The sequence below is a fragment of the Abramis brama genome (assembly GCF_963993115.1).
Source record: "Abramis brama genome assembly, chromosome: 20".
NCBI lineage: Eukaryota > Metazoa > Chordata > Actinopteri > Cypriniformes > Leuciscidae > Abramis > Abramis brama.
In genome coordinates, this window is record NC_139982.1 from 84,234 (window position 1) to 222,500 (window position 138,267).

Sequence of the window (138,267 nt, forward strand, 5' to 3'; positions counted from 1 at the left end):
ATAAGAGCAGGTTGAGTGATCAAGGGTCTCGTAAGGGCAGGTGGAGTGATGGAGGGTCTCGTAAGGGCAGGTGGAGTGATGGAGGGTCTCGTAAGGGCAGGTGGAGTGATGGAGGGTCTCGTAAGGGCAGGTGGAGTGATGGAGGGTCTCGTCCATGGCACCATCTCCAGGATTCAGCTCTGGGCTCTTCATCCTCAGTGCTCACACCAGCCTGCTGGCATTTCAGATCCTACAAAATGCACAAACATAACACAAAAGCAGTCATTTTAACCGCACAATGTCATTTGATTTCAGTATTATTTAGAAGACAAAAACGCTTTTTTTCCACAAATGCCGCCATCATCTTCCCTTGCAGGTCCTGCTCCACCACAAAAGCTGTGCAGCAAATGCACAGAAATCAAGAATCAGAAAAGTGCTGTAATAGCTCTGTTTGAAATTACAATAATTAAAATAAACTATAACTTAAGATTTATATAGTTGTTGTTATTCATTTCTGTAGTATACTCACTCAAAGCCTTCATGAGCCACTCTCCACCGGATAAACACACATCTGTTCATCTGACCCTGTAACATCCAGACGAGATTCACGTTACCTCTGTGATTTATGAGCTCAACACTACATTTACATGTTGAGGTTGTTTTAACTTTTTATTCAACATAAATGTTCCTCAATTTATCAACTACTAATAGACAAATAAAATAGATAACTTATGTTTAGTTACTTTATTTGTTCTACATAATAGCACACATTCATCACTCAGATGTCTATTTCATGTTGTGATGTGCTCTTCTGCAATACTTATTGAAGATTTTCCTGTCTGATGTAAATAGATATTTAAAAAAACGTATTTATGATGTATATGGTTTATGTAAATCCACGTTAGAGACGTAACTTACGTGTCCTTACTGGAGCTCCCCTGTTAGCTAACATTTACATAATAAAACGTGTTTTTACATCAAAATCACTACTATACTATACTGTCTAACATCTTTACACCTTCAACAATTCATCAGTTTACTCTACAGTAGTTCAAAACATGCCATTTTAACACAAGGAACCGTGTTTACTCACATTTGAAAGCACCCGCGTCGCTTATCTCTGCGATGTTTGATAATGACGTATCCTCTCGCGTGGCCTCCTGGGATAGAAGAGTATCCATCGGTTGAGCACTCAAAAATCTGTCCGGAAGCAGTAAGCCATCCGGGAACTTCTCGCCTACTCTTTTGTAAATACTGAGGTTTCGAACGTACTGCTTCCTTCACGTACTGTTTTCGCCTACTATATAGTAGGAAAGTAGGCATATTCGAACGCACTTAAGTCCGAATCTCGCGATAATTAGTACGTCACCCAGGTCATTCTCGCCTACTCTTTTGGATTCGTACATACTTTTTTGCTCGCCTACTCTTTTTTCCATACTAAATAGTAGGGAAGTATGCGGTTTCGAACGCAGCCTAGGACTGCAGTTCACTTCATTATGATTTCATCAGTCTCACCTGTGCACCCTCAGCTACCCTTTATCTGGACTGTTCTGTTGTGTTCTCATTTGTGAAGTCTTGTTTTACCAAACCTCTAGCTGTGTCCCAATGTGAAGACTGCATCCTTCGAAGGCTGCGGACTTCAAACGATGCAGCCTATGCGTCCTCCGAACGACACACCATGTAGCCTTCGTAGGATTTCCTAATTGCGCAGCCAGGTGTTCCCGATTACCGCTCCAGGCGCCAAGCAACGGTGCGAGAGTATGCTGCCATCCTGATAAATCATTTGATATAATTGAGTAAACAGCTAGGAGCCAGAATTGGCTATTGTCATTTTTATGTTTTATAATTTTATTGGAGGACATGTAAGGATGTTTCAGGTCATGTACTTTCGGCTTAGCCGAAGATTCAAATGGTCATTTATATCTTACCTTGATGCGATTTTGTAGGCTAGTGTAGGCTATCATTTTTATTATGCACATAAATGGACCATGGTAAATATATTTACACAGGTTTTCAACCCTATTTGAATATAAAACCCAGTTGAATATAAAAAGTCCAGTGCGAATGTTACTCCCGCTCGTCATCGGCAGCTGTCAGTCACTGTTGCTAGGCGACAACAAGAACAATCGTCCGTAGGCTAGACCGGTCCGAGCGCTTCAGATGCGCCCTTTGAAATGGGACAGAGCTGTAGTTAGCAACAATTTGCTAATATTGTGACAATAGGCCTACATTTTGTTACTTTAATTTTCAAAATAACCAGTGGTGGTATGTAAGGAACTACATCGTTAATACTCGAAGTGATTTTCCCACACAGGACAGCAACACTACAAAATTATGTTATTTTACAATATGATGCATTGTTTTAAATTAAACTACACAAAAGTATATAGTTTAAATGTATCAACCTTGAAAATATTCAGAAGTAAAATGCAACATATGCAGTAATATAAAAGCAGAACCATCATAAAAACCCTGACAAAGTTTTTTTCCTCCAGAATTCCTTTACTTTTACTCTTGATGCCTTAAGTACATTACAGTATGCAAGATAATTTTGCTTAATAAGGTTTGAAATATATGACTAGTAGTTTTTCCCCAATGCGTTATTAGTGGTTAAAAAAAATATATAAAGTATCTCAATATTTATTCCATGAGTCAGCCCTGCAAACCTGTTGGTATACGTGGATAGTGAAAATATGATGTTAAACACTCTGGAAACCGTCCCAGACCAGCAGGAGGCCTTACCAGGGTCTCTTACCAGGGTCTCTAATTGTGGAGCCCATCCCAGTCCAGCAGCAACACCAGGGTCTCCCACTCAGCTGAATAAAAGTCTACATAATTTTTTCTTATTTTATGTAGGCTACTGTAAATTTAAATGTTTATGTTGATTTTGAGATGTTTAACGTATGTTGTAAATAGTTGGGGGGAAAAAGTTATAGAAGAATTTGTTTCATGTAGAAATTATGACTGTCATTACAAAAATAAACAATGTCCAGAGCAATGAATTCTCTTTTATTTACACATTTAAAGTTGCATAATTTTTTTTTCCTTTTAAAAAATCTAAGTGAAAAAAAATTAAACAAGGATATATATATATATATACATATTTCTCAATCATTCTTTCAAGAAGAGAAAACAGCCTGTCCATTCTCTCTTGTGCTCTCCTCGCCTCTGCAGTCCCATGTCTTCTCTAATCAAGTCCAAAACCTCGTCCTCTCTGTCTTGCCTTCATCGTGGTGCTGATGCTGGTGCTGGTGCTGCTGCCCCTGGTTCCTCCTCTTCTTGGTCACACACTGCTGAACTCGGCCCCTCACCTGTCCCAGGACACGTGCAATCCTAAGGCAGAGCAAATTAACCATGGCTTGTTAACAACAACAGCACAATACATTTCAACAAAGATGTGATCTCAACTTTCTTACTTTGTATTTTTAAAATCATATTCATATTCAGAAATCATATTTCTGAATACTCAAATTTGGTTAAACCTTTGTAGATAGCCTATAGCTTGCATGAAAGCACTACAAAAACACATAAAAGTGAAACCCCATTGCTTTATCTACTGCTTTTCTTATTGTTGTGGGCTTTTGATATTTCTTATTTACACAAGTTAGACAGACTAGTGCAAATATTACAATAAAATTTAATTTTAGTTTTTTTTTTAATTGCAGTTTAATAAATTGAGCTATATGCTCCTTGCTCCCTGAAACAATTATTAAACTAATATTAGCACAAGTTTTGCCTCAGGCCACCTGACAATGAAGCCACGCAATGGTGATGAAGGAGTTAAGTTTATAAGAAAGAAAAACTTGAGACTTTTAACTGTGGTTTCACTAGCTATTTGATTAAATGAAAACATAATACTTACATTTAAATGTGAATTTGCCGTCCACCAGCGAACTCTCGGCCGTCATTTTTTTTAAATAAAAATGCTGTCGTCACCGGCGCGCGATGAATTATGGGGTAGGATAGTCCGCTAAGTGTCCATTTATGTATCCTTCCTTTCACGGGGAAACGAAGGGTGCATTTGGCGTCGCTTTAGCCTTCGTCGCGCCGCGATGACGCAACCGGCCTTCGAATACGGCCTTCGGAGGATGCAGAACTGAATTGGGACAGCCTTCATCATGCCGCGGTGACGCAATCGGCCTTCATATGCGACCTCCGAAGTGTGCAGCCTTTGAATTGGGACATCCTTCGTCGCGTCGCAGTGACGTTTCGTCGCGCCGCTGTGACGCAATCGGTCTTCAAATACGGACTTCGGAGGATGCAGCCTTCACATTGGGACACAGCTATAGTCTCAGTTTGTTTCTCTTGCTACTCTGTATTTGACTTGATCTCGTGTATTTGAACTTGGACTCTGAACTCATTTGTGAACCTTTGCTGCCTGCCTCTGACTACTGCTTGTCTGACTACGATTCTGGATTGCCCCTTATCAACTTTAATAAATATCTGCAAATGGATCCAACCATCTCTGCCTCTCCGTCACAACATTCCTATTAAAGCTCCTTCAGTAAATGAGGGAGACTATGTTAATAGGAAATCTATTCTTAGTATCAATGTGCAGGTAACAATTTCATTTTGTGTTCCTAATTTTTTGTCTTGTTAAAATCATTAAACTCATCACTTTTTCCCACTAACTATAGGTAATTTGTGAGGCAACCCACATCATTACTAATGTGGAGGAAAAATGGCCAGGATCTGTGCATGATGCCAGAATTTTCCACGAGTCATCATTATGTCAGTCATTTCAGGTGGGTATGTTTTGCTGTATAAATTATTTTTTTTTTTACTATATTTGTATTGTACACTTGAATCATTGCAGGACAGTACAATGGTTACTTGCTGGGGGACAGAGGATACCCTTGTCTGCCCTATTTAATGACACCCTACCCTGAACCTGATCCCGGACCACAGACCCGCTTTAACCTGGCTCACAGCCGAACACGGGCCAAGGTGGAGATGACCATAGGGATCCTGAAGTCTAGGTTTCAGTGTCTGCGTGGGCTCCGGGTCAGTCCAGAGAGGGCATGCGACATCATAGTGGCTTGTGTTGCGCTTCACAACATTGCCACTATAAGAGGAGAGAGCCACCCTCCTTGGATTGAGGAAGATGGCCCAGAGGAACCCCAACAGGGTTTTGCACACAACAGAGATGGAAGACTATTGAGAGACAGGATTTGTCAAAATTACTTTTATTAAAATGTTTGCACTGGTCTGCTCTGCAGTTAATTTCTTGATTTCCTGCAAAACAATGAAAGTAAAAATGAAATAAAAAAGTATATATATATATTTGAAGCTTGTTTTGCTTCATTTTATTACAATGCTTTATATACACAACACTTTTAACATGCAACAGATTAATCAGAAGTTCTCAGCTTAAGGCGATGCTCCAGTAATTAAATTTCAAGTTTTGCTTTTTTAATTTGAAGCTGTATAAGGTCCATCTCCATGTCACTTTTTCTTATTTGTTTTTGAAGATGGACCTTATACAGCTCCTTTGCTGGCAACTAGGAAGGCAAAAAAGTTTAATAAATGAGATTCTGTCAGACAATAAAAGTAAAATATGGACAACTGCACTCAAATTCTTACTCCGGTTAGATTGTGCGTTGAGGTTGAAGGACCTTCATCTGTGGGCAAATCCCCAGGTATGTACTGTGAAAGGACAATGACAGTTTGTTACTCTAATGTAAAAAGGGGGCATGCATTATAATGGTGTGCATCATACCTCAGTGGATCTACCAGCATTGTCCACTTCTGTCACAGCAGATGTGGTCTCTTCATCGTCATCTTCATCCTTAAGTGGAAATATGCAAGTATACATTATCTGGCAAAAATAAACATAAAAAAATATCTAAAAGCAACTAAAGGTACCTGACAACAAAACACTTACAGCTGTGACAGACTGTGTTCTTTCTGTAGGGTCCAATAATACAATCCCTCTGTCAGTATCTATAAGAAAATACAACCCATACAATTCTCAATATTATCAAAGAGAAACCAATAATGCAGGAAAAAAATATCAAAGCAATATAACTAAGACTACAGTAGCCTATACATCATATGTAGTTAAATAAAGTAAGCCTGCATAAAAACGTTAAGCATGTTCAAAAAAGCCTTTATAAGTGACAGAGTAATTTATTAAGTCATAATGAGAACAAATCACAGTGGCAAACTTACATTTCACCATGTTACTTGTGGTGCATGGTGTGTGTGATGAAGTGCCCCTGGAATGCCAGCAACCACTGGTCGCCCTTTATTAAGGGACAGAGCCAGCTCCTCAGATGGGGTGAGGGGAGGTGGTGGTGGTGGGCCCCCGCCAGTTAGACGGGCTTCAGCCTTCTTTCTATTAGCTACATGACAGAAAGAATATACTAAATCGTGTTTAATAAATAGTTCAGTAATTGTGTAATCAAATATTACCTTTTTGCAGAATGTTTTTGTGTTTCATTTTGACTTTGACTTTGGCTCAAAGTTCTTCTGGCTCCAGAAGGATTACACCTTATTAAATAAGAAACCATATATTCCTAGTCAATATACAATGGTATTTTAATCTGAAGAAATGAATGGCAGGAAAAGCAAATGCTTTCGTAGTGATTTAACAGTCAAAAGGATGCGGAAGGGGTGTGTAATTATTGTGCACTATAATAAAAGGGGAGGCAATATCAAGTTTGCAATTTAATACACTCACACATTTACTCTGTCTGTTATTTTTTGCCAAGCCAACTCTCTTTCTTTAGCCCATGCAGCCGTATTGCTTTTTTTCATTATTATTGGCTTGAATTCTTCATATGCGTGCATTAAAACCTCCAACTCCGCCTCAGTAAAGTATGCCGCTCTTTTTTTTCCGTTGTCATTTTCCATTTTCCATCCATCCATCCATCTTCTACCGCTTATTCGGGGCCGGGTCGCGGGGGCAGCAGTCTAAGCAGGGATGCCCAGACTTCCCTCTCCCCAGACACTTCCTCCAGCTCTTCCGGGGGGACACCGAGGCGTTCCCAGGCCAGCCGGGAGACATAGTCTCTCCAGCGTGTCCTAGGTCTTCCCCGGGGTCTCCTCCCGGTGGGACATGCCCGGAACACCTTCCCGGGAAGGCGTCCAGGAGGCATCCGGAAAAGATGCCCGAGCCACCTCAACTGACCCCTCTCGATGTGGAGGAGCAGCGGCTCTACTCTGAGCTCCTCCCGAGTGACCGAGCTTCTCACCCTATCTCTAAGGGATCGCCCAGCCACCCTGCGGAGAAAGCTCATTTCGGCCGCTTGTATCCGGGATCTTGTCCTTTCGGTCATGACCCACAGCTCATGACCATAGGTGAGAGTAGGAACGTAGATTGACTGGTAAATCGAGAGCTCCACCTTGCGACTCAGCTCCTTCTTCACCACGACAGACCGGTACAGGGACTGCATTACTGCAGAAGCTGCACCGATCCGCCTGTCAATCTCCCGTTCCATCCTTCCCTCACTCGTGAACAAGACCCCAAGATACTTGAACTCCTCCACTTGAGGCAGGAACTCTCCACCAACCTGAAGCGGGCAAACCACCCTTTTCCGACTGAGAACCATGGCCTCGGATTTGGAGGTGCTGATTTTCATCCCAGCCGCTTCACACTCGGCTGCAAACCGTCCCAGTGCATGCTGGAGGTCCTGGTTTGATGAGGCCAACACGACAACATCATCCGCAAAGAGCAGAGATGAAATCGTGTGGTCCCCAAACCTGACCCCCTCCGGCCCCTGGCTGCGCCTAGAAATTCCGTCCATAAAAATTATGAACAGAACCGGCGACAAAGGGCAGCCCTGCCGGAGTCCAACACGCACCGGGAACAAGTCTGACTTACTGCTGGCAATGCGAACCAAGCTCCTGCTCCGGTCGTACAGGGACCGGATAGCCCTTAGCAAAGGGCCCCGGACCCCATACTCCCGGAGCACTCTCCACAGGCCGCCGCGAGGGACACCCATGAGCCCTCCAGCACCCTGTAGAGGGTATAGAGCTGGTCCAGTGTTCCACGACCGGGACAAAAACCACACTGTTCCTCCTGTATCCGAGGTTCTACTATCGGCCGGATTCTCCTCTCCAGTACCCTGTCATAGACTTTCCCAGGGAGGCTGAGAAGTGTGATCCCCCTATAGTTGGAGCACACCCTCCGATCCCCCTTCTTGAAAAGAGGGACCACCACCCCGGTCTGCCAGTCCAAAGGTACTGTCCCCGACCGCCATGCGATGTTGCAGAGGCGTGTCAGCCAAGACAGCCCTACAACATCCAGAGACTTGAGGTACTCAGGGCGGATCTCATCCACCCCCGGTGCCTTGCCACCGAGGAGTTTCTTGACTACCTTGGTGACTTCAGCTTGGGTGACGGACGAGTCCGCCTCCGAGCCCTCAGCCTCTGCTTCCTCAATGGAAGACGTGACGGCGGGATTGAGGAGATCCTCGAAGTATTCCTTCCACCGTCCGGTGATATCCCCAGTCGAGGTCAACAGCTGCCCACCTCCACTGTAAACAGCGTTGGTAGGGCACTGCTTCCCCCTCCTGAGGTGCCGGACGGTTTGCCAGAATCTCTTCGAGGCCGACCGATAGTCCTTCTCCATGGCCTCACCGAACTCCTGACAGGCCCGAGTTTTTGCCTCCACAACCACCCGGGCTGCAGTCCGCTTGGCCCGTCGGTACCCATCAGCTGCCTCAGGAGTCCCTCGACAGGCACCGGAGACCTTACGGCCACAGCTCCGAGTGGCCGCGTTGACAATGGAGGTGGAGAACATGGTCCACTCGGACTCAATATCTCCAGACTCCCTCGGGATCTGGTCGAAGCTCTGCCGGAGGTGGGAGTTGAAGATCTCTCTGACAGGAGATTCGGCCAAACGTTCCCAACAGACCCTCACTGTACGTTTGGGTCTGCCGAGTCTGTCCAGCTTCCTCCCCCGCCATCGGATCCAACTCACCACCAGGTGGTGATCAGTTGACAGCTCCGCCCCTCTCTTCACCCGAGTGTCCAAGACATACGGCCGGAGGTCGGATGAAACGACCACAAAGTCGATCATCGACCTCCGGCCTAGGGTGTCCTGGTGCCATGTGCACTGATGGACACCCTTATGCTTGAACATGGTGTTCGTTATGGACAAGCTGTAACTAGCACAGAAGTCCAATAACAAAACACCACTCGGGTTCAGATCAGGGGGGCCATTCCTCCCAATCACGCCCCTCCAGGTGTCACTGTCGCTGCCCACGTGGGCGTTGAAGTCCCCCAGTAGAACGACGGAGTCCCCAGTCGGAGCACTTTCCAGCACCCCTCCCAGAGACTCCAAGAAGGCCGGGTACTCTACACTGCCGTTCGGCCCGTAAGCACAAACGACAGTGAGAGACCTATCCCCGACCCGAAGGCGTAGGGAAGCGACCCTCTCGTTCACCGGGGTGAACTCCAACACATGGCGGCTGAGCTGGGGGGCTATAAGCAAACCCACACCAGCCCGCCGCCTCTCACCATGGGCAACTCCAGAGTGGTGAAGAGTCCATCCTCTCTCGAGGAGTGTGGTTCCAGAGCCCAAGCCGTGCGTAGAGGTGATCCCAACTATCTCTAGTCGGAATCTCTGAACCTCACGCACAACCTCAGGCTCCTTCCCCGCCAGAGAGGTGACATTCCATGTCCCTAGAGCTAGATTCCGCATCCAGGGATCGGGTTGTCTAGGCCCCCGCCTTCGACTGCCGCCCGATCCACTTAGCACCGGCCCCTTACGGTCCCTCCTTCAGGTGGTGGGTCCACGGGAGGGTGTCCCCATGTCGCTCCTTCGGGCTGAGCCCGGCCGGACCCCATGGGGGGAGGCCCGACCACCAGGCGCTCGCATACGAGCCCCAACCCCGGGCCTGGCTCCAGGGTGGGGCCCCGGCTGCGCCATACCGGGCGACGTCACGGTCCTCGTTTTTTTTTGGCATCATAAGGGTTTTTGAACCGCTCTTAGTCTGACCCGTCGCCTAGGACCTGTTTGCCTTGGGAGACCCTACCAGGGGCATATAGCCCCAGACAACATAGCTCCTAGGTTCATTCGGGTACTCAAACCCCTCCACCACGGTAAGGTGGCAGTTCAAGGAGGGGATTTTTTCCATTTTGACTCGTGAAATCGGCGAGCCATTGAAAACGCCTTTATGCACGCACATTAACTCTGGGTAACCAGTAGGAGATTGATTAAACTAACTCTTCTCAGGTGTTTTGGAACCGACATACTCATGGTATGCGGGTTTGGGGTAAATCAACCCAGAGGTTATGATTTACCAAATGGTAAGTTAACCTTGCTTTCTGGAATACGCCCCAGGAAGAATATAGGAAGAAAAATAAATAGGAAGAAAGATAAATATTAAATAGGGTGGGGATTTATATGCATGTATCTCTGAAGGAAACTGACTGTCTTCAGAATAGTTGCGATTACCTTTTCTTTTCCTCTTACCTCCGTATAAAGTCATGTTTATAAGCGCAGCTACTTTTTTACAGTTGTGAGCACCCTTCTGAAACCTAAAATGACAAATGGGACACCCAGTCGTGAAAATGTGCAGGGTTTGGTCACTGTAAGTCAGCAAGACCACAAGTGTACATATAGGCCTGGTTTCACAGACAGGGCTTAGATTAAACAGGATTAGGCCTTAGTTAAACTAGGACATTTACGTAGTTATTATAAACCTGCCTTAGAAAAAGATATGCTTTCAGTTAAAACAGTTTAAACATGCATTTGAATCCTCAAGCCTCAAGGCGTGATGAATGAGTTCTAATGAGATATGTCTGACTTCACTGATTGGATCTAGATACAATTTTCAGAAATTAACATTTTAATAAATTCCATTCTGTACCTCACACAAAATGATTATATACTGCCAGAAAGCATTTCGAGGTCAAAGGGGCAATGACCACTGGGCCACCTCCCCTCCAACCTTTCTCAACATTTCTGAGAACACTTTTTTCTGACAACACACTTTTTCATGAGACATTTCCTCAGTAGCAGAACTTTAACTATAACTACAGCCTCAGACGTCCTACCATATCAGGAACAGAGACTCCAGGTAAGAAGTGATTTTAAAACAATATCAACAGGCAGTGTCAGTGTGAATGTGTTGAGTAAAGGTTGAGAGAAGATTAATACAATGCACAGCAAATCAATCTACATGTTCACTGAAAGGAAAAGTTAATGCAAGTTTTCAGAGGATAGACATTAGAAATTGTGAAACCATGAGGTTGAAACTGGCGAGACTAGAAAGTGCAAAGTTGTATTTAAATATTATATTACATATTATATTTAAACTTTTATATTACTGACATATAATTTTGGTAGAATTTGAGGTTCTCTGAGAAGTATATCTTCCTAAAGCTTTCCATTGTTTTAATAATCCATGCAAAATACTGTTTTAGCACAGCATTCCAACTCTGTGAATATTCATAGACAGCTCGATCCCGACATACACAAATACACAAAATTACAGTATTTCAAAATATCTGTCTTGGTGAGTATTCACACAAACATTATCTGTTAAGTCTTAAATAAACGTTTGGTTAACTGTTGGGGAAAAACATCAGATGTGTATAGTATACAGTAGGACATAATGTATAGGCTGTCTGTCTCATTAATGTTTATCAAACAATTGTGGTATTATGGAAAAAAAGTTGAATATATATTTTTCATCTAGATATGAGTTTTGACTTGGTTTGTTTCAAATGTGTTATTATCAGGGATTTTACAGTTGCTTAGTGATTTTGTTTTGGAACCTTCAGAAAACTTTAAGTCAAGTCAAGTCAAGTCATCTTCATTTATATAGCGCTTTTAACAATTTAGATTGTTTCAAAGCAGCTTCACAGAGATAAACGTATTATTTAAGGTAACAGATTGTTTTGGCTTTATAGCAGTTCTTTAATAAAGTTATTTTCCAGCTAAAGTTAGTTTTGATTGATTCGCTTCCGTCGCAACAATCATTTGTTAATAAATTAGGGGCCGCTAAGACGACACCATTCTCTCTACACAGACTTTAAACGCGATCCTGTGAGAAACGCTGATGGCGTTCACATGCGCATTAAGAATTGGTTCTATAGTTATGTGCGTTTGAATATATGTGCGCAGGTTTGGAATTCCCTACAAACCAAGCCTAAACAAAGTACTGGTGTTTCCTTATAATTTTTGATACAGAATTTAATTTAATTTGATCAATTCGGGGTAGATACGCGAATTGAGTTTCCCGACGACGCTTTATCTGTAGAGTAGTAAAGGGATCCTCCATAGGGAGAGACTAGTTGGCACTTCAGCACTGCGTTGTCATCGGTCCAGGCGAAGGTCCTTCATCAGATCTGGATACGGCCTGGATCCGGCAGGCTGCGGGAAAACCTCGGGATAAACAAAGACACTAAAATTAGCGTAGATGCCATTCTTCTTATGATGTAACGAGTACATCAGGATTTATGGGAAGTGTTCCTGGTTCCAGCTGACCGAATCTACAGGTGCATTATGCAGTATGCATATGCACAGTATGTATGGTGCTGTATGCAGCCTAACATTGAATTATAGAAGTTTATAATGTATTATGTGAATGCTAGGTCAAAGAGATGTGTCTTTAATCTTGCTTTGAACTGACAGAGTGTGTCTGCTTCCCGGACAATGGTAGGAAGACTGTTCCAAAGTTTTGGTGCTAAATAGGAGAAGGATCTGCTGCCAGCAGTCAATTTTGATATTCTAGGTATTATTAACTGGCCGGAATTTTGAGATCGCAATAGACGTGAAGGACTATAATGCGTTAAGAGCTTGCTCAAGTACTGCAGAGCTAAACCATTTAGTGCTTTGTAAGTAATCAGCAATATTTTAAAATTGATGCGATGTTTAATAGGGAGCCAGTGCAGTTTTGACAGAACCGGACTAATATGGTCATACTTCCTGGTTCTGGTAAGAACTCGAGCTGCTGCGTTTTGAACTAGCTGTAATTTGTTTATTAAGCGTGCAGGGCAACCACCCAGTAGAGCATTACAATAATGCTCTACTGGGCTCTACTGGGTTCATGACCTCAAGGCTAGAGCCTTGAGGTCATGAACGCATGAACTAACTGTTCCGCATTTGTCAATGAGAGCATATGGCGTAATTTAGATATATTTTTAAGATGGAAAAATGCAGTTTTACAGATACTAGACACATGACTTTCAAATGAAAGATTGGTATCAAAGAGCACACCCAGGTTCCTAACTGATGACGAAGACTTAACAGAGCAGCCATCAAGTGTTAGACAGTATTCTAGGTTATTACGTGTGGAAGTTCTTTGTCCAATAATTAGAATCTCTGTTTTTTCAGAATTTAGTTGTAGGAAATTACGAGTCATCCAATTTTTTATATCAGCTATGCATTCCGTTAATTTTGTGAATTAAGTTTCGTTAGGTTTTGAGCCTTGTGGTTCTCCATACTGAACTTGTGATCGATAAGACATCTCTTCATTTACTGCTACAAACTAATAACGGTCAGATAAGTGTGATTTAAACCATGCTAGTGCAATTCCACTAATGCCAACATAATTTTCGAGTCTATTTAAAAGAATGTTGTGGTCGATAGTATCAAATGCAGCACTAAGATCGAGTAACACTAGTAGAGAGACACAACCACGATCGGATGGATGATAAGAGCAAATCATTTGTGACTCTAACGAGAGCTGTCTCGGTACTATGGTACAGTCTAAATCCTGACTGGAAATCCTCACAGATATCATTTCTTTCAAGAAAAGAACACAATTGTGAAGACACTGCTTTTTCTAATATCTTTGACAGAAAAGGTAGATTCGAGATCGGCCTGTAATTGACTAATTCTGTAGGATCAAGTTGCGTTTTTTTAACAAGCGGTTTAATCATAGCCAGCTTAAAGGTTTTTGGTACGTATCCTAGAGACAAAGATGAATTAATGATATTAAGAAGAGGATCTGTGACCTCTGGAAGCATCTCTTTCAGTAGCTTAGTCGGTATAGGGTCTAACATACATGTTGTAGATTTAGATGATTTAACGAGTTTAGTAAATTCTTCCTCTCCTATAGAAACGAATGAATCAAATTTTTCTTCAGGGAGACTACAATGCACTGCCTGATGCGATACTGTAGTAGACGGTTGCATAGTTATAATTTTCTCCCTGATATTATCAATCTTATAAGTGAAGAAGTTCATAAAGTCATTGCTGCTGTGTTGCTTGGAAATTTCTGGGCTTGAATCTTTATTTTTTCGTTAGTTTAGCCACCGTTTCAAATAAATACCTAGGATTATGTTTATTTTCTTCTAATAGGTTTGAATAATAAGCAGATCTAGCAGCTTTTAAGGCCTCTCTGTAAGCAATTGAGGTCTCCTTCCATGAAATGCGAAATACCTCTAGTTTTGTTTTCTTCCAGTTGCGCTCCATCTCTCTGGCTGCTCTCTTAAGGCCCGAGTGTGCTCGTTGTACCACGGCGTTGGACTATTTTCTTTAATCTTTTTTAAGCGCAACGGAGCAACTGTGTCTAAAGTGCTGGAAAAGAGAGAGTTAAAAGTTTATGTTGCAATATCAAGTTCTTCTAAGCTATCTGGGATGCTGAGATGATGAAACTGATCAGGAAGATTATTAATAAAGCAATCTTTAGTAGCAGAAGTGATAGGTCTCACATATTTGAAACACGGAGTCGGCTTTGCAGCCTTGGCTAAATGAAGTTTACACGAGACTAGATAATGATCTGAGATGTCGTCGCTTTGCTGCAGAATTTCAACGGCATCAACATCTATTCCATGTGATAATATTAGATCTAGAGTATGATTACGACGATGAGTAGGTCCTGACACGTGTTGTCTAACTCCAATTGAGTTTACAATGTCTTTAAATGCCAATCCCAATGCATCTTTTTCATTATCGATGTGTATATTAAAATCACCAACAATTAGTACTTTATCTGCAGTCAATATTAATTCTGACAGAAAGTCTGCAAATTCTTTGATAAAGTCTGTATGGTGCCCTGGTGGCCTGTATACAGTAGCCAGCACAAATCTCAAATGTGATTTATAATTTATACTATATATTTTTACATTAAGTACTAACACTTCAAAAGAATTACATTTAAAACTTGATTTCTTAGTGGTTTTGAAAATATTACTATAAATTACAGCAACTCCTCCCCCTTTGCGTTTCAGACGAGGCTCATGTTTATAACAGTAATCTTGCGGGGTGGACTCATTTAAAGTAATGTAATCGTTTAATTTTAGCCAGGTTTCTGTCAAACACAGCACATCTAGGTTATTATCTGAAATCATATCATTAACAACGAGTGTTTTTGAAGTAAGCGATCGAATATTCAGCAACCCAAGCTTTAGCATTTGCTCATCTGTATTATACAGTGCTATGCATAAGTTTAGACACCCATGCTAAAGTTGACTAAAAAGAGGAATAAAAAATCATCTTTTGGAAATTAAACTTAATGCCTTAATTAAAAAAATTAGGAAAAATCCAACCTTTAAGGACACCAATTTTCTTTGTGAATGAATAATGTATCGTAAATAAATAAATGTTCTTCCTTAAAATACAGGGTGAATAAGTTTGGACACCCCTGTGTTAAATTCCCATAGAGGCAAACAGATTTTTATTTTTAAGTATTTAAAAAAAAAAAAAAATTTAGGATACTATGCATCCTGATAAATTTCCCTTGGCCTTTGGAATTAAAATAGCCCCACATCATCACATAGCCTTCACCATAACTAGAGATTGGCATGGGGTACTTTCCATAAGATCATCTCTCAACGCAAATCAAGCTATTAGGCTAACTGAAATAAAACCATGCCAATCTCTAGGTATGGTGAAGGCTATGTGATGATGTGGGGCTATTTTAATTCCAAAGTCCAAGGGAACTTTATCAGGATGCATAGTATCCTAAAAAAAATCTGCCTGCCTCTATGGGAATTTAACATAGGGGTGTCCAAACTTATGCACCCTGTATTTTAAGGAAGAACATTTATTTATTTACGATACATTATTCATTCACAAAGAAAATTGGTGTCCTTAAAGGTTGGATTTTTCCTAATTTTTTTAATTAAGGCATTAAGTTCAGTTTCCAAAAGATGATTTTTTTATTCCTCTTTTTAGTCAACTTTAGTATGGGTGTCTAAACTTATGCATAGTACTGTAGCTGTTTTTTATTTGTTGAACATCAATTAAATTTTTAACCTTAGATGGGTTTAAACGTTTTTTGGATTTCCAAATTCGGGGAACAGACACAGTCTCTTTATGATGATAGCTAGGTGAAAGAGGCTCTATGTGATGGGATTTATCTGACCTTGGTGACGCGAGGCCGCTAGCAGACGGTCGGTTTAGCCAGTCTGTCTGCTTCCTGACCTGAGCCCCTGATTGTCATGTTTGAGCTCTAAGACTATGTGCCATATTACTAGAGAGAAGAGCAGCACCATCACAGGAGGGATGAATACCATCTCTTTTCAACAGGTCAGGTGTGCCCCAAAAACTTTTCCAATTGTCTATAAATTCTATATTATTTTGCGGACACCACTTAGACAGCCAACCGTTAAGCGAACACAATCTACTGACTATCTCATCACTCCTGCAAACAGGAAGGGGGCCAGAGTAGATTACAGTGCTTGACATCGTACTTGCGAGTTCACACACCTCTTTAATATTAACACAGCACTTTTAAATTTGCTTTGATGTCAGGCGCTCTGTCTCCCGGCAAACATGTGACTATGGTGGTTGGTGTCTCTATTTTCACGTTCCGTGTAATAGAATCGCCAATAACTAGGGCACAATCATTCTCAGTGGGTGTTTCACTGAGCGGGGCAAATGGATTTGTTATGGTAATCGGAACGGAAGAGTGGTTTTTAGATCCGCGACTAGAGCGATCCCTCACTGTCACCCATTTGCCCGGCTGCACAGGCTCTACTTCAGCTGGAACCGACTCATGTAAAGTGTTCACTATGCTAGGCGCATCCAAAATAGTATCTAAAGCTCTAGCACTCTTACTATCCTCAATTAAAATTTGGATGCGTTTCTAGTTCTGAAATCTTCTCTGTCAGCCTGACTGTCTCCTTGCATTTATCACATATAAATCCTATATTGCCGACAGAGAAGGCTATGCTAAACATATGACATGAAGTGCAGGTGACAATAACAGGACAAGACATTACTCACCGTGTTTGTTGAGTGATTCTTACTCACCTGAGCTTTTTATGAACTCAAAGGCGCGGGCGCACGCGAGAAAATAAATAAATAAAAATAGCTGAGCGCACAGGTGGCGCGTTAACAGGCTATCGAATTACTAGCGTGTTGTGCTAGTAGTAACGGAAGCTAGCAATGTAAGGTTAATCTGAGATGTTGTAGTAGTAGTATAAACAACTAGAAATTTTAGTAAATGATGGTTCAAAACAAGGAAATATGAGGCTAAGACGGAGCTTACAGCACCGAAGCAAACAAACTCACAGCAGGCAGCGAGGCAGACAGGAGCAATCCATCAATTTAACATGATTTTTCTCAAAACTCTGTTGACTGAGCAACACATGTTTGAAGTCGATAGAGACAAAGAAACAGACAACAGAGAGTATAATGGGGATAAAAGAGAAGACTGTCTATGAAGTAAATGTATGTAATTAGTGGAATATTAAACAAAATATAGTAACGGCTATATAGCTGTGTGCGCGAGCTGATAAGAGAAAAACGGATTGAGCGCTCAGCGGCAGATGCATTTGAGCGCATCCCTTTTTCACAGACAACAGTGGAAAGTTTGTAGTTCAGTCGGATGTCAAAGGCAAATGAAGGAAAAACGAGGCATATATAACGTTAACTGACGAGAGAGAGAGAGAGAGAGAGAGAGAGAGAGAGTACTTCTGTTGAAGGCTCATGATTGCTGATCGTTCACTCAGCACGTGTCATTTTGATTAAAACTAAACCGTATATGTAAGTAGAACATAAACTGTTTCCTGATTTATGTATAACAAGTGGTTTCCTACATTATTACGGGATGTTTCCAGGTCAAGAAGTTTAATGAACGCAAACATCTGAAGTGCGCGCCCGAAAATCTGTGTCTCGGACAGCGCGTGAGTACTAAATTGAATTCTCTTTCACGTCTTGTGCTTGTACGGACAAACTTACACTAAATCATTTAATCTCTTAACCAGCACCCCTATTTTTGAGAATTTTCTGAAAATGACATATACAAATGTCTGTAGCTCTTAAACCCTATGGTCCACATTCATAACTTTTTAAAATAGATCTTTTTTTAAAAATAGGCACTTGAAACTTTGTTGCCCAAGAGTCATTATAACTCAAAGTAGCATAGGAACAGAGTACAACAAGGTAAAATTTATATGAAAGTGACTCACAATTTCTTTGAATGGACTTCACTTAGGGAAAACTTGATTAGACTTTTATGTTAAGGGCCTGAAAACACCATAAAGATAAAATTGAATGTCTGACCATGTTTTGATTCAAATTTGAGGATGATACTCCCAAAAATGTAGTTTCTGTAGGCTTTTATTCAAGAAAAGTATAGGCGTCCTTTCCAAAACGCAATTTGGCGACTCCAAATGGACACCTGGCACCCAACCACTTGACATAAGGAGTAAACACTACATAGGCCCACTACATACATGTATAGCAATTCAGAACTGTTCTGCCCTTCAAACCACACAAGAAAAAAAAAAAGAGATTTCAGCACAACATTTGAACTATATTCTCTTAATTCTATACTACATGTATAGACATTCCAGAAGTGATCATTTTCCAACTAATGTATAAAATATATAAAAAGAAGAAAAAAATGTTTTAGAACATTTGTAATTACAAAAGTGTTTTTACTCAAATAAATTACAATAAACTGATAATTATGACCGCCGCTAGCATAGCTAGCGAAAGCGGTCATATAGGGATTGTCAAAGTTTTTTTTTTTTTTTTTCCCGTCACCTTACTGAATTTTTCGTCAACGATACCAGGGACACCGAAGCACCGGGGAACATGAAATTTGGTGGGCATGTAGCCCCACTAGACTTCTAAGGAAAAATTTCGTTTGGTCCCCGGGGGCCCCCCAAACCCAAAAAAATGCAGTTTTTCCTAAATAACTACCTGAACCGTGGCACCGAGGATGAAGAAATTTTTATGGTATGTTGGTCTACTAGACTTTTACGGAAAAATTTCGTTTGGTCCCCGGGGGCCACTCCCCCCCCCCCCCCCCCGCGCTGGGGCCCCCGTAAATTTTTCGTCAACGATACCAGGGACACCGAAGCACCGGGGAACATGAAATTTGGTGGGCATGTAGCCCCACTAGACTTCTAAGGAAAAATTTCGTTTGGTCCCCGGGGGCCACTCCCCCCCCGCGCTGGGCCCCCCCAAACCCCAAAAAATGCAGTTTTTCCTAAATAACTACCTGAACCGTGGCACCGAGGATGAAGAAATTTTTATGGTATGTTGGTCTACTAGATTTTTACGGAAAAATTTCGTTTTGGTCCCCGGGGGCCACTCCCCCCCCCGCGCTGGGGCCCCCGTAAATTTTTCGGCAACGATACCAGGGACACCGAAGCACCGGGGAACATGAAATTTGGTGGGCATGTAGCCCCACTAGACTTCTAAGGAAAAATTTCGTTTGGTCCCCGGGGGCCACTCCCCCCCCGCGCTGGGCCCCCCAAACCCAAAAAAATGCAGTTTTTCCTAAATAACTACCTGAACCGTGGCACCGAGGATGAAGAAATTTTTATGGTATGTTGGTCTACTAGACTTTTACGGAAAAATTTCGTTTGGTCCCCGGGGGCCACTCCCCCCCCCCGCGCTGGGGCCCCCGTAAATTTTTCGTCAACGATACCAGGGACACCGAAGCACCGGGGAACATGAAATTTGGTGGGCATGTAGCCCCACTAGACTTCTAAGGAAAATTTTCGTTTGGTCCCCGGGGGCCACTCCCCCCCCGCGCTGGGCCCCCCCAAACCCCAAAAAATGCAGTTTTTCCTAAATAACTACCTGAACCGTGGCGCCGAGGATAAAGAAATTTTTATGGTATGTTGGTCTACTAGACTTTTACGGAAAAATTTCGTTTGGTCCCCGGGGGCCACTTCCCCCCCCGCGCTGGGGCCCCCGTAAATTTTTCGGCAACGATACCAGGGACACCGAAGCACCGGGGAACATGAAATTTGGTGGGCATGTAGCCCCACTAGACTTCTAAGGAAAAATTTCGTTTGGTCCCCGGGGGCCACTCCCCCCCCGCGCTGGGCCCCCCCAAACCCCAAACCCCAAAAAATGCAGTTTTTCCTAAATAACTACCTGAACCGTGGCACCGAGGATGAAGAAATTTTTATGGTATGTTGGTCTACTAGACTTTTACGGAAAAATTCCGTTTGGTCCCCGGGGGCCACTTCCCCCCCCCGCGCTGGGGCCCCCGTAAATTTTTCGTCAACGATACCAGGGACACCGAAGCCCCGGGGAACATGAAATTTGGTGGGCATGTAGCCCCACTAGACTTCTAAGGAAAAATTTCGTTTGGTCCCCGGGGGCCACTCCCCCCCCCCGCGCTGGGCCCCCCCAAACCCAAAAAAAATGCAGTTTTTCCTAAATAACTACCTGAACCGTGGCACCGAGGATGAAGAAATTTTTATGGTATGTTGGTCTACTAGACTTTTACGGAAAAATTCCGTTTGGTCCCCGGGGGCCACTTCCCCCCCCGCGCTGGGGCCCCCGTAAATTTTTCGTCAACGATACCAGGGACACCGAAGCACCGGGGAACATGAAATTTGGTGGGCATGTAGCCCCACTAGACTTCTAAGGAAAAATTTCGTTTGGTCCCCGGGGGCCACTCCCCCCCCCCGCGCTGGGCCCCCCCAAACCCAAAAAAAATGCAGTTTTTCCTAAATAACTACCTGAACCGTGGCACCGAGGATGAAGAAATTTTTATGGTATGTTGGTCTACTAGACTTTTACGGAAAAATTCCGTTTGGTCCCCGGGGGCCACTTCCCCCCCCCCCCGCGCTGGGGCCCCCGTAAATTTTTCGTCAACGATACCAGGGACACCGAAACACCGGGGAACATGAAATTTGGTGGGCATGTAGCCCCACTAGACTTCTACGGAAAAATTTCGTTTGGTCCCCGGGGGCCACTCCCCCCCCCCCCGCGCTAAACCCAAAAAAATGCAGTTCTTCTTAAATAACTACCTGAACCGTGGCACCGAGGATGAAGAAATTTTTATGGTATGTAGGGCCCACTCTTAAGGGCCCACATCAACCTAGCCCATAATCACTCATTTGTGATTTGCGCCCCTCCCATAAAAAATGAAAATGCAATATTATTCTGCTTTAATCGCCCCTATCTTCAGTGGAGATGTTCAGAACTGCACCATATTTCATGTGTATGATTAACTTGACATCCTCTGGGGGTATCCTCTGCTAAGTTTTGTAGAATTTCATCCATGGGGGGGTATAAAATAAATTCATTTATGTGCACATTTAGTGACTGTACACTCATTGGCCTGTAGATGGTGCTGTTGAGCGAAGGGTTGCTGGTTTAGGATGATACTGTCACACACACACATGCAGGAATACAAACAAATGCAAGCATGCACACACACTGACATCCACACGCACAGACACACACCCATAGACACACATACAAATCCACATGCACAGACACACAAACACACACGTGCACACATACATACACGCACAGACACACACACACACACACACACAGACACACACATACACAAACACACACACACACACACAGACAGACATGCACATACTATTACTTTTTTTAGGTATATACATAAACACGCAATACAGCCAAATTACTCCACGTCATTTATTTTTGTGAAAAGCCAGTGTAGGCCTGAGCGGCGGTCATATTTTGTACCGCGATGCGGTACATCTAGTTATAATGAATATCCTATTACTTTCTGCTGCTCTTCATCGCTGCTCATCATCACTTTCTGCAAAACACCACCAAATCTCTTCTGTAGTTGACGATCCATGATAGAGATGCTCAGATATATGCTTTGGAGTAAATCCGTGCGTTTATGCGAGCTCCATGTGGCAAAACAATATGCTATGTGTGTGTGTCAGACTGTTGGCGCCGCTATGTGTGTGCTCTGCGTGCGAGTGGCGAAAAACACATGTGAATGAAAACCTTGCGCACTTGAATTTGACGAATATGCTTGCATAAACTGTAGTGATGTCCAGGTCATGAACGAATCGTTCTTTTGAACCGGTTCTTTTTAGTGAACTGGTCGAACCAGTACACTAAATCGGACTGAATCGTTCAAAACAGTTTGCGTCTTGCGTCAGCACTGATCCACAAGTTACGTCTAGGTTACGGATGTAACCCTCGTTCCCTGAGTGGGAACGGAGACGTTACGTCGGATGACGACGATTGGGGTTTCGCTTAGAAGCCTCTCACCTTCGAGTATATAAAACGAGCCAATGGCAACGAAATGCCATTGGTCTGCGGAATTTGCATAGCATATCTCCGCCCACCGCAGGGGGTATAAAGGAAGTACGCTGGCAACATGCAGATATGTCTTCGCTGAGGAGCCGAGACTGAACTCAGACGCTTTTCAGCGATACAGCGGAAGTGGCAGGAAGACGTAACGTCTCCGTTCCCACTCAGGGAACGAGGGTTACATCCGTAACCGAGACGTTCCCTTTCGTGGTCACTCCGAGTTACGTCGGATGACGACGATTGGGGCTCCAGTCTAATCACGCCACCTCGGCTGTCATCCAGTGCCCTGCGTAAGTCTGAGCTCCCTGTTGTGAGACTAGCACGAACGAAGGAGTCCTACCTAACACAGGAATACCAAGGTACACTGGGAAGCATATCTCAGGAGAAATATGCAATTATGCCTCACCAATAAGGGGGGGACTTGAGAGACACATATGACCCAGAGGGATGCATATGGAGTATCACTGAGGTGTCCAGCCGCAGGAGGAATATTTAAACCCCAGGGGTGGCAAGGTGGCTTGCCAAGGGAAAGACACACGCTCAAAAAGAGACTTACAGTGGAATACACATGTGGGGGTCGCCCAGAAGGGGGACCGTGCACATGGAGGCACCTAGTCAAGCGCAAAAGCTGCGTTATGGCAGATTGGCATAACTCAGGCGTTGACGTAACCAGTGCTGGAGGAACTCAGAGCTTATCAGACTCACCTGAGAAGATAATCGCACGTATCCCGTCCGTGGAGAGGAATGGCGAGCAAGCGAAGACACCTGAGCAGAATCTAGCACCGGCTGGTTGAAGCGAGTACATGAGAAGAAACTGGCTCTACTTGGAGATTATAGAATCTCGCGAATGTGTTGGGTGTCGCCCAGCCTGCAGCTCTACAAATGTCTGTTAGCGAGGCGCCATGCGCTAGAGCCCAAGACGAAGCCACACTACGAGTGGAGTGGGCTTTCACACCAAGGGGGCATTGATGACCTTGCTGCTGGTATGCCAAAGCAATGGTATCCACTATCCAGTGAGATAACCTTTGCTTTGAGAAAGCCTTTCCCTTCAGCTTCCCACCATAACAGAAAAAGAGCTGGTCTGAGGTCCTGAAACACCGCGTTCTGTCTACGTAAGCACGAAGGGCGCGTACTGAGCAGAGCAGTGCCAAGGCTGGGTCTGCCTCCTCCAAAGGCAGCGCTTTCAGGTTCACTACTTGGTCTCGAAAGGGTGTGGTAGGAACCTTGGGCACGTATCCAGGCCGGGTTCTCAGGAACACGTGAGAGTTAGCCGGCCCGAATTCCAGGCACGCTTCGTCAACCGAAAATGCCTGCAGGTCCCCTACCCTCTTGATGGAGGCCAATGCAACCAGGAGCGCTGTCTTCAAAGACAGGAACTTAAGCTCCACTGATTGCAGAGGCTCAAAGGGAGCACTCTGCAGGGCAGTTAGAACCACTGAGAGGTCCCAAGAGGGTACGAGGGGAGGACGAGGAGGATTTAGTCTCCTCGCCCCCCCCCAGGAACCTGATGATCAGGTCGTGCTTTCCCAGAGACTTACCATCAACTGCATTGTGATGTGCGGCAATGGCGGCAACATACACTTTCAGGGTGGAGGGAGACAGCCTTCGCTCCAACCCTTCTTGCAGGAAGGAAAGCACAACACTGATGGGGCATTTCGTGGGTTCTTGATGTTTAGAAGAACACCAGTTGACGAAGAGGTTCCACTTCAACGCATAGGCATGTCTCGTGGACGATGCTCTAGCGGAAGTGATGGTAGCCACCACCGCTGGTGGTAGGGTACTCAAACCTGCCCCGTCCCGTCCAGGAGCCACACGTGGAGGTTCCAAAGATCGGGACGAGGGTGCCAAAGGGTGCCCCGTCCCTGAGAAAGGAGGTCCTTCCTCAGAGGAATTGGCCAGGGAGGTGCTGTCGCGAGGAGTACTAGTTCGGAGAACCAGGTCCGGTTGTGCCAATGCGGGGCAACCAAAATGACCTGCTCCTCGTCCTCCCTGATCTTGCGCAAGGTCTGTGCAAGAAGGCTCACTGGGGGAAACGCATACTTGCGTAGGCCCCGCGGCCAGCTGTGCACCAGTGCATCCGTGCCGAGCGTGCCCTCGGTCAGGGAATAATACAGGTCGCAATGGGACGAGTCGTGGGAGGCAAACAGGTCTACCTGTGCGTCCCCGAACTGATCCCAAATCAGCTGGACCGACTGGGGATGGAGTCGCCATTCTCCAGCGAGAGGTCGAACTCGAGACAGCTCGTCGGCCGCCTGGTTCAGGTGTCCCGGGATATAAATAGCTCGAAGTGACCTCAGATGCTTCTGACTCCATATGAGGAGGTGGCGAGCGAGTTGCGACATACGGCGGGAGCGTAGACCACCCTGATGGTTGATTTACGCTACTGTTGCGGTATTGTCTGATCGGACTAGTACGTGCTGACCCCTGAGCAGCGCATGGAAGCGGTGCAGGGCGAGACGTACCGCCAGCAACTCGAGGCAATTGACATGCCAAAGGCACTGGGGTCCTGTCCAGGAGCCCGCGGCAGCATGACCATTGCACATGGTGCCCCAGCCCGTGGTGGAGGCATCTGTGCCGGGAAACTCGTTCTAAGGGCACTCCGGCCCGTAGAAAATTGAGGTTCGTCCACGGGGTGAAGGTCTGACGGCAGGCTGGAGTCACTGGGACTCGGAGTGTGCCGTGTTGCCATGCACACCTCGGGACTCGATCGCGAAGCCAAAGCTGAAGCAGTCTCACATGAAGCAATCTCAGCGGCGTTACTGCGGCTGCGGATGCCATATGCCCCAGGAGCCTCTGAAAAAGTTTCAGTGGAACCGCACTCTTGCCCTCGAACTGACGAAGACAAGTCAGCAGTGACTGCGCGCGCTCGCTCGTAAGCTGCGCGCACATGGCGACCGAGTCGATCTCCATACCGAGAAAAGAGATCCTCTGCACGGGGCAGAGTTTACTCTTCTCCCAGTTGACCCGAAGGCCCAGACGAGCTAGGTGCCGGAGCACTAGGTCCCTGTGTTCGCAAACCTGGTCTCGAGAGTGAGCTTGGATCAGCCAGTCGTCGAGATAGTTCAGGATGCGAACCCCGTGTTCCCGGAGGGGAACAAGGGCTGCCTCGACGACCTTCGTAAAGACGCGAGGAGACAGGGCTACCGCATACTGGTATGCCCTCCCCTCGAAAGCAAACCGAAGAAACGGTCTGAGTCGAGGTAAAATGAAGACATGAAAGTAGGCGTCCTTCAGGTCGATCGCTGCAAACCAATCCTGCGGCCGCACACACTGGAGGATGTGTTTGGCCGTTAGCATCTTGAAGCACGGTCATTAACCGCGTCCTGCCAGAGGAAGCCAGGGGAGGGCGCGCGTCCCACGGGGGCGTGCTCTGGCAGGGGTCTGGCGGGGGATGAGAGGAGCGTGGCCCGTGGGCGGCGCGTGCTGTCATCCACAGCCTCTTGGGGCTTGGAGGAAGGGACATCTGTTCTTGAAACAAGAATTTCCCCCCGGCCCTCCACCGGGGAAAGGAGTGGCCCTGCTACTAGCTCCTGAGAAGAACTGAGCCCTAACCCCAAGCTGCCCGTCTCAGAAGTGCTGCTTAGCATGGCGTTTAGCCGGCTAAGGGGCGAAGACAGGCGGTGCCACCCTCCTGCGACCTCCTCTGCTGTGGGCCAGTGAAAGCTCGAGGGGAGGAACGCAGAGGGGCGGTGTCGGCGGGAAGCAGGCTAAGGAGACCACACGGACAGATGACCGTCGGTGCAGAAGGTCCTGCGCCTGCTTATAGAGTGATCGAAGACTGTTGGGCGCAATCCTCAACCACACCGCCGACTAGGCTGCCCGTCTCAAGAGTGATGCTTAGGCTGGCGTGGCAGTCTAAGGGGCGGAGACGGGCAGCGCCGCCCTCCTGCAACTTGCTCCTGCTCAGGGCCGGTGAAGACCCGAGGGGAGCAACCGCATGGAGGGGGCCTTGGCGGGAAGCAGACTAAGGAGACCACACGGATGGATGACAATCGGTGCAGGACCCGAGTCTACTTCAGGTGGTCGAAGCCACACCGCCAAAGAGCCCAGCCCGGGACATGGGGGAGCTTAGAAAATGAACTGTCAGACACCCCCACATCAACCTGGCTAAGCCCATGTCTGGACCACACTAGTGGACATCACCTGACCCAGGATCACGCAGGTGCTGATGTCGCCTGAGCGAGGTCGGCAGTGTGCGTGGCGGAACAAACCAGGCCGGGCATGGGAGGCATAGCGTCCCAGCATAGGGGCGTGGTTAGAATTTCCGCGTTCTGCCAGGGTTGGCCAGGGAAGGACTAGCGTTCCACTGCGGCCGGTTCGACAGAACTCCTGGCAGAGGGGACTCTCACACAGAGATCATTGAGTCTCGATCTATAAACATTGCGATGGTCATGTTCCCGTAATGAAAACAAGACTCATCAACGAGCGCTGCCGAGCGTGATTAAGCCCAACACGCACAACAGCGCTCGCGACCGTTAGGCAGATGACTCACGCACACACATCCAGAAAATACACGGGCGAACCGTCTTGAAAAAGACGTGCCGCGTGCAGCTCTTTTAGAGAGTGGAAAAGCTCAGCAGAGTGCTGAAGCGCCCAGGGAGAAACACACTCACTGTCGGCAGATTACTGCACAAATCAGCAGCAGGAAATGCAATCTCGCTGGAAAGCGCCGTCACACCAACACACTGAAGAGCCGCTCGTCTCGAAGAGATTTGAGAAGACACTCAAAAGGCTTGTGGAGTGAAGTACTGAACTTGGCTCCGAAGCGAAAACATATCTGCATGTTGCCAGCGTACTTCCTTTATACCCCCTGTGGTGGGCGGAGGTACGCTATGCAAATTCCGCAGACCCATGGCATTTCATTGCCATTGGCTCGTTTTATATACTCGAAGGTGAGAGGCTTCTAAGCGAAACCCCAATCGTCGTCATCCGACGTAACTCGGAGTGACCACGAAAGGGAACTAAAGTTACTCACTTTCGGACATGCCTGAGTCCTGACAGTCCCTTCGACTCGAAAGAAACCAATATCCCGGAGTAGGCCTATATGTTACTCCCAGTGCTTAATTTGTAAAGTGGGAGGTCCCGGAGCGCAGAGGGGTGGTGGATCCGGCGACTCAAAACGGGGGTTGGAGGTAACAGAACAAAAAAAAAAAAAAAATTACACTGCCTATAGCTTCTCTGCAGGGGCGGCGCCAGATGTGCTGAGGGGGTGCTAGATCATTGACAGGGGGAGCTGCAAAACTTGGCCACTAAATATTTAATGTTCAATTATTTTAATGATCACAATTAAAGTTTTAATTTTATTAAATTGAACAAGCGCAACATTCAGCATTCAATCAAATATTCTAAAAGATGTAGGCTATTATTAATAATAATGTTATTTCAACACAATATCTCGTTATTTTGACATAATATGTGTGCGTGCAACAAGCAAGATGTGCATTTGTAAATCCGGTGACGTTTGTATTGATTTTTATTAGTAAAAAAGTGTTTTCTCTGATAGTGTCGACTCGGCTGCAAAGATGAAGTTGACGATTGCCATCTCCATGTGAACGCGCCCATAGAGAGAAATGCACATAAATAGGCCCAATGGATTACATAATCAGAGAGTAGCCTTTTTTTTATTTTATTTTTTTATTATTTCGTTTAAAGACATTTTAAGCTTTGTGTATTTGATGTATTTCTCATGTCTGTGTGAGGCATACACTGAGTTTAGTTAAGTTAGGATGAGATATGCGCTCCAGTTCACGTGCAATGCAAAAGTGACCGCGTGGGCGCCTCCATGATTGTCTGTTATATTTGCTTTTTATTCATTAAATCCAGGCAATTGGTTAATGAAAAATTGATTAAAATTAAGATACAATTTATACAAAACGAAATTCACTTTAAAGAAAAGCTTTCTACAAAACAAAACTTGATGAAGTGGTCAAAATCATGTCTGACCCGCTCCATGTCTCATATTGCGCATCCCATACTCGGTTGTGCTGTTTCAACATAAATGGAAAAAAAAAAAAAAATAACATTTATAATATTTTAACAAATATGAAACTAAATGCGCTTTTTTAATCCATATAACAGTAGGCCTACATACTCTCTATTTGTACAAATTGCTGCACATTCATTTAATTCTGAATTTTGCACACACAAATTGAAAGGCATTATTTGTTCAAATCAAGTTCACGGATAATTGTGCGTGCATTTATTAATCATTATGATACTAAAATCATAACAAACTAGGCTATGCTATGTACAAAAAATCAGATGAGCCCAGAATATGAACGCAATTACACGTTAAGCATTTTCCTCCCATAGAAAATCATTATAAGAACGCTTAATGTGGCTTAATGCAGATTAGAATGTCCCCATATTATGTCAATACTACTGCTGTGTCCACCATTATGGAGATCGAATTGTGTCTTTATTACATGCGAGAAAATAAATGATCTGAGAGGAAAAAAAAAGTTTGAGAGAAAAAGTTATCATACTGATAGCAAGCATTTCATGAGAGAAAAAAAATATTTGAGAGAAAAAGTTTTCATACCAATAGCAAAAAATAATAATATTTTAGACTAAAAAAGGTTTTGAGAGAAAGTATTTTCTCATAGAATTAATTTGAACTTTTCAAAATTATTTCTGAAAAAAAAAAACTCAAAAAAATACTTTGAAAAAAAAAACTCTCAAATATATATTTTTAGCTATCAGTATGAAAACATTTCTCTAAAAAAAGTGTTTCTGTCAAAATGCTTTTCTTTGCTCTCGATGCAATTTCTTGCTCTCATGTCAGGATTCTGCTTTGACTGTGAGAATTGTGTCATGGGCGGGGCCACGTTCCTATTGGCCAGTCGGGTGAGCATCGTCTTGTCTTGGGAGTCGAACTGAATCATTATACCATTGTTCGGTTCACCGGTATAGATGCCGCCTCTGCTTTAGTTGAGCACGGACACTCCAATGTTTGGGTAAAGCCGAGTTCAGACTGCACGATTTTCAAAGTAGTCGGGTCACTGTTCTTTTCACACAGCGTGACTATCTGGGGTAACATTCAGTTGCTGGTGTGTTCACACTGCACGATGCATCGGCGACAGGAGGTTTCACACTGCATGACTTTCAGGAGGAAGAATCGCCGACAACTTCTGTCTGGTCCGCAAACTACGTTTCACAACCAAACACACGCGAGAAGTGATAAGGGAATACCGCAAAATCCCACGTGCGTGAGACTGAAATTGTTATTAAAAATGATAGCATGCAAGAAGCTTGCGATCCAAATTGTCGGTGCACTGATTTGCAGCGAAAAGGAGAAAAAGAAAAGCATATTATGCATGAGGAAATGGCTGGGAAGACAAGGGGAGCAAGGACTGTGTGTTCTGCAAAGAGAGTTTGGGGTAAATAAATAATGTTGCAATGTGCTGCTGTTGCTGCTGGTCAAGCAAATGTTTGTGCTTTGTTTCTGTTTGATATAATTGTAAATATATCTATTAAAATACTGATATTGTGGCCTATAACTCCTCCCCGAACTCCCCGCTGCTCTGTATCTTGCTCTCTCATTGGCTGTCGGTCATCGCCGATGTAGTTTTCAGTCAGAACACTTTTCACACAGCAGGATTTTGAATCGCCGACAGGTCCAGATATTTAGCATGCCAAATATCTCACGGGCGTCGGCGACTCGTCGGTGATTCTCTCAGATCGCGTCTTTGCTCATTCACACTGCGTGATTGTCACTCGCGTGAACGAGCACCGATTTGCCTGTGATTTCGGGCATTTGTCGGCGATTTCTCAAAACCTGTCGGTGAGCCAAAATCGGGGCTAAAATCGTGCAGTCTGAACTCGGCATAAGGTGATTCACGGTGATCATAGATGATCACGGATGTATTGCCTGCGATAATTAAAGCAATATTGCTCAGCTTGTCAGTGAACTACGGCTCTGTGTAGTAAATGCCGCTTCATATGAAAGCAGGCGATGGAAATGTACTATTAATCAAGAAACCGGCTTTACTGACGAGATGCGCATAACAATTTCATCCGATATATCGCCCAGGCCCAGCCCTAGTTCATCATATTCAACCTCCTGTACAGTTTTACTCAATGGACTCAGAATAAACTATTTTGTTTTAAGGTCAATATGATACATTTCCTGTTTGAACCTATAACTTAACTATAACCTAAAATGATTGTTATTAATGTGTTTAGCGTCTGTATCTCTCACTATAGGTAGGCTATATAGAGCACTATCGTGCCTGAACGCGTTCATTGAACGATAGTTCATATTTTGGGTGAACGTGAACTGAAAGTAGCCTACTGTATTACTGCCTGATAAACGTTACTGTGAACTCGTTCATTCTGGTGTCTGTGAACGTCACGCTCTCTCAGTTTAACTTCATTCAACAGAGTGCCAGATTTCTATAGAGCTTTCCAGGCGAAAACCCGGCTTAACGGTCCTCCACGACGGGTTCGAGCAACAGCGAGTGTATGTGTGTGTTCGAGTGAGCGACAGTGAGTGTGTGTGTGCCCGAGAGCAATTGTGTGTGTGCGAGTGAGCGATTGTGTGTGCGCGAGTGAGTGAGTGAGCGAGCACAGTGAGTGTGTATGTGAGTGAGTGCGTGTATGTGCGAGTGAATGTGTGTGTAAGACAGCTCGTGGTGACTGGTCGGAAAGCAACGTGTATTCTGACATATTTCTTGTCCACAACATGACAAGATTTTAAGGAGTCAAAATCGTGTAATCTGACACCGTGACTATCGTAACAGACACAAAAATCTTGTAATCTGAACCAGGCATATGAACACCGTGAATCATCTTACCCAAACATTGGAGTGTCCGTGCTCAACTAAGGCAGAGGCGGCATCTATGCCGGTGATTCTGTTCGGCTCCCAAGACAAGACGAATCGATGCTCACCCGACTGGCCAATAAGAACGTGGCCCAGCCCATGACACAATTTTCACAGTAAAAGCAAAATCCTGACACGAGAGCAAGAAATTGCATCGAGAGCAAAGAAAAGCGTTTTGAGGGAAACACTTTTTTTTTTTTTTTGAGAAAATGTTTTCACACTGATAGCAAAATATATATATTTGAGAGTTTTTTTCAAAGTATTTTGAGAGAAATTTTTTTTTCTCAGAAATAATTTAAAAAAATTAAAATGTATATTTTTGATGTTCTATGAGAAAATACTTTCTCTCAAAACTTTTTTTTAGTCTCAAATATTATTATTTTTTGCTATTGGTATGAAAACTTTCAAAAAAAAAATTCTCTCATGAAACAATTTTTTGCTATCAGTGTGATAACTTTTTCTCTCAAACTTTTTTTTTCTCTCAGATCATTTAACTTCTCGCATGTAATAAAGACACAATTCTATCTCCATACACCATGGTCTCCACATTCTTGATCAGCGGAAACGATTTTTGCTTGTTTGAGATGACTGGCCAGCGTATTTGAAAAAGTTAAGCAAACTTTTCTGTCTTTTTGACATTTTTCCCCTGAGTGAAACGATCGAGGCTAACAGCAATCTCAACTAGTACAACAAGCGCGCAAGTCATGTGTCACAAACATTGAACACTACACAAACAGTAATTTTATTTTTTTCATTTAGGCAATTCATTTTCCATAGTGACACAGGAGGTGCTGGATCCAATAAAAAATGTTCCGGATCCAATGTCGGAGGTGACGGAACATGTTCCGGCGTGTTCCGGCTCAAATTAAGCCCTGGTTTATGGCGAGTAAAACGTGACTTTTCTAAGACTAAACTGAAGAAGGCGAAGGAGCAGTCTACCCTTCCATCGCCGTCAGTCCGTGTCTATTTTTGAATGGGATTGATAGAGACGTCAGACGGGCGGCGACGTCACGGCAACGTCACAGTAGTAACGGATACCTTACGGCGACGTGGTGACTGCGTACGTGAGAAATGTATAAAAAATCATAATGTCTGAACCAGGCACGTCACCTAATAAGACGCCTGATGCGCACGTCGTCCCTCAGTACGTAGCCTAATAAGACGCCTGATACACGCGTCGTCCCTCAGTACCCCAGAAGACGCCTGATACACTGTAAGGTTTAGCGTTTATGGTAACAATTAGGTCATATATGAAATATTAGCTCGAGCAGTAAGGAAATTTGGGGAAATATTAAAATCATAACTCATGGTCATAATTCATAAATTTCACATATGCTATTACATTGCCTGCTAATTATCAAAAATATTTCGTTCTATAACTGGTCTCTCATCAGTCATTCGACCAGCGAATGCTTTGATTATACCAGTTAAGAAGGAATATTTATATTATCAAACCTCAGACAAATTCTCTCCTGGCCGTGGATGCAAATTGCTGGGTTTATGAATTAAAATAAAGAGCTAGTAGCCAGATCTTATCGCAATTTCATTGACAATTACATTGGTGGGATTGTAACACAGCGTCAGTCAAAGTATAAAAGATTTATTTAATCAAAAATGACACACAAAGGATTATATGCATATAGGAAGTAATATAGGCTAATCTACGTACGCAAAATTACACAAGACACACGAACGTTTAAACAAACAAACATAAAACATGACTTGATCAGAATGAAAATAGGAAGAAAGTGAGGGGAAAAGTATGGTAATTTACAAACAGGACCTTTTAAGAGACAACTGTGAAAGCCGCTTCGAGAGAGATCATTTTTGTACTTGCGATTCTGTTCCTTTGTCTGTGTGTGAAGCTGGCAGAGCCGGATCACGCGCGTTCTTCTTCTGGATCGTGTCTCACCGATTTGTGCTGGCGTTTCGCGAAAGTTCTTAAAAGCTTACTGAATGTAACATTACCGAGAGGTACGGAAGTCGCTTCCCGGTGCGGAAAGGGCAAGAAAACTTGGTTACAGGACGAGACTGGATTTTTACATCCGCGGTTCGTTTGGATGACGGCCCTGTGCCTTCTCCCGCTCCGCTGCTCGTGGTGCAGGGAGGGGTGAGAGTGCAGAGTTCAGAGTTCGGAGTCACGAGGGTGAGAGAGTATGAGAGCAGAGAGAGTGAGGCGTCTGCTTGTGTTGTGGTTTTTAAAGCAGCGCGGGGTAACGCCCTGTTTGATGACGGGACCCAATGAAATCTTTCGGTTCTGAGGCGGGAGCGTTTCATTGTTTGTGAAGGAACGCCTCTTCTGATCGTACACAGAAAAATGCATTAAAACTTTAATACCACATTATGTCTAGGAATAAACATTTGTGCGGAATATAGTTTATATTTCTGTATAAAGAATCTCATTACGATCCGTAGGATATCACACCCGACATTAATATCAGTTAATGAAACAGATACATCTCAAATGTAACAACACACGTGTCCATTACATCTGCAGAAGGGCATAAATATCTCAATTTATCCCATCACATCCCATAGACAAGAAAACTACATAAAAACATTTTGATAATGATTCATGCGTGTGTGTAACTTGTGTTTTAGGAGTTTCAGAGTGGTTTGGTGTGTGTGTGATTCAGAGCGGGTTTTCTGTTGAGATCGGAATGTCAGTAATGTCTTTGAAGCTCACTGTGGAGAGGGGGAAGTGCGTCGTAAAAGGGGGTTCAGATACAGACTTTGCCAAGTCTGTGGGAATTAGAAAGTGTCTTCACTTTTAATTAGTATATAAATTAAAAGTCCATTTTTACTCATCGAGCCATAGTCGCTACAACATGCGTCGTCCCTCAGTACGTCGCCTAATAAGACGCCTGATACACACGTTGTCCCTCAGTACGTAGCCTAATAAGACGCCTGATACACGCGTCGTCCCTCAGTACGTCGCCTAATAAGACGCCTGATACACACGTCGTCCCTCAGTACGTTGCCTAATAAGACGCCTGATACACGCGTAGTCCCTCAGTACGTCACCTAATAAGACGCCTGATACACACGTCGTCCCAATATTATAATGTTATTTTTCCCATGTTGATAATGAAAAGTGAATAGCATGAGTAAGATTGGATTTGCAATAGGCTATATCGGGAGACATGATTTTGTAGGAAGCCTTTCTTTAAAGTGAATTTTGTTTAATTGTATCTTAATTTTAAGCAATTTGTCATCAACCAATTACATGGATTTAATAAATAAGAAGCGAATATTCCATAAACAGGCTCTAACTTGTTGGTCTCTTCTATACAAGCACAATTTCTCCCCTCACAAATGTTTTATCTGGAACAACATGAACATAGAAACAAGACTCTCTTTATAGAAAACTGGTTTAAACATGACATTCTACTGGTATCCCAATTATTAAATAACTCAAATCAAATTTTACCTTATGACGACTTCACCCATAAATTTAATTTCCATCCTCCAAGAAAAAAAAATTATATTGTAACCAGAGCTATACCCCATGGGATCATCACCCTACTTAGAAATGAGACAGATTTGGATCAATTTAATATATCTTTCTCCAACAGTGTTTCAATAAATGGTCTATCTTTTCTAGACAGAAAAGTTAACAACAAAGTAATACAAATTATTTTATGTGTAAAATCTATCCCTGCCTCCAGATACAAATGGCCCCCCTTGTATGAAAATATTAATTGGAGCATGGAGTAGGCTAACCCACATGCATTTTTAATTACAAACAAAGTAAAAGAAATATCACTTAAAATTCTTCACCATCGTTAAAACGACATATTTTTTCTCGTAATAACGATATCTTATGTCGTTAAAACGACATATCTTTTCTCGTAATAACGATATCTTATGTCGTTAAAACGACATATCTTTTCTCGTAATAACGATATCTTATGCCGTTAAAATGTCATATTTTCTTGGCCTTATAAGGAAATGTGTAGTCATGTACAAAATATGCCTTTATCCACATAAATTTGATAGCCAATCATCTTTATCATACATCTACGCTCAAAAAGCTGAAGAAATAGCAGCCCCCAATGGACATTCATGTTAAAAGATCAAATTCTGTACACACCTTATTAATAGCAGATGAGCCCAGAATACGAACATTGTGTTTAATTGCACATTAGGCTAAGCATTTTCCTCTATAGAAAACCCTTATAATAAAGAAAAAGCTTAATGTGAAAAGATTAATGTATTTTAATAGTGTTGTTAAATAAAATAAAATAATTAATTACTTTTAATACTTTATTTGAACCAATTATATTGCCTCATTTGTAATATGTATTTAAGTCATACTAAAGGCTATTGTTCACTTCAGATCTATCTTTATGACCAAAAAATATATAAATAAAATAGTCGACACTGACAGCCCTAGTTTTGAACATTTGAACATGAACCTACATTGTTTTGCATTTTGTGACTAAAAGACTATTTTCCTGTCTTATATTTTTTCGTTGTTGATTTCTTGAAAATAATAGGCTATTAAAATACTTTCTTGTCACCTTCTCCTGTAAACAATATCGTGAATAGTTTCATATTGTGTATTCGCCCATTATGGTCAACTGTAAATTATTACCACCTTCAAAAGTAAAAACTCAGAATGACACATTCCAGAATATTATGTTTATAGATTACAATTAATGAATTTATCTGTTCAACTTTAAAGTTGTTGTTAATAATTGTGCAAAAAGTTGTGACTTTGGCCTAGTCCACACGGACACGGGTATTTTTATAACCGGAGTTTTCCCTCATGCGTTTTTAAAAAAAATCCCGTCCACACATGCTCGGTTTAAAAGAAATCTCCGCCTACATGAAAACACAAAAAACACACTATCACGCGCTGTCAAGAACATGCCACACCAGCAGGCGGCGATCGTAAAGCCACGTTGGCCAATCAGAAGCCTGAATCAGAAGCAAAAACCCCGGTTTTACTGTCTACACGACAACACTGCAACCGGCGTTTCTGAAAATCCTCACCCTGGCAGGGGTTTTCAAAAATGTTCGGTTTCAGTGACCTGATACTGCGTTTCCGTGTGGACGAACGGCCGAACCGCGTAAAAAAAGTCACGGTTATAAAAATACCCGTGTCCGTGTGGACAAGGCCTTTGATTGTGTATCATTTGCATAGTCCTTATATCCAATAGAAAGTGAGTGAATTATTTAAAAAAAAAAATTATGTTTGTAAACCATTCAGAGATGACATTAATGACATACACAACTTTGTATACAATACAAAATTTGTATCAATGATATTTTCAATGTCATCAGAACACAAGAAAATATTGATTGATTAGAAAGATAACAAAGGAAAGATAAGAAAAGCTAAGGGGGAAAAATAGATATTAATTTATTGTGGTGCGACGTTGGTTGGTGTCACGCGTCTGTGGTGCGGCGTGCTGTTGTGTGATGTTGGAGTCACACGTTGGTGTCACGCATCTGTGGTGCGACGTTGGAGTCACATGTTGGTGTCACGCGTCTGTGGTGCGACGTTGGAGTCACACGTTGGTGTCACGCATTTGTGGTGCGACGTTGGAGTCACACGTTGGTGTCACGCATCTGTGGTGCGACGTTGGAGTCACACGTTGGTGTCACGCATCTGTGGTGCGGCGTGCTGTGGTGCGACGTTGGAGTCACATGTTGGTGTCACGCATCTGTGGTGCGGCGTGCTGTGGTGCGACGTTGGAGTCACACGTTGGTTTCACGCATCTGTGGTGCGACGTTGGAGTCATATGTTGGTGTCACGCATCTGTGGTGCGACGTTGGAGTCACACGTTGGTGTCACGCATCTGTGGTGCGGCGTGCTGTGGTGCGACGTTGGAGTCACAAGTTGGTGTCACGCATCTGTGGTGCGGCGTGCTGTGGTGCGACGTTGGAGTCACACGTTGGTGTCACGCATCTGTGGTGCGGCGTGCTGTTGTGCAACTTTGGAGTCACATGTTGGTGTCACGCGTCTGTGGTGCGGCGTGCTGTGGTGCGACGTTGGAGTCACACGTTGGTGTCACGCATCTGTGGTGCGACGTTGGAGTCACATGTTGGTGTCACGCGTCTGTGGTGCGGCGTGCTGTTGTGCGACGTTGGAGTCACACGTTGGTGTCACGCATCTGTGGTGCGGCGTGCTGTGGTGCGACGTTGGAGTCACAAGTTGGTGTCACGCATCTGTGGTGCGGCGTGCTGTGGTGCGACGTTGGAGTCACACGTTGGTGTCACGCATCTGTGGTGCGGCGTGCTGTTGTGCAACTTTGGAGTCACATGTTGGTGTCACGCGTCTGTGGTGCGGCGTGCTGTGGTGCGACGTTGGAGTCACACGTTGGTGTCACACATCTGTGGTGCGACGTTGGAGTCACATGTTGGTGTCACGCATCTGTGGTGCGGCGTGCTGTGGTGCGACGTTGGAGTCACACGTTGGTGTCACACATCTGTGGTGCGGCGTGCTGTGGTGCGACGTTGGAGTCACACGTTGGTGTCACACATCTGTGGTGCGACGTTGGAGTCACAAGTTGGTGTCACGCATCTGTGGTGCGGCGTGCTGTGGTGCGACGTTGGAGTCACACGTTGGTGTCACGCATCTGTGGTGCGGCGTGCTGTTGTGCGACGTTGCAGTCACATGTTGGTGTCACGCGTCTGTGGTGCGGCGTGCTGCGGTGCGACGTTGGAGTCACACGTTGGTGTCACGCATCTGTGGTGCGGCATGCTGTTGTGCGACGTTGGAGTCACAAGTTGGTGTCACGCATCTGTGGTGCGGCGTGCTGTTGTGCGACGTTGGAGTCACATGTTGGTGTCACGCGTCTGTGGTGCGGCGTGCTGTTGTGCGACGTTGGAGTCACACGTTGGTGTCACGCATCTGTGGTGCGGCGTGCTGTGGTGTGACGTTGGAGTCACAAGTTGGTGTCACGCATCTGTGGTGAGGCGTGCTGTTGTGCGACGTTGGAGTCACACGTTGGTGTCACGCATCTGTGGTGCGGCGTGCTGTGGTGCGACGTTGGAGTCACAAGTTGGTGTCACGCATCTGTGGTGCGGCGTGCTGTTGTGCGACGTTGGAGTCACATGTTGGTGTCGCGTCTGTGGTGCGGCGTGCTGTTGTGCGACGTTGGAGTCACACGTTGGTGTCACGCATCTGTGGTGCGGCGTGCTGTGGTGCGACGTTGGAGTCACACGTTGGTGTCACGCATCTGTGGTGCGGCGTGCTGTTGTGCGACGTTGGAGTCACACGTTGGTGTCACGCATCTGTGGTGCGGCGTGCTGTTGTGCGACGTTGGAGTCACACGTTGGTGTCACGCATCTGTGGTGCGGCGTGCTGTTGTGCGACGTTGGAGTCACAAGTTGGTGTCACGCATCTGTGGTGAGGCGTGCTGTTGTGCGACGTTGGAGTCACAAGTTGGTGTCACGCATCTGTGGTGCGACGTTGGAGTCACACGTTGGTGTCACGCATCTGTGGTGCGGCGTGCTGTGGTGCGACGTTGGAGTCACACGTTGGTGTCACGCATCTGTGGTGCGGCGTGCTGTTGTGCAACTTTGGAGTCACATGTTGGTGTCACGCGTCTGTGGTGCGGCGTGCTGTGGTGCGACGTTGGAGTCACACGTTGGTGTCACGCATCTGTGGTGCGACGTTGGAGTCACATGTTGGTGTCACGCGTCTGTGGTGCGGCGTGCTGTTGTGCGACGTTGGAGTCACACGTTGGTGTCACGCATCTGTGGTGCGGCGTGCTGTGGTGCGACGTTGGAGTCACAAGTTGGTGTCACGCATCTGTGGTGCGGCGTGCTGTGGTGCGACGTTGGAGTCACACGTTGGTGTCACGCATCTGTGGTGCGGCGTGCTGTTGTGCAACTTTGGAGTCACATGTTGGTGTCACGCGTCTGTGGTGCGGCGTGCTGTGGTGCGACGTTGGAGTCACACGTTGGTGTCACGCATCTGTGGTGCGACGTTGGAGTCACATGTTGGTGTCACGCGTCTGTGGTGCGGCGTGCTGTTGTGCGACGTTGGAGTCACACGTTGGTGTCACACATCTGTGGTGCGACGTTGGAGTCACAAGTTGGTGTCACGCATCTGTGGTGCGGCGTGCTGTTGTGCGACGTTGGAGTCACACGTTGGTGTCACACATCTGTGGTGCGACGTTGGAGTCACACGTTGGTGTCACGCATCTGTGGTGCGGCGTGCTGTTGTGCAACTTTGGAGTCACATGTTGGTGTCACGCGTCTGTGGTGCGGCGTGCTGTGGTGCGACGTTGGAGTCACACGTTGGTGTCACGCATCTGTGGTGCGACGTTGGAGTCACATGTTGGTGTCACACATCTGTGGTGCGGCGTGCTGTGGTGCGACGTTGGAGTCACACGTTGGTGTCACACATCTGTGGTGCGACGTTGGAGTCACAAGTTGGTGTCACACATCTGTGGTGCGGCGTGCTGTTGTGCAACGTTGGAGTCACAAGTTGGTGTCACGCATCTGTGGTGCGGCGTGCTGTTGTGCGACGTTGGAGTCACACGTTGGTGTCACACATCTGTGGTGCGACGTTGGAGTCACAAGTTGGTGTCACACATCTGTGGTGCGGCGTGCTGTGGTGCGACGTTGGAGTCACACGTTGGTGTCACACATCTGTGGTGCGACGTTGGAGTCACAAGTTGGTGTCACGCATCTGTGGTGCGGCGTGCTGTTGTGCAACTTTGGAGTCACACGTTGGTGTCACGCATCTGTGGTGCGACGTTGGAGTCACATGTTGGTGTCACGCATCTGTGGTGCGACGTTGGAGTCACACATTGGTGTCACGCATCAGTGGTGCGACGTTGGAGTCACACGTTGGTGTCACGCGTCAGTGGTGCGACGTTGGAGTCACATGTTGGTGTCACGCGTCTGTGGTGCGACGTTGGAGTCACATGTTGGTGTCACGCGTCTGTGGTGCGACGTTGGAGTCACATGTTGGTGTCACGCGTCTGTGGTGCGACGTTGGAGTCACATGTTGGTGTCACGCTTCTGTGGTGCGGCGTGCTGTTGTGCAACGTTGGAGTCACATGTTGGTGTCACGCGTCTGTGGTGCGGCGTGCTGTTGTGCGATGTTGGAGTCACACGTTGGTTTCACGCATCTGTGGTGCGACGTTGGAGTCACATGTTGGTGTCACGCGTCTGTGGTGCGACGTTGGAGTCACACATTGGTGTCACGCATCAGTGGTGCGACGTTGGAGTCACATGTTGGTGTCACGCGTCTGTGGTGCGACGTTGGAGTCACATGTTGGTGTCACGCGTCTGTGGTGCGACGTTGGAGTCACATGTTGGTGTCACGCGTCTGTGGTGCGGCGTTGGAGTCACATGTTGGTGTCACGCGTCTGTGGTGCGACGTTGGAGTCACATGTTGGTGTCACGCGTCTGTGGTGCGACGTTGGAGTCACATGTTGGTGTCACGCGTCTGTGGTGCGGCGTGCTGTGGTGCGACGTTGGAGTCACACGTTGGTGTCACTTATCTGTGGTGCGACGTTGGAGTCACACGTTGGTGTCACGCATCTGTGGTGCGACGTTGGAGTCACACGTTGGTGTCACGCATCTGTGGTGCGGCGTGCTGTTGTGCAACTTTGGAGTCACATGTTGGTGTCACGCGTCTGTGGTGCGGCGTGCTGTGGTGCGACGTTGGAGTCACATGTTGGTGTCACGCATCTGTGGTGCGACGTTGGAGTCACATGTTGGTGTCACGCGTCTGTGGTGCGGCGTGCTGTGGTGCGACGTTGGAGTCACACGTTGGTGTCACGCATCTGTGGTGCGGCGTGCTGTGGTGCGACGTTGGAGTCACACGTTGGTGTCACGCATCTGTGGTGCGGCGTGCTGTTGTGCGACGTTGGAGTCACACGTTGGTGTCACGCATCTGTGGTGCGGCGTGCTGTGGTGCGACGTTGGAGTCACGTTGGTGTCACGCATCTGTGGTGCGACGTTGGAGTCACATGTTGGTGTCACGCGTCTGTGGTGCGGCGTGCTGTGGTGCGACGTTGGAGTCACACGTTGGTGTCACGCATCTGTGGTGCGACGTTGGAGTCACATGTTGGTGTCACGCATCTGTGGTGCGACGTTGGAGTCACAAGTTGGTGTCACGCATCTGTGGTGCGACGTTGGAGTCACACGTTGGTGTCACGCATCTGTGGTGCGACGTTGGAGTCACATGTTGGTGTCACACATCTGTGGTGCGACGTTGGAGTCACACGTTGGTGTCACGCATCTGTGGTGCGACGTTGGAGTCACATGTTGGTGTCACACATCTGTGGTGCGACGTTGGAGTCACACGTTGGTGTCACGCATCTGTGGTGCGACGTTGGAGTCACACGTTGGTGTCACGCATCTGTGGTGCGACGTTGGAGTCACACGTTGGTGTCACGCATCTGTGGTGCGACGTTGGAGTCACACGTTGGTGTCACGCATCTGTGGTGCGACGTTGGAGTCACATGTTGGTGTCACACATCTGTGGTGCGACGTTGGAGTCACAAGTTGGTGTCACGCATCTGTGGTGCGGCGTGCTGTGGTGCGACGTTGGAGTCACACGTTGGTGTCACGCATCTGTGGTGCGGCGTGCTGTTGTGCGACGTTGGAGTCACATGTTGGTGTCACGCGTCTGTGGTGCGGCGTGCTGCGGTGCGACGTTGGAGTCACACGTTGGTGTCACGCATCTGTGGTGCGGCATGCTGTTGTGCGACGTTGGAGTCACAAGTTGGTGTCACGCATCTGTGGTGCGGCGTGCTGTTGTGCGACGTTGGAGTCACATGTTGGTGTCACGCGTCTGTGGTGCGGCGTGCTGTTGTGCGACGTTGGAGTCACACGTTGGTGTCACGCATCTGTGGTGAGGCGTGCTGTTGTGCGACGTTGGAGTCACACGTTGGTGTCACGCATCTGTGATGCGGCGTGCTGTTGTGCGACGTTGGAGTCACACGTTGGTGTCACGCATCTGTGGTGCGGCGTGCTGTGGTGCGACGTTGGAGTCACAAGTTGGTGTCACGCATCTGTGGTGAGGCGTGCTGTTGTGCGACGTTGGAGTCACACGTTGGTGTCACGCATCTGTGGTGCGGCGTGCTGTTGTGCAACTTTGGAGTCACATGTTGGTGTCACGCGTCTGTGGTGCGACGTTGGAGTCACACGTTGGTGTCACGCATCTGTGGTGCGACGTTGGAGTCACATGTTGGTGTCACGCGTCTGTGGTGCGGCGTGCTGTGGTGCGACGTTGGAGTCACACGTTGGTGTCACGCGTCTGTGGTGCGGCGTGCTGTGGTGCGACGTTGGAGTCACACGTTGGTGTCACGCATCTGTGGTGCGGCGTGCTGTTGTGCAACGTTGGAGTCACATGTTGGTGTCACGCGTCTGTGGTGCGGCGTGCTGTGGTGCGACGTTGGAGTCACACGTTGGTGTCACGCATCTGTGGTGCGACATTGGAGTCACAAGTTGGTGTCACGCATCTGTGGTGCGGCGTGCTGTTGTGCAACGTTGGAGTCACATGTTGGTGTCACGCGTCTGTGGTGCGGCGTGCTGTGGTGCGACGTTGGAGTCACACGTTGGTGTCACGCATCTGTGGTGCGATGTCGGAGTCACACGTTGGTGTCACGCATCTGTGGTGCGACGTTGGAGTCACACGTTGGTGTCACGCATCTGTGGTGCGACGTTGGAGTCACACGTTGGTGTCACGCATCTGTGGTGTGACGTTGGAGTCACATGTTGGTGTCACGCGCCTGTCGTGCGACGTTGGAGTCACACGTTGGTGTCACGCATCTGTGGTGCGACATTGGAGTCACAAGTTGGTGTCACGCATCTGTGGTGCGGCGTGCTGTTGTGCAACGTTGGAGTCACATGTTGGTGTCACGCGTCTGTGGTGCGGCGTGCTGTGGTGCGACGTTGGAGTCACACGTTGGTGTCACGCATCTGTGGTGCGACGTTGGAGTCACACGTTGGTGTCACGCATCTGTGGTGCGACGTTGGAGTCACATGTTGGTGTCACGCATCTGTGGTGCGACGTTGGAGTCACACGTTGGTGTCACGCATCCGTGGTGCGACGTTGGAGTCACATGTTGGTGTCACGTGTCTGTGGTGCGGCGTGCTGTTGTGCAACGTTTGAGTCACACGCTGGTGTCACGCGTCTGTGGTGCGGCGTACCCCTTCTGTCACGTAAAACTACACGACTGTCGACTTCGGTATGTTATCCGTGGCACTATCCACTCGTCATAAGCAGCGCTTCACTAAAACACGCCTGTAACACGCCTCTCTGGAACAACGTCACACTAACCCATCATTTCACCAACAAATGGAAGTTTTATCAGAAAACGAATCAGAAATCACTGGAGACAGCGTTGAAAACAAACATGATAAAAGCGACCGTTTGCTGGCATTTTTGTTGTTTACTTGAATATTTAAAACCCAAGCATCGATGTTTTACATTGATCATTATTAATTAATTTATGTCAAAATTGCACATTAGTCACAGAAATAAATTACTGTTAGGTCTATTTCACAAAAGAAAGAGGACACACTTACTTCTTCAGTCGTGTCTGTTTCTGTTTATTTAGTAGTTATAGGACATATTTAGATCACATTTAGAAAGAATGATAATTTCTACAAATATATGCCACCAAAAATACGACCTGAGGCGCTTTAGCACTCTCTCGACTCCCATAACGTTAGATATTTTCAGTCAGAGAAACAGAAGCTCCCGAAAAGCTCCGTTACTTTATTTTATGATAATCCGGTATAAAGAGACGAGACGTAGGCTACTGACAGATAAAATAAAAACATGATTGTGATAGCCTTTATGATTGGTCTGATTTCTTCAAGCGTTCACTATGTTTTTTTACTATGCGTATCTTTACAAGCGTTTACTATGTTTACTATGGTAATGGTTAGCGCGCATAGTCTTTTGCATCACAAAAGGCATTCAAACATGAAGGTGAGTTAAATTCTGTTTAAATTCTGTTAAAAAACAGAATCATCCGGCGCTGCCGTCTCCAGACTCAGGTAAACTCCACCTCTGTTCGTAACCACTCCTCTAGCCCGAGCTGGCCCACTTTGGCCCAAGGTATTCGACGTTGGCCCCGAGTAAGCCCCGATCAAGCCCCAGAAGTGACAATGGAAAGGCGACTGGCCCTGGCACGCACTAGCACAGCCCGGCCCTGGCCCGACAGTGGAAACGCAGCTATTGACTGAATTTTCCAGCTATCCATGTTTTCACTGGTATACGGTAGAGGGCGCTATGACACATCTTCTAGTACAGAATCTCCGGATCAAAACACAGGAGAAGAAGAAGCTGAAACAAGTGATAGAAGATTGCTCACTCAAATATGGTGACCGGGAGGGGACATGTTCGGTTCACTTATTTTTGTAGTGGCCACAACATATAAACTCGTGGGAATGTCATATTAAGTCGTGGGAACGTGATTATAAGTCGTGGCCACGAGATCATTTTGTTGAGGTAACGACATCATTATGTCGTGGCCACGCGATGCAAAGTCGTAGCCTCGAGATCATATGTTGAGGGAACGATATATTTTTCTCGTGGTCACGACTTCATATTTTGAGAGAACCACATCTATTTGTCGTGGCCACGAGTTATGTTGAGGGAACCACAGCGGCCAATACTGTAACCGTATAGCATTGACTGGGCTACAGCAGAGATGGAGATGACAGAAGAAATAACATTTTATTTTAAATTAGGAATGTCATATAAAGATATAGTGCGGTCTTTGGCATTAAGACATGGGTACGTTATAAGTGAAAGACACCTGGGGTCTCATTTATAAAACTGTGCGTAGGAACCTTACTAAAAGTGTACGTGCGCCCGAAAGCCAAAAATGACGTACGCAAATAAATATTCAGACTTATAAAACCGTTCGTACGCCAGAACCTGCTCAGAATTCACTTTATAAATCCCAGGCAGCGGAAGATTGTGCGCACATGCGTCTCCACCCGAAATAACCATATATGGAGCTTACAACACCTAGTTTTACTATGCAGATCCTCATCTGCATATCATTTGCATAGGATTATTCATTCACGTGATAACGCTTAACGGTACAAGACACATTACATTAATAAAAATCGAGTAGTTGTAAAATACATTCTTTTCTCAGACAATCTGGTTATCATGATAAGCAATTATATCTGTGGTTAAAACATTAAAACACAGCATGCCACAGGAAAAGTGTTCAAAAACATCCCACAACAAATATTTCTATTGTTTGAATATAAAAAATGTTGTAGGCCTAACTTCTCAGTAATGATTTCATGTTTAAGTGTTTAACTCCATTAATTTGAATGGCATAGGCTTATTTAATCAAAATGTTTATATCAGAAGTAAAACATAGTTTAAATCATTATTTTATTTATTTAAACTGTTATTTGCGTTAGTTTCACTAAACGACCCAACGCGCTCGCTGGCGCGGACATTTAAGAAGGGATGGATATTTGCTTCAAGTGACAGGCTTTGGCGAGTGAAATTATTTGTATTATCTTAATGTAAATGTTTAATTTTCTTTAAATTTTCCGTCTAAAAGTGACCAAAAAGACATTTAACTCCAGCTCACCATCGGTGTCGCCAAACTGCTCCATCTCCAAAACGTTCGTACGCATGGGTCAGAGTTTGCGTGCAGGTGCTCAAATTTTCCCGTCAAGTTTGTTTTTATAAATCACAACTTATGCGTTGGAAGCGCCGTACGCCTCTTTCAGGGCCTGTTTTGTGCGTACGCAACGGTTATAAATGAGACCCCTGAAGCGCATTCTTAAATTGAATGGACTTTTTTGGCGCACGCATATTTAGGTACCGTCTCAAAATTACATGCGGCATTGGCATAAACGTTTCTAACTTCAATAGCATTTGAAGACAATGACTTACAGTCATAAAACCAACTGTATATTGTTCATATAGGTCTCATGTATGATGCACACCTTTAATATCTTTGATATTTATGACAATAAACTGCTAAATCATATGCAAATATTGCTATGTATTTCACTACTGTATGGGATCATATATATATATGGCAATATTTAAAGCTCAATAGCATTTGAAGACAATGACTTACAGTCATAAAACAACTGTACATTGTTCATCTAGGTGTCAGGTATGTGACAGTGAAATACATAGCAATATTTGCATATGATTTAGCAGTTTATTGTCATAAATATAAAAAATCTAAAAGGTGTGCATCATACATGAGACCTGGGTGAACAATGTACAGTTGGTTTTATGACTGTAAATCATTGTCTTCAAATGCTATTGAAGTTAGAATCGTTTATGCCAATGTCGCATGTAATTTTGAGACGGTCCCTAAATATGCGAATATCGAACGTTCAACATCAAACCAACTTCATGCCAGTGCAAAAGTGCGACAAAAAAGCCCATTCAATTTAAGAATGCCAAAGGCCGCATTATATCTTTTTATGACATTCCTAATTTAAAGTAAAATGTTATTTCTTCTGTCATCTCCATCTCTGCTGTAGCCCAGTCAATGCTATACGGTTACAGTATTGGCTGCTGTGGCTCCCTCAACATAACTCGTGGCCACGACAAACAGATGTCGTTCTCTCAAAATATGAAGTCGTGGCCACGAGAAAAATATATCGTTCCCTCAACATATGATCTCGAGGCTACAACTTTGCATCGCGTGGCCACGACATCGTTACCTCAACAAAATGATCTCATGGCCACGACTTATAATCACGTTCCCACGACTTAATAGGCTTGTTTGAGATTAGCAAAATCTGCGCAGAACTGATCACCGGTGATCAGCGCAAGATGCATGCCAGTTAGAAATGTGTCCGAGTGCGGTCCGCCTTGCTCTGATGTCATGCTGACGTATGTCAAAAATCTCTCGCGAGTGCAAGGCGCACGTGTCGGATTCTGCAGTCGCGCGCAGTTGCTCTCCACCGACTGCGCTGATCAAAAGCACGATGGGAAACGACTTGCTGACGACACAGCTTAATGCTTATTGGTTTAAACAACCATGATGTATTTTTCTCTTTTAAAATGTTTGACTTTAAAACTCTAATATCATGTTTTATGTGTATATGTTATGTGTGAATATTCCCAAACTATCTGACAGTGCGATCTCTTTGGGCTTTGCAATTTAATTTTTATAAAAAAATAAAAAAATAAAACACATATGTCTAGAAAAAAATATTGATAAACATGTATTTGGAATGGAATTAAATAACAAGTACTTTGGGTGTCTTGTTCATTTTATTTATTCATAAAAAAGCAACAAAACTTGAATTACATCCAGTTTATTATCAACACTGTGCACGAGCGTGAATCCCGCGATATCCATCTTTGATCTCACAGGTGTCAGATCCACTGCGAGAAGTGAGAACTGTCCGTCTTGCCTGCGCTTTTTTCTCTCCTCCTCTCACTGCAGCTGCCTACTCTCGCATACATTTCAGGCGAGGCAAGGCGCATCTCAAACAAGCCTATTAAGTCAAGTCAAGTTTATTTATATAGCGCTTTTCACAACATAGGTTGTATCAAAGCAGCTTCACAGTAAAAAATTAAAACAATACATCAATGTTTGTTTCTAGTGGAACGTCTACGTTTGGTAATGCTGATCAATAGTATCGTTGATTGATTAATTAAATTAAATATCCCCAAATATCCCCAACTGAGCAAGCCAAAGGCAACAGTGGCAAGGAACCGAAAAACTCCATCAGGTGACCTAATGGAGAGAAAAAAAAAACCTTGGGAGAACCCGGGCTCAGTCGGGGGCCAGTTCTCTGGCGTTTATGAACTAGAGGTTGGATTTAACTGTAAGATTAAAAGTATTATATGAATGCCTGGCTGAAGAGATGCGTCTTTAATCTAGTTTTAAACTGGGAGAGCGAGTCTGAGCAACGAACAGTATCCGGAAGACTATTCCAGAGTTTTGGTGCTAAATGTGAAAATGCTCTCCCTCCTTTGGTGGATCTGGATATCCTAGGTATGACCAAAAGCCTCGAATTTAGTGACCTTAAAGAGCGCGATGGATTATAGGGCGATAGAAGATCCGTTAAATAGACTCGAGCTAAGCCGTTTAGGGCTTTATAAGTCAGTAGCAATACCTTGTAATTAATACGGAACTTTATAGGTAACCAATGCAGTGATGATAAAATCGGTGTTATATGATCATATTTTCTTGATCTAGTTAGAACTCTAGCGGTGGCATTTTGGACTAACTGTAGCTTGTTTATTGAGGATGCAGGACAACCGGCTAATAAAGCATAACAGTATTCTAGTCTCGAGGTCATGAATGCATGAACTAACTTTTCTGCATCAGAAACAGATAGCATATTACGTAGCTTAGCAATGTTTCTAAGGTGGAAAAAGGCTGTTCTTGTAACATATTAAATATGTTTTTCAAAAGACAGGTTGCAGTCTAATATAACACCCAGGTCTTTTACTGTAGAGGATGAAGTAACAGGACATCCTACTATGTTAAAGTTGTATTGTGAGAGGTTTTGTGGGTGGTTTTTTGAACCGATGATTAGTACCTCTGTCTTGTCTGGATTTAATAAAAGAAAATTGCGCGTCATCCAATCTTTTATATCTTTAACACACTCTGTCAATTTGGATAATTTAGCGTTTTCATCCGGCCGTGATGAAATATAGATTTGAGTGTCATCAGCATAACAATGGAAACTAATTCCATGTTTCCTTATAATATTTCCAAGTGGCAGCATATATATTGAGAATAATAGAGGGCCTAACACAGATCCTTGCGGCACTCCATAGTTTACTGGAGTTATGATCGATTTTTCTCCATTCAAATAAACATAATGGTAGCGGTCAGATAAATACGATCTAAACCAGCTTAATGCTTGTTCTTGAACACCAGTATAATTTTGTAATCGATCTAAGAGTATTGTGTGATCTATAGTATCAAACGCAGCACTGAGATCAAGTAAAACTAATATTGAGATACAGCCTTGGTCAGAAGCTAAAAGTAAATCATTTGTGATTTTAACGAGCGCAGTTTTTGGGCCTAAACCCAGACTGAAACTTTTCATAGGTGTCATTTTCTTGTAAGAAAGAGCCCAGTTGAATGGACACAACTTTTTCTAGTATTTTAGACATAAAAGGTAGATTTGAGATGGGTCTATAATTTGCTAGATTATGTGGATCTTATTGTGGTTTCTTAATGAGAGGTTTTATAACTGCCAGTTTAAATGTTTTTGGAACATAACCTAAAGATAAAGACGAGTAAATAATATTGAGGAGAGGCTCTTCCACTACAGGAAACACTTCTTTCAATAGTTTAGTTGGTATAGGATCTAGTAAACATGTTGTTGTTTTAGATGAAGTGATAAGTTTATTTAACTCTTTTTGTTCTATAGTTGTAAAGCACTGTAATTGTTCTTGCGGGGTGATAATTGAGGCTGAATTATAAGGCGCGATTGAGGATTGAACGTTGTAGCGACTGGGCTATTTGAATCATTCGTTCGTTTGATTCCGAATTAACAAATTCGGACACTCTGTGTCACGATTTTATGCATTTGTAACTTGGAAGTGTTTCGCATAAGTAATGTTTTCAAATAGAAACATGGTCTAGGTAACCTGACCCCTCCTGCTATAGGATAACACTTTACAACACCCCCTGGGAGACTGAGGAGTCATCCCACACACATACATGCATACACACACACACACACACACACACACACACACCTTTGCAGGGCCGGCGCTCCGCACACGCACATCACGCACTGCGCGTAGGGCACCAAGTCCTTGGGGGGGCACCAAAAAATCTGGGTCGTGAAAAATCAATCACAACAGGCTACTAGTATAAATAACAAATAAAATATGTGATCCGTCACGGAAACCAGGGACATAAGTCGGCAGCACAACTTTCGAGCAAAATGAGAAAGAAGCGTTTTTTTGTTGTTGTTTTTTTCAAAATTGGTGATTTTCGTTTTTTTTTTGCAGAATCTGTCAGTTAAGATCACGAAGAAGCCTCTGCATGTTTGAGATAGCAGTATTGGTATATTTAAAAGCATACGTTTTGAGTTTGAAATCGGCTTGTTTTTCGGAGATTCTAGCACGCAGTAGGGGCGTGTCATTGTCGGTGTGTATTTCCATACTGAAAAAACTGGCGTGGCTACTTATTATGCAGCGCTCTGGCCGGCTCTATCTGATTTCAAAATTCAATGAAGATGGACGCCAATAACATTACGATGTCCAGCAATTGATTTAAATAGTAGGTTACATGGGGTTTAATTTGTCATTTAATGAGATGTAGCCTTGATGGTCCAGTGGTAGAGTTTTCGCCAGCCGTGTCAGAGGGTGTGACTTCGAATCCACCCTTGTATAGGTTTTTTTTTCTCGTATAGTTTTTTTCTCTTAGCAAAACGATTATGTTCATCAGTGGTTGTATATCAAGCAGGGACACGCTTCTATTATGTTTTGTGATTTCAACAGAACGAATAGAGAGTATGCGCAACACAATGGATTGAAGCGCGCGTCGAGTGAAGACAGTGCAGTGTGTGCGCAAGCCACACAAGAAAACACTGTATCCGTGCCACTGATCGCAGCGGCAACGAGCACTTTGATCACTTGATTTAAAAAACAAAACAAATTTCAGCTAGTATCTTATTTAAAAAAACGAACGAAATGAATGCTCTGTCAGTTAACTGGAGTTCCCTTTCGTGGTCACTCCGAGTTACGTCGGATGACGACGATTGGGGTTTCGCTTAGAAAGCCTATCACCTTCGAGTATATAAAACGAGCCAATGGCAATGAAATGCCATGGGTCTGCGGAATTTGCATAGCGTATCTCCGCCCACCGCAGGGGGTATAAAGGAAGTACGCTGGCATAATTCGCCCGTGTATTACTGGATGTGGGCGCGTGACTCATCTGTTTAACGGTCGCGAGCGCTGTTTTGCGTGTTGGGCTTAATCGCGCTCGGCAGCGCTCGTGGATGAGTTATGTTTTCATTACGGAAACATGACCATCGCGATGTTTATAGATCGAGACTCAATGATCTTTGTGTGAGAGTCCCCTCTGCCACACCCCAATCTATCTCTTCCTAAAACGTGAAGGATACTTTGGCTGATGGCCAGGGTGATCTGAGGGTTATAGTGTGGCATAATTCCGACGAGCTTTCCTCGGGCCACGCCCCCCTCCACATCGCAAACTGTGGAGTTTCCGTGTGTGCCTGGTTCCTCTCAGGGACCCAGTGTTTTCATTCGGGACTCCAGCAGATGGTGTCATGTCACTCACAGCATCATAAGGCGGGCTTGATTCCTCTGGAAATGAGGATTCGACTGCGCTGCCTCCCTCGGGAGTGTCAGCGTTAGTCGAGTCAGATCCAGAGCTGATGGCCATGCTTTCCCGGGCAGCTGAAAGCATCGGTTGGAGTGGCATCCTCCCCCTGAGCGCTGTAGGCTTCCCGGATGTGCATCAGGACGCTTCCGGCCTGCGGGAGTCCACGTGACTTTTGCGGCCCGCGGGCGTCCTCCGCCTTCGCTGCCCTTGATCGTGAGGCGATCCTGGTCTGTATGTTCTCTGTCACTATTATGACACAGGCATGCAGTCCTGTGTGTCGCCTTCGCCTTCGAGGCAGTGCTGACTCTGGAGTTCTGTCAGAACCGGCCGCAGTGGAACGCTGGTCCTTCCCTGGCCAACACTGACAGAATGCGGAAACTCGACCACGCCCCCTTAGCTGGGACGCTATGCCTCCCATACCTGGCCTGGTCATTCCGCCACGCACACTACTGACCTCGCTCTCGGGCGACATCGGTACCTGCGTGTTCCTGGGTCAGGTGGTGTCCACAAGAGTGGTCCAGTTATGGGCTTAGCCAGGTTGATGTGAGGGGGTCTGGGAGTTCACTTTCTCAGCTCCCCCATGTCCCAGGCTGGGCTCTTCGGCGGGGTGGCTTCGGCCACCAGAAGCAGACTGAGGCGAGCACATTCTGCCCCGATGCTTCGCTGCTCAGCCGTCGGCACAGAATCCTCAGCCTGCCCACCGCCGAGGGCGCCCTCCCGCGGCTCCCGCTCCTCCCGCACGGCCCCAGTAGCAGCCTTCATCTGGGCCGCGTCGTGGAGGAAGCCGCAGGAAGGCGCCACAGCCCTCTCCAGCCCCGCTGCCCACTAAACGCCAGGCCAAGCGGCGCTCCTGAGACGGGCTGCTCAGGGTTGGCTTCAATTCTGTCCCAGGAGCTGGTAGCAGGGCCACTCCTTCCCCCGGTGGAGGGCCGGGGGAGAATCTTTTGTTCTCCACTCCCCGCTGCTCGTCCAACGACAAGCAGTACTCTGATGTGGTTGAAGACAGAACTGAATTCCCCAATCCTGAGCCGACAGAGTCCGAGGGCCGCAGTGCGCGCCACCCTCGGGTCCCGCCACTGCCGCCCTCCTCTGTCCCAGAGGTGCGGGATGACAGCACGCGCCGCCCACGGGCCACGCTCCTCTCATCCCCCTCTGTCGCCAGACCCCTGCCAGAGCACGCCCCCGTGGGACGCGCGCCCTCCCCTGGCCTCCTCTTGCAGGACGCGGTTAATGACCATGCCCCCGCACAGGGCCGCTATGCCACCCTCGCCGGTGCCGGTCATTCCGCCTCGCTGCCCCACCGACGGTACGTCTGTGGTTCGTATGACCCCGCTGGTGCACTTTCTGGAGGCCTGGCTAGAGCTTCCCAGACTGTCCCGCTGGGTCGCGAGAACCATCAGGCTCGGCTACGCGATTCAGTTCGCGAGATCTCCTCCCTGCTTCAGGGGAGTCCGCTTCACTATGGTCGGTGGCAATGCCCCTGTCATGAGAGCGGAGGTCGCCACCCTACTGGCGAAGGGTGCGATCGAGATTGTCCCTCCAGCCGAGATGAAGTCCGGCTTCTACAGCCCTTACTTCATTGTACCCAAGAAGTCGGTGGGTTACGGCCAATCCTCAACCTGCGCGTCTTGAACCGCTCCCTTCACAGGCTGCCGTTCAAGATGCTAACGGCCAAACACATCCTCCAGTGTGTGCGGCCGCAGGATTGGTTTGCAGCGATCGACCTGAAGGACGCCTACTTCCATGTCTCCATTTTACCTCGACACAGACCGTTTCTACGGTTTGCTTTCGAGGGGCAGGCATACCAGTACGCGGTTCTCCCTTTCGGGCTAGCCCTGTCTCCTCGCGTCTTTACGAAGGTCGTCGAGGCAGCCCTTGTTCCCCTCCGGGAACACGGGGTTCGCATCCTGAACTATCTCGACGACTGGCTGATCCTAGCTCACTCTCGAGACCAGGTTTGCGAACACAGGAACCTAGTGCTCCGGCACCTAGCTCGTCTGGGCCTTCGGGTCAACTGGGAGAAGAGCAAACTCTGCCCCGTGCAGAGGATCTCTTTTCTCGGTATGGAGGTCGACTCGGTCGCCATGTGCGCGCAGCTTACGAGCGAGCGCGCGCGCGCAGTCACTGCTGACTTGTCTTCGTCAGTTCGAGGGCAAGAGTGCGGTTCCACTGAAACTTTTTCAGAGGCTCCTGGGGCATATGGCATCCGCAGCCGCAGTAACGCCGCTGGGATTGCTTCATATGAGACCGCTTCAGCTTTGGCTTCGCGATCGAGTCCCGAGGTGGGCATGGCAACACGGCACGCTCCGAGTCCCAGTGACTCCAGCCTGCCGTCAGACCTTCACCCCGTGGACGAACCTCAATTTTCTACGGGCCGGAGTGCCCTTAGAACGAGTTTCCCGGCATGTTGTTGTATCAACAGATGCCTCCACCACGGGCTGGGGCGCCATGTGCAATGGTCATGCTGCCGCGGGCTCCTGGACAGGACCCCAGCGCCTTTGGCATGTCTATTGCCTCGAGTTGCTGGCTGTACGTCTCGCCCTGCACCGCTTCCATGCGCTGCTCAGGGGTCAGCACGTACTAGTCCGATCAGACAATACCGCAACAGTAGCGTACATCAACCATCAGGGTGGTCTACGCTCCCGCCGTATGTCGCAACTCGCTCGCCACCTCCTCATATGGAGTCAGAAGCATCTGAGGTCGCTTCGAGCCATTTATATCCCGGGACACCTGAACCAGGCGGCCGACGAGCTGTCTCGAGTTCGGCCTCTCGCTGGAGAATGGCGACTCCATCCCCAGACGGTCCAGCTGATTTGGGATCAGTTCGGCGACGCACAGGTAGACCTGTTTGCCTCCCACGACTCGTCCCATTGCGACCTGTTTTATTCCCTGACCGAGGGCACGCTCGGCACGGATGCACTGGCGCACAGCTGGCCGCGGGGCCTTCGCAAGTATGCGTTTCCCCCAGTGAGCCTTCTTGCGCAGACCTTGCGCAAGATCAGGGAGGACGAGGAGCAGGTCATTTTGGTTGCCCCGTATTGGCACAACCGGACCTGGTTCTCCGAACTAGTACTCCTCGCGACAGCACCTCCCTGGCCAATTCCTCTGAGGAAGGACCTCCTTTCTCAGGGACGGGGCACCCTTTGGCACCCTCGTCCCGATCTTTGGAACCTCCACGTGTGGCTCCTGGACGGGACGAGGCAGGTTTGAGTACCCTACCACCTGCGGTGGTGGCTACCATCACTTCCGCTAGAGCATCGTCCACGAGACATGCCTATGCGTTGAAGTGGAACCTCTTCGTCAACTGGTGTTCTTCTAAACATCAAGAACCCACGAAATGCCCGATCAGTGTCGTGCTTTCCTTCCTGCAAGAAGGGTTGGAGCGAAGGCTGTCTCCCTCCACCCTGAAAGTGTATGTTGCCGCCATTGCCGCACATCACGAAGCAGTCGATGGTAAGTCTTTGGGGAAGCACGACCTGATCGTCAGGTTCCTGAGGGGAGCGAGGAGACTAAATCCTCCTCGTCCTCCCCTCGTTCCCTCTTGGGACCTCTCAGTGGTTCTAACTGCCCTGCAGAGTGCTCCATTTGAGCCTTTGCAATCAGTGGAGCTTAAGTTCCTGTCAATGAAGACAGCGCTCCTGGTTGCACTGGCCTCCATCAAGAGGGTAGGGGACCTGCAGGCATTTTCGGTTGACGAAGCGTGCCTGGAATTCGGGCCGGCTGACTCTCACGTGATCCTGAGACCCCGGCTTGGATATGTGCCCAAGGTTCCTACCACACCCTTTCGAGACCAGGTAGTGAACCTGCAAGCGCTGCCCTTGGAGGAGGCAGACCCAGCCTTGGCACTGCTCTGTCCAGTACGCGCCCTCCGTGCTTACGTAGACAGAACGCGGTGTTTCAGGACCTCAGACCAGCTCTTTGTCTGTCATGGTGGGAAGCTGAAGGGAAAGGCTCTCTCAAAGCAAAGGTTATCTCACTGGATAGTGGATACCATTGCTTTGGCATACCAGCAGCAAGGTCGTCCGTGCCCCCTTGGTGTGAAAGCCCACTCCACACGTAGTGTGGCTTCCTCTTGGGCTCTAGCGCATGGCGCCTCGCTAACAGACATTTGTAGAGCTGCAGGCTGGGCGACACCCAACACATTCGTGAGATTCTATAATCTCCGCGTAGAGCCAGTTTTTTTCTCATGTACTCGCTTCAACCAGCCGGTGCTAGATTCTGCTCAGGTGTCTTCGCTTGCTCGCCATTCCTCTCCACGGACGGGATACGTGCGATTTTCTTCTCAGGTGAGTCTGATAAGCTCTGAGTTTCCTCCAGCACTGGTGACGTCAACGCCTGACTTATGCCATTCTGCCATAACGCAGCTTTTGCGCTTGACTAGGTGCCTCCATGTGCATGGTTCCCCCTCTGGGCGACCCCCACATGTGTATTCCACTGTAAGTCTCCTTGTGAGCGTGTGTCTTTCCCTTGGCAAGCCACCTTGCCACCCCTGGGGTTTAAAAATTCCACCTGCGGCTGGACACCCCAGTGATGTTCCATATGCATCCCTCTGGGTCATATGTGTATTCTTAGTCCCCCCCATCAATGGCTGGGCATAATTGCATATTTCTCTCTGGAGATATGCTTCCCAGTGTACCTTGGTATCCCTGTGTTAAGTAGGACTCCTTCGTTCGTGCTAGTCTCACAACAGGGAGCTCAGACTTACGCAGGGCACTGGAAGACAGCCGAGGTGGCGTGATTAGACTGGAACCCCAATCGTCGTCATCCGACGTAACTCGGAGTGACCACGAAAGGGAACGTCTCGGTTACGGATGTAACCCTCGTTCCCTGAGTGGGAACGGAGACGTTACGTCTTCCTGCCACTTCCGCTGTACCGCTGAAAAACGCCTGAGTTCAGTCTCGGCTCCTCAGCGAAGACATATCTGCATTATGCCAGCGTACTTCCTTTATACCCCCTGCGGTGGGCGGAGATACGCTATGCAAATTCCGCAGACCCATGGCATTTCATTGCCATTGGCTCGTTTTATATACTCGAAGGTGATAGGCTTTCTAAGCGAAACCCCAATCGTCGTCATCCGACGTAACGTCTCCGTTCCCACTCAGGGAACGAGGGTTACATCCGTAACCGAGACGATTTATTTATTTGTAGAATTGGTACATTCGTGTCGCGAGATGTTTTAAAAAGTGGTGGTAACATGTCCCCCATGGGGGGGGGGGGTTACCACCAAGCATTTGTGCTTGGGGCACCCAAATGGCTAGCGCCGGCCCTGCACCTTTGTATTAGAACTTAGAAATATAATTTTCATATAAGTACAATGCCATTATGCATGTGTGATTTGTTTTGCTTTATAATAGAGGTGTGGTTTTGAAATGTATTCTTTAATCAATAGTGTTTAAGTTAGAGAAGGTTCACTAACATTCTCTGACAATTGCCATTCCCCCCACTTTGTTTTTATTGCCCTAATGGAATGTCAAGCAAACTGAGAGTAGGAATAAAGTGTTAATCCTACATTTATGTATAACCACTTAAGAAATGTATAAACAAGGATTTGATTTTCCCATATCAAATTTGTGTATCTGCAATGTTATCATGTATTAATCAAAACTTTAAAATGTTTGTAATTATGCATATCTAATGTAACTTGGGGTTACTACAATCTTCATATGACAAGCTTCATATCTCTGTAATCCTCGCATTTCAATAGCAGAATGCAGAAATTTGTATCATTTGACATATTTCATGTTTTGAGCAAATCGGCTCAAATTTGATATCCTTCATTACTCATTCGAGTGGGCGTGGCTTACGAGACAAAAGAAAATCTTCCCGCCCAAGATGCTCTACTCTGATTGGTCGGTGTACGCAAAGTAGGCGTACATTAAGTCTTTCCATAAAAGACCAACTCAGAAAATCTTCAGAGAGCACTTTTTCCGTGAAAGGTTTGCAAGGTATGGCTCCCGTTTTGGGGAGCATTGGGGAGCAATCTTACGGCCGTTTTGCCGGACAAACACCGTTTGAGGATTACACTAATTTCCATTAAGGGTTATCTCATAATCGATCTGAAATAGGATTATTGATATATGAATGATGAATTATAATTCGTTGTGATTGATTATTCATATATACAAATCAATCTATGTTCAAATTCGAATAAATTAATGTAACGGCATTATGCAAAATATTAATTATATTCATGATTAATTATTAAAATTCCCTATAATCATTTGAGCTAAGTCATATGCGTTACAACGTTTACAATTGTAGTTCTGATGTTTTCTATTTTCTCAGTGAAGAACTTCATGAAATCATTACTACTAAACTGTAACGGAATATTTTGTTCAGGAGACATCTGTTTATTTGTTAGTCTAGCCACCAGGGATGGAAATTAGCACCCGCCACCAGCCAAATGCGGGTGATTTTGTGTTGTGGCGGGTAAACTCGCTTCACCTACCGGCCACCGTGGCGGGTAAATAAAAATAGCATACTGTTTCACCCGGACGGCGGACACTTTTAGAGGAGGCACACCCTTCAAAAAAAATGTGGCGTTACATCGCAGGCGTTAAGAGTTCTGCAGAGAAAACATGAACTCACTTCAGAAAAACAGACTTTCCTGTCCTCTCAGCCGCTATATTGCAGTAGCGCGCACTCTTCAATTGCAAGCGCAAATGCGGTGGAGCGCGCTGTATATCGCTTCACTATATAAAAAACCCGCGTTGTCCAGATTCAGTATCTGCGGTCAGACGAGATGGTGTCAGGCTATATGTCAGTGTCATTTTTCTATCGTTATTTTCATAACTTGTTACGAAAAAAAAAATCTCATCTCAGAAAAACGAAATTTCATGTCCTGTCATCGTTATACTGTGCTCGTAGCCTGCACTCTTTAATTGCACGCGCAAATGCGCCGGCGCGCGCTGTATCACTTCACTAAAGCGCAAAAGAAATACGAGCATGCAACGTCGTAAATTAGTAAGTAACGAAATAAAAGTAAAATACCAATACATCAGATTATTGGTACGTCATGTGTTTTGCATGCAGGTATTTCATTCTATTTATCAGAAGCAGCTTCCATGTTTCTTTAACAGTTCTTGTAAGTATTGTGTATCACCATGGTAGCCAAACTGTTGTTTCCATAACCCCAAAATGCCACTTATTGGTTATTTCTATATTTTTATATGACTGTGGTGGCTCATACCAAGATTGAATTAACAAAAACTAGTTTGGGACTGCTATTTAATAGCTTAACCTTGTAGGCCTATACTGTTTATTTATCAGTATTAGTCATATTCTTATATTCTATTATGTTAAGTAAAGGGGGACAGAACTTGTTTGTGTCAACAATTTTTGTGTAAACAAATGTATTATAATAGGCCTACATAATTCCTAAAAAGGTGGGTCGCAGCTTGATGACCATGGGGAAATGTGGGTTCCATGGCCAAACTATTCAAAACATCATTCAATGTGAATTATGATAATCGTAATTAATAATCATAATTACAATTTCAAGGGAATAATCGACAAATATGATTTTTGTGGAAAGCCATAAAAGACCATGAATCATCCAAATGTTTAATCTGCCCTACTCATTTAATGAAATGTATATCAGTTCATGGTGTGTGTGTATAAGAGAGAAAGAAAATGTCAGTATTTCATTGAGACTTGAGATTAAATAAACTGCTTGAGTATAGTAGATCTTGTAGTATTCATTTTCACATGCAGTTACACATTGTCGGTTAAAAACAAGAAAGTGGCTGGTAAAAACATTGAGTGGCTGGTAGATTTTGAAATCCACCAGCCACAGTGGCCGGTGGACAAAAAAGTTCATTTCCATCCCTGCTAGCCACGGTGTTAAATAAGAACTTAGGATTGTTATGGTTGTTTTCTATTAGTTTGCGGAGATGCTCAGCCCTGGCCTCTTTTAGGGCCTTTTTATAACGTGACATACTGTCTTTCCATGCGATTCTAAAGACCTCTAAGTTAGTTTATTTCCATTTACGCTCTAAATTACGGGTTTCTCTCTTTAGAACATGCGTAGTATTGTTGTACCATGGTGCTTTACTTTTCTCTCTGACCTTTTTTAATCTAATGGGTGCAACAATATCCAATGATCCAGAGAGAATGGTGCTCATAGTGCTAAGTAATTCCTCAAGTTCATCTGTTTGTTTGGGTTCACTGAGCAGCTGAGACAGATCCGATCAGGCCCGGATTGGGTAATCGGGAGAATCAGGAGAATTCCCAGTGGGCCGCTTCACTTTTGGGCCGGTCGAGGATTTTTTTTTTTTTTTTTTCACATTTCAATGTCACGGTATAAAGTCAGCATTGCGAGATGGTCAAAATTGTGAGATATAAAGTCGCAATTGCGTGTTATAAAGTCAGAATTGTGTGAATTAAAGTCGCAATTGCTTCTTATAGTCAGAAATTGCAAGATATAAAGTCAGAACTGCGTGAAATAAACTTGCAATTGCTTCCTTTTAAAGTCAGAAATTTAGAATTGCGAGATATAGTCAGAATTGTGTGATATAAAGTCGCAATTGCTTCTTATAATGTCTAAGTGAATTATTATTTAACCTTTACATTATTTCTTGAACTATGGTATTAATACAAACTACACAATAGTAAGAGCTGAAATGTTGCTTCATTTATCCAAATTGGAAAAAGTGCTAATTTGGAATTCCACCATGGAAAAAGTGGGCCGGTCTTGGGCCTGAACTCCAGGGCTAAAAAGTGGCCCCACTCCGGCCCTGGATCCGATAAGCTATTTGAAAAATTATCTATGGTGGATGGAAGGATTGTTCTGCCTAATCGATAACGCGGCGCAGCATGATATATTACAGGAGTACATAATATGCAAGTTACCATGCAATGGTCAGTGACATCGTCACTTTGTGGAATGATATCTATATTGGTTGGATCGGTTCCATGTGATATAATTAAATCGAGTGTATGATTAAATCGATGAGTTGGTCCGGTAACGTTTTGCTTGACCACAAAGGAGTTTAATAAATCTGTAAACGCAGCCCTTAACGCATCATTTTGATTATCTACGTGGATATTAAAGTCTCCAACAATTAATGCTTTATCGAAATTAACTAATAGGTCTGAGAGAAAATCTGCAAACTCTTTTAGGAAATCAGCGTAAGGCCCAGGCAGTCTATATACGGTAGCCAAGGCTAGAGATAATAGGGATGTTTTTCAAACATCTAAGAGCATAACATTTAGTACAAGTACTTCAAATGAAATAAACTTATAACCCGTTTTCTGAGTAACATTGAGAACATCTCTATAGATTGTTGCAACACCGCCGCCACGACCAATCAGACGGGGCTCGTGCTTATAGGAGTATCCTGATGGAGTAGACTCATTTAGACCGAAATAATCATTTGGTTTAAGCCAGGTTTACAGTAAGGCAAAGTACATCGAAGCTATTATCTGTGACTATTTCATTTACAATAACTGCCTTAGGTGTGAGTGATCTAATGTTTAGAAGACCTAGCTTTAGAAATTGTTTTTGATTACTAATAGCAACATTTTCTGGTTTAATAACAATTAGATTTTTTCTAGATCCTGCAGTAGATTTATTATTTGATCTCACTAAACGAGGAATAGACACAATTTCTATGCAATGTTCTACACTATTTATATCAGTTAACCCCCTGGGGTCGATGGTATCGCCGGCGATACCAGCTCGCTTTTTTTCAGTTCAGTTCAAAAGAAATAGATTTTGCTCTGTGGACTTTGATATTACAAGCAAGTTTCATACATCAATCGATTCTGTTAAATGTGTATTATTTTTGTGTATACTCACAATAAAAACAAAGTGTTGTGCTTTTTGCCAAATAAAGAAAAATAAACGTGATGCGAGTTCTGCCTTCTCTCTGTCAGTGAAGACCATTCTGAAACGCGTCCGAAAATGAACAATAACTCAGCGAATACTCAGGCAAACAGGCAAACAGACATACAGGCATGAAGCTCGAATTCTCTTCTCTTAAATGAAGTAATTTATATAAAAAACAAATATTCTCATCTTGTGAAATCTGTATTAAAAGAGAGCGATTCCAGTCGACCTCATTACAACTAATTCAAATGTAATGTGACTCCGCCTACGGAGAGCGCGCGCTATTCAAACGCAAATGAATGAGGCAATCCGCGCAATCCTGTGAACGCCCCCATATCAGCTCGAGAAACACAAGTTTATTCAGATCATTTCTTGTTTACACCGTCTCGCAGCGCTATGAGGAATAACAATAATGAAAAAAGTACCTCAGAAGTGCGGGTATATCGAGGAGCGAGCTGAGGAATACTGTAAGTTTTTTTTTCTTCTCACGTGAATCGGGTTTCTGTTTTTGATGAATGAATGGCAGAGATGCGCGCTGTTTACCACAGCTCGCAAAAAGACAGTTTAAATTTAAATTGCGTCTCTGTGTGAATGAATGATGATGTTTTACCAAACTGTATTGCCGTACTGAGTTGAGTAAAAATCGACAGAAATATGTTGAAATAAAATGTAGGCTATTTGTATAAGCAACGTTTTAAACTGAAAATTAACATTTATATGCTCTAATATTTCATATTAACAACGTTACAGTCAGGCGTTTCTGTTTGTGTATGAATGTTTCGGTTTTAGCAAACTGTATTGCTACACTCAGTAAATATCGACTAAAATATGTTGAAATAAAATGTATTTGTATAAGCAACGTATTAAACTGCAAATTAACATTTATATTTCTTATAATAAAAATGAAAGACCTATGTTACAGACATATGAAAGACAACATTTCGTTGATTAGTTTTGGATAGATTATACATTTTTAATGTAAAATATCTGCCACCTCAAATAAGCTTTTGTTTGCCAATATTTGCTTATGTTAAATATAATATGTTTTGTCAAAAATAAAGTTATCAAATAATCAATCAAATCCTTAAATTTGAAATATGTATGATAAAATGTATACTTTAGTTTTTACAAAGAAAGATTATACTTGAATTGTTGTTGTAATTGTAACCTTTTTAATCAAAAAATATATTTACAAGGTAGATGTAAATATACAATATGTGGAAAAATAAAAAAGAAATGAGATGCTTCCAACTGTTGCTCTTGCATTCTTGTGGCTCAGTGACTCACCCGAATGAATGGCTAATTACGTATGCAGGCCCCATTGTCTCCTCAGGTGTGAACCACTAAATATGCATGACCGTTGACGCCCACTCCGCATATGGCCTTTCCAAACAGAAAGTGCTTTGCAAAATTCAAATCAATGTATTGTGTTATGTGAATGATAAGGCAGGGTGATTTTCACTTCATTTTGAAGAAAAAACACTAGGCAATGACATCTTTTAGACAAAAGTCTTATTGGCACATATTTAGAATGTGTTTTATGGCCTTATTTCAGAAACTTTAGTTTTTAGTTTTTTCAATAACCATGCATAAACATTATTCTCTCAAAAATGCAGACATGTACATTCTTGTTGCTCACATTTCATGGTAGCCCTGTTTGTGCTAAATAGTGTGTAATTTTTTTTTGCCATTAATATGTTTATAAGCAACTGAAAAAAGCAAAAATGTCAGGGCATGTCAGAACATCTCAAGGACCCCAAAAACACCTTAGACCCCAGAGGGTTAAATTGGTGCAGCAGAGACTATGATTTGGACTTTTGGTTACTAGTCAAAAGGTATTTAACATTTTGGAGATGTTATCTGACAGAAGATCCGATCCGAATCTGCTTGGGTGTAAGCCATCAGCACGGTAAAGCCTAGGACGCTCCCAAAACAGATTCCAATTATTTACAAAGAGCAGTTTCTGCTCATTGCACCATGACATTAACCATTCATTTAGCGCGAATAATCTACTAAACTTTTCATGACCTAGTCGGTACGTGGGAAGCGGTCCTGACACAATGATCATTATATCAGGCGATGTGCTGCGTACCGTATCGATCAGATTCCTGAAGTCTTTCTTCAGAACCTCCGTCTGGCGCAGTCTGATGTCTGCCCCTCCCGCGTGCAGGACAACAGTTCCGACGCGCTCGTTCAGAATCTCGGGAACGTGAGTAGCGATTTCAGAAACACGAGCACCAGGAAAACAGTGACTATGCACCTTACTTTTATTTAACGTTGCGTGTACGTGTCGAACGATGGAATCGCCGATGATCACAGCATCGCGTTCTGTTTCGCGAAGAGGGGAGAAGCGGTTTTGTGTGGATATCTCGAAAACCGTGAGGGTCGGAGAGAGTTTTCTTGGTCTAGACCTGACTCGCGTCTTCCGCTGCGGAAATATCCAGGCTTCATGTTGGAGCCGGAGTGAACGAGACCATGGCTGATTGCGACCTCGACGCTCGGGACCGATGTTGAGAAACGCATGGAGTAGACGAGGTCGGAGTCAGCGGGTTAGTAACGTTAATCACTGATTTTTGTGCATCGGCGCGTGATGTTTCAAGAGCCAAACGCCGGTCTATCAGCTCAGCTTGTCTCACTAAAAGGTCGTGGATCTGTTTCTCAACAGCTTCAAGCTCAGACTGTACCGCGTGCAGCTCAAATGTGTCCTCACCTGCACCAAAAGGTAGACTACTTACATCTGATATATTCGCCATTTTAACAGATGGACAGTAAGTTAAATTAGCAACGACGCTACCAGTGATGCTATCAATATTAATACTAATTTATGGCTTAAGTCTTGGATGTAATCCGTCTTTTTAGTGGTACGGGTGTGGAGTAGACGCACGATAGGCGAAAAAATGTTTGTTTGTAAGTGAGTGTGGAGAAGACGCGTTCAGCCGTGATCCACGGACGTAACCTATAAGAGTATCCAGCGTTGGATCACTAGGCTTGAGACGCGTCTGCTCAACAGTCCGCGTTGTGACTATGAGGTGAGGAAAAGTAGAAAATGTTCGTTGTAAGTGAGTTTAAAGAGAAATCAAGAATTATAAATCAATCGATGGAGCTCCAAAGACAACAACACGTTCAGACGCGACGCATGACCTCTCCCTCTACACATCTTTTTAAAGAAGTTTTTATGACTTTCGGTACCAGTGTGACAGCTATAATTAACAGCTCATTAGCAAGTGGAATTGTTCCTAGCAGTTTTAAACACGCAATCTTACATCCCTTGTTACAAAGACCTTTTCTGGATCGGGCAATACATGACAACTACAGACCGATCTCCAAACTGCCTTTCATGTCAAAGATTTTGGAAGAGAGTTGTTTATTCCCAGCTCTACTCCTAAATAAATACATTTAACATTTTGGATAGCATTTCTGTCTGGTTTCAGATGTGTTGCACAGCACTGAATCTGCATTATTGAAGGTCACAAATGATATTCTAGTCTCCATGGACTGCATGGTTCGCCTGTTGTCCTAGTTTTGTTAGATCTCAGTGCTGCGTTCGATACAATCGACCATGATAGTCTTTTAAATCGTTTAGAATGTATGGGGGGCATCCAGGATTAAAGGGATCATATTTCCCCAGTTTTGGTATCTCTACACTGGCTCCCGGTGAAATTCAGGGTGGATTTTAAAATTGTGACTTTTGTTTGGTCTCGCACCCAAATATATTAGTGACCTTTTACACTCTTAAGGCAGGCATACACTGTGCGAATTCTGCGCGATTTGAACTGAATGAGTAGATGTAAAGCCAAAGCTCACGTTTTATGTGCTCACACTATATAGTCCGATCATCGAGCTGTGACTTGACTGCTCACACTATACGTGTGAAATATGTGCGATAAACCACCGTGCCGGTTTGCGCCAATAGACCATGATATCATGTATCCAGAGATATTGCCAAAACTAGCATGTAACGTAAACGCATTAGCTCAAATGATATATAGGGAATTTTACTAATTAATCAGGAATATGATTAATTTATATTTGCATATTACAGTTACATTAAATTATCGAAGTTGAAAATAGATCAATTGCATATATGAATAATCAAACACAACGAATTATAATTCCTCATTCATATATCAATGGTTTATTTCAGATCGATTATATGAGATAAACTTTAATGGAATTAATTTAGTTATCGAACAATCTGTTTGTCCCGCAAACAGCCGTAAGATTAACTTATCAACTTCTCAATAAAGTTATCACTTCTTATAATATCAGGAAGAACAGTTTCTGGCCGTGAAACTATTCTCCTGTCCTTATAAAATTTAGGTTACTGAAAAGTAACAAATCGGCTTTGTAGCTTAAGATCGAAACATCTCATTGACTTGGTTATATGAGCATTTAAAACAGAGACAATCAAGCATATAATGGTCATATAATACAAATTCTACAATTTACACGAGTATGCATTTAACAGTACAAACAGTAAAAACAATACAAGACAAAACGGGTAACAGATGAGTGAGAGAGGATGAAAGGGTGAGCGAGAGAAAGTCAAGTCAAGTCAAGTCAACTTTATTTATATAGCGCTTTTCACAATACAGATTGTATCAAAGCAGCTTCACAGTATTAAATAAAATAGTACATCAGTGTTTGTTTCTGGTGTAAAACATCCACGTTTGGTAATGCAGATCAATAGCACTGTTGAATCGATTAATCAAATTAAGTATCCCCAACTGAGCAAGCCAAAGGCAACAGTGGCAAGGAACCGAAAAACTCCATTAGGTGACCTAATGGAGAAAAAAAACCTTGGGAGAACCCAGGCTCAGTCGGGGGCCAGTTCTCCTCTGGCGTTTATGAAGTAGAGACCGGATTTAACTGTAAGATTAAAATATTATATGAATGCCTGGCTGAAGAGATGCGTCTTTAATCTAGTTTTAAACTGGGAGAGCGAATCTGAGCAACGAACAGTATCAGGAAGGCTATTCCAGAGTTTTGGTGCTAAATGTGAAAATGCTCTCCCTCCTTTGGTGGATCTGGATATCCTAGGTATGACCAGAAGCCTCGAATTTAGTGATCTTAAAGAGCGCGATGGATTATAGGGCGATAGAAGATCCGTTAAATAAACTGGAGCTAAGCCGTTTAGGGCTTTATAAGTCAGTAGCAATACCTTGTAATTAATACGGAACTTTATAGGTAACCAATGTAGTGATGATAAAATTGGTGTTATATGGTCAAACTTTCTTGATCTAGTAAGAACTCTAGCGGCGGCATTTTGGACTAACTGTAGCTTGTTTATTGAGGATGCAGGACAACCAGCTAATAAAGCATTACAGTAATCTAGTCTCGAGGTCATGAATGCATGAACTAGCTTTTCTGCATCAGAGACAGATAGCATGTTACGTAATTTAGCAATATTTCTAAGGTGAAAAAATGCTGTTTTTGTAACATATGAAATATGATTTTCAAAAGACAAGTTACAATCTAATATAACACCCAGGTCTTTTACTGTAGAGGATAAAGTAACAGGACACCCTACTATGTTAAAGTTGTATTGTGAGAGGTTTTGTGGGCGGTTTTTTGAACCGATAAGTATTACCTCTGTCTTATCTGGATTTAATAAAAGAAAATTGTGCGTCATCCAATCTTTTATATCTTTAACACACTCTGTCAATTTGGATAATTTAGCGTTTTCATCCGGCCGTGATGAAATATATAGTTGAGTGTCATCAGCATAACAATGGAAACTAATTCCATGTTTCCTTATAATATTTCCAAGTGGCAGCATATATATTGAGAATAATAGAGGGCCTAACACAGATCCTTGCGGCACTCCATAGTTTACTGGAGTTATGATCGATTTTTCTCCGTTTAAATAGACAAAATGGTAGCGGTCAGATAGGTATGATCTGAACCAGCTTAATGCTTGTCCTTGAACACCGGTATAGTTTTGTAGCCGATCTAAGAGTATTGTGTGATCTATAGTATCGAACGCAGCACTAAGATCAAGTAAAACTAGTATTGAGATACAGCCTTGGTCAGAAGCTAAGAGTAAATCATTTGTGATTTTAACGAGCGCAGTTTCAGTGCTATGATGCGGCCTGAACCCAGACTGAAACTTTTCATAGGTGTCATTTTCTTGCAAGAAAGAGCCCAGTTGGGCAGACACAACTTTTTCTAATATTTTGGACATAAAAGGAAGATTTGAAATGGGTCTATAATTTGCTAGGTTATTTGGGTCTAATTGTGGTTTCTTAATGAGTGGTTTTATAACTGCCAATTTAAATGTTCTTGGAACATGACCTAAAGATAAAGACGAGTTAATAATATTGAGGAGAGGCTCTTCCACTATAGGTAACACTTCTTTCAATAGTTTAGTTGGTATGGGATCTAATAAACATGTTGTTGTTTTAGAGGAAATGATAAATTTATTTAACTCTTTTTGTTCTATAGTTGTAAAGCACTGTAATTGTTCTTGCGGGGTGATAATCGAGGCTGAATTATAAGGCGCGATTGAAGATTGAACGTTTACAATTGTGGATCTGATGTTTTCTATTTTCTCAGTGAAAAAATTCATGAAATCATTACTACTAAACTGTAACGGAATATTTTGTTCAGGTGACGCTTGTTTATTTGTTAGTCTAGCCACGGTGTTAAATAAGAACCTAGGATTGTTTTGGTTATTTTCTATTAGTTTGCGGAGATGCTCAGCCCTGGCCGCTTTTAGGGCCTTTTTATAGCGTGACGTACTGTCTTTCCAAGCGATTCTAAAAACCTCTAAATTAGTTTGTTTCCATTTACGCTCTAAATTACGGGTTTCTCTCTTTAGAACACGAGTAGTATTGTTGTACCATGGTGCTTTAATTTTCTCTCTGACCTTTTTTAGTCTCATAGGTGCAACAATATCCCATTTTCCAGAGAGAACGGTGCTCATAGTGCTGGTTAGTTCGTCTAGTTCATCTGTTTGTTTAGGTTCAGGCAGCAGCTGAGACAGATCCGATAAGCAATTTGAAAAATTATCTATGGTGGATGGAAGGATTGTTCTGCCTAATCGATAACGCGGCGCAGCATGATATATTACCGGGGTACGTAATATGCAAGTTACCATGTAATGGTCAGTTACATCATCACTTTGCGGAATGATATCTATATCGGTTGGATCGGTTCCATGTGATATAATTAAATCGAGTGTATGATTAAAACGATGAGTTGGTCCGGTAACGTTTTGCTTAACCCCAAAGGAGTTTAATAAGTCTATAAACGCAGCCCCTAACGTATCATTTTGATTATCTACGTGTATGTTAAAATCTCCAACAATTAATATTTTATCGACATTGACCAATAGATCTGAGAGAAAATTTGCAAATTCTTTTAGGAAATCAGCGTAAGGCCCTGGTGGTCTATATACGGTAGCCAAGGCTAAAGATAATAGGGATGTTTTTCTATCATCTAAGAGCGTAACATTTAGTACAAGTACTTCAAATGAAATAAACTTATAACCCGTTTTCTGAGTAACATTGAGAATATCTCTATAGATAGTTGCAATACCGCCGCCACGACCAATCAGACGGGGCTCGTGCTTATAGGAGTATCCTGATGGAGTAGACTCATTTAGACCGAAATAATCATTTGGTTTAAGCCAGGTTTCAGTAAGGCAAAGTACATCTATGCTATTATCTGTGACTATTTCATTTACAATAACTGCCTTAGGTGTGAGTGATCTAATGTTTAAAAGACCTAGCTTTAGAAATTGTTTTTGTTTACTAATAGCAACATTTTCTGTTTTAATAACAATTAGATTTTTCCTAGATCCTGCAGTAGATTTATTATTTGATCGCACTAAACGAGGAATAGACACAGTTTCTATGCAATGTTCTACACTACTATTTATATCAGTTAATTTGGTGCAGCAGAGACTATGATTTGGACTTTTGGTTACTAGTCAAAAGGTATTTAACATTTTGGAGATGTTATCTGACAGAAGATCCGATCCGAATCTGTTTGGGTGTAAGCCATCAGCACGGTATAGCCTAGGACGCTCCCAAAACAGATTCCAATTATTTACAAAGAGCAGTTTCTGCTCATTGCACCATGACGTTAACCATTCATTTAGCGCGAATAATCTACTAAACTTGTCATGTCCTAGATGGTACGTGGGAAGCGGTCCTGACACAATGATCGTTATATCAGGCGATGTGCTGCTTACTGTATCGATCAGATTCCTGAAGTCTTTCTTCAGAACTTCCGTCTGGCGCAGCCTGATGTCGTTCACTCCCGCGTGCAATACCAAAGTTCCGACGCGCTCGTTATCGTTCAGAATCTCGGGAACGCGAGCAGCGATTTCAGAAACACGAGCACCAGGAAAGCAGTGACTGTGCACCTTATTTTTACCTGATGTAGCATGGACGTGCCGAACAATGGAATCACCGATGATCAAAGCATCGCGTTCTGTTTCGCGAAGAGCGGAGAAGCGGTTTTGTGTGGATAACTCGAAAACCGGGAGGGTCGGAGAGGGTCTTGGTCTAGACCTGACTCGCGTCTTCCGCTGCGGAAATATCCAGGCTTCGTGGTGGCGTGTTGGAGCCGGAGTGAACGAGACCATGGCTGATCGCGACCTTGGCGCTCGGGACCGATGCCGAGTAACGCACGGAGTAGACGAGGTCGGAGTCAGCCGGTTAGTAACATTAATCTCTGATTTGTGAGCATCAGCGCGTGATGTTTCAAGAGCCAAACGCCGGTCTCTCAGCTCGGCCTGTCTCACTAAAAGGTCGTGGATCTGTTTCTCAACAGCTTCCAGCTCAGACTGTACCGCGTGCAGCTCAAATGTGTCCTCACCTGCACCAAAAGGTAGACTACTTGCATCTGATATATTCGCCATTTTAACAGATGGACAGTAAGTTAGCAACGACACTACCAGTGATGCTATCAATTAATACTAATTTCTGACAAGCGTCTTAGATATAATCCGTCTTTTAAGTGGTACGGGTGTAGAGTAGACGCACGATAGGTGAAAAATGTTTGTAAGTGAGTGTTGAGAAGACGCGTTCAGCCGTGATCCCCGGGAGTAACCTATAAGAGTATCCAGCGTAGAATCACTAACAGGCTTGAGACACGTCTGCTCAACAGTCCGCGTTGTAACTATGAGGTTTGAGCAATAGTGCTTCTCAGTGAGGAAAAGTAGAAAATGTTTGTTGTAAGTAAGTTTAAAGAGTAAAATCAAGAATTATAAATCAAATCGATAGAGCTCCAAAGACAACAACGCGTTCAGACGCGACGCATGCGCATTCGACCAGAAAGTGAAAGCAAAATGTGCAATCCAAGAGAGATCACAGTATGGCAGAAATCACAGACCAGGTAACCTTTGAGAGAGACAACAAGAAATCAAATCACATTAAAAGTTCCATAAAACTATACTTGCAAAATGGTTCTCTTTGTTGCTGAAGAACGCAGAGTCGTGCTCGTGCGTGTGTCCTTAAGAGCAGCGTGCATGTTCCGTCGTGTCTTCTGGGGCAAGCAGACTCCCAGGAAGATTTAAAGGTACGTGAAGTTACCAACGAAACAATTCAGAGTTCTCGTGAGGGAGAGGCGAATATGAAAATAAAACTTAGTAAAGAAAATAAAAAGGAGATGAGAGCTCCCTAAAGAGCCATGGAACCGGAAGTTCTCGTGCAGACGGAGTGCTTGTGCGTGCGTCCTTAAGGAAGAGGAGCTGAGCCGCGGGAAATTCAACAGAGTTCTTTTCTTTGAGTTGAAGTTGCCGGCTACGTTCGCTTCACTGAACGTAGGGAGAGTCCAAAGACGAAAATAAAGAAAATACTTAAAGAAAAATAAAAGAGAAATGGAGAAAAGCTCCTAAAGGAGCCATGGATCTTGAAAACCTCTCACAGAAAAAGTGCTCACTGAGAAACTTCGGTGTCAGTCTCTTATGGAGACGATGGGTTCACGCCTACTTCGCGTACGTGAACCAATCACCTTCAGAGATTTCAGAGCGGGAAGAAGTTCCTTTGTCCTGTAGGCAACGTCCACTGGAATGAGTCATGAGGAGATGGGACTGAGCCGTTCGGCTCCAGAAATATGAAACTTGTAAAATAATATACATTACTGCATTCTGCTATCGGAATTCGACTCCGTTAGATTTAAATTCCGATAGGAATTAAATTCCGTTAGAATTTCAAAGATATCACACACGTCATATGAAGATAGGAATACAATACATAGGAATACAAAATTACATAAGACATGCATATTACAAGCATTTTAAGGTTTGTTCCTTCAAATAGATGAGCTGGATGAGCTGCAGCTTGGGAGTCATAAAGTTTATGACCTCGTCCGAGGTCGGGTTACAAGACACTATTGGGGAACATTCTTTCAATAAACACTTAGAATTCAAAACTATACACTAGCAAACCACACCTCTATTATAAAGCAAACTAACCACACATGCATAATGGAATTGTACATATATTAAAAGGATATTTCTATCCTAAGTTACACACAAAGGTTTGTGTGTGTGTGTGTGTATGTATGTGTGTGAGGTGACTTCTCAGTCTGGAATGTCATATATAGAGAGAGCAGGGGGGGTTAGGTTACAAGACCATGATTCTATTTGAGACAGTTACTTAGGAGAAACACTTCCAAGTTACAAATCAGAAAATCATGACTATGGCATGAAAGGGCTAACCAAACATGTAGGCCTTAATATATCATCTTAGGTTCTGAATCATTCTGAATTAAATGTAAGGTAAGTTTTGTGTGTTCGGAATGTCTATTGAAAGTTTCGTTATCTCTTTGGTGCAGAGAGGAAGGAGGTTGGGATTGCACGACTTTGCAAAGCTAAGGGAATGTGTTTTTCTAGTTATCCTCCAAGGTGCAATAAAGTAGTAGTAGTAGTTTATTTCTTCGGTCATTATGAACATTTAAATCTTAGGTCACATGTAATTCAAAGATCCTGTACATAAAACAATAAAAAAAAAAAAAAAAGAAAGAAAAAAAAATGTGTACATTAAAAAGAAAAATACAAAATGTGTACATTAGGAATTTAAATGCTAAATAATGCCTGACCGAAGGGGTTTAGGCTGAAGTCAGGCTTATTTTGCCTAACCCCTTTTACAACTGAGACACTATGTCCAAAGATGACACAATTATACAATTTCTTTTATACCAACGATGGTAACATGTAAGCACAGAACTTAAACTTCAACAATCAAAATTATATTATGCATCCTCTTTCAACATCTTTTCTAATGTTCTTCATTACAAACTTTATTTACAATACAATCTTTATTTATAGAGCACAATTTAAAAACAACCGAAGTTGACCAAAGTGCTTTACACTATATATACTACAAATAAATACACAGTAAGAAAGACACAAATTTATAAAACATAATAACATACAAGCTGTAAACACAGGCGAGGTTCCTAAGGCCAGAAACACAGAGCAATAGTTCAAGGGATGTTAAACGCCAAGGAAAACGGATAGGTTTTAAGAGTTGATTTAAAAACAGACAAGGTTGGGGCAGTTCTGATGTAAAGCGGGAGATCGTTCCATAACTTTGGACCAACAACAGAAAAGGCACGGTCACCTCTGGTTTTTAGTCTTGTCCTAGGCACTTGCAACACATTAGAATTAGTAGATCTGAGTGATCTTGATGGAATGTAAGGCTGTAACAAATCAGTTAAGTACTGTGGGGCCAGACTGTGTAAAGATTTAAAAACAAACATTAAGATTTTGTAATCAATTCTATACTTAACTGGCAACCAATGAAGTGAAATTAAAACCGGCGTAATATTCTCGTATTTGCGCTTTCCTGTGAGAAGCCGGGCTGCTGCATTTTGGACTAACTGCAAGCGAGAAGCACAAAACTGAGAAACACCGACATACAAAGAGTTTCAGTTGTCGAGCCGAGATGTTACAAATGCGTGCATAGCTATTTCAAGCTTCTTTAGAGATAGAAATGGCTTTACTTTTGAAAGAAGATGAATATGGTAAAAACAAGACTTAACCACTGTACTTATCTGATCTTATTGTCAAACAAAACACCCAAATTTCTGACACATGAGGTACTGTACGGTGACAGAGATGTACTATCGAAATCGTATATGCATTGTTCAGTCGGACCAAACACAATGCGTTAGGGTTAGGGTTAGAGGGTTAGGGTTAGGTTAGGTTAGGTTAGGGTCACTGCACATGAGGTACTGTACGGTGACAGAGATGTACTATCGAAATCGTATATGTATTGTTCAGTTGGACCAAACACAATGAATTCAGTTTTACTCTCATTGAGGCTCAAGAAGTTTGTTGCCAGCCAAAGTTTTAGCTCCTCCAGACAATCCAGAATGGGCTTAAAGGCATTCTTATTACCACGCTTTAAAGGAATATAAATCTGAGTATCATCTGCGTACAGATGGAAAGAGACCCCATTTTTACTAAAGATAGACCCCAATGGAAGCAGATAAAGAGAAAACAACGCTGGACCAAGAATCGATCCCTGAGCTACACCAGATCTTAACTGTATCTTGGAAGAGAAATGGGGCCCAATATTGACCACAAACCTCCTATCAATAAGATACGACCTAAACCATTCTAATACTTTGCCCCGTAAACCAACGCAAGTTTCAAGACGAGAAATTAGAACGTTATGGTTGACCAGATCAAAGGCAGAGCTGAGGTCTAACAAAACCAAATCCATAAACTGGCCAGAATCCGTAGTCAACATGACATCATTTAAAACTCGTAATAGGGCTGACTCTGTCAAGTCAAGTCAAGTCAACTTTATTTATATAGCGCTTTTCACAATACAGATTGTATCAAAGCAGCTTCACAGTATTAAATAAAATAGTACATCAGTGTTTGTTTCTAGTGTAAAACATCCATGTTTGATAATGCTGATCAATAGTATTGTTGATTGATTAATTAACTTAAGTATTAATGACTCTGTGCTATGGCAAGATTTAAAACCAGACTGAAACTTTTCGTGAATAGAATTATAAGACAAATATGACTGAAGTTGGTTTAAAGCAGCTTTCTCAAGGATTTTAGATAAAAAAGGCAAATTTGAAATGGGACAGAAGTTAGACAGCAGTGTGGAGTCAAGATTTGTTTTTTTTAAGATGAGGTCTCACTGTAGATAGTTTGAAATCATGGGGAACAGTCCCAGTTCGGAGACACTTATTAATAACTAGAAAAAAAAGTTTGTTGAGACAAACTTTAAGTTGGCTTGAGATAGCCTGACCAGAGAGTTTGAAGAAGTTAAAAGTAGTTAGAAGTTTGAAGTAGTTTGAAGTTTAAAGTAGTTTAGATTGATAAATTAGTTAGAAAGAAAGAATAGTTAGAAAGAAAGAAAAAAGATTAGTTAGAAAGAAAAAGAAAGAAAGATTAGTTAGAAAGAAAGATATATTAGAACGAAAGATTAGTTAGAAAGAAATCAAGAAAGAAAGAAAGATAGAAAAAAAGAAAGATTAGTTAGAAAGAAAGAAAGAAAGAAAGAAAGATAGAAAAAAAGAAAGATTAGTTAGAAAGAAAGAAAGAAAGAAAGAAAGATTAGTTGGAAAGAAAGAAAGAAAGAAAGAAAGAAAGAAAGAAAAAAAAGAAAGATTAGTTGGAAAGAAAGAAAGAAAGAAAGAAAGAAAGAAAGAAAGAAAGAAAGAAAGGTGGATTAGTTAGTTAGAAAGAAAGATGGATTAGTTAAAAAGAAAAAAAAGAAAAATAGATTAGTTAGAATGAAAGAAAGAAAGACTGATTAGTTAGAAAGAAAGATAGATTAGTAAGAGAGAAAGAAAAAAATATTAGAAAGAAACAAAGATTAGTTAGAAAAAAGATAGATAGAAAGAAAGAAAGAAAGAAAGAAAGAAAGAAAGAAAGAAAGAAATAGAATTAGTGGAATATATGGAGTTAGAATATATGGAAAGATAGATTAGTTAGAAATAAAGAGAGAAAGAAAAAAATTAGAAAGAAAGAAAGATTAGTTAGAAAAAAGAAAGAAAGAAAGAAAGAAAGAGAAAGAAAGATGGATTAGTTAGAAAGAAAGATAGATTAGTTAAAAAGAAAGAAAAATAGATAAGTTAGAAAGATAGACAGATTGGTTAGAAAGAAAGAAAGATAAGTTAGTTAGAAAAAATAGATAGATTAGTAAGAAATAAAGAAAGATAGATAAGTTAGTTAGAAAGGTAAATAGATTAGTAAGAAAGAAAGATAGATAAGTTAGTTAGTTAGAAAGATAGATAGATTTATTAAAAAGAAAGAAAGATAGATAAGTTAGTTAGAAAGAGATAGATTAGTAAGAAAGAAAGCTAGATAAGTTAGAAAGATAGATAGATTAGTTATAAAGAAAGAAAGATAGATAGCCTAAATTAGTTATAAAGATAGATAGATTATTAACCCTCTGGAGTCTGAGGTGTTTTCTGGGCCCTGGAGGTGTTCTGACATGCTCTGACATTTGTGCTTTTTTCAGTTATTTATAAACATGTTAATGGCAAAGGTGTAAATTCACTCTATATAGCACAAACAGGGCTACCAAAATATGTGATCACCATGCATGTATATTTTTTTATTTTTAAGAGAATAATGCTTATGCATGGTTATTGAAAAAAATAAAAATGAAAGTTGCTGAAATAAGACCTCAAAACTCATAATAAATATGCATGAATAAGACTTTTGACTAATGGATCTTCTTCCTTCATGTTCTGGCTTTAAAATTATGTGAAAATAGTCTTGCTTTATCGTTCACATAAAACAATACATTGATTTAAATTGATGTAAAACAGGTTTTGCTTGGAAAGCCAATATGCGAGTGGGCGTGAACGAGGAGTGGTTTACACCTTGGAATACAAAATGTCCCACCCATTATGCATAATGACTCTGCATAATTAGCCATTCATTCAGGTGTGACTCTGACTGACTGAGCCACAATGCAAGGACAAAAAATTAGAAGAAGACTTATATTGACCATTTAAGATTTTGCTTACATCTATCTTGTAAATATGTTATGCTATTTTATTAAAAAGGTTACAATTACAACAATAATTAAAATTTCAACAATATTTCAAGTGTACTCTTTCTTTGTAAAAAAAAAATGATTATAGGCCTACATTTTAGGCCTATCTATGTATTCATTAGTTTGAATATAGCCAAAATTGGAACAGCTAACATCTTAGTTGATGACTTTATTTTATATATATAGCCTATAAAAATTGCTAAACAAAAGCTTATTTGATGTGGCAGTATATTCTACAGTAAAAACTGTACTCAAATCTAGTCAACAAAATGTTGTCTTTCATATTTCGCCTGACTGTAACGTTGTTTTTATGAAATATTAGGGCATATAAATGTTAATTTGCAGTTTAAAGGGATAGTTCACCCAAAAATTAAAATTCTATCATTGTTTACTCACCCTCAAGTTGTTCCAAACCTGTATGCGTTTCTTTGTTCTGCTGAACACAAAGGAAGATATTTGGAAGAATGTTTGTAATCAAACAGATCTCGGTCCCCATTGACTACCATAGTATATTTTTTTCCTACTATGGAAGTCAATGGTGACCGAAATCTGTTGATTACAAACATTCTTCCAAATATCTTCCTTTGTGTTCAGCAGAACAAAGAAATTCATACAGGTTTGGAACAACTTGAGGGTGAGTAAATGATGACAGAATTTTCATTTTTGGGTGAACTATCCCTTTAATATGTATTGCTTATACAAATAGCCTACATTTTATTTCAACATATTTCAGTCGATTTTTACTCATCTCAGTATAGTAATACAGTTTGCTAAAACATCATCATTCATTCACACACGCGATTTAAATTTAAACTGTCTTTTTGCGAGCTGTGGTAAACAGCGCGCATCTCTGCCGTTCATTCATCAAAAACAGAAACCCGATTCACGTGAGAAGAAAAAAAACTTACAGTATTCCTCAGCTCGCTCCTCGATATACCCGCACTTCTGAGGTACTTTTTTCATTGTTGTTATTACTCACAGCGCTGCGAGATGGTGTAAACAAGTAATGATCTGAATAAACTGATATGTGGGCGTTCACAGGATTGCGCGGATTGCCTCATTCATTTGCGTTTGAATAGCGCGCGCTCTCCGTAGGCGGAGTCACATTACTTTTGAATTAGTTGTAATGAGGTCGACTGGAATCGCTCTCTTTTAATACAGATTTCACAAGATGAGAATATTTGTTTTTTATATAAGTTACTTCATTTAAAGGAAGAGAATTCAAGCTTCATGCCTGTCTGTCTGTATGCCTGTTTGACTGAGTATTCGCTGAGTTATTGTTAATTTTCGGACGCGTTTCAGAATGGTCTTCACTGGCAGAGAGAAGGCAGAACTCGCATCATGTTTATTTTTCTTTATTTGGCGAAAAGCACAACACTTTGTTTTTATTGTGAGTGTACACAAAAATAATACACACTTAACAGGATAGATTGATGTACAAAACAAGCATATAAGATAAAAATTAATATTTTTATTTTATTATTTTTTTGCACTCATACGGAAAAAAACTAGCCTATCGCGCCGGCGCGATAGCCGACCTCAGGGGGTTAATAACAGATTAGAGCCAACAGTGTCAATAATCTGCTTGAGAAAGCGTGATGGAATAACATCCTGGGAACACATTTTGGATTTCAGACTGGACATAATTCTGATCAAGGTGTTCAGGTTCACAGACTCAAATTCAGACCAAATAGAATCAGATTATGGAACATCAAACAATTTGTATGATGACAGTGACAAAGCAGCTGTTATTTCAGAAATCTTATCAGTAAAGTAAACAGCAAAATTCTCGCATAGAGTGACAGATACCTCAGGAAAAAGATTAACATTTGGATGAAGTGCAGTCTCAATGGCAGAAAATAAAATGTTTGGCTTATAGCTGTTTTGTGTTATTAACTCTGAGAAATATTTATACTTTGCTGCCTTCGCGGCTCGCTGAAAGGCAGAAAGAGAGTCCCGTAGGATTTCATACGAAACTTGTAATTTGTCTTTTTTCCACTTTCGTTCTGCCTTTCTGCAAGCCTTTCTAAGGGAACGAGTAGTATCATTATGCCAAAATACTGAGTTATGCTTACGTTTTTTCGCCTTTAGTGGTGCAATAGAATTTAAGATATTTAAACAGTTATTATTAAAAATACTAAGATGTTCATTGGCATCCAAGCAACAGGTGAAAGAGTTCATAACCTGAGTAGCACTTAAAGGTGCCTTGTGTAATGTCCGTCAAAAAAATCAGTTCATACTCCACATTCCATACCAGATGGGGGCAGTATACCTCCAGAAAGTGAGTTGGTCTACTCTAGAGTAACAACCGAGTAACGGCATAGTCTCTATGCTCCGCCCCTACCTTCACAACCACCCTAGAGCCATAGCCGAAGCCGAGCCCACTCCCAATAGAGGACGTTTTGACTGTAGAGTTGGTTAGTGTCAAGTGATTTTGAATTATGACATCTTCAAGCTACTCCCCTTCACCTTTACCAGTGAATATGTTCATATTCGTTTTGTTCATATTACATTTTTATTGTTAGTTTGAATTACATTAATTTGACAGACAGCATTCACTGATGTTGACCAAGCTAGCGCCAACGTAACCAGAGCTGCCAACTCTCGCGCAAGTCATGTTATAACTTCCCGAAAAAACTACACAAACATATAAAACAAACTTCTAGCGAAATACTAACAGCATCTTACTTACCAATCCAAAAGAAATGTTGCAAGTTCGGAGTAGAACCTCATTTCTTCCGTGTCCAGCAGTTGCCTCCAGCGATGGAAAGCAGTCCCAAGGTTAACTCTAGTTCTGTTCCGTTTTTTATCTGATTGTATTTGTGACTCCGAGCGCGGTTTTTTCCCTGCCGCGGGTGGTTGTGGTGGTGGTAATGGTCTCTTGCCTAGGGCTTCAGACATTTTTCCGCTCTCTTCCCTGAACTGAAACGAAGTAGTGGGCTGTACTTTCCACTTGATTGACATCAGGTTCAAGTACGCCCACAAGCCGTGCGAGTTATTCGTGTATTGCAGGTTGGCTGGTGTTTATGTTGCCCGCATACCGCCTCCCATGGCCGAAACTGGTATTACGACATCTGTCGGGCCGTGGCTAGTAATGCTAAAGCTAATTTAGGTTGATATCTCCGCAGCACTATAACTTGTCATTTTTTTAATGACATCATCGCCCTTATTTCTTCTCATTCTTTTGATGCGTGTAGCTCATTTTTTTGATATTTTTACCTCAATTTTTACACAAGGCACCTTTAATAGTTCATACTTCGAAGAGAATTCTTCACTTGAGCTGACATGCCAGAAATTCATCCGACCATCCGATTGCTGGTCGGGAGAGGTTTATCGCCTCTCATTTCAGCATGTACACTGCACGAACACTGGAAGCTGCACGAAAGCTGAAAATCGTCCCGACCCAAAAAAGAGTCGCACGAGTCAGATTTCGGCTCAAAATTGGACGAAAATCGCACAGTGTATGCCCAGCCTTACTCTCCAACTAGAGCACTCAGGTCTTCTGACCAATTGCTATTGACGGTTCCTCGTTGCTGTTATAAATCTAAGGGGGACCATGCCTTTTCGGTGAAGGGTCCGAAATTATGGAATAGTCTTCCTTTCCATGTGAGGTTATCTTCATCGCTAGCCATTTTAAAAAAACATATCTGTTTTCTTTGGCTTTGAATAGATCATGAAATGGGTTTTTGAAGCTGATAGAATGTATGATGTTGTATTTAAAAAAAAAAAAAAAAAATATATATATATATATATATATATATATATATATATATATATACTTGCTTGATCTGTAAAGCACTTTGGGTCAACTCTGTTGTTTTTAAATATGCTATAAAAATAAAGGTTGACTTTACTTGATCAGAGAAGGTTAGGAGGAGTCAGCAGGACTCGTCAGTGGCATCTGGTCCCTGTAAAAAAAAAACAACAACTGTGAACATACTGAAATCAGGAGCAACTAAGGCTGCATAGTTTAGGGGGGAAATCTGGTTAAATTCTGGTTAAAATTGCGATTTAACATTCACATTGTGCCTACTTGTAGGGTTGCACTATTTCATTATTTTCAAATTACAGTATTTAAGAATAAATATAATATAGTAATTAAAATAATAATAATAATTTTACCTTTATTTTATAAGAAAAATGCAGGCAGCCTATAACTATAAATAATTAGAAAGGAACACTTAAGAAACAACAAACAAAGAACGAGAACAAATGGTGACAGGGAAAACTAAGCAGAATATGACAATGAGACTAAACAAGACAAGGTCATGACAGGCATCTCCTTCACATTGAAACAGGTCTCCTTGTTGACGATTCCAAGATGGTGGGCCTTTTGACGTACCTGAAGCAGCCGAGCTACATCTACTGTACATATCTATGGTTGGCGACCCTAGCTGTGGTGAATGCACAGGTAAGTGCACTCCCTCAGACAAAATGTGCAGATGTATTTCATGAGATTAAGGATAAAAAAAGTTTTTTTTTTACTTTTTTTTTATGATGAACCATTCCTTCAAAAATAGGAAGTGTTACAACCCAAACCTGATGAACTTCAGATTTCAAATAAAGACACCAGAGGACTTTATTTCTTAGCAGACGAAGGAAACATAAAACATCCAGGTAAGATTGAAATGTTGTTACAAAATATGAATGTGCTATTAAAAATATCACTGGACAGATTCAATATCATTTGAAGGAAAAATTGTCTCAAGTTACGTATATAATTTGGTTCCCTAAGAGGGGTTGGTAATGACATTTCCATAGTGTGAAAACCATGACAGCATCTAGATCCCCTTTCAGGGAACCAAGTTACATGCGTAACCGGAAACGTTCCCTTTCGGAACTCAACTCTGTCATGGCATTGACACTATGGGAATGTCATTACCAACGCTGCCACACTGAGGAAGATTGTCTGCTCAACAAGGCTGTGTAATACTGGCACAGACAACTGTTGAATGCAGACATGACTTGGTAAACCCTGAAGGACCTGTGACCCTGGGTGGGGTTGAGCCCATGTCCAGACTGTAAATCCTGAGTTATGTGTGTGGAGAGGGCCAGCCGGCTGCAGCACAAACCTTATGTAAGGGCTCACCCCTAGATAGAGCTATAGAAGATGCTACACTCCTTGTGGATTTCCAGAGGCAAAGCCATTACGAGAGCCTCATAGGACAGAGCGATAGCATCTATAATCCGATGGGATCAGAAACTAACCCTGCCGCACACCTTGGTCGACAGCTTTCGTGACCAATAATAAAGACCCTTCTACGCGCGCCTACCATTTGGCATGCCCCAACCTTTTGTCATGCTCATTACTCCAACCTGCAAAATAGCTCTGATCATACCTGGGGCAAAGTCTACTGACAGGGCCTGCAGATCTCCTACTCTTTTGAGCAATGTCAATGCAAATAGTAGAGCCACCTTAAAAGTGAGAAGGCTGACTCTAAGGGCTCAAATAAATAAATATATATATATATATATATATATATATATATATATATATATATATATATATATATATATATATATAACACCTTTATTTAAACAGGAAAAGTCCCATTGAGACACAGTCTCTTTTACAAGGGAGTCCTGTATAGCACGTTCAATCATAGGTTGCAAGACAATAAATTACAATATAAAATACAAAGCAGATTTACACAAAATATACAAAATATTTGCATGTGCAGATGCAATGAGGTTATAATATATAAATAGAGCCTTTAATAAAAAAAAAAAACTTTCCAGGACCACAGAAAGATCCTACAATGGAACTCTGCAATTTTAAGTCATACAATTTTCTTGTGGTGGGAGCTCTGTAAGTCAAAAGTGTCTCAACATCCTCAGTTGAGAGATCAGAATCTATGAGCTGTTGTTACCTTTCAGGGACAAGACAAAGTTTCCAAATCTTCAGCCAGAAAGTAAACTGCCCTCTGGAAGAGCAGTTTGGTTTCTGCCAAAAGCAGGAACTGCTGTGCCTGTCTGAATAGGAGGTGCAAGCACAGCTCGCTCTGGTGATTGATGTAAGACACTCTATTGTAAGTTGCTTTGGATAAAAGCGTATTTTAAAAACATTTTAAATTATGTAATTATACTGACCTGAAGGTCAAAAGTTTAATTCTGTATTTCCTATGACCATTTTATTTGCCATGCCATGTGCTTGCTATGGATTCAGTGCTTGCTTGACCCCATATTGCTGCTTGCATCTTTATTATTAGGGTATGCAGCAATAATACCTTTATTATTATAATACCTTTATAATAATAATAACCCTTTATTATTAGGGTATGCAGCAAAAATTGTTAGTTTACTTATTATTACTTTTTCCCGAATGGGAGTCAATGGCAGCCCTATCAACAGAACATAGGAAAATGATGAAATTTGGTACACTTCTAGTGATGGTAATGAATAGTAATTGGACCAATTTTTGAGTCTCTAGGACCAACTCTATAATGCCACCACCAGTTCAAAAATTCAACATTGAAATGGTTATAACTTTTGATCCCTTTGATCTAGAAAAAGTAAGTTAGTACACCTGATTCCACTCATTATGGTGATCACAATCAATATCTTACATTAAGACTCCGCCCATTACAGTAGTGGCCATTTTGAAAAGTACAGTATGCAGTTTTTTTGCTACTCCTCCTTCAAAATTTGTCCAATTTTGTCCAAAATTTGCTCAAATGATCTTTGGACTGAGCCGCACAGAAATGACTGAACAGATGTTTTTAATTCATCTTTGTTCAAAAGTTATGGTGTCGCAAACTTGACGAGGTCAACCCAAAATTGGTTCAGAGGCTGATTTCATGTTTTCACTGTTTTACGGTAGGGGGCACTATTACTTATCTTCTGAAAGAGTACCGAATCTCCTGCACATTCATTCATCAACATTAAACATCACATTAATCAAACTGCCTAATGTTATCGAATGAAAAGTCGACCCAGGACAAGCTATAGGACTATGCAAACTTTGAGGGTGTTGACCAAGCGGCAACCTCCCTGTCTCTCTCTTGAAACAAACACGGAAGTGAGTTAAACTGCAATTCGTTGACTGGCCACTTGAGGCTGTTGTCAGAAGTGAGTCAAATCTGTATCTCCCCCATGTTAAAATGACCAACTTTACTGCAGAAAAAAACATGTTTACAGCCTGGTGTCTGTATGTGGCTTTGGTCTATACAGCTAATTTTGCCCTTCATGACAACTGTGACGGGGGGTGAATTTTTTTATAACTCTTCCGTTTAGTTGATTAATATTTAAAGTTCTGCAAGGGTGTGGCCACTTGAGTGACAGGTGGATTGTCAGCAAATTTTAGCTGCTGAACTTGCCACCTCTGCAGTGTTTTGTGCTTTTTTTCGGGATTATTTCATACAATTTAAAACACCCATTACTTCGCCCACGGCTTTGGGTTCCGTCGTTGTCGTCGAGTATCATTCGAGAGAACAACCAGCGCTGTATGTCAGTTGTTTTCCTCTGTGAACATGCACTAATGGATGTCTTACAATTTCGTTGCTTTTTGGAGTTTTCAGATTTAAAAACGTCAATAAAGGCTCATTCGTTCTGCTCTCACGGAACAGATAGATTATAATATGCTTATGTACTGTCAGATGAAATCCTGCAGGCGTCGGCGCTTTCTCTGTTCATGCTATAAATGCACATCCTTGAATGAGCGCGGATTTTCTAGCGCATTTACTTGAACTTCATAGGCAATATATCTATGGAGAGGTGGCCAAAATCAGAATTTAAAATGAACTGAATAAGCTCTCTACGAACTTGACGAGCGATGCCGCGCTGACGGACCATAGACTATAAAAAAGAGTGACTGACATGTATGCACATAAATCACTGTCTCACACACACACGTCTCAGAGTAATATTAAGTTCCCTTTCGAAAGCTACAATCGATGCTGCGCTGCTCAGCGCATTGGGAACGTCTTTAGTCGTGACCAGCTGTGAATATTGTGTGTAACACGTCGATAGAATTGACCCGGAGGTAATATAGCCTCGGTCGATGACGTCATCGGCGCGTACCCGCAACACGAGGCTATAAATAGATGAGCCACAGGTGCATCGTCAGGTCTTTTGTCTTCAGACCATTCTGTGCATGTGTGTACGCAAACACTCTCTACCTCTTATCTGACTACAGATCTGTGTTAGGAGTTAGTTTTGTCAGGCAGTGTGCAGAAATTTCTCATTCTCAAGTCTTTTTCTCTCACGTTACAACAAAGAGTTTAAAAAGTAAAAAAAGAAAGAGAAATGAGCCAACAAATCAGTAAGCGTTGTGTTCCTCCATGCTCCCGTCCCATGTCTGAGCTGGATACACACGATTACTGTTTTGTTTGTTTGGGGGAAGAGCACACGGTTCTGGCTATAGAGAAAGGCGGGTGCGAGCATTGTGACCAGCTCACAGTTAAGATGCTTCGCTGCCGTCTGAACTATATCCAGTCCGCACCCGCATTACCATCGTGGGGCTCTCGTATGGATCTGAATGACGAGCAAGAGACGGGTCCGTCCCTTTCGCTTGCTGCGTCACCAGATCCTAACATCCCTTCTCGTGATCTCGAAGCGCGCTCCAGTGCTTCTTCGGTTCACGAGGGGGATGAGATATCTCTTGGTTCCTCAGATCGCGAGCATCCAGCCTCTGAGCATTCCTCTCGCGAAAAGAAATCTGTCGAGGAATTGCTAGAGGTGGTTACTCGCGCGGTGGCCAGGTTACAGCTTGACCTGGCCACACGAACAAGAGACCCCCAAACGTAGTAAGCTAGAGAATAGGTTTCTGTCCGGTGGCAGGGGGGAGAGACCACAACATCAGTCTCTTCCCTTTTTCGAGGACCTCCATGATGAGCTGTCTAAGTCATGGAGTAAACCGTATACTTCTCGTGTCTTTGTGCCTTCGACGTCGACTTTTTCGACTATCGTGGGTGCGAAGTCGCGGGGGTATACGGAGATGCCTACACCTTCACTGGTGGGTAAAGCTTACCAAGCTGCAGGTCAGGCTGGTGCTGCGCTGCACACTATGGCAGTGTTACAGGCGTACCAGGCTTACCTATTGAAGGATTTGAGTGTGGGCAGTACGATCGACGAGGAAGCGTTCTCTGAGCTTCGTCGAGCCACAGACCTGTCTCTCCGTGCGACCAAGCAAACGGCCCGTGCCATCGGCCGTTCAATGAGTGCTTTAGTCAGCACGGAGAGGCACCTGTGGCTGAATCTGACAGGCATTAAAGAGAAGGATCGTCTGTTTCTATTAGACTCCCCTGTTTCTCCCTCTGGTTTATTTGGCGACTCAGTTAACACCGTAGTGACCAGATTTAAAGAGGTGAAGAAACACGAAGAAGCATTCGTTCAATTCCTTCCTCGCCGCACTCAAGCGGAGGGGCCGTCTGCTAAAAGCCAGAGGATTTCATCCAAGAGCCAATCCTCAAAGGCAAATAAAAGTGACGCCCCGCAGGCTTCGTACACTATCTCCGTGGCTCAGACCCCGGTTCCTCACCTTGGGTCCCACTCTAGGGGCGCCGTGTCGTCGCAGATTGCTAACGACAGACTCCTCCCTGATGGGCTGGGGAGCGGTCTTAGATGGCCGTCCAGCTCAAGGGGAATGGGAGGGCCATCAGCTCGATTGGCACATCAATTGCCTCGAGCTGATGGCTGTATTTCTGGCTCTGAAATATTTTCTCCATCAATTGAGAGGCTGTCATGTCCTAGTGCGGGTGGACAACACAGCGGCAGTCTCTTATATAAATCACCAGGGAGGTCTGCGCTCACGCAATCTGAACAGAATAGCGAGGCAGATTTTTCTCTGGGCCCAGGACAAGTTCCTGTCACTCAGGGCAATATACATTCCAGGGCATTTGAATGTGGGAGCAGATTTACTGTCCAGACAGACACTACCGACGGGGGAATGGAAACTCCACCCGGAAGTAGTGAAACAGATTTGGACCAAATTTTACAAAGCGGAGATGGACCTCTTCGCCTCACAACAGACAGCGCAATGTCCCCTTTACTTCTCTCTGAGTCACCCAGCTCCGCTGGGTCTGGATGCGATGGCGCACACATGGCCCAAGATCCGCCTGTATGCGTTTCCTCCAGTTTCTCTGCTCCCGGGAGTTCTAGCCAGGGTTCGCCAACAAGGGTCTTGCCTCTTGCTGATAGCGCCACGTTGGCCGAACAGAGTGTGGTTCTCGGAGATAATATCTCTCCTCGACGGCTCGCCGTGGGCGATTCCGGAGAGGAGGGACCTTCTGTCTCAGGCGGAGGGCACGATATTCCATCCCAGGCCCGACCTGTGGAATCTTCACGTTTGGCCCCTGATGGGAACCAACTGAGGGACACTGGGCTTTCGCCTGCCGTTATTGAGACCATTCTAAGTGCTAGGGCTTCCTCCACTAGACAAAGTTATGCCAATAAATGGGGTGTTTTTGAAAGATGGTGTGTTGTACACAATGTAGATCCAGTCAACTGCCAGGTTGCTTCAGTTCTGGACTTCATGCAAGAGAAATTATCAACGGGCACATGCCCTGCTACTCTTAAGGTTTATGTGGCCACTCTTTCGGCTTGCCACGCCTTGGTAGACGGGGCACCGCTCGGGAGACACCCTCTGCCCTCTCGCTTCCTTCGTGGGGCCAGGCGACTGAGGCCTCCAGTAAAAACCAAGATCCCTTCATGGGACTTAGCTACAGTTCTCGAGGGTCTGGTTGACACCCCCTTTGAACCTATAGAATCAGCGTCTGATAAACTTCTGACTCTAAAAATGGTTTTTCTAATGGCAATAACTTCCTTGAAGAGAATTGGGGATATGCAGGCTCTGTCTATCTCTCCATCCTGCTTAGACTTTGCCCCAGGAATGGTGAAAGTGATTTTGCATCCTCATCCTGATTACCTGCCTAAGGTTCCATTTTCGGCTGTACATCCGGTCATTCTAGAAGCCTTCTGTCCTCCACCGTTCGCAATGCCGGAGCAGGAGAAATCTCACAGACTGTGTCCAGTCCGTGCTCTTCAGGCTTACGTCCACCGCACTAGCCAGTGGCGTAAGTCAGAGCAATTGTTCGTCTGTTATGGTGGTAGTAACAGGGGAGCAGCTGCCACCAAGCAGACCATGTCTCATTGGGTCAGGGATGCTATTGCTCTTGCTTTTGAGGCGCGCGGTCAAGCTTCGCCTAGAGGTCTTAGGGCTCACTCCACCAGGGGGGTCACCTCTTCTAGTGCTTTGGCAAGAGGTGCCCCCTTACAACAGGTTTGTGATGCGGCAGTTTGGTCCTCTCCGCACACATTCATAAGATATAATACATAATATCCTGACGATGCACCTGTGGCTCATCTATTTATAGCCTCGTGTTGCGGGTGCGCGCCGATGACGTCATCGACCGAGGCTATATTACCTCCGGGTCAATTCTATCGACGTGTTACACACAATATTCACAGCTGGTCACGACTAAAGACGTTCCCAATGCGCTGAGCAGCGCAGCATCTTGTTCCGCTTTCTCAGGGAACAAGGTTACAGCTAAGTAACCGAGATCGTTACTGCATAATGCATTTTCAACTAGCAGAATAGTACAGAATCACGATACACAGTCTCACTTGTAGCCATGTCTTTTAACTATTATAATATTTCGAAGGGCAAAAATAGGAACTTTTAATTGAGCTCCTCAGCTCCACTCACGCCCCGCCTCTTTGCCCATTTTCTGTTATCCGGGAGTGACGCAAGGCCAAGATGGCTACGGCCGGCTCCGCCCACTTTAGGCTTCAAAAATGCTCTTCAGAAACCTACGGGTGACGTCACGGACACTACGTCCATATTTTTTTTACTCAATCTACTCTATCCATCTATGTTTTGATCATCATTCTGAATTAGATCTAGATGTAGTCTTTGACAAAAACGTGATTTTTTCAGCTTTTTGCTCAGATTGAACTTAAAAAGGAAATGCATAAAGCTAGAATAAAACCTTTTTGTTTTTTAAAGCTGAGGGTGTGCTCTTTATTTTGAAATTTTGCATGTTTGAGATATTCACCCAACAAAATATTCTGGGGGTCATGAAAATTTTGTGAAAATGATCAAAAATGCTGGCAGTGGCTAGCAACTTTGTTCAAAAATGCTGGCGGGTAAAGAGTTAAATAGTATTCATTACTGTTACGCCCTTATTAGGGAGCAACAATGAAGGAGGAGGAAGCGTTTTCGGCGGTTACAATCCTCTCTTTATTTTCCATTCTTCATAAAAAAGTCTGTCTCCAGACTCTATTAATACGCCGCAACGCCGATCAACATCTCGGTCCTGGCCAGAGATCGATGTGACAAGAAGAAATGCTCCCTGAGCACGCCAAACAGGAAGCTCTTATCGATAGGCACACCTGTGCACCGGTGCACCCAATCCACCTGATTACCACACAGCTCCGCAGCGCACCTGTAGGGGGGAGCACAAACACACACACACACACACGGCAGAAAAGATAATACAAAGTACACCCGTGACAATTACCATCAGATACAATTTTGTTAATATATGATAAATATTCTAAGTATAAATTATCCCTTTTATTTGTTATTTACTGCAGCCCTGGCATCACAGACCATTGAAGTGGCAGCTCTAGGAAGACCTCTGTTTCCTGGTATGCTGTATGACTGCCGCAAGGATACCTTCATTCCAGGTGCTTTACAAACCTAAAATATATAAATAGATAAAAGTTTATTTTCCCCTCTTCATCAAATATTGCATCACTAATTACTAATCCTTGTTTAACAACACTATAAAACCTGCACGTTTCTTCAACAGTACATCACGTCCTCATACATCTATATATAAATTACAGCAACGTCTGTCTGTCAGTCAGTCTGTGTGTGTGTGTGTGTGTGTGTGTGTGTGTGTGTGTGCGTGTGTGCATCTGTGTGTGTGTGTGTGTGTGTGTGTTATTCGCATATCTCTCGAACGATCTCTCTGAGTTAGTCCAATGGATTTCAAACTTGACAGGTGTCTTGCTATGGGCAAAGAGTAAGTGCAGTTCCAAATTTGACGTTGTTTGGATTAGAAATGCAAAGATATAGTAAAATATATCTGTGAGCACAGCTGGCCCCTCCCCCTCTCACACTGACACTAGGCTTGTTCGACTTCATGCAGCTCTGCGCAGACCGATCGGCGGCTGACTTGAAGCAGTGCATGCCGGTTAGAAATTTTGTCCGACTTGATCCAGCACCGACGCCACGTGACTGTGACGTATGCCATCAAAGCACCGCGAGAGCGACTCGAGAGTAGCCGGAGAACTCAGCCAGCGCAGCTTCTCAAGAGCGGCTGCACGATTGGCTGATGACGACACAGCTGTTCCACGATTGGCCGGATTCACCGCATGACAACGATCACGTGTGTTTCGTGTTTATTCAAACACCTTTAGTTCCTCTAAAGTTCACAAATCAGTTTTTTAGAACAGTAAACACTCTTTTGATGTCGTTGTCATGTTATATTGTGTCATGTTTATCAAATTAAAACTGATTAAAAAACGTAGACTCCACTTCATTGATAGAAGCTTATGTTGAACTTTATTCTTGTTCAAACAGACCTGTATGAAGCAGTACATAAAATATTGAATGAAAATGTCTCTGAAACATCTGTGTATTATTAGGCAAATATTGCATGTATTTCACTTCAGCTGTGGTAAAGTATGCAAACACCACGTGAGCGGTAACTACGGGAACCAGAAAGTGTCCAACTTCACGTCTCCGTCTGCAGCTCCTCCCCACCGGTACGCGGCTACTCTCGCCGATCGGTTACATCCAGCCGCAGCCGATGTCCAACACACCTTGAGTGAGCACAGCTGGCCACTCCCCCTCTCACACTGAGGGGGGAGTGTCAGCACTGGATCAAGTCGGACAAAATTTCTAACCGGCATGCACTACTTCAAGTCAGCCGCCGATCGGTCTGCGCAGAGCTGCATGAAGTCGAACAAGCCTTCAGTGTCAGTGTGAGAGGGGGAGGGGCCAGCTGTGCTCACTCAGTGTGTGTGTGAGAGGGGGAGGGGCCAGCTGTGCTCACTCAGTGTGTGTGTGAGAGGGGGAGGGGCCAGCTGTGCTCACTCAGTGTGTGTGTGAGAGGGGGAGTGGCCAGCTGTGCTCACTCAGTGTGTGTGTGAGAGGGGGAGGGGCCAGCTGTGCTTACTCAGTGTGTGTGAGAGAGGGGTAGGGGCCAGCTGTGCTCACTCAGAGTGTGTGTGAGAGGGGGATGGGCCAGCTGTGCTCACTCAGTGTGTGTGTGAGAGGGGGAGGGGCCAGCTGTGCTCACTCAGTGTGTGTGTGAGAGGGGTAGGGGCCAGCTGTGCTCACTCAGTGTGTGTGTGAGAGGGGTAGGGGCCAGCTGTGCTTACTCAAGTTTTGTTTGACTTCATGCAGCTCTGCGCAGACCGATCAGCGGCTGACTTGAAGCAGTGTAACGTATAAATTATACATTTATCTCTGTAAAGCTGCTTTGAAACAATCAAGTTATGCAGTACAGTTTATTGTTCAATAATCTCAAACAAGGAGACTGCCGTCAACAGGCGCAGATCTGTGAATAACAAAAATGAAGATCCTTGACAGACAGATGATAGGAACCAGGGTCCAGTGCCAGGAGATAAACGAGCGACAACAGTCCTCCGTCCTCGTGCCCGGTACAAATGACTTGCAGACGGCAGGTGAGTGAAGGTCCACAGACAGAAGGTGAACTGGGCAGAGAACAAAGGTGAATCTCCAACTCTTACTCACGTATCAACAGGACAGGACAAGACAAGACAAGACAGGGTATTTCTCAAGAGAGTAAATGCTGATGAGATCGTAACGAAGAGACAGAGCGAAAGCTCAACGTTCAACAATAATCCGACAAAGAGACAGAGCAAACAGTGACTAGAAGTAGCCGAGAGAATTAGAGAGAGAAAAGGATCAGGTGAGAGATAATCAGTGTAGGTGTTGATTCTAATGGGAAACATCTGCGAGAGAGGTGAGGAGGAGAAACATGAATGGGAATGATTAGAGTGTGTGCGCAGCACAAGCGCTGAGAAAATAGGAATCAGCTGTATGTGTGTGCACGTGTGTGAATGAAGGTAAACAAACAGAAGGAAGAGACCAGTTTATGACAGTACCCCCCCTTTAACGAGCGCTCCCAAAGGTGAAGTCTGGCGAGAGCGATGAAAGTCCTCGATGAACGAGCGGTCCAGGATGTCCCGAGATGGAATCCAGCTTCTCTCCTCAGGACCGTATCCCTCCCAATCGACCAGATACTGGAAACCGCGACCACGAGGGCGAACATCAAGAAGCCTGCGGACGGTATAAATAGGAGAACCCTCAACAAGGGTAGGGGGCGGAGGGACAGGGCGGGCGGGCATACGAATAATGGACTTTAAGCAAGATACATGAAACACGGGATGGATACGTCGAAGACTAGGAGGAAGTTTGAGTTTGACAGTAACAGGGTTGAGAACCTAAATAATGGAAAAAGGTCCTATATACCGAGGCGAGCGTTTTCGGGAGCTGGACTGCAGAGGAAGATTAATGGTGGATAACCAGACTCGCTGGCCGCAAATATATCTTGGGGCTTTAACGCGACGACGGTTGGCTGCATGGCGAGAGCGAGCCTTGGTCCGACAAAGAGCAGATCTTACCCTCCTCCAGGTACGATGGCATCTCTGAATGAATGCCTCAACCGACGGAACGGAAACCCCGAGCTCCTGAGAGGGGAAAAGCGGGGGTTAATAGCCTAGGCAACAATTAAAAGGAGAAAGCCCCGTGGCAGAAGACGGTAACAAATTATGCGCATACTCTGCCCACAGCAACTGTTCGCACCAGGATGAAGGAGCCTGCAATGCTAGACTGCGGAGCATACAACCTAAAATCTGATTAGCCCGTTCGGCCTGCCCGTTAGTTTGGGGGTGATAACCTGACGACAAACTGACGGTGGCACCAATCTGCCGGCAGAACCCCTCCAAAATTGAGAGATAAATTGCGGACCCCTATCAGAAACAACACCTGTAGGGAGGCCATGAAGTTTGAAGACATGATTTACTACCGCCTGAGCAGTCTCTTTAGCGGAGGGCAATTTGGGAAGCGGAACGAAGTGGGCGGCTTTAGAAAATCGGTCCACCACAGTGAGGATGACGGTGTTCCCCATTGAAGGAGGGAGGCCCGTAACGAAGTCTAAGGCGATATGCGACCAAGGACGTGACGGAGTCGGAAGGGGTCGAAGTAAACCGGCGGGAGGTAAATTGCCAGATTTAGTCTGAGCGCAGACAGGACATGCGGATACGTAACGGCGGATATCACGTTCTCTAGTAGGCCACCAAAATCTTTGACGAATGACGGCGAGCGTACCCCTGACACCAGGATGAACAGACAATTTAGACGAATGCCCCCAACGGAGAACTGCCGGACGGACGGGTTCGGGGATGAATAGTAATTGCTTCGGACATTGTCGTGGAGTGGTAGCGCGGTTAAGAGCCTATTTGACTATCCGTTCAACCCCCCAAACGGTAGCCCCAACCACACACTCCCGGGGGAGAATGTTCTCCTTGGCTGAGGCATCCTCTGAGGAGCCGAACAGGCGAGATAAAGCATCAGGCTTGATGTTCTTAGAACCAGGTCTATAGGAAATCGTGAAATTGAATCGACAGAAAAAAAGCGCCCAATGAGCCTGACGAGTGTTGAGCCTTTTAGTGGATCGAATATACTCCAGATTCCTGTGGTCTGTCCAGACAATGAATGGCTGTGATGAGCCCTCTAACCAATGGCGCCACTGACCTAACGCCAGTCGAATGGCCAATAACTCGCGGTTACCCACGTCATAATTGCGCTCCGCGGAAGAGAGACGATGCGAATAGAATGCACACGGGTGAACCTTATCATCCGAAGGAGAGCGCTGTGAAAGTACCGCCCCCACCCCCACATCCGACGCGTCGACCTCGACGATGAATTGTCTCTTGATATCAGGATTGTTAAGAATAGGAGCGGAGGTAAATAATGTCTTCAGACGGTAGAACGCAGACTGGGTCGCCTCGGTCCAAGTAAAACGGGACTTGACCGAGGTGAGCGCAGTAAGTGGAGCAGCCACTTGACTAAAATTTCGAATAAACTGTCTATAAAAATGTACAAAACCTAAGAAGCGCTGAAGAGCGACTCGGGAATCAGGTACTGGCCAATCAATGACGGCTTGAACTTTGGATGAGTCCATACTTATTCCATCAGCGGAAACGACAGATCCCAGAAACGTAACGGACTGAGAATGAAATATGCATTTCTCAGCCTTTACAAAAAGGCGGTTCTCTAAGAGACGTTGCAGGACACGACGAACATGCTGGACGTGCACTTGGAGGGAGGGTGAGAAAATAAGTATGCCGTCAAGGTAAACAAACACGAAGACGTTAAGCATATCTCTCAGGACATCATTAATGACAGCCTGAAATACAGCAGGAGCGTTGACCAATCCGAAAGGAAGAACCCAGTATTCAAAGTGACCGAGGGGCGTGTTAAATGCGGTCTTCCATTCATCTCCCTCTTTGATTCGAACTAAATGGTACGCATTGCGTAGATCTAATTTTGTGAAAAACCTCGCCCCCTGCAAGATCTCGAAGGCTGAAGACATGAGAGGCAAAGGATAGCGGTTCTTAATAGTGATGTCATTCAGCCCCCGATAATCTATGCAGGGACGTAAGGAGCCGTCCTTCTTTTTCACAAAAAAAAAAAAATCCAGCACCAGCGGGAGAGGAGGAAGAAACGATAGTACCAGCCGCAATAGACTCTGAGAGATACTTCTCTAAGGCCTCGCGTTCGGGCGCAGACAAAGAATACAACCGACCGCGAGGAGTGGTACCAGGAAGAAGATCGATTGCGCAATCGTAAGGTCGATGGGGAGGGAGAGAAGTGGCCCGGGAGCGACTGAAAACCTCTCGCAGATCGAGGTACTCCCCCGGCACTCCAGACAAATCCCCAGCCTCCTCCTGAAACACAGAAACAGAAGAAACAGGAGGAATAGCAAACACTAAACAATCAACATGACACGAAAGACTCCAAGACAAGATAGAACCATTAGTCCAATTAATATGGAGATTTTGTTTAGCTAACCAGGGGTGGCCTAAAACAATAGGTATAAAAGGAGATTGAAAAATATATAAAAAAAAGGTCTCTTGATGGTTCCCTGAGATGGTGAGACTCACCTGTCGGGTGGTGCGACGAACCTTAGAAATGACACTACCATCCAGAGCAAGCACAGAGGTGGAATCTTCAAGGTCAGTTAAAGGAATGTCATGTTCACGTGCCCATTTCTCATCAATGAAACTTGCTTCTGAACCAGAGTCAATGAGAGCCAAACCCGAAGCAGAAAAGGTGGACCAGCGGAGAGTCACCGGGAGGGTAGTGCGCATCTTGGACGAGGGGAGAAGAGAAGTTGCGCTCGCCAGAACTCCCCTGGTTACTGGCGAGCTCTGGCTTTTACAGAGCAGGTGGACACAAAGTGGCCATCAGAGCCACAGTAGAGACAGAGATGGTTTACTATCCGTCACTGACGTTCAGCCGTCGAGATCCGAATACCACCCAGCTGCATAGGCTCCGCTTCATGATCGCTCCGAACAGGAACAGAGGGTGTGGGCGGAGTTACTGGTCGCTCGGTTCTCAGACCGCGAGAGTGATGACGCATCTCAAAGCGCTTGTCCAGACGGATTGCCAGCTCCACTAACTGATCAAACTGCTCAGGAATCTCGCGGGCATAAATCTCGTCCTTAAAATTGGAATTGAGACCCTCAAGGAGGTGAGCAATGAGAGCAGGTTCATTCCAGCCTGATGAGGTAGCTAGAGTATGGAACTCGATAGCAAAATCAGCCACCGAACGTCTTCCCTGTTGAAGCACAGCGAGCTGGCGGGAAGCCTCATGACCATGTACTGAACGGTCAAACACCTTGACCATCTCCTCTTTGAACAGCTGGAAACGATTAGTCAGGTCGGAATTCGTCTCCCAGACGGCGGTTCCCCACTCACGTGCCCTGCCGGTTAGTAGTGAGATTATGTAGGCGATGCGTGCTCGATCCTGTGCATAGGTGGCTGGCTGCAAGGAGAACACAACCTCGCATTGAGTGAGAAAAGCACGGCATTGTGTGGGCTCACCGGCATAGCTGGGAGGGTTGTTAATCCTGGGTTCAGCAGAACTCCCGCGAGGAGCGGAAGCCTCAAGCTGATAGCGGTGAAGACGTGCGGTTAAGTCAGCAACCTGCGCAGTCAGGCTTTCCATGGAGCGACGAGTTTCAGAAATCTCTGCATCGTGCCTGCCCAGCACAACTCCCTGCACCTCAATAGCCGCACGAAACGGTCCTTCCCCCGCTGGGTCCATCCTGGTCGGATTATTCTGTCGGAGTTCGAATAGAGGACCCAAAAGCAGAGGTTATGCAGTACAGTTTATTGTTCAATAATCTCAAACAAGGAGACTGCCGTCAACAGACGCAGATCTGTGAATAACAAAAATGAAGATCCTTGACAGACAGATGATAGGAACCAGGGTCCAGTGCCAGGAGATAAACGAGCAACAACAGTCCTCCGTCCTCGTGCCCGGTACAAATGACTTGCAGACGGCAGGTGAGTGAAGGTCCACAGACAGAAGGTGAACTGGGCAGAGAACAAAGGTGAATCTCCAACTCTTACTCACGTATCAACAGGACAGGACAAGACAAGACAAGACAGGGTATTACTCAAGAGAGTAAATGCTGATGAGATCGTAACAAAGAGACAGAGCGAAAGCTCAACGTTCAACAATAATCCGACAAAGAGACAGAGCAAACAGTGACTAGAAGTAGCCGAGAGAATTAGAGAGAGAAAAGGATAAGGTGAGAGATAATCAGTGTAGGTGTTGATTCTAATGGGAAACATCTGCGAGAGAGGTGAGGAGGAGAAACATGAATGGGAATGATTAGAGTGTGTGCGCAGCGCAAGCGCTGAAAAAATAGGAATCAGCTGTATGTGTGTGCACGTGTGTGAATGAAGGTAAACAAACAGAAGGAAGAGACCAGTTGAGAGATGACCAGATGACAGTTTCAAAGCAGATGACAGTTTCAAAGCAGCTTTACAGAGATAAGCGTATAATTTAAGGTAACAGAGATTGTTTTGGCTTTATAGCAGAGTTAAGTTATTTTCCAGCTAAAGTTAGTTTTGATTGATTCGCTTCCATCGCAACGATCATTTGTTATTAAATTAGGGGGCGCTAAGACGACACCATTACCTCTTCACAGACTTTAAACGCGAACCTGTGAGAAACACTGATGGCGTTCACATGCGCATTTAGAATGGGTTCTATAGTTATGTGCGTTTGAAAATACGCAGGTTTGGAATTCCCTACAAGCCAAGCCTAAACAAAGTACTTGTCTTTCCTTATAAATTTTAATAAAGAATTTTATTTTGTTTTGTTGCTTTGGGGTAGGAACGCGAAACTAATTTTCCCGACAACGCCTTATCTGTATAGTGGTAGAGGGATCCTCCATAGGGAGAGACTAGTTGGCACTTCAGCACTGCGTTGTCATCGGTCCAGGCGAAGGTCCTTCATCAGATCTGGATACGGCCTGGATCCGGCAGGCTGCAGGAAAACCTCAGGATAAACACAGACACTAAAATTAGCGTAGATGCCATTCTTCTTATGATGTAACGAGTACATCAGGATTTATGGGAAGTGTTCCCGGTTAACAATCTACATTGTTAAAAGCGCTATATAAATGAAGATGACTTGACTTGACTTGAGACAAAAGGGGCAGGGGCTTGAGCCCCCCCTGTGGATACATCCAGCCGCAGCCGATGTCGAACACACCTAATGAGTGAGCACAGCTGGCCCCTCCCCCTCTCACACTGACACTGAGTGAGCACAGCTGGCCCCTCCCCCTCTCACACTGACACTGAGTGAGCACAGCTGGCCCCTCTCACACTGACACTGAGTGAGCACAGCTGTGTACTTAACCCCCTGGGGTCGACGGTATCGCCGGCGATACCAGCTCGCTTTTTTTCAGTTCAGTTCAAAAGAAATTAATTTTGCTCTGTGGACTTTGATATTACAAGCAAGTTTCATACATCAATCGATTCTGTTAAATGTGTATTATTTTTGTGTATACTCACAATAAAAACAAAGTGTTGTGCTTTTTGCCAAATAAAGAAAAATAAACGTGATGCGAGTTCTGCCTTCTCTCTGTCAGTGTAGTCCATTCTGAAATGCGTCGGAAAATGAACTGTAACTCAGCGAATACTCATTCAAACAGACACACAGACACACAGGCATGAAGCTTGAATTATCTTCTTTTAAATGAGGTAATTTATATAAAAAACAAATATTCTCATCTTGTGAAATCTGTAATAAAAGAGAGCGATTCCAGTCGACCTCATTACAACTAATTCAAAAGTAATGTGACTCCGCCTACGGAGAGCGCGCGCTATTCAAACGCAAATTAATGAGGCAATCCACACAATCCTGTGAACGCCCACATATCAGTTTATTCAGATCATTACTTGTTTACACCGTCTCGCAGCGCTGTTGTGATGACGAGGCAGAGACATTCGGATCCATGTGCAGATACTTTATTGGAACACACAAATAAACAGTAAACAGACACGGTAATGCAGAAGCACCCAGGGGAAGTCCAGAACTCGTAGTCGATAACAGGCAAGGGTCGGGGCAGGCAGCAAACGTTCATAAAAATGTCCTTGGAAACGGGCTAAGATCTAGAACCAGGAAATACTTGTGAAAGGCTGTAGAATGCTCAGAGTTGTACGCCGTGGCAGAAACAAGACTTCGCAGGGAACAGAAGGGAGCGGGGTCCTGATAAAGGGAAGTTGAGTGAGAACAGGTGGCAGTGATGATGAGGATCAGACAGGGATGGAAGGTGATGAGTGTGATGAGTTCTAGAATTCAGGGGAGAGTGATCTAGAGAAACCAGGAGGTGGCGTCGTTGAGCGCACCATGACAGAGCCCCCCCCCTGCGAGCGGCTCCGGAAGCGAGGGCCTGGACGACGGGGTCTCCCACGGGGCCTGGGAGCTGGGCGATCAGGGTGATCCTGGTGGAAGGTGGTGAGCAGAGCCGGGTCCAGAATGTCTTGGGACCTCACCCAGGAGCGCTCCTCAGGGCCGTACCCCTCCCAGTCGATAAGATACTGAAGAACCCCGCCACGGCGCCTGGAATCCAGGATCTCACGCACCCGGTAAGCCTCCTCGCCTCCGATGTCGATGGGGGGAGCACTCCTCGTCGCAACCTCCTCCCGGTCGTCCTCTCCTCTGGGTGTAGCAGCGAGTCTGAGAAGGGAGACATGGAAAGTGGGTGAGATGGGGTATGAGGAAGGGAGTGCTAACCTGTATGAGACAGGGGTGATCTGTCTCAGGATTCGGAAGGGTCCAATAAAACGGGGAGACAGCTTCTTGCAAGGGAGACGGAGACGCAGATCTCGGGTAGACAACCATGCCCACTGGCCCGGTCTGAAGACGGGGCCGCTTCTTCTGCGTCGATCAGCCTGCAGCCGGAACTGACGTACCGCACGTTGGAGATGAACATGGGCGGTGTTCCAGGTCTCCTCACTCCTCCGTAACCATGTGTCCACTGCTGGGAGATCCGTAGGCTCACCTGACCAGGGGAACAGAGGAGGTTGAAATCCCAGCACGCACTGGAAGGGCGTGAGACCGGTCGATGGCTTGCGAAGAGAGTTCTGTGCATATTCTGCCCACACAAGGAACCGACTCCAGTCCTGCTGATTCCGGTGGCAGTACGTTCGGAGGAAGCGAGTGAGATCCTGGTTCAGCCTCTCCACCTGTCCATTCGCTTGCGGGTGATAACCAGAAGTCAGACTGACATTAATGTTTAGTTGACTGCAGAGAGCTCTCCAAACCCGGGAGGTGAACTGGGATCCTCTGTCTGAGACGATATCCTCGGGTAAACCATACAAACGGAAAACATGATGGAGGAGGGCCTTAGCGGTTTGAAGAGCTGTGGGCAGCCCGGCCAAGGGGATAAACCTGCATGTCTTGGAGAATCGATCAACTACTGAGAGGATGGTGGTAAAACCCTGAGAACGAGGCAGATCAGTGACAAAATCCACTGCAATGTGGGACCATGGCCGCTGAGGAACAGGAAGTGGTTGAAGAAGTCCGGCAGGCCTTAAGTGGGAAGCCTTTACGATATTGCATGTGGTACACTGATGAACGAACTTGATTACATCTGCGTGGAGAGTGGACCACCAGAAACGGTTAGTGACTAGTTGTAATGTAGCTGAAATCCCAGGATGACCAGCACTAGGTGTGCAATGTACCCACTGAAGAACACGAGTGCGGAGGTTCAAAGGTACAAAGAGTCGATCAGGAGGGCAATCAGGAGGAGTCGGAAGATCTCTTTGGGCAGCTGCAATCTCAGACATGATGTCCCACTGGACAGGAGCGACGATGAGGGTAGATGGCAGAATGAACTCAGGCTTGAAATGATCAGAGGTACCATCAAATTGGCGAGACAGAGCGTCAGCCTTTCCATTCTTGGATCCTGGGCGATACGTGATCTTGAAGTTAAACCTTGAGAAAAAAAGAGACCATCTGGCTTGTCGGGCATTCAAACGTTTAGCTGATTTGATGTACTCGAGGTTGCGATGATCAGTGAGAACCGTAAAAGACTGACGAGCACCCTCCAACCAATGCCTCCACTCCTCAAAGGCAGCCTTCATGGCCAGAAGCTCCCTGTCACCCACGTCGTAGTTACGTTCAGCAGGAGTGAGCTTACGAGAATGGAAGGCGCAGGGAAACATTTTAGCAGGAGTACCATGCCGCTGCGACAAAATGGCTCCGATTCCTGAATTAGAAGCATCCACCTCCACGATGAACTCACATTCGGGGTCTGGATGATGGAGGATAGGGGCCGTAGTAAACTTCTCCTTGAGCCGTTCGAACGCAGAAGTGCACTCCGGTGACCACTTCAAATGCTGCCCCCCCCCCCCCTGTAGGAGGGATGTGAGAGGAGCGGCAGTGATGCTGAAATTCCGAATGAACCTTCGATAAAAATTGGCAAAGCCCAGGAAACGCTGCAACTCCTTCACGGTGGTGGGTCGAGGCCCGTTCACTACTGCTCTCACTTTACTGTCATCCATGATGATTCCCTCAGCACTGATAACATACCCCAGGAACGCGATCCGAGTCTGGTGAAACTCACACTTCTGGACCTTGGCATACAACTGATTGTCAATGAGCCGCTGAAGTACAACTCGCACATCCTGGACGTGTGTTTCGAGGGTATCAGAATAAATCAAAATGTCGTCAATGTAGACAATGACTCTCAGGTTCAGCATGTCACGGAAGATCTCGTTTACGAAGGCCTGGAAGACAGAAGGACTGTTGGAAAGGCCGAAAGGCATCACCCGGTATTCATAGTGACCAGTAGTCGTGGAGAAAGCCGTCTTCCACTCGTCACCCTCTCGAATACGAATTAAGTTGTAGGCGTTCCGCAGGTCTAGCTTGGTGAAATATTTGGCGGTGCGGAGCATCTCCAGAGCAGCGGGGACCAGTGGCAGAGGATAGCGGTACTTGACAGTGATTTCGTTAAGACTGCGATAGTCTATACAGGGGCGGAGACCTCAATCTTTTTTCTTCACAAAGAAGAACCCAGCAGAAGCAGGAGAAGTGGAAGGAGTGATGAAGCCCTTTGAGAGTTGTTCATCAATGTAAGACCTCATAGCGTCGGTCTCAGGCTGGGATAACGGATAGACTCTCCCACGGGACGGTACAGCTCCAGGAAGAAGTTCAATGGCACAATCCCCAGGTCTGTGTGGTGGAAGTTGAGACGCCTCTCTTTCACTGAAAGCCTGAGCGAGATCATGATAAACTGTAGGTACACCCAGGAGATCGGGATCTTCGGAACGGCTGGAACCAGAATCAGAACCAAGGACAGCGGGCTGACAGTTAGTTAAACAGAGAGGGGACCACTGAATTACCTTTCTCTCGGACCAGGAAATGTAGGGGTTGTGTTTCTCCAGCCAGGGAAAACCCAGAATCACAGGGTGTTGTGGTGAATTTATGGTGAAGAGTTGAATGGTTTCCGAGTGCTGAGTGCCAGTATTGAGGGTTAACTGCTGAGTGATATATTGAATCTTGCCAGTTCCCAAGGGTCGTCCATCTAATGCTGCCACTGCCACCCGGGATTCACATGGAATAAGAGAAAAATGAGCTTTAGCAAAAGCGAGATCAATAAAATTTCCTGCTGCCCCTGAGTCAATCAAAGCATTTATATTAACAATCTCTTTATCAGACCTGAGAGAAACCTCTAAAGTGAGAGAATTGGAAGAGGGAACACAGGAACTCACCGCAGCAGAGTCTCTTGAAGTGGGTCTCACAGGGCATGTCGCCCTCAAGTGGCCAGGTTGAGCACAGTATAGACAGAGGTTGTTGCGTCTCCTTCTCTCCCGCTCCTCTGAAGTTAAGCGTGTAAAGCCGATCTGCATGGGCTCTGGTTCCGAACTGGCGGATGGATATTCACCCACTCGGGGTTTGAGCGGTGTGCGGCGCGCACGCATGAGGTTATCCAAACGAATAGCAAGATCCATTAGTTGACTGAGAGATTTTCCGTCATCCCGGCAAGCAAGTTCCCCCTGCAGATCTGAATTGAGCCCCTTGCGGTAGAGTAATCTCAACGGATCATCCCTCCAGCCCGTCTGTGCCGCGAGAGTGCGGAAGGTGAGAGTGTAATCCGCCGCGGAGGATCCTCCCTGACGTAAAGACAATAGCAGCTCGCCCGGTTCCTTTCCGCCAGCAGGATGCTCAAAGACCTCTCTGAATTGGGCGAGGAAGTTGTCGTAAGAGGGGAAAGCAAGATTTCCTCCTGCCCAAAGCGCTGTCGCCCATTCCAGGGCCCTTCCAGTCAGCAACGAACATATGAAAGACACACGGGCGTCGTCATTGTTAGAAAAGAGGTTGGGTTGTTGATTTATATACAGAGTGCATTGTAGCAGGAACCCTTTACATGTTGCCGATGAGCCATCGTATTTATCCGGAAGGGATAGGCGAGGATTATTGGAAGATGTACTCACACTAGGAGACGGTTGAACTGGAGGTGCAGCGGGTTGAGCAGCAGCGGCGGATTGAGTTGAGAGAGCCCGCATGGATCTCACCAGTTCCTCGGTAAGTGTGGTTAATTTCTCAAGCTGCCGTTGATGGGTTACCAGAATTGAAGCTTGATTGGAGACCTCTGTGGTTAGTTGATGCATGGCTGCTGGATCCTTTGCTGGCGAAGTCTTCTGTGATGACGAGGCAGAGACATTCGGATCCATGTGCAGATACTTTATTGGAACACACAAATAAACAGTAAACAGACACGGTAATGCAGAAGCACCCAGGGGAAGTCCAGAACTCGTAGTCGATAACAGGCAAGGGTCGGGGCAGGCAGCAAACGTTCATAAAAATGTCCTTGGAAACGGGCTAAGATCTAGAACCAGGAAATACTTGTGAAAGGCTGTAGAATGCTCAGAGTTGTACGCCGTGGCAGAAACAAGACTTTGCAGGGAACAGAAGGGAGCGGGGTCCTGATAAAGGGAAGTTGAGTGAGAACAGGTGGCAGTGATGATGAGGATCAGACAGGGATGGAAGGTGATGAGTGTGATGAGTTCTAGAATTCAGGGGAGAGTGATCTAGAGAAACCAGGAGGTGGCGTTGTTGAGCGCACCATGACAGCTGTGAGGAATAACAATAATGAAAAAAGTACCTCAGAAGTGCGGGTATATCGAGGAGCAAGCTGAGGAATACTGTAAGTTTTTTTTTTCTTCTCACGTGAATCGGGTTTCTGTTTTTGATGAATGAACGGCAGAGATGCGCGCTGTTTACAACAGCTCGCAAAAAGACAGTTTAAATTTAAATTGCGTCTCTGTGTGAATGAATGATGATGTTTTACCAAACTGCATTGCTGTACTGAGTTGAGTAAAAATCGACAGAAATATGTTGAAATAAAATGTAGGCTATTTGTATAAGCAACGTTTTAAACTGAAAATTAACATTTATATGCCCTAATATTTCATAAAAACAACGTTACAGTAAGGCGTTTCTGTTTGTGTATGAATGTTTCGGTTTTAGCAAACTGTATTGCTACACTCAGTAAATATCGACTAAAATATGTTGAAATAAAATGTATTTGTATAAGCAACGTATTAAACTGCAAATTAACATTTATATTTCTTATAATAAAAATGAAAGACCTATGTTACAGACATATGAAAGACAACATTTCGTTGATTAGTTTTGGATAGATTATACATTTTTAATGTAAAATATCTGCCACCTCAAATAAGCTTTTGTTTGCCAATATTTGCTTATGTTAAATATAATATGTTTTGTCAAAAATAAAGTTATCAAATAATCAATCAAATCCTTAACTTTGAAATATGTATGATAAAATGTATACTTTAGTTTTTACAAAGAAAGATTACACTTGAATTGTTGTTGTAATTGTAACCTTTTTAATCAAAAAATATATTTACAAGGTAGATCTAAACAAACTATTAAAAGGTAAATATAAGCCTTTTCTTTAAATAACTTTTATTGTGTTTTATTATTGACAAATTTGGGGAGAGGATAAATATTCCAAAACTGAAAATACTTCAGTAATTAAACAGATGCTTCCAACTGTTGCTCTTGCATTCTTGTGGCTCAGTGACTCACCTGAATGAATGGCTAATTATGTATGCAGGCCCCATTGTCTCCTCAGGTGTGAACCACTATATATGCATGACCGTTGACGCCCACTCCGCATATGGCCTTTCCAAACAGAAAGTGCTTTGCAAAATTCAAATCAATGTATTGTGTTATGTGAATGATAAGGCAGGGTGATTTTCACTTCATTTTGAAGAAAAAACACTAGGCGATGACATCTTTTAGACAAAAGTCATATTGGCACATATTTGGAATGTGTTTTATGGCCTTATTTTAGAAACTTTATTTTTTATTTTTTTCAATAACCATGCATAAACATTATTCTCTCAAAAATGCAGACATGTACATTCTTGTTGCTCACATTTCATGGTAGCCCTGTTTGTGCTAAATAGTGTGTAATTTTTTTTTGCCATTAACCCTCTGGGGTCTGAGCGGTTTTCTGGGCCCTTGAGATGTTCTGACATGCCCTGACATTTGTGCTTTTTTTCAGTTGCTTATAAACATATTAATGGCAAAGGTGTAAATTCACTCTATAAAGCACAAACAGGGCTACCATAATATGTGAGCCACGTGTATGTACATGTTTTCATTTTTGAGAGAATAATGTTTATGCGTGGATATTGAAAAAACTAAAAACTAAAATTTCTGAAATAAGGCCACAAAACACATAGTAAATATGTGTCAATAAGACTTTTGACTAATGGATGTCGTCGCCTATAGTATTTTCTTCAAAATTATGTGAAAATAGTCTTGCTTTATCATTCAAATAAAACCATACATTGATTTAAATTGATGTAAAACATCGTATGTATGCGAAGGGGCGTGAACGAGGAGTGGTTTACACCTGAAATTACAATGTCCCATCCCACTCTGCATAATGACTCTGCATAATGACTCTGTATAATGATGAGCCATTCACACAGGTGTGATAACTGACTGAGCCACAATGCAAGGACAAAAGATATATTTAGAAGAAGACTTATATTGACCATTTAAGATTTTGCTTACATCTATCTTGTAAATATGTTTTGCTATTTTATTAAAAAGGTTACAATTACAACAATAATTACAATTTCAACAATATTTCAAGTGTACTCTTTCTTTGTAAAAAAAAAAAGATTATAGGCCTACATTTTATCTGTATTCATTAGTTTGAATATAATCAACATTGGAACAGCTAACATCTTAGTTGATGACTTTATTTTTGACAAAATTAGTATACAGTACAGTAAAAACTATACCCAAATCTAGTCAACAAGATGTTGTCTTTCATATTTCGCCTGACTGTAACGTTGTTTTCATGAAATATTAGGGCATATTGTTCATTTGCAGTTTAATACGTTGCTTATACAAATAGCCTACATTTTATTTCAACATATTTCAGTCGATTTTTACTCATTATAGCAATACAGCAATACAGTATAGCAATACAGTTTGCTAAAACATCATCATTCATTCACACACGCGATTTAAATTTAAACTGTCTTTGCCAGTTGTGGTAAACAGCGCGCATCTCTGCCGTTCATTCATCATAAACAGAAACCCACGTGAAGAACGTGAGAAGGAAAAAACACTTACTAGTATTCCTTAGCTCGCTCCTCGATATACCCGCACTTCTGAGGGACTTTTTCCATTATTATTATTATTCCTCACAGCGCTGCGAGATGGTGTAAACAAGTAATGTTCTGAATAAACTTGTGTTTCTCGAGCTGATATGGGGGCGTTCACAGGATTGCGTGGATTGCCTCAGTAATTTGCGTTTGAATAGCGCGCGCTCTCCGTAGGCGGAGTCACATTACATTTGAATCAGCTGTAATGAGCTCGACTGGAATCGCTCTCTTTTAATACAGATTTCACAAGATGAGAATATTTGTTTTTTATATAAATTACTTCATTTAAAAGAAGAGAATTCAAGCTTCATGCCTGTGTGTCTGTATGCCTGTTTGACTAAGTATTCGCTGAGTTACAGTTCATTTTCGGACGCGTTTCAGAATGGACTACACTGGCAGAGAGAAGGCAGAACTCGCATCACGTTTATTTTTCTTTATTTGGCAAAAAGCACAACACTTTGTTTTTATTGTGAGTATACACAAAAATAATACACATTTAACAGAATCGATTGATGTATGAAACTTGTTTTGTAAAATCAAAGTCAAAAGAGTATTTCAGGTCTCAATTCAACTCATAAGGAAAAAAGCGAGCAGATCACGCCGGCGTGATCTCCGACCTCTAAGGGTTAATATGTTTATAAGCAACTGAAAAAAGCAAAAATGTCAGGGCATGTCAGAACATCTCAAGGACCCCAAAAACACCTTAGACCCCAGAGGGTTAAACTTTCCCCATTTATTGTATGTCATTATGTCAGTATCAGTATTTGCTTTCTACCATGCACAAATAAAAATGTCACTGAACTTTTGCTGTGTAATTGTAACAATGAGCACTCAAACACACCAAACCAACAATTACTAAAAACACACACAAAAACTGATTTTGCACGGGTATTTTGCACTAGTAACTCTAAAAGTATTTTCTCATTTCAGCTGTCACTCTGTGGGATAAGAAATCATTGAGAGAAGATTTGGACAGTCGTCCACAGCCCAGGACAGATGTGAAGTTCAGTACCTCCGACTCTCTCTCCAGTAAGTCCAGTCTCCTGGATGTGAGTGCTTCCCTGAAGGCCAGCTTCTTGGCAGGGCTGGTGGAGGTGGGAGGATCTGCCAAGTTCCTGCGTGACACCAAATCCTCAAACCAACAGTCCAGAGTTACAATGTATTACAGTGAAACCTCTAGATTCGAACAGCTCACTATGACTCAGCTGGGACAGATCACCTACCCTCCGGTCTTTGACCAGAAAACTGCAACTCATGTGGTCACAGGTGTTCTATACGGAGCTCAGGCCATCATGGTGTTTGATCGGACATTTACAGAAGAGGAAGACAAGCAGGAGATTGAGGGAGAACTGAATATCATGGTCACGAATATTTCTCAATTTTCCATTGAGGGACAAGGAGCTGTAGATATGACAGATGCTCAAAAGAAAGTGGCTGAGAATATTGCCTGCACATTTTATGGTGACGTCCGCCTTGATCAAAACCCCACCACTTTCAGAGAGGCCCTAGAGGTGTACAAGAAGCTCCCCACTATACTGGAGAAGAATCCACAGAGTGCAGTTCCAATAAAAGTCAATCTCTATCCTCTTTCTCTACTGGATACAAAAGCAGCTCAGTTGGAGAGAGAAATTAGCACAAGTCTGATTTCCAACACTGAAGATATAATAGAGGAGCTGGGAGAAGTAGAGAGGACATGCAACGATCTCTCCAGAAAAACACTGGTAAATGTTTTTAAAGACATCAAAGAGAGGCTCCATTTATTTCAGGGCTCTCTTAGCACTTACAAAATGGTGCTCCTGAAAGCAGTGGCCAGGGTCTTGCCTGCTATACGAGGAGGAGAGAAGGAGCTAAATTCATTGGAAGACATCCTGAAGATCCACTACAGCTCCCCCTTTAATGCTAGCATGCTTAACCAGTGGTTAGAACATGGAAAGGCTGAACTTAGGCGCTTGAGTTCTCAAACCATGAGGCTGGAGGAAATCGATACTGTAGACTCAAACCGTCTCAACACCATCCTCCTTGATCCTAATATTGATGTTGTGGTGTGCTTGACCTTCACATCTCTGAAGTATGAAGACCCAGACCTTTCAGCCATGAAGAAGTTTCTGGAATCTGATGAGTTTAAAGGGCTAGATGTGGGAATGAAACACAATTCTAGCACATTATCATCTGTCAGAAAGTGGTTCACCGATCGTGCTATCATCTCAAAGATGAGAAAGAACTTATCTGTTTTAAGAATTTTTTTTGAGGCTAATAAAGATGAAAAAAGATATCGATTCATTATTTCTGCCATCTCTGATCCCTCCAATCCTGGCTCCTCTATCTATCTGTATGAATCAGGGAACCTGACGGACACACAGTTCCAGCCCGTGTCCAAGCCTCCTCCACTAATAGTGATGAAGATCCTGGAGCGCGGTGTGACCCTGAAACTGCAGAAGTCCCCAACTGGAGAAACTGTGCAGTTCAGAGTGGAGTACCAGCAGGTGAAAGCAGATTCTGGTGCTGAGGAACAGTGGATTATCATAAACACCGCTGATGAAGTCTTTAATCTGACTGGATTGGAGTCTGGAAAGCAGTACTCGATCCGCTACAGGATAGTGGGTAAAGTGGGAGTGAGTGAAGCCAGTGACACTATCGGCCCCATACCGTCTTCAGGTAAGTGTTATATGCACTTTTTTTTTTTTTTGCATTAATCTTTATCTTTTAAAAAAAGATTTATATTTCGCTTCATTCTCAGTCAATGTTTGCATTGACAACCATATTTCCTAACATGTGTGGCTATAATTAAATGTGTAACATGTTGTAAAGTGTTTCCCACTTGACTGTATATATGAACGTATTATTTCCTTTGTTCATGTTGTTACAAATAGTCCTTATAGACGCAGAGTATAGTGTGTATTTGATGTCTAATGTAGGCTAGTGTACTTAATCATATGACATTCACAATAAACAATACAAAGCCTTGAACAAGTGACACGTACATTTCTCTGTATGAAAACCAATAGGACATTTAAAACCCTCTGGTGCTCCTCATTTGGGAGTCACTCTTATTCTCTTCGTGGTCAAAAGTGACCAGACACCTGAATTTTTTTTTTATTTTGTCAAATTTGTAAAATGTAAAATTGTATTTTGAGAGGATTTGATGGTAATTATTCATGTTTATGCAATAATTATGGTCTATTTTTGCCATTGAAAATAATTTAAAAACAAATTCAAATCATTTTAAATATTTTTTCAATTAATGCAGTATTTCAGATTAATAGAGACTAGGCCTTTTAAATCAATTTTTGAAGGCAGATTAGCGCCATCTGTTGTCATTTCATGGTGTTACCACAAGATGCCTGTATAGCTCTCTATGGAGAGGCTTGTGAATTCTTTAGTAGTTTTTGGACAAAATTACTTACTTTTAAGATGTGGATTTGAATTATTATTTTTTTTTAAAGAAATTCTCAAATAATACTTTTTTTAATGTCGATTTGAAGTGTACAAGTTTTTGCATTATCATAACTATAGCCAAACCTGAATACAGAGACATTTTGTTACACATAACAATAAAATAAAAATGTAACAAAAATAAACAGGAATGCTCAGTAGCGGTTTTAGGCACGGGCGAACCGGGCAATCGCCCGGGGCGGCATTTTTGGGGGGGCGGCGCCGCCGGCACGAGCAAAAAAAAAAAAAAAAAAAAAAATCTGCGCCGCGAAACAGTTTTCTATTATCTATCATTTCACTGTGTGGGGAATTAGCAAATTTGCGCCCCCTGAAGCTGCAGGCGCCCTTTGCTTACTAAGAAGATGCCGTGCACAGAAGCTGTTTGTTTGAGAAGGGGAAAAGGGAGGGGGCGCGGCGGAGGCGCGGGCGCTGATGACAGTTCACCTCTGGGTCTCTCCCAAATGGAACGGACAAGGAGGGGGATCCATATAGTTATCTAAGTCAGTCACACCTCGACTTTCTTCCAAATAACGCACATTTCATTCATAATATTATAAATACAGGCCTCTATATTTCCTGCACATTTTTGTTTTTCTGAATGGTCTGAATGGCTAATAAAAATAGGTCATACAAAACGATTACTTGGTCACCACCACCAAGGTGAATTGGTTTAGTCTTGACTTCTGGTCGTGACTCGTGAGTGTCAGTTGGTATGGGGGGGATCAGGGGAAATCTGTTGATTGTCGATGTCAAGCGCCAAATAAGAGATGGACAAGAAAGGTCGACAGCCATCAGGTGCCCAATTTAGAAACGAGCGAAAGATAAAGGTATGCAACTATGTTTTCTTTGTATGATTACGGTATCCATGTCATGAAGGGGCAATTGGTGGGTATAACTCTTATTTGTTAGCCTTTTTCCTATGATTCTTGCTATGCTTAACAATAATTCGGTTTTAACTCAAACACGAGATCTATAATTTCACCATAATATTGTTCTTTGCAATAAAACTGTTACAAGTTCAGTTATTACAATTACACTGCAAAAAATGCTTTTCTTACTTAGTATTTTTGTCTTGTTTCCAGTCCAAATATCAAACATTTCTTAAAGATGCATAACGTTATTTTAACAAAGTGGTAAAATGACATAAGCTATTAAGTCTTGTTTTCAGGGGATTTTTTTTTTATCTCCCCAGAAAACAAGACTTAATATCTTAAAATTGAGTGAAAGACTTAAAATTGAGTTTTTGCTTAAAACAAGCAAAACATGATCCGTCAATGGGGTAAGAAAAATGTGTGTGTGTGTGTGTGTGTGTGTGTGTGCGTGGGTGGATCTGTTTTGCACTATTGATGTTTTAGGCACAAGTGTGACTACATTTTTTATGACCACTTAGCCTGCTCGAACCATGCCCTCAATTTTTTTGTGTGTTCACATTACAAATGCCATAAAAGTCACCAGGTTTCGTACCATTCTGATGAAGCTGTGATTTAAAAATAAAAATAAAACAGACAATTTAACTAAAACAGACCAAAGAGCACCAGATGATATAGCTGACATAAAAATAAAATAAATAAACAACAACAATCATAAACAAAACACACACACAAAAACAAATAATCAACTTAAAACACAAAAACTGTTGACTCTTAAAGGATTAGTTCACTTTAAAAAAAAAAGGTTTTGCTGATAATTTACTCACCCCGATGTCATCCAAGATATCCATGACTTTTATTTCTTCAGTCGAAAAGAAATTAAGGTTTTTGAGGAAAACATTCCAGGATTTTTCTCCATATAATGGACTTCAATGGCAACCAATGGTTTGAAGGTTCAAATGTTCGTCTCAATGCCGCTTCAAAGACTCATCACAACCATTTAGTCGAGAAATAAGAGTCTAATCTAGAGAAACGATCGCCCATAGGGCAGTCCAGGTGTTTGGAGGCATAAGCTGCTGCAATCGCGTCCACTATCCACCTGGACAGGCTTTGTTTCGAAGCGGCGAGACCCTTGGTGCGCCCACCAAACGAAACAAAGAGCTGCTCGGAACGCCTAAAGGCGTGTGATGTAAACTCTCAGCGCCCTGACGGGGCATAAGAGGTTTTCACTGCCCTCGCTATCGGATGCTGGCAGAGCCGACAGGGAGAAGATCTGCGCCCCAAAGGGGGTGCCAATCGCTTTGGGGATGTAACCGTGTCTCGGTTTGAGGATGACTTTGGAGTCATTCGGTCCGAACTCGAGACATGCGGGGCTAACAGACAGCGCGTGCAGATCCCCCACATGTTTTACTGAAGACAGAGCTATCAGAAAAATGGTTTTAAACGAGAGGTATTTCAAATCCACGGATTCTAGTGGTTCTAGGGGAAAACCTTCAGGGCCTCCAGGACCAAGGACAGATCCCAAATAGGAACCGAGGGGGACCGCGGGGGGTTCATTTGTCTGGCTCCTCTGAGGAAGCGGATGATAAGCTCGTTCCTTCCAATTGCACGGCCGTCTCTGCGAACGCTGCAATAGCCGCAACATACACTTTGAGCGTGGAGGGGGACCTGCCCTTGTCCAACAGCTCTTGTAGGAAGGAGAGCACCCGTGGAACCCCGCATGTACATGGATCCAGGCTCTTAATAGCGCACCATTTAGAGAACACAGACCATTTAGACGCGTAGAGCCTTCTCGTGGAAGGAGCTCTAGACTGCATGATCGTGTTTACGACCCCTTCTGGCAAGTCAACGGGTATCCGTTGATTATCCACGCATGCAGAGACCAGCGCTCTGGATGGGGATGCCACCGGCTTGAGAGAGGAGATCTTTTCTCACCGGGATCGGCCATGGGGCTAAGTGCGACAGCCTCACTAACTCTGGGTACCAGATTTGGTTCTCCCATCGCAGGGCTACGAGAAGCACTGAGTGGTGTGTTTCCCTGATTCTCTTGATGACCTGTGGTAACAGGGAGATTGGAGGAAAAGCATACAGCGGGCGGTTGGGCCAGGTTTGGGCCAGCGCGTCCTCGCTCTTTGAGAAAAACGTCGGGCAGTGAGCGTTGTCTCCTGACTCAAAGAGGTCGACTTCCGCCCTGCCGAATAGGCGCCAGAGTAACTGGACTGTCTGAGGGTGCAGAGACCATTCTCCCGGGGGAATGATGTCTCTTGACAGTCTGTCTGGGCCGACGTTCAGATGGGTTAGGGTTAGCCGGCACGTGCGCGGCTCTCAGCGAGCGCAACGAGTGATGAGCCCACACGAGAAGGCGTTGTGTCAGATTGCAGAGGTTCCTGGATCTGACACTGCCCTGTCAGTTCACATAGGACACCACTGACATGTTGTCCGAGCGGACTAGCACATGGTGATCCCATATGTGTGCGAGGAAGCGCATGAGCGCGTTCTCGACCGCTATCATCTCCAAACAGTTTATGTGGAGGCATTTCTCCTGGTCTGACCACAGGCCAAAGACCGGTTTGCCCTCGAAAAGAGCGCCCCAACCTAAGTTGGATGTGTCCGTCGAGATAACTTTGCGGTGCGAGGCGGCTCCCATTGTTACTCCCTGCTGGTACCAGTCGGCCGCTAACCAGGGCTTCAGTGCTGAAATACGCAGTATTTCGCATACGCATCGCATACGCATACGCAGTAGACCCAGCTGAAGCACTGCTGCAGCTGATGCCATACAACCCAGCATCCTCTGAAATGTTTTGAGAGGTGTGGTGCTGCCCGACTGGAAAGACACAGCCAGGTGTCAGATACAGCGCGCGCGCTGTGTCAACAGTCGGGCCGCCAATGCCACAGAGTCCAGTTCCAAACCCAGAAAAGAGGTTGACTGACTGGGCAGTAATGAGCTCTTGGTCCAGTTGACCATGAGACCCAGGCTTTCCAGGTAGCTGAGAAGCACTGTTCTGTGAGCGATAAGTTATTCCTCTGACTGTGCTAGAATCAGCCAATTGTCCAAATAGTTTAAAATTCGCATTCCCTGACCTGTCAGGGGAGCGAGAGCCGTGTCCATGCACTTCGTGAATGTACGGGGTGCCAAAGACCGGCCGAACGGCAGGACGGTGTACTGATATACCTGACCTACTTCCTGCTCAGCTACTGTTCGGACGCTCTTGCTTACTGCTCCGCGCTTTGCTCTATCGCTTTTACATTTTATCTCCTTTATTTTTATATTTTATTTCCTTTTATCACCTAATTTTAACTTCAGCAAACAGCACAGTGCTCAGACAACAAAGTTTGGATTACTACAAAAACGCAGAATTCTTTTACCCGACCAGCTTACATTCCGGGAAAGGAAAACAAAACTGCCTACATTCATACGGATAAGAGAGAAAATGCCTCTTCAGGTTCAAGAATCTACTTGCTGCACTAACTGCCACAGACTTTTACAAAGGATTGCAGTTCTCGAAACAAAGTTACTTACGGGACCATCAAACCAGACGGAGCACACAACAGAGCTTCGTCATGAACACCCTCAGCATACCGGTGAGTCCCATGAAACTAGTGCTCCTCGACAGGTAGAGAAACAAGCCGATCGACTTACTAATCGATGGCACAAACAGGGAGCGAGACCAAAAGGCACTCGAGACATCAGATTGTCACGAGCATCACATATTGCCGCAGTAGCATCCTCTACCCCAGATACAGCTCTGACAAGGATTGCAAACACCGGTCTTCTACCACCGCCTATACATCTTGAGAACAGATTTGAAGTACTAATGAATGTAAATGAGGAATCCCCAAATGTGATGAATGTGATAGAACACAGACTGAATGGGCCAGTAGCTAACACTGATGCTAACTGGCGCTCAAGGTCAAGCAGACAGCGGCACTCAGCTCAGAGCGCTGCCGAGCCCAGGACTCTGATAGTGGGGGACTCCATAATCAGAAACATTAGCAGCAGGAATACAACTACATGCTGCCTTCCACAAGCAACAACTTCTGATATAAACAGGGAACTTCAGAACATTCTGATGAAACATAAGACTGCAAATCGACTCATCATTCATGTGGGGAAGAATGATATTCATAAAGAGCAGTCAGAACTCCTTAAGAAGGATTTCAATGAACTTTTTGAAACACTTAAAAGACTGAAAGTTCAAACATTCATCAGTGGACCTCTCCCAGCAAGAGGAACAAACAGGTTTTCACGGTTGCTTGGGCTAAATACATGGCTGCAAAAAACCTGCAATATAAAAGGAGTAAACTTCATTGACAATTTCAATCTTTTCTGGAGTCAGAGACAACTGTTTCATCGGGATGGCCATCACCCAAACAAACTTGGTTCAAGAGTGTTAAAGGACAATTTCTACTTCTCCATCAATCATCCTTCTGCAGTTTGTGCCAATCCACTCAATCTGAACGGCACACACACACCTGGACACAGTATGAATGACCACAGGACTTCACTTCAGCAGCAAAATGGACATGCGGTTGACATATCACACAAGGACAATGATAACACCACTCCGCCACAACAACCTCTGCTCACGGACACAATCTCAGCTGAGCCCTGCCCACAGAGAGACATATCAGAACTGCTTGAAGATTCAGCACCCAAGGACGACTTCCTGGAAAACAGCCAGGGAAGCCAGGACAGCATATCACAGCCTCCTATAACACCAGAGCAACAGCCCCTTTCACCAGACACGCTATCCCTCTCTCCAGCATCGCCTCTTCTGTGTTTCTCACAGAAAATGGAAGAACTGGTGTATGCTGGAACCAAACTATCCCACTCTTTTGCTGCAAGCCCCCAGATACCAACCAAAAAACGACAGGCACCATTACCACCCGCACCAAAGCCTGCGGGCCCAGCTCGCCCTCCCCCTCCTGTGAGAGCACTTCGGCCTCTGCCACAACGCCAGGGCCCACACCCTCCTCCATCTGCTCGAGGTGAACCAAAAACAACTGATACCAGCTCTCAGTGATGTGTTTTGGGTCCCCGCTCTGATAACAGTAACTTTCTCAAATGTTTACAGAACAAGCGGGAACCCAGTGTGCCGGTATCTTTCTCTATTGCTGTTTTATTACAAGATAGAAAATCTAAGGCCTTCAATAGCCGTGCAGCAAACCTAACTAATCTGGTGCCTATTACACGTCAAAGTAAGATTGATGTGGGGACAAAAAGTAAGACTGTTAAGTTAGCACTTTTAAACATTCGTTCACTTAAAAATAAATCACTTCTAGTCAACGATTTAATAACCACAAACAACCTGGATTTTATGCTTCTAAATGAAACCTGGCTAGAAGACAGCTTTAGTGCAACAATCCTCAATGAAGCAGCCCCTCCTAACTTTACTTTTATGAGTGTCTGCAGAGCTGTTAAGAGAGGTGGGGGTCTAGCTGCTCTTTTTAAAGATATCTATCAATGTAAGCAAATATCATTTGGGAATTACCCTTCTTTCGAATATCTGGGTATTGTGTTAAAAGGTGCTCCACGCATTTTACTTATCATTATTTACAGGCCTCCAAAATACTCTCCAGCCTTTGCTGAGGACTTTACAGAAATGTTATCAGCAATTACCTCAGAGTTTGACTGTTTTGCCATTGCTGGAGATTTTAACATCCACATAGATAGTGCAGAAAACAATATGGCAAAAGAAATCAAAAGTGTTTTAAAAACTTTTGATCTGACTCAGCATGTACATGGACCCACACACAATCGTGGACACACTCTAGACTTACTTATCAGTAAGGGTCTAAACATTTCATCGATTGTTATTAAGGATGTAGCACTGTCTGATCATTTCTGTATTTTCTTTGATATATTGATCTCTCCTGCCACTGAAGCTAGATCTGTGTCTGTCAAGAAGAGATGCTTAAATGAGAACACTAGTGTACTATTTATGAAGGCTATATCCTTAACACCAAGCATATCTGCAGACTCTGTTGATTTTCTCCTTGATTCTTTTAACTCAAAAGTTAAAGGTGTAATTGATGATATTGCTCCTGTTAAAGTCAGGAAGAAGAGTGGCAGACAAAAAGCACCTTGGAGAAACTCAACAGCAGTGCAAAATATGAAAAGACAATGCAGAAAAGCAGAGCGCATGTGGCGGAAGACAAAACTTGTAGTCCATTATAACATCTACAAAGACAGCCTTCATGCTTTCAATATGGAACTAAGCAAAGCTAGACAGACTTTCTTCTCAAATATTATAAACAGTAATTTAAACAACACACGCACTCTTTTTGCTACTGTAGAGAGACTGACAAACCCCCCAAGCCAGATTCCCAGTGAAATGCTGTCAGAGAACAAGTGCAGTGAGTTTGCTTCTTTCTTCTCTGAGAAAATCAGTAATATCAGAAAGGTGATCAGCACATCCTTGAGTTGCACTGAGGTCAGACAGATCAAACCACCTGAGAAAGTAGTTACTATGTCTGACTTCAAAGAAATTGATGGCAAAATTTTGGAAGAAACCGTACAGCACCTTAAAACATCAACCTGTGCTCTTGACACACTTCCCACATCATTTTTCAAAAGTGTGTTAAACAGTTTAGAAGCGCTTTTTTTTTTTTGTGCTCCTACTGTAGTCACATTCAAATCTAGACTCAAAACACATCTTTTTAGCTATGCATTTACTGAATGAGCACTGTGCCAATGTTCGTCCGACTGTTTGTACTGTACTGTATTTTATTTTTTTATTTTTTCTTAACTGTTTTAATTATTCTTATTTCTTTTTATTATGTTAATTTCTTTTATGTAAAGCACTTTGAATTGCCATTGTGTATGAAATGTGCTATATAAATAAACTTGCCTTGCCTTGCCTTGCCTTGACCGTCAAAGGCGAATCTCAAGAATGGCCTGTGACGGGTTATTATCTGTATCTGAAGTAAGCGTCTTTCAGATCGAGGGAGATGAACCAGTCTCTCGGGCGAATCTGCACAAGGATCTGCCTGGTTGTGAGCATTTTGAACGGTCTTCTCATAAGAGCTTTGTTCAAACATCTCAGATCCAAAATCGGTCTGAAAGCTCTGTCCTTCTTGGGAACGAGGAAATAATGGCTGTAAAAGCCTGACTCGCTCAGAGAAGGGGGTACCGGTTCTATAGCCCCTTTGCACTGAAGTGTCGCTATTTCTGCCCGAAGTAGATGTGCTACTTTCCCCGGCGTCGGGGGCGAAATGTTTGTTAGTATGTGTGAGCGCTCGAGGGCGGGCACAGGACTTACATTTGAAACATGACCGGTAGTAAGAGGCTGTGTAACAGAGCGGGCAGTGAGTAGGTGTGGGCACAGGGGTGTGGACATGTGACCTACTTCTAACACTCGAGCGGCTTTTGCCCGCTTTATGAGAGTGGGCTCTGTGAGAGACACGGGATTTATAGTGCTTGTGTGTAGGGGTGAACACAGAAAAGTGGGCACATTTACTACACTTGAAACACATGCGGCGTGAGCCGTACAACCAGACATTATACTCCTTTTTGAGATTTTTCAGTTTTTTTTTGAATTTTCTGAGTCGCTGTGATAACGGCAGTTGTGTGCAGGCGAGCGGGTTGATTTACCGGCTTGTTGGCTGCGAGGTAAACATCTGCAGTAGCCATGACAACGGGGACTGACAGAGCGTTTTTTTTGGTTTTTTTTGGGGGTGCCGTAAAGACGGTGTTTGGGTGCAGGCAGGCGGGTTATATAACGCGCTTGTTGGTTGCAAAATACACGTCTGCAGTCGCCTTTTTAAGGGGACTGACAGAGCGAAATGCTTTGACGGCTCATATGTTTAGACGCTCAAAAATACTCAAGCACCATCCTGTGAACAGCATAACTTTTATCTGCCATCAGACCCGGATTCGAATACGGGTCTCTGGCGCGAAAAACTAAGTTTCTGCCACTGAGCCACAGGGGGAGAACACATAAGCTTTCGGTAGCGCGAGCATATAAGAGAGCGTCATGTTATGTGTCAGCGTTCGTTTGCAGGCGTGCGTGTATTATAACAGGCACGTTTACTGCAATATTAGTATTTACAGTCACCTGAACTTAGAGGGGACTGAGAAATGTGTGAGAATTGAAGGTTGGTCAGGCTTGGCAGGACTAAAACACTCTCTCTTCCTCCTTTCCGGCCTTTCGCCGGTGAGTGACGCGTGCGAACGGGGCGGGGTAGCTTTCTTGTAAAGTAAAGGAAGGTAGCCCGCGACCGTCCGTTTCTGACATCCCTTGTGAGTGGCGTCATGGCTCGAACAGAGGGGGAGAGCGCGTGTTTTGCGTCAGTGTTAGTTTGCAGGCGTGCATGTAATATAACAGGCTTGTTAACTGCAATAATGGTATTACCAGTGACCTGAGCTAAAGAGGGGACTGAGAAATATGTGAGAACTGGAGGTTGGTCCAGCCTCGACGGGACTAAAACACTCTTTTCTCCTTTCGCCAGCGGGGTAGCTTTCTTGTAACGTAAAGTTTTTTGACATCCCTTGTGAGCGGCGCCATAGCGCGGCTCGAACAGAGGGGGAGCGCGAGGAATCTAGCTCAGACGGTCCGCTTCTGCCAACCCTTGTGAACGGCGCAGCTTGCGCGGCTCGAACAGAGGGCGAGAATGCGAGGAGGCTAGCCCCGTGACCGTCCGCTTCTAACGTCCCTTGTGAGCGGCGCAGTTGCGCGGCTCGAACAGAGGGAGGGAGAGAGCGGGGAGAGAGGTGCGAGGCATTTGAAACAACGCCTCGGAGGAAATTTCTCTTTTAGACAGAATGTGTGTCGCAGCAGAAAAAGGATATGACGCCGGATAGCGTAGCAGGCACGGCAGGCTGAAGGCAACGAAGATGACCGGCTTCTCCAGGCGCTGTCCTAAGCTTGCTGGTCGCTGAATTCAACGGTGGCGGCTTCTCTCAGAGTCCAGCGATGCGTAGAGCTTCGGTGAAGACATGAAAATCAGATTTCCTGTCTGTGACCCCTTCCTTTATACACGCTAGCCACACCCATTCTAACGGTTAGAGGGGTGTGGAGGCCGCGAAGCGCCCCCACTGGGCGTGACGTCACACGGGGCTCATTGGTAGAATGCAGCAGTTGCCGCAGGACAGCCAATGAGCACGCTTATGCAGCCTGCTATGGTCTGCTGGGTGCCGCACTGCGTTGACAATTAATACAAAATTAAGGATAATTTTTTGGCTTCAGATCTCGAGAAAAGACAACTTAACCCGTAGCGTAAGCTAGCTTACGCAATACGAGAGAACCTCTCGTAAGAGAACTCCCACCACCATTTCTACTAGTGCTTACCCGAACCCTCTGAGCGTCCCATACGCTCGTATAACACCAAAACACAACAGAAATTCACAAAAGACATCAATTGTATTCGCTCGCTGTAATCCAAATCTTTAGAATCCATACTGCGACTGACACATCGTCATATGAACGACTTTTGGTGGCACTTTTGACATTTTCACAATAAATAAATGATTGTGATTACACTTGTCTGTCTGTTATGTTTTTCTTCATAACGTTACGTAGTTTGAAGAAATGGTTATGTGTTAGGTGTAGCGGCCTAACCTAGCAGCTCAAAACATCTTTTTAATGCTATATTGTTTCTAAAATTGTAATTTTCCAAATTCCGCCACATCTCTGTTCATTACGTTTTATTCTGTTTAAATTCTGTATAAAAAGGGCATGTTTAGGTAAAAGGAAAATTATACAGATATCTTTATGCTATGGAAGATTTGTAAATATGTGACGTTCTGTAGCTGTAAAAGCGTAATAACGCTATGTTTAAATGTTGCAGATACGTCCACATTATACATTTTAGCATCTATCCACATGTACAAAAAACATACGTATTAATACCTACGTATTAACAGTGGAACCAGGCTGTTCAATGATAAAATGAGAAAGACAAGAACAGATTCAATATTTTAGCAGATTAAATCTTAATATACTGTATGAATTAGTTCACCGCATCATGACAGCAATATTACAGACAACACAACTCACCGTATTCTCTGTTGCCAGCTTGTCTTATTGCAAATACTTGATAGAGTTGAACGTGCTTTAAGCCAATAATTAAAACCAGTATATCTGACATTAAATCCCCATACTCTGTGACTTTAAGTAGACGCTATTGATGACAATAATGCATTTATGAACATGAAGGAAACTTTTGATAGTTACTGTTAAAATCACACATTTAAATACTGCTGATCCTATTGATGCCAAAAGTTGAATGAATATCTGCTAACAATATGTTTTTAAGAATTTAAGAGATATGATTTTGTGATATCAGCATTTAAAACCAAACATCAATGATGCATGTTTATGATTTTAATAATTAGAACTAAATGTGGCTTTCATGTATTCACAGAAATTCTCATAATAAGCAGTAGAGTGATTGAAATGATTGAGCATTAGACATGTATTGATCAATTGATGTCTCTTTGAAAAAGAATAAAATGGAGGTTTGAGGTTTAATCCAAGTCTTATGAAGCGATATGATTATTCTGTATATGATTAATATGATTAACCATAATTCCTCTGATCAAATCTGTGCTCAGTTCATGTCTACAGAAGCCAAATCAAATATGGTGCCATGTCACTAATATCAAACCCTCAGCAGTGGTTGTGTCAGGATCTGGGCTCAGTAAACAGCAGAGACATCTCTAAATATCTTCTGTGTTGGAGGATTTCTGCATGTGTTAGCAGTGGATGCAGGATCACTTTCTCTCCACATGATAATCACTCTCTTCATGTCTGTTGATTTCCACAGACCCTGTTCCCAAGACCAGGAGCGAGTTCCTTCAATGTAAGTCAGAAAACAAGCAGAGAAACTCACTGATTGTGTTCATGTTCTTCCTGGAGAAGCTGAAAGAACACATGACAGAAGAGTTTTAGAGTTGATCATGTGAATGATGATTACACTGCACTGAGACACTGCTGATATACTGAACATGAAGAGTTCAGAGACATTAAAAGATCAGATTCATGACTCCTGATTTTGATGTGTTTTATCTCCATCAGATTACCGTCAGCTCACTCTGGATCTGAACACAGTGAATAGATACCTCCGTCTGTCTGAGGGGAACAGAGTGATTACTGGCACTTACCTAGAGCGTCAGCCGTATCCTAATCATCCAGACAGATTTGATGAATATCAGGTGTTGTGTAGAAAGAGTTTGAGAGGACGCTCCTACTGGGAGGTTGAGTGGAGTGGTGGTCCACGTGCTGTGCTAATATCAGTGTCATATAAGAGCATCTGCAGGAAGGACGGGGATGAAGAGTGTGTGTTTGGATGGAATGATCAGTCCTGGAGCTTGTGCTGCACTCCCTCCGGTTACTCATTCTGGCACAATAACATAGAGACTAAACTCCCTGTAGAGTCCAGCAGCATTCGTAAAGTGGGAGTGTATGTGGATCCCAGTGCAGGAACTCTGTCCTTCTACAACATCGACGGAGACACAATGAGCCTCCTCCACACAGAGAACACCACATTCACTCAGCCGCTCTATCCGGGGTTTGGGGTTCAGTATGGATCATCAGTGAAACTGTTGATGAATGAGAAAAGCCTGTAGAGAGATTCTACCCATAATGCTTTGAGCTTCATGATAAATCAGTGACAGTGAGATGATGCTCTAGAGTCTCTTATTGTCTCTTCATTACATTAATAACAGCTGAACTTCTGTACCTGCAATATCATGTCAGAATAACTGTGTAATAAACCCTCATATATTCATCAGTGTGTGTGACGGTGTGTGTCTTCCTCATATAGTCATCAGTGTGTGTGACGGTGTGTGTCTTCCTCATATAGACATCAGTGTGTGTGACGGTGTGTGTCTTCCTCATATAGACATCAGTGTGTGTGTGACGGTGTGTGTCTTCCTCATATAGACATCAGTGTGTGTGACGGTGTGTGTCTTCCTCATATAGTCATCAGTGTGTGTGACGGTGTGTGTCTTCCTCATATAGACATCAGTGTGTGTGACGGTGTGTGTCTTCCTCATGTAGACATCAGTGTGTGTGACGGTGTGTGTCTTCCTCATATAGACATCAGTGAGTGTGACGGTGTGTGTCTTCCTCATATAGACATCAGTGTGTGTGACGGTGTGTGTCTTCCTCATATAGACATCAGTGTGTGTGACGGTGTGTGTCTTCCTCATATAGACATCAGTGTGTGTGACGGTGTGTGTCTTCCTCATGTAGACATCAGTGTGTGTGACGGTGTGTGTCTTCCTCATATAGACATCAGTGAGTGTGACGGTGTGTGTCTTCCTCATATAGTCATCAGTGTGTGTGACGGTGTGTGTCTTCCTCATATAGTCATCAGTGTGTGTGACGGTGTGTGTCTTCCTCATATAGACATCAGTGTGTGTGACGGTGTGTGTCTTCCTCATATAGACATCAGTGTGTGTGACGGTGTGTGTCTTCCTCATATAGTCATCAGTGTGTGTGACGGTGTGTGTCTTCCTCATATAGACATCAGTGTGTGTGACGGTGTGTGTCTTCCTCATATAGTCATCAGTGTGTGTGACGGTGTGTGTCTTCCTCATATAGACATCAGTGTGTGTGTGACGGTGTGTGTCTTCCTCATATAGACATCAGTGTGTGTGTGTGACGGTGTGTATCTTCCTCATATAGACATCAGTGTGTGTGACGGTGTGTGTCTTCCTCATATAGACATCAGTGTGTGTGTGACGGTGTGTGTCTTCCTCATATAGACATCAGTGTGTGTGACGGTGTGTGTCTTCCTCATATAGACATCAGTGTGTGTGACGGTGTGTGTATTCCTCATATAGACATCAGTGTGTGTGACGGTGTGTGTCTTCCTCATATAGTCATCAGTGTGTGTGACGTGTGTGTCTTCCTCATATAGTCATCAGTGTGTGTGACGGTGTGTGTCTTCCTCATATAGACATCAGTGTGTGTGACGGTGTGTGTCTTCCTCATATAGACATCAGTGTGTGTGACGGTGTGTGTCTTCCTCATATAGACATCAGTGTGTGTGACGGTGTGTGTCTTCCTCATATAGACATCAGTGTGTGTGACGGCGTGTGTCTTCCTCATGTAGACATCAGTGTGTGTGACGGTGTGTGTCTTCCTCATATAGACATCAGTGTGTGTGACGGTGTGTGTCTTCCTCATATAGTCATCAGTGTGTGTGACGTGTGTGTCTTCCTCATATAGTCATCAGTGTGTGTGACGGTGTGTGTCTTCCTCATATAGACATCAGTGTGTGTGACGGTGTGTGTCTTCCTCATATAGACATCAGTGTGTGTGACGGTGTGTGTCTTCCTCATATAGACATCAGTGTGTGTGATGGTGTGTGTCTTCCTCATGTAGACATCAGTGTGTGTGACGGTGTGTGTCTTCCTCATATAGACATCAGTGTGTGTGACGGTGTGTGTCTTCCTCATATAGACATCAGTGTGTGTGACGGTGTGTGTCTTCCTCATATAGACATCAGTGTGTGTGACGGTGTGTGTCTTCCTCATGTAGACATCAGTGTGTGTGTGTGACGGTGTGTGTCTTCCTCATATAGACATCAGTGTGTGTGACGGTGTGTGTCTTCCTCATGTAGACATCAGTGTGTGTGTGTGACGGTGTGTGTCTTCCTCATATAGACATCAGTGTGTGTGACGGTGTGTGTCTTCCTCATATAGTCATCAGTGTGTGTGTGACGGTGTGTGTCTTCCTCATATAGACATCAGTGTGTGTGTGTGACGGTGTGTGTCTTCCTCATATAGTCATCAGTGTGTGTGACGGTGTGTGTCTTCCTCATATAGTCATCAGTGTGTGTGACGGTGTGTGTCTTCCTCATATAGTCATCAGTGTGTGTGACGGTGTGTGTCTTCCTCATATAGTCATCAGTGTGTGTGACGGTGTGTGTCTTCCTCATATAGACATCAGTGTGTGTGTGTGACGGTGTGTGTCTTCCTCATATAGTCATCAGTGTGTGTGACGGTGTGTGTCTTCCTCATATAGTCATCAGTGTGTGTGACGGTGTGTGTCTTCCTCATATAGTCATCAGTGTGTGTGACGGTGTGTGTCTTCCTCATATAGACATCAGTGTGTGTGACGGTGTGTGTCTTCCTCATATAGACATCAGTGTGTGTGACGGTGTGTATCTTCCTCATATAGACATCAGTGTGTGTGACGGTGTGTGTCTTCCTCATATAGTCATCAGTGTGTGTGACGGTGTGTGTCTTCCTCATATAGACATCAGTGTGTGTGACGGTGTGTGTCTTCCTCATATAGACATCAGTGTGTGTGACGGTGTGTGTCTTCCTCATATAGACATCAGTGTGTGTGACGGTGTGTGTCTTCCTCATATAGTCATCAGTGTGTGTGACGTGTGTGTCTTCCTCATATAGACATCAGTGTGTGTGACGGTGTGTGTCTTCCTCATATAGACATCAGTGTGTGTGACGGTGTGTGTCTTCCTCATATAGTCATCAGTGTGTGTGACGGTGTGTGTCTTCCTCATATAGACATCAGTGTGTGTGTGATGGTGTGTGTCTTCCTCATATAGACATCAGTGTGTGTGACGGTGTGTGTCTTCCTCATATAGACATCAGTGTGTGTGACGGTGTGTGTCTTCCTCATATAGACATCAGTGTGTGTGTGATGGTGTGTGTCTTCCTCATATAGACATCAGTGTGTGTGACGGTGTGTGTCTTCCTCATATAGACATCAGTGTGTGTGACGGTGTGTGTCTTCCTCATATAGTCATCAGTGTGTGTGACGTGTGTGTCTTCCTCATATAGACATCAGTGTGTGTGACGGTGTGTGTCTTCCTCATATAGTCATCAGTGTGTGTGACGGTGTGTGTCTTCCTCATATAGACATCAGTGTGTGTGACGGTGTGTGTCTTCCTCATATAGACATCAGTGTGTGTGACGGTGTGTATCTTCCTCATATAGACATCAGTGTGTGTGACGGTGTGTGTCTTCCTCATATAGTCATCAGTGTGTGTGACGGTGTGTGTCTTCCTCATATAGACATCAGTGTGTGTGACGGTGTGTGTCTTCCTCATATAGACATCAGTGTGTGTGACGGTGTGTGTCTTCCTCATATAGTCATCAGTGTGTGTGACGGTGTGTGTCTTCCTCATATAGACATCAGTGTGTGTGACGGCGTGTGTCTTCCTCATATAGTCATCAGTGTGTGTGACGGTGTGTGTCTTCCTCATATAGTCATCAGTGTGTGTGTGACGGTGTGTGTCTTCCTCATATAGACATCAGTGTGTGTGACGGTGTGTGTCTTCCTCATATAGTCATCAGTGTGTGTGACGGTGTGTGTCTTCCTCATATAGACATCAGTGTGTGTGACGGTGTGTGTCTTCCTCATATAGTCATCAGTGTGTGTGACGGTGTGTGTCTTCCTCATATAGTCATCAGTGTGTGTGACGGTGTGTGTCTTCCTCATATAGTCATCAGTGTGTGTGACGGTGTGTGTCTTCCTCATATAGTCATCAGTGTGTGTGACGGTGTGTGTCTTCCTCATATAGTCATCAGTGTGTGTGTGACGGTGTGTGTCTTCCTCATATAGACATCAGTGTGTGTGACGGTGTGTGTCTTCCTCATATAGTCATCAGTGTGTGTGACGGTGTGTGTCTTCCTCATATAGTCATCAGTGTGTGTGACGGTGTGTGTCTTCCTCATATAGTCATCAGTGTGTGTGACGGTGTGTGTCTTCCTCATATAGTCATCAGTGTGTGTGACGGTGTGTGTCTTCCTCATATAGACATCAGTGTGTGTGACGGTGTGTGTCTTCCTCATATAGTCATCAGTGTGTGTGACGGTGTGTGTCTTCCTCATATAGACATCAGTGTGTGTGACGGTGTGTGTCTTCCTTTATGCCTTTCTTCTTTTTTGCGGCAGCCAAAACTTTCTGTCGTGCAGAGTAACGAAGAAATCTCACAAGAATAAACCGAGGGGGCTGCCCAGGGTCCGGGCGAGGTCTCAAACTACGGTGGCATCTTTCAATTTCAAACTCGTCTCCACGCAGCCCCAGGCCATCAGCGAGTATCTTCTTCACAAAATCACTCATATTGCCACCTCTTCCCATGCCTTCTTTCACACCAATAAGCCGAATATTCTTCCTGCGACTTCTATTTTCCTGGTCGTCAACACGAGCCCAGAGTTGCTTGAGTTGTTTAGAACATTTGCCGTTGTCTGCAGCCATGCTTCTCACCTTGTCTTCCACATCCGAAATGCGCCCCTCAGCCTCGCTCATCCGTATTTGGGTCGCAGTCACAGCGTTTTTTAATTCTGTCATGTCTGACTTAATAAAAGATACATCTGCTGCAACACCATTCAAAATAGCTCCCATTTTAGTCATTTCGGCAAACAGAACGCTTATGTCCATCTTCGGAGTTTCTTCTTGGTTAGTGTCACGGGGTGACGAGAGAAAGGCGGAACCATTTGTTATGAGGAGGTTTCCCCGCCGGAATGCTTCCGGTGCGACACCAGGCCGGTTCCGGTTTTCCCCGTGTGCTATGGCCGATCAGGGCTATTGATGAGTGGAATTGCGGACAGGTGTGAGAGGAGGAGAGTTTAAGCGGCAATTGGGATGTGGTTTCCAAGAAAACAGAGTATAGGAGGGAGATGCAGCAGTCGTGAAGGAGGAGGAGGCACGAGGAGAGAGAGGAGAGGTGAGACACGCAGCACGTGAGCGGCCGCGGAGGGAGGCCGTGAGAGAGAGAGAGACAGAGAAAACTTCGGCTGGATTGCGGGTGGAAGCCTTGGTTGCACCGTGAGTCTGTTGAATTGCAGTTCTATTGTGGAAATGAGCACGAGTGAAGCCTTGCAGTGTGTGGTGGATATGCGAGTGTGGGAATTGTTTCTGCTGTTCACTCGCAGTCACAGCTGTTCATTAACCTCTTCTCTACCTAAGCCCTGTGAAGTTACAGCTGCATTGGGAAATACCATTATCCATTCCTCTCTCTGCCGAGTCCAGTGAAGAGTCTGCTAATGCTTGAAGACCCGGCTAATGCTGGAAGAGCCGGCTAATGCTGGAAGAGCCTGCTAATGCTGGAAGACCCGGCTAATGCTGGAAGAGCCGGCTAATGCTGGAAGAGCCTGCTAATGCTGGAAGAGCCAGCTAATGCTGGAAGAGCCTGCTAATGCTGGAAGACCCGGCTAATGCTGGAAGAGCCGGCTAATGCTGGAAGAGCCTGCTAATGCTGGAAGAGCCTGCTAATGCTGGAAGACCCGGCTAATGCTGGAAGACCCGGCTAATGCTGGAAGAGCCTGCTAATGCTGGAAGAGCCTGCTAATGCTGGAAGAGCCGGCTAATGCTGTGAGTTATATGTATTCTCCACTCTCTGTTTGAGGCTAGTGAAGAGCCTGCTAATGCTGGGAGTTACGCGTATTTTCCACTCTCTGCCTGAGGCTAGTGAAGACCTGGTTAATGCTGGAAGAGCCTACTAATGCTGGAAGAGCCTGCTAATGCTGGAAGAGCCTGCTAATGCTGGATGAGCCTGCTAATGTTGGAAGAGCCGGCTAATGCTGTGAGTTAAACATATTCTCCACTCTCTGTTTGAGGCTAGTGAAGAGCCTGCTAATGCTGTGAGTTACGCGTATTTCCCACTCTCTGTCTGAGGCTAGTGAAGAGTCTGCTAATGCTGGAAGAGCCGGCTAATGCTGGAAGAGCCTGCTAATGTTGGAAGAGCCTGCTAATGCTGGAAGAGCCTGCTAATGCTGTGAGTTACGCGTATTTCCCACTCTCTGTCTGAGGCTAGTGAAGAGTCTGCTAATGCTGGAAGAGCCTGCTAATGCTGGAAGAGCCTGCTAATGCTGGAAGAGCCTGCTAATGTTGGAAGAGCCTGCTAATGCTGGAAGAGCCTGCTAATGCTGTGAGTTACGCGTATTTCCCACTCTCTGCCTGAGGCTAGTGAAGAGTCTGCTAATGCTGGAAGAGCCGGCTAATGCTGGAAGAGCCGGCTAATGCTGGAAGAGCCTGCTAATGCTGTGAGTTATACGTATTCTCCACTCTCTGTTTGAGGCTAGTGAAGACCCGGCTAATGCTGGAAGAGCCTACTAATGCTGGAAGAGCCTGCTAATGCTGGAAGAGCCTGCCAAATGCTGAAGAGAACTGTTTTTATTTATTTAATAAAGAACATTTATTTTTTTAATTCTGTGTCTGTCTCCTTTGTGCCCACGGTCAGCTCCTCAGGGGCGGCACGCAAGCGGAGGGGTGGGCGGCCCGCTGGCGCCCCACCCCGACCTGTGACATTAGCGTTAGTATTACTAGCTGTTGCAGAGCTAACATTAGCATCACCCACCCTAACTGTAGGCAAACGAGTTTGTACACTCTTCTTCTTGAACCCCATGGATATGTTTTACATCGATATCAAGATTAGTGACTTAAGAAGTTACCACCGTTCAGTAACGTGTTGTTTGGGGGAGATTAAGTTGTTTAAAACCAGTATTAGGTTGACGGGGTTCGGAGCTTTGCTACGGCGCGGCCATTCCCTGGTACCTCACCACGTGACTTCCAAAATTTACATTTTTGTAAAAATAGGCTAACGATTGCATCATAACCACACGACTCTCTGTCGCACAGTAGAGAGATTACCGTATAGACGGGAGGAGAAGCTCGCGGGCGATCGGGGGGGACGTGGAGGCAAAGTGACAAAATAATTAATCAGAATACTTAGCAAACGTGTCTCCTGCTCCAGCTCATGGACAGCTCCTACTCACACTCTCCGTCTCTGTGAGATTCGGAAGGGAATGATTCAGATTTCTCTCGGCACAGCTACTAGAAGACAGACGGGCTGTGTCCATTTCTTTTATTGTCTATGCTGAATCCCAACAGACGCAGGAGCACGGCGCAGCCTGATGACATCACACACCCTGACCAAAATAAAAGTCCTGTTCACATGATGCTGTTTTTCTTTTGCATCCAAAAAAATATTAATAACTCTGGCAATGAAAGAGTGTGAGATTCTGTCTAATAGGCAAAACTGTAATGTTTGGGTGCAGAAACCATTTATACCAGATATTACAGTATTAATAAGCAAATAGTTACAAATGTTGTTAACAAGTTAAATATACATGTTAAAATAGAGTATGAATTAATAAAGAAAAGTTTATTTTATGTGTCATTGTGAGATTGGCAATATGACCAAAATCATAGTTCAAGATAAGACATCTGATCAATAACAGCAGGTCAGTAATTCAGTTCTACCAAAAAGACTCAGGAGGATTCTCGAATGAAATAGAATTTATTTTATGAAAGGTTTTACAGAAAAAATAAATATAGATGCACGACAAGCTCCGTCTCAGTTCTTTGGCGTAGGCCCCGTCCTCCGTCCGGGTCTGAAAGTTAGCTTGTAGGTCCTGCCTGATGATAGAGGCAGGGGCGGAGCCTACCCCCCGACGAGTGGACGGGAGCCATTCTGGTGGTGGTGGGGAGGATGGGGGAAACTTTACTACGACACCTGCAGGCAACAAAATGGGACGGTAAGAACAGTCTTTTATATTTGTTGTCAGGCTGTGATTGGTAGCGTGTAATTGTGAATTAATGACGTGACAGTAGAGTCTTTCTAGTAGAACTTTCGCTTACGCTTTCATTTCTGTTCAGGAGGAGGTTTATTTAGAGTAAACTGGGTTATATTACAATAATTGATCAAGTGTTTACAGTATGATCAGTTTCCACAGAGAATCACGAGATCCTTCACACACACATTCACTGATCAACAAACTGTGATATTGATTCATTCTCTTGAATATGTCTTATTTTCACAGCAATAGAGTCAGAATAAAAGAGAGAAAATAAAGATAATAATAAACAGATAAAGATCAGTCCAGAACCCCCACTAACAGGTTTAGTACAGTACACACTATATTACAGCAGAGGCATCTTTAATAACACACACACACACACACACACACAACCCACAGCAGAGGAATCATGTTTAATAACACACACACACACACACACACACACATTTGATTATTTTATTTGGAATGACAAATACTGATTAAAACAACACAGCATCCAAATATTCACAAAGAGCTTTTCATGTTTAACCTCACAATACAGACAATGCAAATAGTCACAACCCCATAAATAAATAGGCTATGGATAGAGGTGACATCGCCTTCTCCACACATGCAGACTGCCTATGATTGCTGACACAGAGCAATATCTGGCTATTTGCTTAGAGGTCTTTTTACTCAGTCCAGCAATCTGCAAGCCTCTGACGCATAATCTATGGACATGTCCTAAGCTACCAAAAATAAGAATGATTAGTTTGGTCCTGTAGCCACACACTGCTAGAGCGTTTGTTAATGACTGATACTTTAACATTTTCTCAGAAAAACACAAGTCCATGTAAGCATCAAAACAACAGCCCACTTCCAGAATCAGAATGTTCTTAGAATGTTCATTGATGACCACAATGTCTGGAGTATTAGGGTGTTCCCTAAGAACACTTTTAAGACCGTCTATATTATTATCATTCAAATTTAAAAACCAACTGGTTTGTACAGTCTTGTTTGTATGTATCACACTTTGTCCAGAAACTTTGCGCAGTTCTTGAGCCATTGTGTTTACGATGCGATCGTGGCAAAGTCCTTTAAACGCAGGACACCCGTTCATTATGTGCGCTGTAGATTCCATTATCTTATCGCTGTGTAATAAGCAGAATGGTTCGTGATGTTTTGGGAACCACAAAGAAAGATTGTATTTGGTCGGGAGAGTTTGCAGCCTAGCTTTAATAACAAATTTTAAGATCCCTTCGTTTACGGCTGAGTTTTGTAACGCAGAGTGTGAGACTACATGATCCGCGCTCTGCAGGCATGCGAGTTTTCCCTGAAGGCGCAGGTTAACCCAGTAATCGCGCTGTTGTGCTTGAAAGTATTGAAGGATTTCATACCTGCACGTCCGGCTGCTCATCTTCTTACCGTGATGAATAGTCGCCTCAGCATGCACGTTTAGATCCATAATCTGCCCCTGGCTGATATTCACCTTCTCCCCGCCAGTATGTGCCCAGTTCAACTGTATATTATTGTTGCTGCACAAGTCATTCAGATCGGGCCAATCCGAACGTACTCCGAATCCCTTAGCCCTGGTGTCCAGCTTTCCGCTAGGTTTCTTTCGGTAGCCGAGAAAGCCTGGTTCTCCGTCTGCAGCAAAGGGGACCTTACGTTTGCTCAGATCCAGCAGCAGTGAGCGCCGGGCCACTTCGCGAACTGTAAGGTCGTCGTTATTCAACATATGCAGTAGATGCTTTACTCTGGTGGCTGTATAGATCCATTCAATGTTGGGGATCCCCAGTCCTCCTTCGGATTTGCTCATAAAGAGAATACTTCTTGTCGTGTGTGTACTAAGATTTAACCATTTTCTTACGAGCTGCACGGTCTTATTGTTCAGCTCCATCAGATGTTTTTTAGCGATGTGGACGTTGGCAAACAGATGTTGGATCTTCGATAAAGCGATATCCCGAACCGCCTGGAGTTTCATGCAGATCGGTAGCGGACACTGGTCAATCAGGTCTAGTCTGCTGGAGTATTCTTTGCAGATATCGCTCACTTGCTCTTGCCATTCTCCTGCAACATTAAACATGTGTCCTAAATAACTGTATGATTCATGTCTTGAATAAACTCTAATTGTGCTTCCGGCAATTGTGAATGATGGAGGCTGATCATACTTGGCCCTATACCATCTATTGCCACCGCTGCGTAGTTCATAGAACACCGCACATTTGTTGTTCTTAACTTCAAGTCCAGACCATTGTAGAAAGCGATTGGTGTATGAGAGCATGTTAGTAATGACGTTCTCCTCTCTTGATACTATGAGGACGTCATCGGCAAAGGCCTGAACTGGGTTTGGAGATGTAATGCCAGGCGGGGCAAGGGGACATAACCATTTCAGCCACTGGTTTAAGGCCAGTACAAAATTCACAGCACTCCAGGGACACCCCGTCTTAATCCCAACTTCAAGTTTAACCGGTTTTGTTAATTGATGTCCGCAAATGACTTGTAGAAATTAATTATCATATACATTCTTAATTATATGTATATACTGTTCCAGCAAACTTATTTCCTCTAAAGAATGAAGCATTACACTATGTGGTAAAGAGCCAAAAGCGTCTCGAAAGTCAAGGAATACCGCATAAAAGCGGGAGGATTCATGTTTAAAATCATCGATGGCAGTTTTCAAACAGAATACATGCTCATTCATTCCTTGCCTCTCTATGTATGCTTTTTGTTTTGTTGTCAATGTTCCCGATTCCACCAGCCAGGGTAAAATTCGGCATAAAATACATTTCATAAATACCTTATATATAGTGGGAAGCAGCGATATATCTCTCCAAGTGGAAGGGTCCTCAGGAATGTTGTTCTTTTTGGGGATCCTGTAGATAATAGTCCCTTTCCAGGAATCGGGAACTTTCCAGTTGTTTAAGCAGACATTAAAAATCTGAGTGAGTGTCACTATTGAAAATTGTTTTGTTGCTTTGAGTACTTCATAAGTCACACCGTCTGCCCCACATGCTTTGTTGTTCGGGAGGCTGCAGAGCACGCTTGATATCTCCTCTGTGGTGAAGTCCGAGGTTACGGGGTGATCTTTCGGGTCTTCCAGGTCAAGATCGCCGCACCACGGAGGACTGCTGATCTGCTGGTGTAACTGTGCTGGTTGGCATTTCGCAGCATAGTACACTGTAAACCCAAATGCTCAAAATAATTAAAATTATTGAGTAGCATAAACTTAATTTTCTGAAACAGTTCTACTAACCTAAATATTTTGAGTTTATGTGACTTTTTTATAGTTTTGAGTGAATTAAACTGATTATTTTTAATTAACTTAAACAATTTGCTTATTAAGTAAGTGTCACTTAGGTGTATAATTTAACTGCACTTATTTCTTGTTGTTTCAACCTTGTGTGTAGTGCTTGCATGTGTGTGTGTTTGTGTGTGTAACCAATTGTTTGACATTTTTAATTAAATTATATGTATTTAAATAAGTTAATATTTAAAAAAAAATACTTAATTTTCCTAATAATGGTTGGGTCTTCATAAATTCAGCTGTAAAAGATTTTAGCAAGAAAAATTTTCAATTCACTCTAAGCACTAATTGTACATTTACAGCTGGTTTAATGTGAGCACAAAGAATATTAAGGAATCACTGCTTAAGATAATAACGTAAGCAATTAAAAATGTTTGATTAAAAAGTTACGACTCGGTTGACGTAAGGATGATCATTTTATTGGCTTGCGAGGCTCACGTGCCCCAAGGTCAACGTGAGACTTGCGACGTTGTGGGAACGCGCAACACGAACACGTGGATAGTTTTTAAGTTACGTTGGCGCCACAAGTAACTGCAATGAGGAGGATGTAAGCTTCAAGCTGTCGGCAGTTATCAGCAACTTCGGTGTCACGGTAAGTGTTAAGTGTGTTTTTAAACAGGGGTTTATCTAGTGAACAGTTGCAGCAGTTTAATCAAGACAAAACTTTAAACAGCGTTCGTCAGTTATATTTACACTCAAAATTCATGGATGTCTAGCAAGGAATAACTGACGAAATAGGCCTAATAAAAACAATGAACGACGAAGCATATGTTACACATCAGCTAACTTTTATAATTTTTTAAACGGACCATAGTCTATAATTCCGCGTGTACGATTTAGCCTAACGTTACATGTGTTTTATTGACATTAGGCGCTGAGATTATGTCCAATGTGTGACGTGCAATTAAAAAAGCATCCATTGTTAATTTTGGCTGGTGTGCACAAAACTAGATAACTAAGAATATACTTTTCCCAATGTGTTGGCGTGCCACTGATACGCAAACTAGGGAACTGGAGAGCATGCCATTGCCTGTAATTTGGCAAAATAATATAACGTTAGCCGTTATGTGTTAAAGTATTGACTGATGACGTCTGTTTCTAAATATAAAACAGCGCTGAGATGTCTATATGAAGAGGTCCACATTTATCATTTTCCTGCTTGTCTATTATATAGTACTCCCCTCTATGTTCGGTGTAACATTAACATACATTTTTCTATCTGTACACATGAAAAAACACATTATAACGAGAACAGTGTTAGTTGTATTCTCTGGTCATGATCATGTAACCTGTTAGTTGACTTAATAATTAAACTATTTTGATGGAGCTATACACTTTCTAACATTAATTTTGTTTTTCTTTCAGGTTGTTGGCTACAGTATGATTTGGCATTGTAAGTTGTGCTCAGCTTCTTTTACAGATTGCAAATATTTAAGCACTACAGACTGCAGCACAGTCACTTTTCCAGTGTAAGCCCCCTTCCATGCATCTATAATGATTGCATGTGTACATTTAAGACACTTAATAGTCTTAGAACTCATTTGTCAAGATGTCATACTCGCCAATTTGGCAGTAGTGGAGAACACTCTCAGCAGGCTCTGTTATTTAAATGCCCTTTATGCCCATTTCAGCAGCAATTTTCTGAATCTGTTCTTTTCTGCCATCTTAGAAGGCATTTAAGAAATCATGAAACAGTGGCTTGCCCATATAAGGATAGTAGCTTTACCACAAATGTGTACTCTTCATTCAATTCTCATAAAAGTAGATCACACCAAGCAAGTGTTTCGTCAGACAGTTCTGCGGCGACAAACCATAGTGAAGACATGCACACCAGTGAAAGAGCTCATGGAACTCTGGCCTGCACTCAAAATGGAATCTGAGGTAATGTAGAAGCACTTTTTCCTGTTATTTCTTTTTTTGACAACATATACCACATTCAGGGGCTGTTTTCTGCCTTATGGAAGGGTAGTACATTTACCAGATTCACATAGTTAATATGGCTGTGTTGTCTGTCTGTCTGTCTGTCTTTGTTTTAAAATGTAGGTGTATGCAGAGTTCCAACGGATTACAAACCAGAACCTGCCCAACACATTCTACTCTGAGCTTGACCGACATCTTCCTAAACTGATGACCCTGTTCAGACAGAAGGCAGGCAGAACCGGGAAGACATCAGATGCTTTGACTGAAATCCTAAAAATCCATGATGCACAGGTACAAATATTGTTATACCTATTTTATACTGTAGGTCTAATTCTTAATTAAAAGAGGAACATTGGAAAACATTTGAAAAGTTTGATTCAAATAAGCTTTGAATACAACAACTTGTCCACTTTTTTGGTATTTGTCTGATGTTTGTATATCTGATTGTATTGTTTAACATTAAATAAGTTATTTACAATTCTGTTTTTATCGTTATAGGAGTTTCATGACATACACACCAAGCGTGTTACTGTTCTTCATGCTCTTCCTGTGTATCTACGTGAGGACGTCTCTGAGTTTTTCAAGACCTGCATAGTGAGTTTTTTTTATTTTTTTATCTCACGACCATATTAAGTAAACGGTTCATATGAATACAGATATACTTACACGCTTACCCTTGCTCAGTCTTTCAAATCACATAGTTTGTGTGATTTGAAGAGATTTGAAGCGATTTGTTTTCTTTAACCTCACTGTAAAAAAAAAACTTTGGTACTAGATTGCTTTAAACAAAATGAAGCGTTTTTATAGGTTTTTTTAGCATAGTATCAATTTCTTGTTTACTGGTAGCTTAGCTGGGTCCTGTAGAACACTGATCTTCTGTTTAAAATCGTCATACTGTAGTTTGTTCACACAACTTTCTGTCAGTTGGTCTGAATCAATATTGTTTGTTAAATCTCATGACTAACTAAATGACTTTATCTTTGCACTAAATCTGCTGTAAATATTTTTGACAAAAATCTTAATAAAAAAATCTTTAATCCTTTTATATCCATTTTATTTTACAGGACACATCTGATGAGCCAGAGCTTTTAGATGTTTCAGTGGCCCTCCTCACAGTCGTCAAAGATAATGACACAAGTCCAGTTCACTTCCAGCCTGTGAAAATCTCTGTTGTCATTGAAAGCGAGATTGTGGGCAACCTCCCCAGATTTGCTGATGCCTTCCTGGTAATGTTTGGACTGATCTATGCACTACACCTCAGCTATCCCAGGGGACTGACCAACACTTTTGAATTCGTTCAGAAGATTTTACTTGGTCTTGACGATGGGAAACTGTCACCCAAGTTAGAGTCTCAAAAATGACTTGATGCGCATGTAGAGATTTATCAGAAAGTTTCATGCAGGTTCATAAATTTGTAATTTTAGAGGTGCTATTTTAATCTGGTGTTCAGGTTTTAGCCTAGTGCATCTCTGGATTGTTTTATGTTTCTGTCTTTTAAATTAACACTGCAGTGTTAAATAGAAGATGGCAATAATTCAGTGTAACTCACTGTAACTTAAACTGTTGAAGTTGTTTGAACTCAAAATATTTGAGGCAACGAGTTACAACAAAAATTTTAAGTTTTGAGGCATACGATTTTGAGTCTTGTGTGTCAAAGGTTTTGAGTTATTTGTACTTGTAAAACATATCACAAAGACTAATAAATATTGAGTTGATGCTACTTAAAAATGGTTCTTTGTGTACTTATTTTTTTTGGTAATGTTAACTTAATACCATGAGAGTGGTTAAGTAAATTTTTTGAGTCACTATAACTGAAAATATTTAAGTTGATTTTATAACAAGTTTTAATTTAACTGTAATTAAAATGTTTATGTAGCATGTAATCCAAATATTTAACCTTAGAAATATTTTTTTATTTAAGTTCATGAATTTAAAAAAATTGAGGCAACGAGTTACATCAATTTTTTTAAGTTCTGCTTACTAATTTGGTTTTACAGTGTACTCATAAACTTTATTCACATCGTTTATCGCAGGTGGGGGATCTGGGTAAGTGCTGTTATTTAGAATAATATCTATTGCCTTACACCTACGGTGTTCCCAAAGATAAGCTAGTTCGTTTTCGCTTACCACTCTGGGCTCTCTCGTACTGCTGGAATTTGTCACTTTATTGAGCACCGGCTGGATGGTTTCCCGAACGAAGCGCAACTGCTGATTTATCCATTCAATGAGCGTCTCCGAATCGGGCCTCGGGGAGAGCGCTCTACAGAGGGGGAATTTCCGTAGGATTCTTACGGTGTACTTTAGCAGAGGCGTTCCTAGTGGTCTCCCATCTTTGTGAGTTGCTGTGTAAGCTCCATTTCTGTAGAATACTCCACATAAAATGGTTATAAGTTTAGTCCAGTGACGCGGATTGTTTCCGGTGGTTTCCATTGTTTGTCTGTCATTGATTAATTTAACATCCAGGGTTTTCCTGAACTCTCTCTCCTGTGCCTGAAAATGTATCCATTCTTGATCAGAAAGTGGGCGATTGTACTGTTCAAAGTTTGCCCAAGTGGCGTGCTGATGGTTACTTTCAGGACAAACATTTGTCGGTTCATGGATTCGCCATCCGATGTTATGGATCCTACCGCTTCTTAAAGAAGTTTTGGTTGCGAACTTCAGGGTTGAGACCAAGCACATTGTGAGTAATCCTGATATCAACACATCTCTGAATGTGTTAAACTGAGTTTAGAGCTGAAAGTCTAGTTTTGCTCGTATCATCCAGACATGTTTCAGTGAGTCTCGTGTGTGTGTGTGTGTGTGTGTGTTATTAAAGTCTAGTTTTGCTCGTATCATCCAGACATGTTTCAGTGAGTCTCGTGTGTGTGTGTGTGTGTGTGTGTGTGTGTTATTAAAGTCTAGTTTTGCTCGTATCATCCAGACATGTTTCAGTGAGTCTCATTGTGTCTCATATTTCCTCTCTCTTCTCTGTGTGTGTGTGTGTGTGTGTGTGTGTTTCTCTTTATTTCACTGACAGAAGTTCAGCTGTGTTATTAATGTGATGAAGAGACAATGAGAGACTCTAGAGCATCATCTCACTGTCACTGGTTTATCATGAGCTCAAAGCATTATGGGTAGAGTCTCTCATCAGGCGATTCTCACTCATCAACACAGTCTCACTGATGATCTTTCATTAAAACACCAAAACCCAAACCCTGGATAGAGTGTGTGTGTGAATGTGGTCTGGACTGAGTGTATGAGCCTCAGTGTGTTTCTGTCAGAGACGCTGTAGAAGGACAGAGTTCCTGCACTGTGATCCACACACACTCCTACTCTCCTCACTCCTAATCCTACTATTCTGCTGATGGGCTTTACAGGGAGAGGAGTCTTAATGTTATTGTGTAGGAATGAGTATCTCTCAGTAGTGCAGTACAAAGTCCAGGACTGATCATTATGGCCAAACGCACACTCATCACGCCGTCCCTTCCTGCTGATGCTCTTATATGACACTGATATAAACACAACATCACCAAACCAATCAATCTCCCAGTAACAGCGTCCACACACACTCTCTCTACACAACACCTGAGGCACATCATCAAATCTGTCTGGATGATCAGGATACGACTGGGCTCTGTGGAAGTGAGTAATCTTTCTGTTCTCCCCAGACAGACGGAGCTGTTTATTCACTGTGTTAGGATCCAGAGTGAGGCGATGAGAATCTGATGGAGAGAAAACACACATCAGTGAATTACAGAAACTCTCTGTGTGT

The 138,267-nt window shown here is 43.9% G+C and overlaps 3 protein-coding genes across 3 annotated transcripts in view; 2 read left to right on the forward strand and 1 right to left on the reverse strand.

The window, feature by feature from the left end:
- The first annotated feature begins 10,879 nt into the window (after positions 1 to 10,879).
- On the forward strand, positions 10,880 to 121,545 carry LOC311070543 (stonustoxin subunit alpha-like). Its single transcript, XM_084094455.1, has 7 exons — positions 10,880 to 11,009; positions 80,583 to 80,695; positions 80,805 to 80,901; positions 88,819 to 88,911; positions 106,439 to 108,163; positions 120,577 to 120,612; positions 120,828 to 121,545. The coding sequence occupies exons 2-7, from the start codon at positions 80,606 to 80,608 to the stop codon at positions 121,376 to 121,378; spliced, it is 2,592 nt and encodes an 863-aa protein (XP_083950581.1). The 5' UTR covers positions 10,880 to 11,009; positions 80,583 to 80,605; the 3' UTR covers positions 121,379 to 121,545.
- An 11,831-nt stretch (positions 121,546 to 133,376) lies between these two features.
- Positions 133,377 to 135,883, forward strand: LOC311071108 (uncharacterized protein). Its single transcript, XM_084095341.1, has 4 exons — positions 133,377 to 134,477; positions 134,640 to 134,807; positions 135,015 to 135,110; positions 135,581 to 135,883. Exons 1-4 carry the CDS (start codon positions 134,283 to 134,285, stop codon positions 135,875 to 135,877), a joined length of 756 nt encoding a protein of 251 aa, XP_083951467.1. The 5' UTR covers positions 133,377 to 134,282; the 3' UTR covers positions 135,878 to 135,883.
- A 1,450-nt stretch (positions 135,884 to 137,333) lies between these two features.
- Positions 137,334 to 138,267, reverse strand: part of LOC311070542 (NLR family CARD domain-containing protein 3-like) — an 87,247-nt gene continuing 86,313 nt past the window's right edge. Inside the window, exon 9 of the mRNA XM_084094453.1 lies at positions 137,334 to 138,217. Coding sequence (XP_083950579.1) covers positions 137,661 to 138,217 — 557 coding nt within the window. The 3' untranslated portion in view covers positions 137,334 to 137,660. The remainder of the gene's footprint in view (positions 138,218 to 138,267) is intronic.

Excerpts from the sequence above, each read along its gene's own strand:
- LOC311070543 (XM_084094455.1), top strand. The coding sequence starts at position 80,606 with ATGGTGGGCCTTTTGACGTACCTGAAGCAGCCGAGCTACATCTACTGT. Across the intron at positions 88,912-106,438 it reads CAAGGATACCTTCATTCCAG|CTGTCACTCTGTGGGATAAG; the intron begins GTGCTTTACAAA and ends TTCTCATTTCAG. Across the intron at positions 108,164-120,576 it reads CGGCCCCATACCGTCTTCAG|ACCCTGTTCCCAAGACCAGG; the intron begins GTAAGTGTTATA and ends TGATTTCCACAG.
- LOC311071108 (XM_084095341.1), top strand. The coding sequence starts at position 134,283 with ATGAAACAGTGGCTTGCCCATATAAGGATAGTAGCTTTACCACAAATG. Across the intron at positions 134,808-135,014 it reads TAAAAATCCATGATGCACAG|GAGTTTCATGACATACACAC; the intron begins GTACAAATATTG and ends TTATCGTTATAG. Across the intron at positions 135,111-135,580 it reads AGTTTTTCAAGACCTGCATA|GACACATCTGATGAGCCAGA; the intron begins GTGAGTTTTTTT and ends TTTATTTTACAG.